We start from the raw sequence: 140,388 nt of genomic DNA, 5'->3' as shown, positions 1-140,388 counted from the left end.
AAACGACCGATCGTCTCCTGATTATGATTATCAGTACAGTTTGGATACCGCCTGTGATGCTGTACGTTCTTTATCATCTTTACAAGCTGTACAGAAAGGGTAATGTAACAATACTAACTGCTTTAGCGACGATTCATTTCATGCCTGAATTATACTTCTATTCGTGTATTGCACGCGTAAACGTTTATAGAGGGATCGAAACGGAGACGAAAACCTACCTGTTTGTTGATCTATTCACCGACCCGTCTAACGCATATCAACGCGATGAACGAGCTAGCCAAATATTTGAGAAATTCGAATGTAACGGTAATAGACATGCTCGGGATTACGGACGCCACGGGAAAAGTCAGTAGCAAAGACAACCGCCTATAACAATTTCTGTTAGGTACGATAGCAACTTTTTCGTGTAAATTTTCAAGTGTCCCCATTTTGCGTTAACGCAGGATCTAAGGGATTGTTGGAACGCTGCTTTTCCGAGCGCGGATGTTGTCCTTGTCGCCGCTTCCCCGCCACCAAAGAAGCCTACCGTGTCGTTCATTTACCGCGATAACGACAACGATCTATTAAAGTTAGTGAGAGAAAATCAATGTCAAAGAGACAAACGATATTATATTGTACAACTGCCATATTGTAAGCCGGAAGACATGCCCGAAGAAACGAGGCACATGACGAGATTCTGTTTACCAAAAGAGCTGCCCAAGCTCGTAAAAGTTATTCACAAAATGGAACGCGTCGGTAGCATTTCCGTGTCCGATAAGGAGTTTTTAGATAGCGTGAAGTTAGCGAAACTGGAGATACTCGAGGAAGACGCGAATTCGACGAGAGAAGCACGGGAGACTGGTTAGTTTTTTTTTTCTTTTGCGGATTTCCAATTAATTTTCAATCATTCCACGTTACGTTAAATTTAATGTTACGCGCTAATGTTCCAGAAAATCTTTTAACGTCCGAATCCGAGCGAATGCCCGAGAAACATAGACCTATATCGATAGCAACGAAAGGTAACGTAGTATCTCAAACATTTGCGACAAATATCAACGAGTTGAATTTGCTCGGGGAAAACGAACCGGATGGAGATGCGACGTTTACCGCTAAATCATTGTTGAAAAACACCGGCTCGTTTTGCATCGACGAATTGAACTTGTGATTCCGTACTTTTAAGTACCGTCTATTCATCGCCGTTCAGCGAGAAATTTATCTTGCGTGAGACTGAATTTCGAGGCTTTTACCAGTCCTACGTCGTATAGTTGTTTATGCAAGACAGATTTCGTATGGACATAGGATGTCTTATATACCTGTATATCGATTTAATAAACGGGACAATTATTCGTCACCGTAAGTGTTTGCATCCATTCGTTAACGATTTACAATTGTGAATTTATATATACGAATATATTTGGTACAAGAAAGTAACGGTGGCACGGTAACAGTTACATTCAGGTGGTGCGCATTTGCTAAAACTAGTCAACCTTCGCAAAGTAACTAATGTAATGGAATGCTCTCTGCTTTATACATAAATACAAAAGTGACTTATTCATTCGACGTGTTATGGATACGCAGTCTTGTTCAAATATAATTACATTGACGCATTTGCCAGTAATCTTCGCGTTGCGCGCGTCGACGGTTATCGAAATCTTCGCTTTGTAGTCCGCGTTATCCAATATTGCGCAAACTATATCCACGTAACGTGTACTCGAAAGCCGGAAGCACGTGCTCGAAGAAAAATGCATTTCGTTCTATTCGAAGCTTAAACGCTTTACAATATAAGATTAATCTGATTGTTTCTTCTTCTTTTTTTTATTGTAAAAGGTTAAACGGTACGATGACTTCGTACGAACGAAATTTTTTCTAAACAACGGAGCACAGAAAGATCGGAGCATCGAAAGATACGACATACGTTTCTGCCGTTATGTGTTCCGATCGTAAGAGTATAAGAGTAGAAAGGTGCGTACTGTTTACATAGAAAATCAAACGAATCTACAGGACTAGGCGAATCAGACAGTTGTCCGTTATACTCGATAGACGATCCGATATTTGATACATAAAAATAAGTTTTTTCATTACACAATTCATGTTACTATAGTTTACAATCGAAAATTCTTTAGCGTCATCGTTCGATTCATTTCTATCGCAACATAGAATTCGTTAATGTTCACCTTCGAATCGTTCACTTATCTTCGCCTCGGTTGTTATCGTTTATACTGGTAAATACAAGGAGATCTTCGGTTTCCAAACATTTTTTGCCTTCCATGTCGATGTAGGATTGCGGACGTTCGTTGGTCGGCGTAGCCAAATCGTTCTCGCTGTCGCTCGTGACACTCGGATTTCGGAATTTGATCGGGCTTTCGTAGTGATTGACACGGGAGTTCGATCGTTGATCGTTAACGTACTTCGGCTTGCTCCGTTGTTCGGTAACGGGGAAAAATGTGACAGGCTCCTGCCAAAGTGTATGCAGCTTGTCGACTTTGTCGCATTTGGTGACCGTGTCGGAAGACGGTTTCTCGAGGTAGTTGACGACACTGTTCGCGAAAGTCGTTGTTTTTTCTTCGGTGTCGTCGGGTTCGTCGTTGCCGGAACCTGTTGTCGCATCGACGAATATTATCAAGCATTATACGTCGCGTATAGGTTGGTTTCTTTGGCGGATGAATACGTCATAAGGAGAACAAATGTACTCACTGCTTGGACTGTCTAACGCGTGAAGGGAAGCGAAGTAAGACCGGTTGTCGACAGTTCTCGGATTCAAATCCAAGTATTCGACGCTGTCCTCCAACATCTTCTCCCAGTGACTGGTGAGCTCTCTGAAAGAAGGCCTCGATCCTGGTTCCTGATGCCAACACGACACCATCAATTTATACCTACGGTCAGATCAATCACGGTCGTCGACGGTACATCAAGCGCGCTCGAATTTTACCGTGTTCGCGACGATTCGCAAACTGGTCAGTGTTTAAAGTATCGCTTACAATTGCGGCGAACAATTCGCCGGCCTTTCCATACGGTATCCGGCTTTAAGCAGATTGTACAGATTGTGCACGTCGACGCCCGGATAAGGGGAAGCACCTAATGTCACCAATTCCCAGAGAAGTACACCGAAACTCCAAACATCCGACTTGCTGGTGTACACATGATCGGCCAGGGATTCGGGTGCCATCCATTTCACGGGAACTAAGGGGCAAATCGTAAAGTCTCGGATTAAACGAAGGGATTTAGACTCGCTGGCGTTCTTCTTCCGCAAATCCTTGGAGATTTACGAGTGGGAACAGAGAGGCCGGAACATACTGGCTTAACAACCTCGAGCCGTTTCGAATCGATTCGAAATGACCGTACGAATGTTTTCCGCGAATATTCCGACGGGAAAAGGACGACACGTTTGGTACATTATATTTATACGGACAATTCCACGTACCTCGTCCTTTACTGCGCTTTAAATACGCGTCGTCCTCGTACACGTCTCGCGTAAGACCGAAATCGGAGATCTTGCAAACCTTTCCTGTTGCGAGTAGCACGTTTCTGGCGGCGAGATCCCTGTGAACTAGCTACACGTCGGAATTAAATTCGTTAATCTCGTTTTCGTGCGAATGATTGTCGACTTGTCCGATTATGTACCTTGATGTCGGCAAGATAGGCCATCCCTTTGCTTATTTGCCATGCGAATGAGAGGATGTCGCGTGGCGTAACCGTGTACGTCGATGATACGTCCGCGACTCGCGACTGTTCGTCGGCGTTGGACAACGACAAGCAACCTCCACCGTTTCTTCCGTCTGATTCCAAATGTCTGCTACGTCTCAAGTAGTTCCTGCAAATCGCGTATATAGATCATCGTTCTCGCAATATCGGATTACAGTAGACTCACGTTAACCATACAGGGTGCAACAAAAATGTTGGAGGACCCGGAAATGGGAGACTCGTGGGGTGATTTGAAAGCAGTTTTTCCTTAGCAAGAATGTTATCCGAGGCTTCGTTAACAAGATATTAACGAAAAATCCCGCAAGAAGCTTGGCCGGCAGACTCGCGCTCTGACTGGTCGGAGTTTTTCATTAATATCTCGTTAACAAAGCCTCGGATAACATTTTTGCTAAAGAAAAACTTGTTTCAAATCACCTCACGAGTCTCCCATTTTCGGGTCCTCCAACATTTTTGTTACACCCTGTATAGGGTACAGAACTGGACGTCGTATCGGCACGGTCGGTGCCCTATCTGTGCCATCGTTTAACGTTATGTTGCACCCGGCAAGGTATTTCGTGCGCGTTGCTTTCACGCGTTCCGTGAAAACACTAAACACAGGAAGAATTTAATTACCGCGACGGTTATCGTCCGGACGCCGACGGAATTTCACAATACGAAATTCCACGGCCGGTCTGCCGTCGCCGTCTCGATATGTCACTGAACGGCCAGAACGACGGCAAGCAAACCTTCTCGAAGAACAATCTTAGACTGGAATAAGAAAAAAAAGCCTTAGATACTCACCGCAAAGAACCAAATTCCGCGAACTCGATAATGAGGTAGACTGGCGCTCCGGGAGTGGTGCATGCACCCAACAATCTAATCACGTTCGGGTGCTGCGCTTCCTTCAAAAGTTGATATTCCGAGAGCAAGTCTGCAAGCTCCGAAGCGCAAGCGTTCTCCTTCAACGTCTTCACCGCGACGGTCATCGGACCTGTTCCTCCGCCGATGTCGATCGCTTTGGCCCGCAAAACGCGTCCAAACTCCCCTTCGCCCAGCACTTGTTCGATCGTTAGTCGCGACCGTGGAAATTCCCATTTTGGATCCGGCTATCGAGACATTATTTATTTATTTAGTAATTTAACGGGTATAAACCAAATATACATATATAACAATGAATGAAAATAAGATTAGAAACAGTTACATCAATATATTATACAGTATGGATTTAGTCGCAATAGGAAATTTATAATAAAATATTAATGTGTAAACATTAATTTCTCGGTGAAGTTCAGGGGTGGATATTGATGATTAGAATTTAAATATATGATACTACTTACCGGGCAGCTTTTCGGAAGTAAGAGGTGCCGGTTCGCCGCGGTGAAGGTGTCCAATCCGATCAGCAGTCCGTCTCCTCGATCTATGTAATCGGAAGGCAGTATACCAATTCCGTTCGCGTCGCCATTCGCTGTTCTTCGCTTGCCGTCTCGACGAGCTCCCTTCGCGGCCATTCTAAAGATTCCCGCGATGTCGGAAGAATGAAAAGTACTTTGATCAGAATAAGCGTGGCTAAAAGATGCATCGTTGTTGGTCGTATTTCGTATTTGACGTTCCTTTTTTTGGCAAATAATAGAAAGCGAGAAGAACCGAGGACGCTACGGGCAGGGGACGTATACATGTATATGTAAAAGCCAGATTGATTTCGCGTCGGCGTGGCGGACAAACGCTTCGGAATACTTTCTTCGTTTCTCCTTTTCTACTTCTATACACAGCATCTGTTCGTGTATCGTTTTATCATTTCTACTCGAAAGCGCGTGAAAAGCCGTACGTTCGATAAGCGTAAGTGCCGTTCGACTATTCTTTGCAGACGATAAGTAAGGCTTTTAAACGCGAGAGTGTTAAACCAATTGACACGCAATAAAATCGTAATTGTTCTCCAAGAAGGTGATTTTGTCGTTTCAATTAAGCGTTAATATTTCAACGCGTTGAATCGGTCCTACGACCGTATCTCATAAACGTTTTTAGTGCACCTTACTTGTAACCCGGGTCGTATGATACCACAACACTCTTCCACGAAAAGTAACGTAGCTTACGTGTTTACGGCGGAAAAGTTTTTTAATTTGGTGCGCGCTGTTGGGACGCTTCTTGCCGTTCGGTACGTCGACGATGATAAGAAGGTAGAAGTGTCGTCCTCGAGTCGTTTTTCACCTTTTCGAATGGTTTCTGTTCGATCGGTTTTACGGCACGTACGTCGGATGACATCACTCGGTGAATAGAAGAAAGTATACCGGTTGCCCGATAGAATGGTCGCGTTCAAGAGAAATCGATAGTGCACCTAGATAAGCGTATCTACCGCGCGTCCCCGAAATATTCGAGAGCGACAGCCCCGTGTTTTCCTATCGGAAGTTTGTTCGTTCGTCGATCGATCGATCGACGGCTGCCCGCAACAAAGGGCTAGTTTTGAGAATTATCTCCGATACAGCCCAGCTGTGACTTTCCAGCTGTCGTTGCGAACATCCGCGTGCTTTTTGTCCCGGCAAAACATCGCACCGATCGTGACACGCTCGATCGTTGGGAGTTTTTCGAAGGGCGAAGTGTTTACCTGTATCTCGACGTGACGAAGGAGCCAACGATCGCGATCAGCACGAAGAAACTACCACCGATCGCTCCTATCATGCAAAAGGGGCCGCAGGGTCCGCCGGATGCTGGGAAAGAATTCGGTGTGTCGGACTTTTAAGATCGAAAGAAGAATCGGAAGTGTAAAATATCGCGAATATATTCCACATACCTTTTCGAGCGTCAGATACAAGAACCTCGTTCTCTCGATCTCTTGATTTACCGTCGTCACGTCCGTCTTTATTGCCTCGACCCGAGTTATCGTTCCGCGACGGCAAACGGTCGACGTTGCAGGTACACTGCAGCATATCGTCGCACGCGCAAGTTCCCAATGATGCAATCTTGCGGGCATATACGGGGATCCAGCTCTTCGAGTTCGTCGCATCGGTTGTCGGGACAGTGAGTCAAGTCAGGAGAACAGGTTGGGTAATGATCCGACATGACCGCAGCTTCGTTGGAACGTTTGTTCCATCGCCACACGCATTGCCCCGAGAAGCTGCCTTTGCTGAAGACAAAATTCCCGAAGGGTCAGGAAGGTACACGGCAGAGTTGGGCACAATTATATTCGAGTAATATATGGGATCGTCATCCTAACCGTTAAACAGTTAACTCTTTAGGGTTAGGTGGGTTAAAAAATGTCCGACCTTTTGCTTAGAGTTTTATGCGTGATGGGATATATTTTAACCCACCTCGAATAGTTGAAGTTAATTTTTTTTTATATTAAAAAAAATTCTGTGCAACCAGGGTTTTTATTTTCTTTAAAATCGTGTGCCTCAACGAGTTAATAATATGAAACAATTGTTTGTCGAATGTGTACTCTCTTATAGAAATTAGAATTTCCACATTTAATAGCTCGAAATTACTTTCTTTATTCGTTATTCGAAATTTTTTACTTATACAACGAATTTGCCCATCTCTGGTACACAACCATGGATATAGAAGCATAGATGACAGAAAACTGCGATCGTTGTTCCTGTTAAAAATAAGAGCGAAACTTCACCTGAAGAGCCCGCTGGCCACGCCGCAGCTCGATTCGCAAACCTCCGGCGTTTCAGCGTTCGCACAGGAGTGCAAACGTTCGTTCTCCTGCTCGGACTGGGTGCGATTGCACGTGTCGAGTTTCGAAGCAGACACGGCCGCCAAGTTGATTCGTATGGCTTTCGAGGAGACGACGGCGCGATCCTTTCCGCTCCATTTGATCCTGAGCCTGAAATTAGGACAGGGATGGTGGTCATTTTTCGAGGACGAACTGGGGACGATTTTTGGAATCCGCGATTGAGACTTACACCAAATTGTTCGGCTCTGTGTCGAGGAGTTGTTCATCCGCCACGTAGATAATACCTCCTTTCTGTGTGACGGCGAACGCAGCCGAGCCCTGTATGCTAAACCTCAGAGAGGGATGCGGTTCGTTCGAGGGTTTCGCCACTCGCGAGTAACGAGTAGCAACTCGAGCAACTTTCACGCTCGAAGGATAGGAAATCTGTTGTCTGCTCGGCACCGAAGGCACGGTCGTCGTGGTCGTTCGATGCTCCGGTCCGTAGAAGGTTAGCGTGATGTTCATCTATCATCCGTTCAGGATGAACCGTCGAATCGTTTGTTTAGCCGTTTATTTAATCGTTTCTTCTCGGTTTAAGTCTACTGTCACTGTTGGTGGACAGTAGACCTTACCGAACCGCGATGAATCGATAGTTAAAGAGAAGAGAAAGAGGGTGTACCGTGATACCAGTCGTTCTACGTGGACGATTCGGTGAATATTTGAAAATTCTTTCGGTCCACCCAACGTGTGCGATTTCCGGGAAACGTTTAAATCGGAAGTTTGGAGCCAAGGATAATAAGAGGCTTCCGCCCACGCGAGGAACGTTGCGCATATTCAACGCAAAACGATCCCCATTAATTCCCGCTTAACACGCTCCGCGAAATCCGGGGTTGAAACCGCGCCCACCGACCGTCCTTGCTGCGCTCGGTATCTAATTTGTTGAACAGGACGCGATCATACCAGCGAATACAATCGAACGGGTACAAGGTGCCGTTTAATCGTCTCTTCGTTATCGAGACGGTTTCCTCGAGATTCAAAAGAACTACGGGCCGACCTTGCTCGACTGTGCTCGTCCACTCGAGCGGGATTTCTGTCTGGTGAAACACCGGTTATTCGCGAAGACTGTTTCAAGAGATTCTCTTTGAGAGCACGCGGAAAAGGGACTACAGTAATTAAATTCGTCGTGGTTTCATCAGTCCGTGTTCGACGCGAAATCTCTGTTGAAAACCGTCGGAAGTCCTTCATCGCGTTATCTACCCTCGCTGGTAGCGGTTTCTTTGTCTGCGACGATACGGGGATAATAAATTTAATTCGCGAGGACACGGTGTTCCGGCACCGATTTCGATTCCACGAAAACTTGAACGCGTTCGACTTATTCGGTACTCACCGTGTTTTCTCCGTATTCCGGAAGTAGATACACGTCCTGTACTTGAATCGTCACGCGATACGGAGATTTTGGTAGAAGGGTGGTTTTCGCGAAAATCTCTGTAACAAAATAATTCGAACCGTGTATCTTGCGATTTGATTCTTCGTTTCTTGCGAAGACTTACTGGGAAGTATCGCGGTATAGGGGACGCCTTTTGAAGCTTCGATCTGTAGAGTGTTGTAGGTGATGTTCAGGGCGTTGTGCGTGTCTCCCAAAATGTGAACGACATACCGATTGCTGCCTTCCGCGTCCGCGTCCGTCAGTATTAAACTGTTATCGTCCACTAGTTTGTCGCCCTGTCGAACGAGACAACGATAACAGCGAGCAACATTTAAGGTTGATCACGCAAAGTTTTAGTAATTATAAATTTAGTTGAAAATTTAACAGAACATTCTTGAAAGCTTCACCTGACATCGAGCGCGTTGGTTGGTTGTCGCGTACAATGGGGAAAAGGAAATCGCGCGAAGGCAACACGAAGTGCGTGGAGACGAATGAAAAACGCGTTCGCGCCTAGCCCGAGGCACAATTCCACAGAGACCGGACAGTCGAAGGAAGAAAAGAGATCGGAGCTTAATCAAAATCAGGCCGCCCGGGGGCATTTTTCTTCCACCTCTCGCTTATCCTTCCATCCTTTCTTCGGGATTCTTTCGTCGTTTCCGTGTCTCTTCGCGCCCGTTCAGCGAAACAATGCCGAAAACGATCCCGAGAACGATGCGACGTTGATTAAGCACGTCGTCGCCTTTTCGGTTCATTGTAAGCAGAACGGGCGCGACCATTTATCAGAAAGTTGACACGATCGTGAAATCGAATCGTGCCGGGCCAGGTCGTCTCGACGACGAATCGATACTTGTCGGTATTCGAGGCTGCGAAACTCACCACGGTGAAATCTCCAAGTGTTATCACGACGGAATCGTTCCCCTGAGCGATGGGAACGTTGTCGTCCTGATCCAGAATATCCACGTCCAGATGTTTGATCGGTGCGTACTGTATACCAGTGGTTTCCTCCCAGACGACGCACTGAACTTGAATTTTAATACGGGGTCCAGGACCACTCGGAGGCGGGCCCAACGTGTCCCTGTCCAGGGACTTGTTCGCGTACAACGCGTTCTTCGCCACGTAAAAGTATTCCGTACCTAAAAACGATCGAGCGTGTGTTCGTCGGAAATCTTCTTTCCTTCGGAAATTTCGCCGACCGTGGATTCCGGGGAATCCGGTGGCATAAATTTTCGAGCAAACTGGATATGTGCGCGCGCTCGAACGAGTCGGCTTATCAATTAATCACAGCGGCCACCGAGTTCTCGTGGTTCGAGAAACTGCCGGATTCGTTCCGCCACCGAACGGGCTTATTAATTCTTCCGCGAGCTAGAAGTCATCCGTGTCGGGATGTTTGGATTCTAGCTCGAGCCGTTTAATTGGCCGAGTGTCGGGCGAACCAAAATTCATATACAGTGTATGTATGTAGTTATACAGGGTGAACCACTAAAGAAGAAAAAAAAACAAACGGATGTTTCGCACTTGCCGTTTAGCAGCTTGTAGCCGGTGACGCGAAAGCTGGGACAAACGTCGCTGTAAACGTCGGGTCCGAAGGTACCGATCATCGTGCTCGGTTGATTCTCGTAAATTTTGTACCTCGACGCGTTCCAGAAGCACATGTCCTGCAACAGGAACGAAGTTACGTAAAAATGAATCGTGGTCGATCTCATCGGTCTGCGATTTTCCAACAGGGACTTCTACCAACACGTAAAATACCGGTATTATCGGTTGTACATTCGCCCTATATAAGCCCTACCCTTATAGAAACCGGAAAAGTACCGGTATTTATTTCAGTTTTCTTCAGTTAATTGCATAATACCGGTTTAAGTCCCTGTTTCCAAGTGTCTGTTTTGACGTCAGACGTAAAACAGAAGGCGTCGATGGTTACCTGAACGTAGTCGGTGCAATTGATTCGCTCGTCGACGAGGATAGGATGAACTTTGACCTCCAACACGGCTTCGTTGCCGGCCGGGTTCTCCTTCGCCAGGACCACGATCGTGTAATATCCAGATTCGACTGCGCAACCACAGAAACGGTACAGAATAATTCTCTCCTTACTAGGGTTTAAAGGCAAGCCGCCTGCTTCGTCGTTTATGTATATGTCTCGATGAGTGCGACGTACTCTGGTCCACTTCAGAGCATTCGTGACAACGAAATGTTTTCAGTCCCTCATAAATTTGTTTTTTTATCCGAAGCCGAGCTTCTGCTTAGCTTATGTTTACTCTGCTTTGATTGATTGGACTCCCCCAGTGGTGGGAATAGCGCAATTGCTCGTGTCGCATTCATCGAGGAATCACTGTACATACGTGTGACAGAGACAGAACGAGTATCGGTTCTCGCTCTGTCTCTGTCACACTTATTGTACGGCCGGCGAGCTAAGAATAGATTTTACAATTTCAAAATACGCGCTATAACGCTCGTAGTGGCGAAAATATTTACTATTTGGGCCTTTACAAAAAAAAGTTTGCCGATCCCTGCTTTAGGGCCGCGGCAAACGACGAAACAGGCTTGCCTTTCTACCTTAGAAAGCAGACCCCCGACCAGGGCATCACCGTGCATCACAGTTCGTGCGAAGTCGTTGCTCGAAGAATGCTGCCTTACCTCTCTTCGGCGGTCGACGCAGCAGCAGAAGACTGTTCGTTTCGGAATCTATCGAAACGGTATCGTCGCGAGGCACAGTGACGCTGTATTCGACGTTCTTCGGTTCCGTTCTGTTATTTCGAAGTGTTCGAAGTTCGAGCAGCTTCAGGTTCCACGACGAGGTTCCATGATTCCGCTGATTGTACGGAATCCTGACAGTCAGATCGGACTGCGAGAAGTATAATTCTGAAACAAACACATGCGCTGCGTGGTTTCGGGGGTAATTTTCCGCGACGTGTCTTCCTATGTCGGCGTGTCGCTGAAATGGCAACGACCAAACGAGTGGAACAGCAAAAGTGAAACACGAAACATTCGCGCCGTCGCAAATTTTATCGCGACAATTCATCGCGTACTAAATATTCGAGGAGAAACTTTTAGAACCTTCTTCTTTTTTTCTTTCCAACAACTCGAACCGAGGGCACCGATCAAGACCAAAGACAGGGCGGAAAGTTTTCGCGAGGCCACGCCAGTAACCGTTTCGCCGCCTCCGCGAACCATTTTTCCATTAGATAAGAAGAAAAGCTCTTCCTCTCGCGAGTCACGTATTTCACGTCCGATGAATCGCAGTTTACGAGGTTACTCGTTTAATTCGCAGAACTGGTCCAAAGCTTCTTCATGGCCAGGAACGAATTCGTTCGGATTACGAAAATGAACGTTTTCCCCCAATCTCTGACGTGTTGCGTCGAGGTAAAGTTCAACGGTGAAGCTTCAGGTACGGTCAGTTTCGTGGAATACAACCTGTGTCAAGGTGCTCGTTTAATCGATATACAAAAGCCAGTGTTATGTTTTGTCCGACGATCTCGCGCACGTGTCCCAGTTTTAAGTCGCGCTTTCGCTCTGGTTCACGAACGTTGCTTCGCCGAATCGCGAAGTGTGCTCGGAATCACCGGTTGTTTACGATCGAGTACAGCGGTGTTGTTCGCGAGACGAAAACGTGGAAAGTAGAGAACAAAGTGTAAACGATTCGACCGTTTGTGAGTTTACCAACGAAAGAGCGTATTTCGTAAAAGGGGCCAGAAACCGAGGATATTTCGGTGGTGGATCTCTCTCGAGCGACGAACGCGTGGGCGAGAACGATGGCGAGGGTGAACGAGGGGGCGTGCAACCACGGGACATCGGTCACGCGAACCTACAGTTAAATACAGAAAACACGTACGTGTCGACAGTCGATATTATTTTAACATTCGATATTGTCAATGAATTTCACTGAGCGCAGTGGAAAAGATTGCATTTGTTATAAAAAAAAGATCGAGGAACGCGGAGAAAGAGGAAAGGAACAGAATGTTTCCTGAAAAACAGATGCTAGAATAACGTAAAACAAAACAGACGTAAACAAAGAAAGAATATTGTGAGAAAATGTGTCAAATAATCCAACCTTTCCGAAATACGCATCTATACAGGGTGTCCCAAAATAGTTGTAAGTTCTTCAAAGGGACGATTCCTGGGGTCATTTTAAGTAATATTTTCCTCATCTAAAAACTTCCCCGAGGCTTTGTTAACGAGATATCAACGAAAAACCCCGACCAATCAGAGCGCCAGGCCGAGCTCCTGCGGTAACATTGGCTACGCACTACCGCGGGAGTTCAGCCGGCAAACTCGCGCTCTGATTGGTCGGTGCTTTTTCCTTAATATCTCGTTAACAAAGCCTCGTAGAACTTTTCCGCTAAGGAAAAAATTGTTTCGAATCACCCCAGGATCTACAACCCTCTCTAGAACTTCCACCTATTTTGGGACACCCTTGTATATCTCCAATTCGGGTCACGACTCGGTTCCAATGACCTGTATCGTTACTGAATCGTTCACGACTGATCGAACCGGCGCCGAAACGCGTAGAAAAACGCTCGACAGATAGAACTAGCGTCAAGTCCGCAGGCACGAGATCGTTGTACCTGGAAACCCTATTCGTACGTCGAGTTACAATTCCCGAAAACAGAGACCGTGAATACGATACGCGCAGCCATACAACTCTGCACAACCCTCTCGGTCGCCGATCGGCAAGGACCTTCCGCGTTGGGGTCACGTGGAACAGGGTCGGCCCAGGGCAGACACAAGCAGACGCAAACAAACCGGGGGGGGGGAGGGGTGCACCCTAACTCCCACGATCGTTCTACCAACGGTGTAAATTGATTCGTCCCTCGACCGTTCCTTCCATCGCTGTTTCCTCTTTTTTTTTTTTTTTTTCTCGATTCGATGCTGGAAAATTGTTGGCCGCGATCAGACTCGACGGTTGTGTCAACAACCGGAGACTAAAGACGGACCCCGACCACGACGGGCCTCACTGTACTTACGGAGGACTGGGGAGCCACACGGAAAGAACACCTGCGCGCGTGTGCCATCGACAAATAACGGCGCGGCGCGAGTTTCCCCTTTTCACGCCGGTTCGTTTCGTTATGCTTCGTTCCTTAAATTGTCTCCCGGTTTTCTCGTTTTCCTCCCTTTTCCGCTACGACCCGAGGGCGGCACGCTTCCCGACTCAACGAATTCGGAAATAGCTTAACTATATTTAGATTACTTCGACACCCCGTGGAAAGATCCGACCAACTGTTGAACGCTCCAAGAAACAACTTACGACCTTCTTAAAACCATGGTTGATTTTTATTGACTTCTAGGATGGGTACGCTTAAAACCGTCCGTCGTCGGTGTTACTCGAACACCCGTTACTCGTTCTATCCAAGGAAAAGAAAATTTATTATTCCCCTCTGGATTCGTCTGGCTAATCGCCTTACGTGGTCGAACGATGCTCGGAGCGTCTTCTGTAACTCTTTCGTGAAACGAAATATACGTGTCTATTGGGACACGATCGAACTTTAATTCGCCCCTTTACGCTCCATTCTTGGCGCTCGGACGAGTTTACCTCCGGGGGAGTTGGGGGAGGAGGGGGCAAACACATCGGGCCAGTTTTACCGGCAATAAGGTGCCGAGCGTTTAATCAGAGTTACGGTAAACATGGCCCACTTTTTAAGGACCGACTACCCTCTAACCGCTCGTTCGATTCGCGTCGGTAAATTCACACGTTCCGACCAAATGATCGAACTTATTCGGTATCGTTCCAGCAACGAAAAATTCATCGACGAATCGATCGGTAGAGTGATTCGTTCCGCTTAATCCTCGCAATATTTGAATAAGTATTTGAAAGTCGCAAAACGGGTTGTTTCTACTCGTGGCAACGATCGTTAAAAAGTAAATGACATCGGGAGACACGTTTACGCAGTTGCGTTCACACCGGTGGGACTCGTACGCGATGGTCGATTCTGGTTATACGCTCTAAGCGATGTTGACAAGGGCCGAGACCGTGTGTCGGACGATGAACTGTTTACTCGGTGTACGTTACGTTTCGCGTTATAACGTTGCGGATGCAACGCGCAAACGATACACCGGATGACAAACTACGTACGACGGTTGCTCTATCTCCTTTTTCGTTGCGTCGTTTCTTCCCATAGCGCATAGAAACATAGACTGCGCGTCAGGCTGGGCCGTCGTCATGGAAATTGGGTTTTTTAAAGTAATCTTAACTTACAATTAAACTTAACTGCATCAAAGTTTCGCGTTCGGATCGTTTATTATTTCTTTCCTCTCGAGTGTCATCTACCCGAAATTCGATTTAACCAATCGGTCACGATCCAAAGTTTCGTTTTATTTCCGAGTAGCCAATGGGGTTGCCGAACGATTCGTGTGGCGTATCGCGCGAATTCCACGGCCAACGGTCGACCACGATACGTACACACATTGTATAAGTATTGCTTTTTGTCACGAACGGTAAACCTATCTCGTACCGCTGTTCTTGAAAAGTTGGAATGTTTGAGATGCAGCACGCGAGGGACACAGGCGTGCTTCGCGCAGTCTGTTCGATTCGTATAATACTCGATTAAAGTCGACTTTAAGAGGCTCTCGATATTAGCATACGCGTAATTCTTCTCCTTCAGAATGAAAAGACCACAAACGATTCCTCGACGGTCTAACCATCCTCTGGCCGCGAGACTCCCCGTTTAGACTTTCAAATTAGGCGTCTGAGAACGGAAAATGCGTGAGGACGCGCGGGAAGGACGAACGGAAGACTAGGCGTTTCGATTTTATCTCGCAGAGTCGAGTGGACAGAGCGAAACGAGAAGGAAAGTTTCCTGAGGATACGAACAGATCGAGCTGACCCACCGATCGATCGTTCGTTCGTGTGTGTTATACCGGGGTCGTTCGCGAGTTCCTTTCGAAGAATAAAAAGAACGCACGACAACGGGAAGGTTGCTGATAGTTTTAGTATTTGGGTTACGAGGTGTGGCAAAACCGTGAAAGCCCCTTGGGATCGACTTCGTTGGTGCGTTGGTTTACCTACGCGTTTGCTCGTTCGAGGCTGTTCCCGGTAAACTTTCGATTAAATTACATCGTTACGACGAATTAGGGGACCGCTGAGACGGGACACCCCTAAAGTTACACTACTCTTTCAGTTGTTTCGCGATTTGATTCAATTCTGTTGCGACGTCTTTCGAAGGGATCGTCGGATAAAAAGGGAAACGATGAAAGGCCGTGTCATTCCGATATATCGAGAACCATCAAATTCCCGATAAGCAAGACAAGAATGGTTGGTATTGTACAGCGAGTAAATAAAGGGACGCGAGGAGGATCGACTAGACGGCAATAGTCGCGCGGGACAGAATCGCTAGCCTTAAAAACTCCAATCGCAAAAGCACCAGGATACTTATGTATTTACGCTCAATACCCATGTATCGCGATGTTCAGGCTCACGGTTCACCGACGATCTCTCTGTTCTTTGGCCCGACGATAAACTACTCGAAACCTATCGAGAAACATCGGACTCGATTCGTGGAACTGGTTTTTCGTTTCGAAAGGTGTTTCGAACGAATCGAAAACACGTGTTCGACGAAAGAACAATTCGGAAAGCATTGAGAAAACGACCGGTCAGTTTCCTCGTGATTCCGTGCCCCGAACTGTCCTCGCTCCCGCTCTCGAGGAATGGTCTAACGTGCGTTAATCGGTAAGGTAAGTAAGAATCGATATCGTGGCTGTGGTCAGCTCGTTGGAACGGTGTGCGTTCGTAGGTTCGTGCACGATCCTTTTCCCCTGTTCTCCACCCTCTGACGTTTCTCTCTTCGACTAGGAATCGCCGATACGGTTGCAACGAGACCGAGGGTTCGCTTTTAAGGGCGGTCTCGATTAACGATTTCGGGGTTGCACGCAACATTCGACTTTGCGACTCGTCTCTCCCGACGGTCTTGCCCGTGCCTCGTCCTTTCGACGATAACGGTAACGATCTTACGCGGAAACGCTTGGGCGCAGTTCTGCTTCCTATATCTCGACTCCAAAACCAGAGTGTATCAAGTCACACATTGGAGGAGAGCAAATCAAAGGTGCGAAAACCTTGGAACCGTTCGGTAAGAGTTGAGCAAGAAACGATCGCTACCTTCGAATTATTGAATAGATTTAAGACAAGTTTCTATACGTAGAATTCGTGAACTTTGCATTAATTCCCCTACGTGATGACCTTTTCACTGTTTTAAAAATGTGAACTCAATATTATTTTTAGACTATTACGTGCCTATATTACAAAACTAAACGACTTAGAACCAAATAATTTTTACCACCGGAAAGAGTGAAATATTTGATACAGGAATCATGTAAAATGTCATTATAACATCGAGTCAAACACGTGATTGACGATTTCAAAGTGGATTTAATAAACATGTACACTATTCATTTTCTTTGAGTCGAAGTGACATTCTGTTTCATTGATATTAATATTTAAGATTTAGAGTAAATGTTACACTTGCCCTAAAGACAATATTCCTTTTGTATCTAGGAAATTATTAATGTTAAAGTAATGCTTGAAAGTGTACAGTCTTTAAAAAATCGTAGAGTAAGGTGTTAAAGTGGACTTAACACGCTCTGGAGTCCAGATATGTGTTCGATCGGTAATTCTCGTTCGAAGATGTAACGGTGTTCGAGACTGGATACGAGACTCGACGCCTAATTATTCGAGACGACGACGACGGTGTCGTATGCGGGCCCGAACCGAGCGAGCGTCGATCTGGCCACGCGCGACGGTATCGTTCGTTCGTTTTATCGACCGGTAGCACGGTGAACTCGTGTTTCGAGCGTGTCGTGTTCGCCGCTATCCACGTCCGTTGCTATCGTGTAACGCGTCGGTCGAGCCGACTGTTTCCTTCTGCTGAAGAATTTGCACGTGAATGGAAAACAGTTCCTCCGAGAGTAAAAAGTACAGAAAACCAGCAGATTTGCTGCGAAAAATCGGCACCATCGAGGAAACGTCCAAAGTGAGAAACTGTTCGAAATGGTCGTTCTTGGCCGGTTCACCTGTGCATGCTTGTTTCTTTCTGCTGAAGAATTTGCGCGTGAATGGAAACAGTTCTTCTGAGAGTAACAAATACAGAAAACCGGCAGATTTGCTGCGAACAATCGGTACCATCGAGGAAACGTGCCAAGTGAAGAACGGTTCGAAATCGTCGTTCTTGGCCTGTCCACCTGGACGCTTTTTCTTCCTCCAGATTTACAGTAACCTTCCCATCGAATGGGAACTTACGTGCGTATTCGTCTTCCCTGTTCGAATCGTTTCCTCAAAAACCAACCGAGTGATTCGCGGCGTTCAATTTTCGAAAGGTCGCGTGTTTTTCTTCATTAACTTACGCTTTGCGTGTTCCGCGAGAAACGCGCGCGCGCGCGCGCGCGTTGAAAGTCGCGTAATTAATCGACCCCGAGCGAAAAGAAACGTAAGGGCGCGTTAACAAATTCACCGTTCAGTTAACTTTTCGAATATCGCGAAACATGCGAATCCTTCGATCTTACGCGAGTGTTTCGATAAGAGTCGATCGACAGGTCGCGATACACGAGTTTCCACTTCGTTTTTTTTTCGTGCGTAAAGAAAAAGGGAAAGGGCACGGAGAAGGTACAAGTGAACGGGCGAACTCGACCAAAGGGCAGTATCGATTTTCCCCTGCATCGGAATCACGCGAGACTTTTGTTGCACGCGACATCGCGACGTCGTGATATCGCGATCCCGTGATTACGGTCAAGTGCGAATGTCATCGGTTCAACCTTCACGTGGTGGCGCGCGGGCCTGCCGAATTTGACCCCGAGAAAACGTACGGGATGAAACATTGGGCAAAGAAAATATCCTGTTTCGAACGGATCATCCGACAGAACAGTGACGATCGTCGAACCGAACAAGAAATTGTCGCGCGCAATTTCGAACGCGACGCACGATGAACTATTAACGCGACGACGATCACTCTGGCCGATATCGAAATGCGTTGGTCGGACACGCAAATTTTACCATACAATGCCACACGCCGCATTAATTCGCTCCACGGAATCGAGTGTCGTGGACTTTGCGCAACCAAGCAGATCGGTAACGTTGCCCGTGCTTTCGGAACACGTCGAATCCACGATTGAATGCCAGCTGTGACCGCGAATTACATGTACACATCCATCTGGTCGATGATAAAAATAACACGACGACAAAACGCGAATATCGACTCACCGGAGGCAGGTGTCCGCAGAGGAAGCAGCAGCAACAGCAAAATAGGCACCATGGTTCTGGATTGATTTAACCCAATGTTGCGCGCACGAAACGATCGCTAATGATCACTCCGTTCGGTTCGTCCGCATCATCCGCGTCCCTCCAGGATCACCAATTTCAGATTCTCCTACGAGTCCCGCGTGGGTCGATCGCTTTCGATTGAAACAGCGCGCGACGATCGTTGCGTCGCCGTGTTTAGAAATTAAACCGAAACGACAATCGTACGGGAACCGAGTTTCGTCCGCGTGACCAGCCTGCGCATTTCGAATCGGTTTTCGAATTGTACCGCGCTAAACGACCACGTTCCAGAGCCTGTTCCTCGAACGTTTGCGTCGCAATTATTCGTGTGTCGCGTGGATCGACTTATACTCTGTTAACGAACGAGTGTTCGGTGCCGGTGAACGCGGCGAGGACGGCGATCCTGAGGATCTCGTCATCGCTGGTGTCGCGTCAGCTGCGAATAGGCATTTCATCCTGTCGAAACCAATCGGTTCGTTGTTTAAAAAGTTCACCGCTGACTGGACGCTCGAAGGAGGATAGCAGGAATAACAACAACAGCAGACCGTCGTTCCAGAGATCGACGTTACGACCTACGCGTCGCGACGTTACGGCGTTTCAGCCAGGACTGAGGACGTCGAGACGCCCGCCGTTATCAGAGAATTTTCAGCGCGTGCGCACCCCCGTGCCGTACGCGCGCTTCGAAACAAGGGAGAATCCCTACGTATAGGTATACGGTTGCTGGTCGACAGGGGAATAGGGGAATAAGGGAATAGGCGCGACCCCATCGGAGCACACGAGGCGCACGAGTCCTTTCGCCACGCGCCGCTTCCAATTATTTCCTTTCCACGACTTCTCGACGCGTTAATGTTTCCGTTGAAACGATCGATCGACGACGTTGCTCGTATCGATCCGTTTCACCGTACCGAAAATCTCCACGGTTCAACCACGCGATACTTATTTACCAATCGAGCATCCACGTCGTGTGCGTACGGTACGGCTGAACAACGACGCGATCTCGTTCCTCGAAAATCGAGTACGCGGATTACTTGCTTGCTTTTCGCGAAAATGAATTTTCCCGTCGGCCAGAACGAAATTATTTTATTTGAACGTTTCATTCGATAATTGATAGCTGTACGAAGTAATAATTACCCTATAACTGATCGACGAGGTTTTATATCGACGCTTCGAAGATCGTCCGAACGTAAGGTAAATGGAAACGTCGAACCACGTGGCGAGGGCGAGGCCTGCGGCGGTGGAATACAGATTTTCACCCTCGAAACGCTAAGAACTGGACACGCAAAACGAGGGGTGCATTTCAATTGATCCACGTCCTTATCCACGGAAGAGTTCGTCGACCAACGTTACCGTTCAAGAGAACTAATGGTTTCGCTATTGAACCGGATTGCTCTGTTTGAATTTCGCTTGGAAATGTCGATTTTGTACGGTAAAGAAAATTTATATCACGGGACTGACCATTTCCGGCAAGAGCGTGTGAATGAAACGCGCAAAAACGAGACACAAAGCTCGAATAAGTCCCCACCTTCTTTATGATACGTCGCCAAAGTTGTTCTCACCCGGCGGTTACAGAAGGGAAGCTGACTCAGAGGAAGATTCATCCTTTCTGTCTGGGTTAGGGGCAAGGCTCGTTCTTTAAGTTCGGCGATACTCTTTGCTGCGTCATCCCAGGACTTGAATCGATGGAATCGTTGAGCGAGTAGCTGCTTCAAATCGTTGTGTTTCGTTAACGACCTGATCTTGTGTCGGCCACGCTAAAATGGTGACTTTGTATTACGTAGTATTATGTATAAGTAGTATTTAAAGCAACTGTTATTAAATTTATACAAATACCATTGTAAATTGTATATTTTCTTACGATTTTTCAATAAAAAACAGTCAAACCATACGTATGCGTTTACAAGTATGCTTTAACTTCATTCACGACCGTGATTGCGATTTTTTTATCTTCAGTGAATTTGCTCACTGCAATCGTAAGTCATTAATCTTTAAACGTGTTTGTAAAAATCAGTAGAAAAAACAAGAAATTCTAAAAGAATGATTTGCTAGGTAACATGTAGATTATAATTTATAATCATTAATTCATTCATTATTCTTCATTGTTTCTAATTATTCTTTCACTTTATACGATATAACTCGAATTTTTGTTTTGATGTCGTTAATATAAAATATAAAATATACAGATTATTTGTCGCGTGTAAAGAACTGTTAGGTTTCTCCACCAATCAGAAACGATCACGAGAAATCACGAATCACTGTGAAAAATTACCGTGATTGAGAACGAACGTGATCGAATCACGAGTGATTCACAAGTAGCAGTTCACATCATCTCTAGTGAGAACGTGAGGTCACGGAGCCCCCGGTGGAGGCGCCATAGACCCTGCACGGTGAGAGCGTGGGGTCACGGAGCCCCGGTGGAGGCGCCATTGATCACGTGGGGTGAGTGCGTGGGGTCACGGAGCCCCGGTGGAGGCGCCTTTGATCACGTGGGCCGAGAATGTGGGGTCACGGAGCCCCCGAAACATGTGAAGAGACCCCGTGTGTGTGAGATGTATAATGTACAATTAGAATTTCAACGATTTATAAATAAAAGTACACACGGCTGAACTCAACGATAAATTTATTAATAACATTATTTACGAAACTTAGAATCGATAAATTAAACATCAAAACTGAACATCTGAAATAATCAATAAATTATTAACAAACTTCAATATTCAAAATTAACGCGCAAATCAATTAACGAACAGGAAATTATCGAGCGTCTATATACTCTAAACTAATAGTCTCTCATTCTGAAAAATTACAACACTTCAGACCACGTAGGTTGTATTATTCTTTATTCATAATAGCAATAATAATGAGATGGTGGTAATGTTAATAATATGCAGTATACATTTCTCATTATCCATATTTTTCCCGTAAACATACATCGAACATCTGAACCGCCAAGTGCATTAAAGTTATATCTTAATATGTTACATCAAGCCCGAAACGCATCACTCATAAACCATCATATACATACATAACATATAGCTCAATTAATACTTCTGTCCAACTTTAACGTGTAATCATAAAATCCTCTCCCACCGTTTGCTAGTTCACTGTAAGTATAATATCACTTCGGAAACTTTCGAGCAGATCAATTCACTTGAATCGTATACCGAAATAAAAAAGCCATTTAATCGGTGTCGATTAGATGATCGCTACCTACTTACACATACATATACAAAGTTCTTTTTTTAAGGAAATGTTGCTCGCGTAGAGCGACGAAATGAATTTTAGGCACTGCCCAAAATGCCAGCCTCGTTCTACAAGTTTCATTGTTTATAGTGGAAAGAGAAATACGCCTGAGGCATTCCATTTGAAACGAATCATCAGTAAATTCGAATGGGGAAAAACAACTCTGGCGATAGCAACATAACCGAGACGTCTTATTCATAATGAAATGCCATTTTTCACAAAAAGAATTATTCTGATTTTGATGCTGTACTTCAGAAAAGTATGTCGTCGGTGTTTCTCTTTAACCGCATGCTGATTGGAAAGGATAATCAACATGCGAATTTGTTAAATTTCCGGAAGAGACTTACGTTTATATATATGTACAAATCATAAATTTCAATTATATATCTATCTATACGTATATACAGTTAACGTACACGAAGAAACGCGTTCACATTATAATATGCTACAATTTATGTGTAATATAGGTATATGCCTTGAAAGAATATTTATCTGTCACATGTATAAAACTGAATAGTCTAGTACGTATTTTACAAGAATTGACAAAACCAGCTTCACTCCAATTGTGATCAATGGCGGAGAAAAGAAATGTAATTTTATCTAAATATAAATGGAATTGTTAAATATCTCCCTTCCTCCCGAGCGTTCATATAACTTCCCGCTTCATGGAAATCACCAACATAAACGGAATAAAAAAAAGTCTTCGTTTTTTGTTAATCGACGGATACGTGAATATACTCTTCGGTACGCTCGCTCGAGCTGATTTTTAAAACCGCGTTCTTTCGCTCTCGATCATTATTCTATCACAAAACTCTGGACGTCACAGAAGAAACCGATCTAAGGCTTACCCTACGTGTTTGTACATCGCATCATAAATGTTTTCCTTCCTTCGTCCAGTTTCCAAGTTTGCCATGCGAATTGGCTTGTAATGTAACAAAACGAAGTATTTGTTTTTTCCTTTGCTAAAAGTTAGCTAAAATATATAGTATGAAATATATATAACCGAAAGCAATGATCGGAAAGAGCACGAACTTTCGGAACGATTATAATACACCCATACGAAGGCAGATTAAGCGCAATTATGGCATACTTGATGGATTGCTAATTCAAAATTCGCATGCTACGACAGCACCAATATCCTCGAATCCGAGATCAAGCGAACTGTACACCTTTCGACTGATATAAATAAAGTTAAAAAAGAAAATTCGTTAGTACAGAACTCTGTTTCGCCGTGGTTCTCTAGTTCGAACGCTAGGAAAAGACTCTACATTCAGAGGCAAAGATTCGAAACTGTGCTCATATCGTAATTCAAACAGAAAGATATAGGACAATTAAGCATTTCACCAATTTTCCGAATTCAAATGGATAGATGGCAGTTACGCTTCTTATTGGTACAACCTTGGTATAATGATACAATAGCCTGATAGTTAATAACAGTACCTGCATTACACGTCACCTAACAATGGGATCCATAAAATTTTTATATACCTAACATTCCTTACATTACCGATATTCGTTTCATTTTATATGCAATAATTGTTCTTCACCAGCGTATAAAATCAGACTTGATATCGTATCGTGTACTTGGGATGTGCAACACAATCTCGTGATTTAAACGATAGGATCGACATTATATCTGTTATAATTAACGCTTTTCTCAATCGCGATCATTCGGTGTAACGCATGTTCTTTCCCATGTCTCTTGGCTATTGCAATTCTGGGCGCTTTACGGGATGCGACAGAACGGTATGAAATTCAAAAACTCTACCAAAACGGTTTAGTAATCTGAATCAATCCACTCACTACAACATTCCACGAATAGGTTAAATCGTACGGGCTGCAGTGTAATAACAATATCCAGGATTTTTTCAAAACATTTCTAGTCGAGTCCGCGAACACAGTCCGTGAAAAAACTGAACATATAAAACGGTACCCTGTGTATTGTTAATGAAGTTCAATTAAACGAGAAATGTAAAGTACATCTAAATAATACAAGCGGATAATTGTTTTGGTGTAGTGAAAGGATGTCCTTTATGATACTGCAGTATTTCCGAGACCCATTGTATTATTTTGTAAGCAATAGTTCACTTAAAATTGTAAACTATTGCATTCGCTCTAGGCTAAACAAAAGTAAATCCAAATAAAATCGTAACTGAAAATTTTGTGTACACTCAACTAAAGAAACGAATAGCGTGTCTACCATTGCTTTCATACTTATTCCGAAGTATCTTTGCCCGCGTGAGCTTTACAAACCGCTGATTCGTGCAAGTCACATGATTCCAGGGTAACAAAAAATCGTCTCCTCTGATCAACAAGCTAGTCGTGAAACCCCTTCCGTATTCTATCGTGGAGGATACCGACTCGGTTGCATGTTCTTCGCTGAATGATCCTTCATATCACTCGGGTTGTACATCATTGGTGCCTAAAAATGATCATTTACGTTAGAAATAAATCAGCGATACCACCGCAGATTCTAATTGATTACGAAAATATTTCGACTTGTTATACCCATTTTATACAATCTGACGTAAAATGAAATTAAGTTATATCAAGGTTAAGAATAGTAATAGTTTCAAGAAAAATTAATATAAACATCCGGCAACTTTAACGACTAAACCGCAACAAAGAGCGTAAAATGTATCCATTATAAGTAACATATATAAATATACACTGCAGGCCAAAACCAAAAATATATCCTTCACCAAGCTTTCCCATAGTTTTGCCATTTAAATTTGATAAGATTAATGTGCTTGACATAATGAGTATAAGCTTGATTTAGCGGCGAAGCTACATGTAACTATGAATTAAACGTTTTATTTTATGAATTCATGAGAGTATTCTTCAAGTGGCAGAGTTTGATTCAAGGAGAGGATCAAGAAATCATCCATGTATTATTCTTTGTATTTTGGAAGCTACTATTCATACATGAATATGCCAATTAAATCATACTCCTTAATTCAAGTATGATATATGTAGTAGTATAATAAATAAACTAGAGTTTTCTACCATGTATCATTCAGTAGAACCAATAACTGATCACCTCTGGAATGAGCAAAGTCTAGTGCCACTGGATTACCTTGTTCCTTGGGAGGAGACGCGGATCCCTCATAGTGTAGCTCTGCACCTCTCGCGATAACGAGCTGGTTGAGCTCCATCGAGAGAGCTATGTGCCATATACAACACAACAATCTTGTCTCACTAACCGATACACGCCCTATTACTATGATTATGCATTAAAGTATGCAAGAGTTATGCAGTACTGGTGTTCATAGAAGTAAACCCGTACGAACTATTTCGAACAACAATTATTCTGCTTATTTTAATTTATCTCGTTTTACTATTAATTACAATCACCGGAATTGCAAGTCCCTTACATTACCATACAAAAAAAAAATGCGATATATTCTGTAATAAATATAATGTGATCATAATAATTAATCATGCTGGAAAATATAATGTGAACATACTAGTGCATTAGTTTAGTGTCCTGTACCGTATGTTAGACTGTAAACCTAGGACAGCGTTCATCGTACACTATTACAAAGAAGACTGTGTAGTACAGAAACAAAGTTCCCAAGCAGTGTGAAGCTGTGACGTGATGTTAAAAGGAATGCAAAAATGAATGTAATACAAAAAAAAGTAAATATATGTTAGTAAGTAGCTTTCTAAATAGTGGACTCTACTTTCTGCTCTTTTGTCATTTCTATGGACATTGCAGCACTAACATCGACCTGCTCACGTGTCCAAATGAATGCAGACTCATGCTACTAGATATATATGTATAGCAAACCATGCACACATGATAATGAGAACAATGTGTAAAATTAATAAAATTGTCCTTACTATCAGCAACAATTATTATTTTGCTACATCATTCTGCCTCCCCGACTGCTTGCAAAGGAAACATAAAAAGAAAGGTCGATTAAACACAGGTTGCCAAGAGAAAGAATGTCTATTATGATCTTGGAAAATCTAATTAGTGTGGTTAAATGCGTAAGTTACACAGGAAGCACACGGTTTTCAAATAAATAGAAACAAAACCATTAGTACCTGCATTTCCTTTTCTAATATCAGACTGAACTTGGAAACAAGGTCTACACGTGAACCTGTAACTTCTTTCTTACACAATTCAGACAATCGAAAGAACGTATAAATTTGATACAAATAAACTGTACAAACATAAATCCAAGTTAATATGAGAGAGCGTTTATGATGTGCTGTTGAGTGAGTAGACAATGCACAAAACTAGGGGAAATTTACGGCATATACGTGTTAACATTACAATAGTGATAAAACTAAAGAAATCTCGTGGGAATGTAACATCTTAACATTACAGTTCCAGAGACAAGTTGAAAGTACAGCTAAGCTGCACACCAGCATACTGCAGCCATAACACAAAGATCATAAAGGGATTGTGTATACTGAGTTTGAAACTGTAGGCGCATACGTGGTGAAACTGTATTGTTAATGCTGTATATACGTTTTGTAGTAACAAGACAATGCGCATGAAATATCGAAACGTAACATTTCATATTAAAAGACTCACCCCTTGAGATGGATTTTCGGAAACGTTTGCGGAAGGTGCAACTGATGCCGACGTGGGTGTTAAGAAGGCCACAGGAGCATTTGGGCCATCGACTACAAAGATTCATTCAAGGGTTAGTTATAATAAATTATTACTATCATATTATTAATATCAGAAATTATAAAAGAAAAAAGAAAACACTTACCTGGTGCAGGAATGAATAATTGTGGTGAAGAAGTTGCCATAGGTACCATTGGAGACGTTACTGGAGTCGGTATGCTTGAAGAGCCTGTACTGTTTTTTGAGCCGCCTGGATTCATCACATCTATGTAATTCGCACGCATACTCCTGACTTTCGGTAATTTAAATTTATTCACACCGGATTCATCGGTCTGAGAGGGTGGTTGAGGTGGTTGAGAGGACTGTTCCATTACAGGTGCTCTGAATCCCATGTCAGAAGCTTTCGGAGGAGGAGCTAACGTTGCAGAACTAGTGTCCCCATCTTCATCCTTGTTCATCCACTTTTTCGCAACAGGATCCCAAACAATCTGTATCAAACACGACGCAACGTGTACAGACAATATTCTTCACTCGTGGCAATTTAAAAACACAAAGTATCGGATCAAAGTTCAAAAACACTGCCTGTATCAAACGACTAGACTACAGGGCTCGAACACTTGCACTGCCAAGTGTTAGAAACGAAATGTAGAATGTTAAGCCAGAATATATCAATAATTCGTTAGCTGTTAATTCACTGTCCGAACATTGAAGTATACTGGCCTTTTCATCTCCCATCATTAGATCAGAGACGTTCAATTACCATAAGTAGCCGCGTGAGCCCTTCGCGACATAAAACATAAATGTGATCACCTATCATAATTATTCAATACTTTGCAAAAAAAATGGGTATTATACATATATCAACAGTCTTACCGTAGGATTATTGTCATCCGGTAGGATCATCTGGTTCTTAGGCTTTGGAGCAAGTTTACTGAAAAGGCCGCCAAACCAGGAACCTCCACTATTCGAGGATTTCTTCTCGGTCGGTTTTTCTGAAGTCTTCTTATTCGATGCTGCGGATCTCGAAGACTGTTTTGGTGTCTCCAATGCGTCCAATTCTTCCAACGGATCGTACTGTTTCCGTGTCGACGGTGTCATTGAAATCGCCGGCTGCTGTGGCTGAAATAAAGTATACAATTCATTATCGCAAAATTGTTCCAGCAAAGTTAATCACTGCTTACTGCAATATCGCATATCCGCACAGTTATATGGTTACACGGTACGTTCTCTATACGCAACATAACTCTCTAGAACCGCATAACTATTACAGCAAGTAGTGAAAAACTTTGCTCGCATGTGTAATATTATATCTGTGATATCGTTGCAATGTAATGTCAAAGAGGCGCAAATCTTTAAAAATTCAAGGAAATTCAATAATATAAGAAACTTTATTGTGTATATATAACAATAACAGACTTATACACATAAATGACGTCTACAACAAAGAGCCTACTTCACTAATCCCCGCTTTATTACTCTCTGTATCAAAGATCTCTGCGATAACCACACATGTACTCTATCTAAAAATGCATAGCGTCCATAACCATATCTTTTAAGCTGAATTAATTATAAGTTCACAATAATGTAATGTTCTCAGTATGAAAACAAAAAAAGCAACGGTGAACAATTGTTACTTGCACCTACGAACGTAATTATCTACTCGCAATTCGTGGGAACATCAATATCATACGTTTTAAGGATGGACGTTTCGATAGGAACATTGTTCAGTTCGGTCTGATTAAGATCACTTCTAACGGATCTAACTGGTAAATCTATCGGGTACGTTCCACCGAAGACAAGTGGTTTATACCGACACAATTCAGAGGAATTCTGCGATGAATTCGAGTAAGACCATGCGTCTACCGTGTCGCAGATAACATCTTTCCTTCGAATATGCGGAGCTACTCTCATGACCTTTTTATCCTCGAAGTTACAATATTGCTTCAAAGTCTGACCTTTCGTTTTGGAACTTCCAAGCGTTTCGCTTTCTAAACGCGAACGAAACTTAGAAAGGGATTCCAAGTTCGCTTCGTTAAACTGAACATCTAAATCGGTAGTTGTCGACGAAGTTAAACTATTCTCTTCTATCTCGTCCGAAGTGGTCTCTTTATCATCGTCCGACTTCTTTTTAATTTTACATTTTAAGAATACAGGAGGCTGCGAAGAAGGCGGCTTCACGTATCTACCATCTATCTTCTTAATCCTTTTCACGTCTTTCGGACGAATTTTGTTATCCGTCAATATTTTCGGATAGGTCGCTAGAACCTTTGGATATGTTATCAGTTTATGAGGATTGATAGACATCTCGTCTAAATTGATCGATCGATACGGATTAGAAGTTGACGACGTGTCCGTCGAAGTACTGACGTTAGATTCAGAAAAATTAGAACCGATGCGTGATTTAGTTAACGAATCGGTTAATACTCTGCGCCGGCGTAACAAGTTAACATTGGTGTCATCCAATGACCATTCAGGATCACGATTACTATCCGGAGTAAGTGCGTAATTACTTACTTCAGGGGTGGGTGGTTTTTCTTCTTTTTCCGTCTGTCCATATGCAAGCATCGAAAAAAAGAGGTGAAAACAGTGTTATTCTCGCGTGTACTGTACGATTTAAATATTCGATTCTACAGGAACTTAAATATTCCACTTTAGGAACAAGACAAGAAAGCCAAGTGTACTTAGAATATGTTATGTGTACAATTAGAATTAGAAATGAAGATGTACAACGTTAAAATCCTCAATGAAAGTATGTACCTAATGATTTGGAGAATATAAATACAAAATTCACGACCGTATATCGAATCGTTGTAATTGCAATGACTGATTTACCTCACTGTTCCATTTTTCCTGTTGCTGAGAATTGTCGATGTCACCTTGTTCCGAAGAATATGGGACATGAGTTGTTTGTTGCTGCCAATTCGTAAGAGTGCTATCATTCCTTCCATAGTTATTATGATAATAAGAGTCTTGGTTCCAATACTCTTGTTGCTGCAACTGCTGGTAAGATTCCTCGTTGTTTCTCGTATATTGGACAGTTTGATCGTACGTATCCGGTATATTAGATGGTAAAGATAATGGTTGCCATTCTGATTGCACATCGGTAGAGGGTACCTCCATCATCGACGTTGGCCCTTCCCTGTAGTCCGGTTGAGTCGGATTCCAATGTTGTGATTGCTGCTGCTGTTGCTTCATTTCATACATTTCTTGATTTTGCACACTATTGTACGACTCTTTCATTTGTGATCCGTGAGAATCACTCTCAACTATTTCTCCTGACTGTAATAAAGTAATAACTTGTACGCTTGCCTCCTAGTGCTATTACAATAAAACAACTTACTTCAGATTTAATAATCGATTAAACTTACATAGCATTTACCAACAATTTCTGCTAAATTATTGAACCAAGTTAAAGTTATAGTTTCTTCGGTAGAATCCTTGTAGACTGGATCATGATATTTAATCCTGTCTCCCAGGTTATACACTGCACTGATAAACGACTTTTTATACTTCGACGGTTCATTGACAATATTTACCGCTATTTGTTCTATGTACAACAAGGCTTTCTCTATTAATCCGTGATCCGCCATTTTCGTCGCCAGATCAAACTTAAAGGTTTGCAGATCCACCAACGTAAATCCTGGCTCGCTGAGGTTTCTAGCGTACTCGTATATTTCCGTAAGCATAATCGCTTCCGTTGTGAGGAATGTGTTGTACGGTTTATGATGATTTGCGCCGATCAATACGAGTTTCACGTTATTCGCTCCATAGGCACCGAAATCGATTTGTGCGAGGATATAACAAAAGTGAGCGGCATGAATATCTCCCCGCGTGGATAGCGTGTCCCCGAGAGTTGTGATCGAACGACGATTAATTTCAGGATTAGCAGACGTGTTCGATATAATCATAGCTAAATGAGGTCTCCAGTCGTCCCATCGAGGATCCGAGATGCTAGTGACAACAGCAGGCACGCGACCAGAATGCAACTGATATAAAGTTTGCAATGGATCGTGGTACGGTAAACTATTTGCGAAACGTGTCATCACAGACGCATGAGTACGTTTGTCCAATTTGCTAGCCAAAAAAAGTGCGTGACCCCAAAGTCCCTCGTTCATCGCATATTCTGTGGCAGTCAAAAGTACAGAAGGTAAAGTATTCCCGAAATTCTTGCGAATAAAACAAAAAATCGCACAAAACACATACCCAGCGCTTCTTGAACTAAACCGTACAACAAGGTGTTTCGAAATTCGTCTGTTATTTCCTCGATACTTTTCCGTGGTTTACTTTCAACGTTTTCAGAAACTACCGCACCATCTTGAGTACTCTGTAATCCATCTCCACCCAATCCAGATCTCTGTGATATTACTGATTCTCGTCTGCCTAGATCCTGCGATTTTTGCTTGTTCGTGTCATATGGGTATGCCTCTGTGTTTCTAAGGAGTAACGCCGCTATGTCGACACCGACCACATTCTGGAATTACACGTAGAGTTAGAAACAAATAAGAGATTGTCGTTGCGGACCTAGAAAGGAATATATCTTACGCCATTCTGTTGAATCAGCATAATCATTAGCTCGTACAAAAGTATGTACGAAGCATGATCAGTCATCTCGTCGTTTGACGCAGCTTTTTTAATTTTATTCTCACAATACTCGATAATGGTCTTTTTATGAGTGACACCCCTACAAAATGAGCACACGTTGCAGTAGAAGTAAGTACAAACTTAAATGAAAATAAATATGATAGTATTACATATCTAAGCAAGCATACTAGAAGGATACTAAAAAAAAATAAATGTCTAATATGCAAATTTAAAATAATTCAACTAGTCGAGCAATTGAAAATACGCATGCTTAGATGTAGAAATATATTGATTACACTTGCTTAATCAAAGGCCCAGGGTATGCTCGTAAATCGCGCGTTACTGGGTCATGTAAAAGTAGGTTGTCTAGTCTAAGTATGTCCACCTTAGCTCTTTCACCATCAGTCGGATAAGACGGAAGCACGTGTACCAAGGATCCAATTGAAAAACATCCTGAGAATGTTATGTTTCTGTAAATTACTGTATAGTGCACTTTAAACGGATGTTAAATAATGTAATACTATACCGTATGCATGGGAAATGGAATATTTAGTCGGCGTCATTCTTGCCGAAGCGTTCGTCGAATCTTCGAGCAAAGACATGTCGCCTAATGTTCGTTTATCACCAGTTGTTCTGAAAAATATCGTTGATATATAAACAGATGTTAATGGCAATGAAAAAGTAACAACAGAAAAAGCCTTCATAAATTTACTAAAGTGTCAAATATAGTACTAAAGTTACTACATGACAATATATATCGTTATCTACAAAAGAAGAAAACATAATAAGACTACTCGTACTGAAATCTATAGAAGTGATAATAAATACTGTGAACGTATTGTCCATATATTACTACCTAAAAGCGACTAGCTTAGGAGAAGATACTTTCAACGTGACGGACATATCTTAGCTAACAATAAGTTACTTTCAAGACACTGCAGACTCGACAATTTCAATACATTTGTCGCAGTGTCAAACCGAGAGGATTCTCTCGGTCTCACCTATTTAAATTTTGATAACTCTGTCTTCGTTGGGGACTCCTGGCCCATCCAGAATACCCGAAATACGGAACATACAATGCTTTGTTTGGCGAGTAGAAGCATGCACTTGGATTTGTAAAAAATCTAACACATAATCGATATTATAAAATCTATAGGAAAGTAAAATCGGAATAATCAGATTGAATCGATTCTTTACATTTCCTAACGCTCACCTATCATCGCACGAGCTACGCCCTGAATGAACGCTCGCCCTATCTTCTGGATAATTGGTAACACCGCGAGAAATATGTTGCTGTTGTTGATTAGCATAGTACTTGTGATACCATTCTGAGTAAGCAGCAGGATTGGTACGTCGTAAATTCTCTATGTATGCGTAGTAATTATTGGCATAATGACTACCATAATCATACCCAGGATAACCTGCAAATCAAACTTAGTCAGAACATTTGAATTTACCATAAAAATGTTCAATTAAGGAAGAAAGTATATGTACCGTTATAACCGTAATAAGGATCTCTGGATCGCGAGTAGTATGCTCGATCCCTATCATTGTAAGAAGACCTACTGGACGGTCTAGATCTGGAACAACATATACATACAAAATATTGGGCTATTGTATCATCATAAAACATTTTACCGTGCAATAAACGAATATATATACCCTCTACTATAAGGATCATCGTAGTACGGATCTCTGACATCGTAATCGTCGTATCGTCTTGGTCGTCTGTCTTCTCTCCTTCTATCACGATCAAGATAATCCCGATCTCTAGGATAACGTGGATCGTAATCCCGAACTTCTCTCTCCCTACGACGTACGTCATCAGGCCTGTCCTTTCTACGATCATCAACCCTTCTTCGACCGTCCCTTTCATCCAAATCGTCTTTAGTTCTGCTCCTTCTTTCCACCTCCTCTCTGATATGTCTGTCTAAATCATCCCGACTGTGGTGTTTACGATCGTCTTCTCTGTAGGGCATCTCTCGACGATCGAATTCGTCGCGGGCGTTGTATGATCGGTCGTTCTCGCCGCCACGACGACGATCGTAATAATAATCGTCGTCGTATTCACGTTCACGATCGTAATAGGCATTTTTCCGTTCGTATTCGTATCGCCGCCGTTCTGAACTACTGTCGCGCCGTCTCTCTCTGCTACCGTCTCTGCTATTACCAGACCCTTCGTCGTCCTCGTCTTCATACGAATCCCGACGATTCAGTGAACCAGAAACTCCTTGACCCTCGCGTATCGATGCACCAACAGCTTCCTCGCGTTTACTTCTCGAATCGCTGGCTTGATCTGGTAACGCAGCTATATGAAATCGCATAATGAAATCACATTAATAACATATATGGCATTAAAATTAACAAATGTATAAAACTCTATCTCACAGCCTGCAGATGGAAGTTCTTGTGAACCTGTAACTACTCTTCCATTGGGTCTATCGTCCGAAGATTGAGCGGCTTCATTAGGAGATGCACCGCCCGGTATTTGCCTAAGGTTTTCGTCAGTCTGCTGACTAGGATCTTCTGGTTCATTGCCTCTACCAGGAACTTCCCGTATTTCGCTAGATTCTAACATGATTTGAGCCTGGGATTGATGTCTTTCTTCTCCAGAAGGATCGTTTCGTGACTGCTGTGGAGGCAAAGATCGTTCTCTACCAGAAGGATCGTTTCGACGTTCCAATGTATCTGAATCTGATCGTGAAAGTACGGAAACGGTTCTCTCCTGACCAGGAGGGACGTCACGACGTTCAGATCTCTCAGGCATATTCCGTAGTTGAAGGCCCTGCTCTTGACCGGAAGGATCGTTTCTTCTTGGATCTGGTAGTCTTTGAGCAGTTTGAACATACTGTTCCTGTCCCGTTGGATCATTCCTGCGTGGATCTATGGAACTTGATTGGCCCGGTACTTCGCGTAAAAAGGGAATATCGTTAGGCACTTCGTCGTTTTCCTCGTCCTGGCTCGGTGGTGTTGGTTCATGCTCTTGATGAGAATCGGTCAATTCTCCAGTTTCTAAGAACGTATTCCTATCGTTTGATGCAAACTCGTAATTATCCGGTACCTGCGAAACCATCTGCATTTAGTGTTAACAATATGAAAAGAGAAAGTTCATTCACCTTTCCCATAATACACAATATATACCTGTTCGGGCTGAAGTGTTGGATGAGATCGTGTTGCCTGCTGAGCAGAAGGTACTTCGATATTATTCACTTCTTGCCGAAAATCACGCGCATTAACTACTTCTTTAACAGGATTAATAACCGGTTTTGGATCGTTATCTAGAGTTTCCTTATTTATGGAATCCCTCGAGCCGTATAAATCGCGTTCCTGCAATGACGGCGTAACTACTTCCAAATTCACGAATTCCGTAGGCTGTTGAATATTCTCATAATTTTCTACGTTTTGTTCAACACTCCATTCCTTAGCGGGCCTAGAATGGTCTTTCGAGTACCACGTGTTCTCTGAGGCACGTGGTAATGTATTCTGATTATACCATTGATCATATCCAGTTTGTGCTACATTATCTATAGGCTTAACACTTGTCACCTGATACGTACTGTGTGCAGATTGTTCTTGATTGACAATAGCTTGATTATCAGTGGAATGGGAGTTCTCTGTACTAGGCACAGTATAATCTGAAGATAGCCCTGATATATTATCAGAAGTAGCAACATGAGCAACTGTACTTTGATTCCATACATCTCCAGATATAACAGGATTTAGTGTCTCCGATGGCTCGGTTTGATTTTCTAGATGTTGGCTTAGCTTAGAACCAAGGCTCATCTGTTCTAACTTTGCAGGTAATTCCTCCGATGAATTATTCTTTCCCCATTCTAACAAATCAGCTGTTACATTTAACTCGTTATTCTCTTGTAAAGAAACACTTTCTGAACTTGCAACAGTGGGTATAGTTTCAGGAGTAGCAGACACATTAAGATGAGAGTCAAGTAGTTGTAGTTTAGAGACATTTGTTTTTGCATGAATGTTGGAATCTTTAGAGACCATGGAATTTGGAATTAATGAAGGGATAGATTTCTTTCTTTCTTCTTGTTCTGTACTAGATTCTGGAGTTGGAGGCATGTTAGGTAAAGAATGATGAGAGGAGAGTGTACGGTTTTGTTGCCAATCATTTAAAGGGGTAACACCAGCATTATCTTGTTCAATACTTTCATCTGGTAAATTATTATTTTCTTGTTGCTCTTGTATCCACTGATTAGAATGCAATTCATCTGCCTGCTTCCATTGTTGCGACACGTCTGTATTTGTCATTTGAGGCCATGAACTGAAATCATTGTTAACACTGAAATTTTGTGTTTGTTGACTTTGACTGGGTAACACAGATTCACAATTTGGACTATTCCATTGACTAGCTGGAACATTCATTTGATTAGGCCAATTGTTTACATTGTTTATGGAATGTTCTTTGTTGGTATTTTCATTAGAAGGTGGGAGATGGTGATTTGATCTAGTTTGTTGCAAAGGCGGTGTACACTGATTACCCATACCATCAAAACTTTGTGCTTCTTTGTCCATTTTTGGATCCTGCCAATGACCTGGCACATTGCTCTGCCAATTACTTGGTGGTAGCACATTTGTCTGATCAGGCTTATGCCAATTGTAGTTACTACTAGCTAAGGGAAGGTGTGTTGCTTGGTCCTGCTGACTTAACATAGTAGGTCTTTGTTGCGTATACGGAGTATTTTGAGACTGTTGCTCGTTTGTCCACTGAGTGTGTTCATAATTTAAAGACCCAGGTTTCACGGAATTCGTTCTAGGTGGAGGTGGATATTGGTGGTATTGCACATAATTCAAATAAGGGGGAACAGAATCCGAATGATTTGAAATTGGTTGCCTATTACTAGCTGTTCCAGATGTATTCTCATCTGACACAGAATTCTGATTAATCAAATCAGATTTAGTGCCATTAACATTTTGATAATAATGATCCTGAATGGAATTAGATATCGGCTGTCTTTGATTTTTATACGGTGGTACATAATGCTGCTGATCCTGTTGAGATGATTGCTGTTGTTGATTATCTGCTTGCTTATCAAAATCCCAATTCCATGAATTATTCCAAGGATCAGGTGTTTGTTTCGATTGATTTGCACCTGATGATTGATGTTGCACGGAATCATTCGATGATACATCTGATTGCACTCTTGTCACTGGGTTCCATATAGTTTGATTCTGACCTCCATATCCTAAGTTGTTATCTACCCTAGACCTTGTTGGTCTGGCTCTATAAGGATTCTAAAAGTATATTTGAAAAATTGATATGTGATTGAAATATATATTTTTATGTAAAACATTTTTAAAAGGTTTCTTCTACTTACACTCATACTGTCTTTGAGACAGTACCACTTGATTCCCTATTATGTGAAACCTACAAGTCAAAATCTAATTTACATACTGTATTATGTTAGAAAGTAATTAGTACATTGTACTTTATGACTGATATACTTATCATTAAACAAAATAAATTATAAGTCAAAATTTATGCAACTATTAAATGCACCTTATCAGCATTCTCATGAACACTTAACCTTTAATAAGCATTCAATAGCAAGTAAATTATTCAAGCAGGGGGAAAACTGCTTTCACATGCAATAGCAAACACACACATATACGTATACATATATAGGTCACTGGGTACCTATTTTTTATTATTTTAATAATTCTCCCCGCGAAAACGTCATGTGATATACGACTACACGATGATACAAAACGTCAAACAGAGATTAGTCGTGAAGTCAACAAAAGAAATAATCAAATCAGAAAGTCCGTTGTAGCTAGCAAGAAGTTGATTCGGGAACGAAATTTCTTAAGACTTTCACGCGACGAAACCAAAAAATAATCTACTTATATAACAAAAACCATGAGAAGGCAATTTTTCCGTGCATAAAGAGCCGCTGAATAGGATAAAATCATAAAATAAGAAATTGAATCGTTAAGAGTCAGAATAGGACCAGCTGTGATAGCCAAGTTAGCGTTCAGGGACCTTTCGTACGTTCACTCACCTAGCTATCGTATCTGGCACTGGTGTCCATACGCGAGCACAAGCATTATTTTCTTCCACACAACATTCGAACTGTTGCCTGGGCGAAAATTCGATCTTTTAATCGGTTGGATCTATCGTTTGTGGGGTTGAAAAAGAAAATCAGAGAAACGCAGACATTTTACAGGAATCACGAGAGGAAGGTGTGGGTAAAGCACGTCACGAAATTTTTCTCCTTCACTTTCCACGCGAGCAGAACCATAGACGCGCACAGCGCGGACGTGTTGATCACAAACGTCAAAGGGATATCCTACAAAGTATCGTCAGATGGCGTTACGTTATTGTTCAAAATTTTTTTTAAATTTCTAAGATTCATATTAACATCTTAATTTCGTGTAATTAAAATGCTAGTAAAATTAATATAACAATTTTTAAATCATTTTAGTGAGCTTCAATTAGTACATACAGGATATTTCCACCTGTGATAATATGTAAAGACAACTGCGATGTTTCAGAGTTTTTCTTTCTACATATCTTGTCGCAATATTATATTTATTATATTTACGGCATTTACAACGTGTAGTAATGACATTTATATATGAACCTGAATTGACTGCGAAATGTAAAAATATGAGAGAATTGCTACATGTTCACTAGGAGGTTCGAAGGCACCACTCACTGCTCCACACCGACTGACGTGGTACACCAAGAGTGGACGTTTGACGAATCGGCCGCACCGTGGCCAGTTCCGCGTAAATGAATTTCAGGTAGTGAAGTTTCGACCGTTTCACGGAGTTTTCTAATAGATTTCCCAATATTCTTACGACAAGATAACTAAATTTTCGGAAAAATGGTGTTGTTAACAATGATTGCGAGGATAGTAGATGGTTTGCCGTTGGCGGCGACTATGCAAGAAGACGAACAGGTTAGAAATCTGTTATGATGAAACGTCAGTTTTTTTTATCAAGTTTGACTTCCTTCGAAAATAATTAATTTTCAATTAACTTATGAACGATCGAATGTAATGACATTTCTGTTGGTTCCGAAATGTTGTTATGTATTATGGAACTTTATTGAACGATCACGAAAATTTTGTAAATTTCTTCCAGAGTGGCAGAAGCATCTTAGAGTACCAAAATCAGGCAAAGCTGTTATTTAGAAAGTTGGGTCCACAGTCTCCAGCTAGATGTACTATAGAAACGGGCCAGTATTTATTCCAGTAAGTTTTATTTTTATAATCATTATTGTAATTATATTTAATTGCTTCACGTCATGTTACTAATTATTTAAACTTTGCAGCTACCTGATTGAGAATGAAGTATGCTACTTGGTATTATGTGAAAGGAATTACAGTAAACGTGTGGCTTACAGTTATCTTGAAGATATTGCACAAGAATTTAATTCTTTATATGGTAGACGTGTCAACACAGTAACAAGGCCTTATAGTTTTATTGAATTTAGTATGTACTTTAAAATTGCTTTAAACATAATATTGTTCATACAGTGTGTTGCATCGTTCACATTTATTATTTTTCCAGATACTTACATTCAGAAAGCAAAGAAAGTTTTTTTGGATGGTAGGTCTAGAAGAAATATGAATGCTCTGAATACACAACTACAGGATGTACAAAGAATCATGGTCCAAAACATAGATGATGTCTTACAAAGGGGTACAGTTCTTTCAGGTAATGATAGAATCCATATGTTGAATTAAATATATTTGTTTCACACATGAAAGTGCTGTACTTAATTGAGATTCATTTTCTAGAGCTCGATACAAAGACACAAAATTTGTCCATGTTGTCGCAGAAGTACAAGAAGGATGCAACTATTTTAAATAGCAAATCAATGTACGTGAAAGCTGTGGCTGGGTTGATTGCATTTCTGGTCTTCCTTTTGTATTTCTTTGTTCTTTAGTTTAAATTATTTGATAAATTCGTTATCACTGTGTAAAGATCATGGAAGTTTTTAACCATTCTGTTTTCTTTTCAACAATAGTACTCGCATTTTTTTCCGAAAAGTGTATGGTATGTTTAAGTTGTAATTCTTAAACAAGATTGAAAACAATATAAATAAGTTGTATTCAGAGAAAAACTAGTCGCAATGAATACAGTGACATTGAACCAATTTCAAGATATTCTGTCATAGATATATTGCCATGCAATAAATATAGTACATAATTGTTTACACAAGTAATGTACAACCATCTCTGTTTCAATTAAATTTAAAGAAAACAATACTAACAGTTTTATAAAAATGAAAGACAATATATACAGCCGTATTTATATTATATAGAAGTTCAAACAACTTTTATTACCTTATTTTCTAACAGTGAAAATCGATATCACTGTCCTATTCCTATTTGAGGCTGTATTAGTTTTATTATTATATATATTTTTGTATGGGGTTACATAATTTATGAAATCTTTAATGATCTACAGATGGGAGGAATATATTAAACTATTTTATTCTTGTGATTTTAGTATTCTCTGAACTATAAAAAATTATATATTTACATTCATGGGAAGGGAATCAATGAAATTGTGTTACAGTTGATTTTGTATTATTATTAATGTCATGCAATTGTATCAGTCTGTTAAGGTATTGTATTTACAATAAAAACATTGAATTTGTATACCTATACATTTTTCAATAGGGTGAAAAACATGTTACTGTTCCATTTTTACTAATTCATTATAATTTGGTATGGTAAAAGTTGATATATTTGGTACTTTACTTTTTCTATTGGTTTTTTCATCTTCAGACTCTGAAGACTCAGAGTTAAAAAAATAATTTACCGTTGAACTTTTCTTCTCTGTTTTATTGAATTCTTTACGCATTTGTTTGTTCTTCCTAGGCACGTTTACGAAATTACTTTTACTTTCTAAATCATCTGTATCTTCAACATCTAAAATGTTATGTAAGATGTCATTTAATAAACAGATAATGATATCCGTTTTAATAATCTAAATTAATAACATACCAGTATCAATAATTTCATACACATCTGAGTGATCCTTTAAGACAGCATATATTGTTGGAAATTCTATTATAGCCCTGTTTTGTAAATTTTCTTTTAACGTAAGTGTAACATCTAATTCATAAAACCTGATGGATATCAATGTGTTAACGTGTAATTTATAATAATTACTTGTTTCAATAGCTTAAAACAGAAATGTCCTTACTTTGAATCTGACTTCACTACTTTTTCTGCCTTTAAAAGAAATTTTATGCCAGATAAACCAGCTGCTTGATAAAACTGTAATCTATCTTTCAGACACATTTTTAAATTCAATTCTTCTATGTCATTATTATTTTCTAATGACTTAATTGGATCCAAAATATCCTCTATGACAGCTGACAATCGCATAGTTTCTAAAGCCCTACAATAATGATTAATTAGATACATGTTATTTGTTATATAAACAGATATACCTGTCAGTAATCCATATTGTATTTTCTGCTTGTGGAAAAATCCATTCGATTCTCCAATATAATTCATTAGTTTTCCAATTTAAATATATTGTGTTATTTTTATGTCTACTAAAATGTTGTGGCATAAATTGTAAATTGACTCTTCTTTCAAATGCAGCTGTTCTGAGTTTATATAAATGCTACAATGATAATGTTTATATAATTTATGTTGACATAGATAAATGAAAATTATAACTAACCATTGGTAAATTGTTTTGTCTTGTGCATTTTTTAAATGGATCCTTCTTTAGTTTATCAACTGATCTACCAACTTCCTCAAGAAGCCTATAATCTAGAAATTGACAGATTTCACTTTTTATAATCTTTGGAAATGCATATGCTTTTATAATGAATGTTTATGGGTTAATTTAAAATAAAAAAGAAATCCTTTCTCTGGGCACGACATATAACATACCACTCAGAATATCTAAGTCCGTGAATGATTTTATTGGCACAAACTTTGTTTTATCCCTGACACCATCGCATTCTAATTCTTTTTTGTGAATGTTTACGCATTCGATACGACAAGTTCTAACCTCGCATTTTGGACACGTGTATTTCGCTTTATTTGTACCGCACACTTCGCAATCCTTGATCCTGTAATTAATTTCAGTTTGCACTTACGACAATAATTGAAATCACATTTATTTCAATAGAACAGAGAAATGAAGCAATGATTATTATGATCATACTTGTCACTGGAGGTTGCCATGTTAATTTTGTAATATGCCTTTATAACTTAAGTATAATTAGTGTGCCATCACCGTCAAGCGTTCATCGGAGTTGTCTCTGATGTTATGATATTTAACAGTATCTAAATCATTTAGATTTAGATAAATACAAAAAAATAGCACAAGTAACTATTACCTATAAACTGTTTAGTAATGTACGTAAAGTGACTGAAAACAACGCGTGTCGTGTAACCATCGTGCAGCGTTGCAGGAGAATTCTTACACGAGAGAATACAGACGTCACATTATCTCCACTGCCACTCTAACGTCACTTGCCTCCCCTAGCGAGTGAAGCAGCACCACACTACTCCACACTATTAAACTTTCCACTACCATCAGACTTTCCCCCTTAATTCCCTCGCTCTAGTAACACTGTCTCCAACACAAATATACCCCCTCTACTTACAATTAGTTGCTACAATAAATTTTTTAATACAATTTATGCTGCTCTTTAGAAATTGTGTATGTGTCATTTATGATTACATCATAGGAGGCAGCTTTTGTGTAGCAATTTTAAGATTTATTTTTCATATTTCTTTATGTACATATCTATAGGTACTTGACATATAGTTAAATTGCTGTTAGAAACAAAATTGTAAATGTACTGACATCAAAATATAGACAATTTAGCTGTATTCTTTCGTCGGCTCTGTTCACCGGCAATGTTTTTTTCCGATGCTCTTAAATCAACGAGTTCTTTTTGCTTTTCATTATACCTCATTACAATGTTATTATATTGAATGCTACCCTTTGCATGTCTTGTTAGTGATTCCTTTAACTTCGACGATTCTCTCTCAAGTCGTAAAATATTTTGTCCGACCTGTAAGCTAGCTACATTTAGCTGCCGATTCGACTCTGTCTTAAGATCGCTTTTACTTTTTGAGGTACCCGTTTCGGATTGAGTTTTAGCTGCAAATTAATTTAAGCATCTATTGAAACACGAACAAAATGGATACCGTGCAACATAGAAAACAGATTTTAAACATACGTTTATCACCTAACGCTGCATTTATAAAATTAAATACACTTTTTTCTTCTTTTTGCTTTTCTCTTTGATATTGTCTTTCTCTTTGTTGTTCTAGTTTGTGTTGTTGCTTTTGCATTCTACGTTCAACGGTAAACAGATTTTTATCTCCGCCCGCATTTTCGCGTAACTCCATGCAGTGGTCTAAAAATGGACTCGTTTATAATGAAGTATATCTGAATATACCGCCAACTGTAAAATAACATTTACATGCGTACCTAAAGATTTACCAGCTGGCAATACCGTTGCCTCGACTGGTTCTATTCGACCATCAGAATGCTTTCCAAGGCCAGTACCCACTACATATCCCATTTGGGCCATTAACTTACTACCTATACCACGTGTATGTTTCTCCCAGTTTCCTATCGGCGAGTTATTATCAAGTGTCAGGAGAGATTTATGAATTATTTCTTCCTTAGAATAATCCGGGCAATCACTCTCACTGTCTGTGCCTTCAGATGTATCTGACATTTCTAATTCTGCATCGTCTATTACAATTAATATCATGTAATTAATATCTAAATACTAATAAATATATGTAAAACATTAAATTCAGGTACATAGTACTAACCAAGAGGCAAAATATTTTGCAAAAAAACTTCAGCAATGTTCCCACTTGCTTCAAATTTAATACGAGCTACATCTCCATCTTTATCTGGCATTTTGAGTATAACACATCTATGCCATAATTCATTTCTTTGTTTTGCTAGTACCCTGCTACCCATTTTTATAGTTTGAAAATCAGGTTCCCTATCAATAAAACCACATGTACACATATGTATATACATTGGTACGTAAATATACGTATGTACTAGTTGCTGCATAGCTATGGTTCAGATACTAAATTTTAAGAGATCGAATTACCTATATTCTCTTATGCTAGATAATGGTACTAATTCACCATGAGAAAATCTGCAATCCTCATCAGAGAACTTACATTTGCCATTCAAATAGTAAGGACATGGGAGCATTTCTTTGTGTGTTGGATTTAAGAAGAGTACTCTGACCTGAACAACAGTTACATTGTACTTGAGCATGCAAATTTACATGAAAACATGTTGGCAACAAAAATCATTAAAGTTTCTCAGGGCTTTTCCAAAGGATACATTTACATTAATACCCTAAAATATAAAATTGTAGCTTTCTAGACATCGGTCCCCTTACCTTTATGTCTTGCATATTTTTTATTTCTGTATTGTCACTTCGAGAAACCGAGCATATCATGGCATTATGATAACCAACACCTCCCCAACTGCTACCATAGGGGGCTCTACATTTCATGCCTTCCAGCTGCTTCAATTCTTCCTACAAGATGAACTTGCACCGTATAATTGTGTCATTGCTATGCCGTATAGAATACTTGCATACTGACTTCTATATTGTTTGAGGCTCCAGCAGCATGTTCGTTCAGCCTGCAATTCTCAGAGTCATCTGAGACTTTCTCCAGTTCTGCCTAACGAAGTTGTAACACAAACGGTAAGGGCCTAAGCTTTAAAATAAGGACCAGAATTTGCACGTTTCGATAAAAAAAAAGATCAACCTTGAACAAGGCATACTCCTTTGCAAGTGGATCATCATCATCATCGTCGTCACTTAGAATTTCTGTCGATGACTCGTTTCCTGTGTCGCCCGATTCGATGCTTTGTAAACTTTCTTTTGTCAAATTAATAAGTTCCTCTATGTCCGACTGTAAACTTAACAAATTGTCTCTATCTGTTCCCTCGGGCGACGAAGAGAGGGTTGCCTGAACTTGTGCAAGCTGAGAAACGGTTGAAACGTGAGAATCGGGGGTAAACGAAGTTGTAATCGTTCTTAAGGTTATTTTTTGTAAAATCCACCGTTCATACCTGTTGTTCGTATTGCACGATAGCTTCCTTCAAACTGTCTACGTCTGTCATGTTATTTGTATTAGGACAACAAGAGTCGAGTCATGTGTCCCTAAAAAATATTAATCCGCGCGTCGCATGCGTTTGACAGTTTACATTTATGCTATATCCGTGGTTTTACACTTAACGATTGGGAGTTACAGTACCAACGCTAAACGGATGAAGTCTATAAAGATTCGGCTGTTGTCTGCAATGTGGCGACATCTTCAGCAAGATTTTGTGAATCCCCATTTACCAAGAAGATATAGATTTTGTATTATCGACATGTGATGATCGGAATGTCGTAAAGATTACAGTATAATTTTTATAATAATATATATATTTTTGTAAATGAAATATTAAAAATATTTCGATTTCAAAATGCACAAAGTGAGAATGTCGTAATATCGCCTCGGTAGCGCAGTAGGCAGCGCGTAAGTCTCATAATCTTAAGGTCGTGAGTTCGATCCTCACCCGGGGCAATTTCTTTTTTCTTTTTTATATCGAAAAAATATATTTCTCTCTTATTGTGTTGTCAATAAGCGTAATAATGCCACTTAAATGATACACGGTAATAATATCCTCTTTTAATACGTATGGTATGTTCGAAAATTAACGGTGTATTAAATAAAAAAACTATCTATATTGCAGGTATTTTTAGAGAAGACGGTGGTAAGTTGCGAAAGTGAGACGAACCTCACACCGAAGGAGAAAGCAGAAGTTGAGTTTTCGCGAACGCGAAAGAGAACGGGGGAAGACAATTATGTAAATATGACGCTCGCCCGAGGGACTTGAAGCATCTTGGAATTGAAACGTGGAAGTTAAAACGAGTTGTGAATTGTTTGCTGCCCTTTAGCGATACCGCAATTTGCAAGCAAACAGCCCATTAAGCTGAAGCTGTCGTAGCCTCTACCTTTCCACGACTGGCAGAGGTGTTGCGTAGACCCTTTCCAGAGGAATAAATCCACGGAAAACGACGTGCACGGCCATGATATTTAAACCGCTTGTGCTCAACGAGGGAAAAAAACGTGACACCAACAGACGAAACACGTCTGTTTTCTCATCTCTGTGCCCACAATTCATTTCGATGTCTAAAAATGATCTCTCGAGCAATGGTGCTGAAGACAAAGGGCTTATCATTATAGGGGATCATTACGGAATATCAAAGTCACGAGAAAAAGAATGAACATTACCACCGAATAAAGTACATATGTATATACAGGGTAAAACAAAACAAGAGTTTAACCACTACTGGGGTAGATAGTACATGCCAAATAACGAAGAACAGTCCTAATAAACACGGGTCGAAAAATGAATATTTTCACAGTTACAAATACTTTCTTAGTTGCTCTTGTTACATATGAATTTCGAGTTATTTGGGATAGTAGTTCTTTCTTATTGACTCACCCCGAATATGTGTTAGATAATTTAGTCCGAGGCCTCTGCTTTCTACAAGAACTAGGTTCACTCCTTAGAGGCTCTGGGGTAACTACCGTGCGGTCATTCACACTGTGAATTTCACAGTCCTTTTACCAAAAGCCACCGCTGCCTTCCCCGCAATCCCCACTACGTGGCATTCACTGGTAACAATATCCCTTTGTTCTCAAGGCAACGCAACGTTGGATTGCGTGCAATCTCGACTTTCGAATTGATGAGTTCAATATCTAGGAAATTAAATAGATATTTCTAGATTTTTTTATTATACAGCCGTCACACTAGCATAGCCCCTTAACATCCCTACATTATTCAATCGCAATAAGTATCGTAACAGTATCTTCTACAATTCAAAAATTATACAAAAATTTCACTGAATTTCTCGATACCGGCCGACTGTGCGCCGCGGCGGTTTCTCCAGTCTACTCGCACTTATCGTATTTTCAGGGTGATTATACGTCCGCGGATTATACGTCGGCGAGTCGTGAACAGAAAAACGAGAGAAAACGGAGAGGTGAGGAACGGGGCGAATCGGTCGTGGGACGAAGAAAAGTGAGGGGTGAGGGGCGGGCTCGCGTTTTTCGCGGGTTTATTTTATGGCGGTCGTCTATGCATCCGTTACGTTATAAATGCAGAGATAGAGAGAGGAGACGCGGGCCCGGTTTGCAGGTGCACAGCAGGCTCGTTGCAAGCGCGGTTGATTCCGCGTTGATTCAGGCTGTATTCAGTGCATCGAGCCCCGCGATGAAAAGGCGTTCCGCTTTCTGAATATATTCCAATTAAAAAGTCGGAGCTTCGTTACACTCGGCCCTGCCCTCGTGCTGCGCCCTGTGCGCGCCTTCTACCCTCCACCCTCGCCTCTCCTGCCCACCCTCTCTCTCTCTATCTCCCTTCCTGTCTCTCCCACCCTTCTTTCTCGCAATATCGTCTTTTCCCTCTACCGTTTCTCTTCCTTTTACTTCTGCTTGTTGCCTCCACCAACGGAGCCGCGCGAGATCCTTTTTCGCTACCGTCGTGCAGTCAGCCATCGTTCGCTTCCTCCCTCCCATCGCTCTTCCCCGTTTCTCCAGCAATTACTCCGCCGTTTTTTCTCTCTCTCTCTCTCTCTCTCCCCGAAGAATTAGAAAAATTTGACCAGGTTCATCCCCGTCTTGGCCTCAGTCCTTATGTTTCTCGGTTTTTTTTTTCTCGATTTTATCAATCAATATAACCGAGCTCGGTTCTTACGATGGAGAATGAAACCTCCCTGTAAGATGTCGATTTCTATCGACGCGTTTACACAACAGTGCAATAATTTAAGGGTTAGTACCTTACCATCCAATCCATCATTATCGATTATCAGTCACGATCTTGTAAGTCCTAGACAATGAACAAAAGGGAAAAAACAGTGTAGTAGTAATAGTCGTAGTGCCATAAACACTAAAGTATTTCGCGAATACGCGACCTATTCGTCAAAAGTATGCCTCAACGAAAGGGTTAAGGAGAGTTTCGTCGATCTCGAAGGATCCGTGGAGAACGTGATAATACGTATATACGTATATTTTCAGTTGGTCACTCCTCCCTTCCCGTCAAGTATTTAACGATGCCGCTCGCGGAGAGCAAAAGAGGGACAAGAAGCGCGTGTCCAAGTGCCAACACGACTCACGCACGTATGCACGCGCGTACACACTGTGTTGTTTCCCTCGACGACGACAATACGCACGTGCGCTGGCTATGGCCTAGCACACGCGACGCCACTTGTCCGCTCCTTGATATCTCTCGTTCAAGCCCCTGACTCTTTAACGAGACTCCACACACCGGGGATCATCATCGACTGCCGCACGTATCCACGGGGAAAGCATGATCGGGAATCGGAGCAGCGAGTCATTGACGAGTAAAACGCGGACGTTTATACGATCAAAGCGTGTATGCGAATATACTGTGGTACATATTATGTTACAAGCATATAGACACGAGAACGTAATTAGAATTGACGTTAACGATATTTTATCGATAACTTGATATATCGTTAATATATTGAACACTAACCATACCGACCACCGATCAAATGACCGATTTCAAATACAAAGTTCAAATATCTGTGAAAATGAAAACATAAGATTATCATCTATTGTATTGTATTAATACGCATGTATAATATACTTATAACATAACGTTTTGTATCTTCCAGAATGAAACTTTAAACGTTAAATTCAAATTATCGATTTCTTAACGATATTATCGATATTTACCGATACCGTTATCATTAGCAGCACTTCTAATCGTGACAGCTGTCCAGAGAGCTCAGGGGTTGAAGGGTTGAAGATCGTGTTGAGTTAAAACGCGTTAAAATACGAAATTAGAAGCAAGTAAGAACGAATGACGAGGGACAATGCCGAGAAATTATTACGAATAATATGCGATTCATTATGCCGAAGTAATTACGCGTGCAGGAACGTTCGTTTCCTCCGTCTCCGCGACGAGCTTGAGCGGAGAACGCGAAATAATGGGGCGGGGGAACCCGAGAGGGTCGCAAGAATTTTTCCTACGCTCGCGAGATTTCACGCTCGGGAACACGTGTCTGTCTTTTTTTTTTTTTTTATATTATTCGAGGACCGCAAAACACGGAGTGTCTGCTTGTTTCTTTCATCCCGAATAAACCCGAAAGGAGTTCGTCTTCCTCGTTCTGTCAATCCTCTTTTTCTCGTCGTTCGCGGAACAACTCTTGACAGACCGACAAGCTATACGTCCTTTTCTCGAACAAAATATCGTTCCATCACGGAACTTTTCCTCGTGACAATAGACAATCGTAACCCCGAACTTTTGGGTTACTTCAACTTATCGGCTCTACCCTCGATTAGACACTGATTACTTATTAAACAAGAATTTTACGGAACCCTATATGGCCAGTGTAATTGCATAAATAGGTTAATAACCCAGTCGGTGACACGAACGTTAACCAGTATAACGATTACATAGACTTGTTTCGTTCTTTCACACCTGCAAGCGTAATGTAATCCAAATCCTCTCTAGATAACTACTCCTGCTATCTTTTTTTTTGTTGGTATTACAATTGTATAACTTTCTAATCGCATTTATACCAAAGAGCTTATTGCTCATTAAATAAATAAATAATAATAATCTCCTATATATGTACCCTTATTATTAGTGACTTCGTGATATCGACGTGAAAGAGAACTCACCGGGTCGTTGGGAAGCCGCGACTCTCGACACTCGTCTTTTCGAATCAAATTTTTTGTTCGAGAAACTCAATTTCCCGTGTCTGATATCTGTCTCCTCGAGGGACCGTTCACGTCCACTCGTATCGAGTCTTGCACGAGATCCAAAGGAAAAGAGTGATTAACGGTGTTTCGTCGGTGTTGATCGTAATCGGTGTCTCGTCGTAATGCCAGTCTAATCATCCGTGTAACGAGTTCGTACACTTCTCTCCGTCTTCTACGTCCTTCCTGCATGGTCTCTATATCTCCCTCTCTCTCTCTCTCTCTCTCTCTCCACGGTCCAATTAACTGCGAGGTTCGTCCGCGTCGCGAGAAAATCATCCCCGACAATCGCCGCCGCGTTTTCTCTGCGATCCACAACGGGCCTCATCTCTCCGTCTCTCTTTCTCTCTCACCCTTCCGTTTTTCACTACTGTTTCAGCGTTCCCGTCGATTCCGTTCAATTAAATCCACCAACCAATTCCAGCCACGAGTGGCGCCGGCACTCGACTTGTATCGGTTTCAGCCAATTACTTTCCGGTTGGGGCTCGCGAATCGCGTGTTCTTGGCCACGTGCCCTATTGTCACGCGCGGTATTTAGAATCTCTATTTCGTACACGGATTAGTTATTATTGCCGTCCAGTCGAAAACACCAATCGTATCTCGGTTTTCTGGCTCGATCCCTTGTCCGCGGAGCTTCAGTTCGGATGTCGAAAGGTTCTACACTGACTAAGAAACTCGGCTTCCACTAGGGAAAAAAGTAACCTAGGGAAAGGACCTCCTACCACTTATTGAAGAATGTTGAAATTTATGTCAAATTAATTAATTAATTTTGAAATAAATTTACCAAGTGATAGGAGGCCATCCGCTAGAGGAAAAGAGGCGTAATGATAAGGGCCTCCTACAGCTTGGTAAATTTACTTCAAATACTGAAACAAATGTTAAACCGAATGTTAATTTGGCATAAATTTCATTAACCCCGAGACCAAGTGGTAGAAGGTTTTTTCCTTACATAACTTTTTTCTCTAGAGGAAACCGAGTTTGCTCGTGGGTGTACATTCGGAGGGAAGCAAGTAGAACGTTCAAGATCGGAGGAGTACAGTAAAACATCGATGAGTGCCCGAAGGGACCTCCACACTGACAATGATGGGGATAACGTCTGAACACTCAGTGGAACGTTCATCGATGATTTACTGTATTCAAGGGAATATGTATATACCATGTCGTGTTGGTTCTAGATTGAACGAAGAACCGTAGGAACCGGTAATCAAAATGACTGCGTCAGCTCTGTTCGATAGTAATTTATTTTATCTACAAGAATCTTTCGGGTAACGAAACAGTCGTCGACTAGCCTGGACAAAGGTGATGCGGATTATCAGCGGTGATCGTTAACCAACTAAATCACTAAACGGAAAATCGGCCGTGAAACCGGTAGCCGTGTACTCGTAACATTATACGTCGTCGTCCACCCCGTTCTCTGTTCCCGATTACGGTTCTCTAAAACTCTATGACACATCTACGAACTCTTGTCTCGCTACCGACTCATCGTCAGCTTTCGTTCCCACGATCGAGAAGAACGTTTCCGCCAAAGGAGCCGCGCGTGTTCGTTAACCCATTAATGTCCAGTGTTGTTCTGGTGCAACAGTCATTTTAAAAGTGCATAAAATTCTGTCGCCGGTTGATATCTAACTTTTCTCAGCAACGATCTGTAGTTATACTGGTGTGAAGTAGATTCTCCACGTTTTTAATTGAAAAATGCAATTATTCCCTCGAAAAAAAAATAGAAGAAAATAGGTCTATTCAATATCGATATTTTCGACTATAAAATACCAAGACACGACACATGTATCAGTCTCATAATTTTAAAATAACGATTTAGGAGTCTGGGCCTGGAAGGGTTAACTCCGAGGAAACGTAATCTCGACGGCGTGTCACGAAACGTTGTCAACTTCATGAAGACTCCATAGGTATTCTCCCAAATATTTCCTCGTCGAAGCGAGAACAAATTGACTACAGGCTAACCTAGCAACTTCCCATAATTACATATTTACACTGTCTCGCATGCAGAAATAAACACGAGAAACAACCCCAGTGACGCGTCACGGGATCGTCTGATTGTGAGTCCAAGAACGGAAAGATTGTCTTTGCTTTCACGTCGTTCCTCGTTTTCGCGCACTTCACCGCGCCACGACGTTGCCTGACGGTCGTCTACGGACCGTTTCAAAGCCTCGGAGGATTTTTCAAACGTTCGAGACGAACGACGAATCAAACAGCCGAGAATCCCGCTCGAAGTTCCCAGTAGTAACCACGACGAACTGTTCGGACTCACGACGTCGAGAATCCACGAGCATCGAGGTTTACGAAACGGATCCGTTTCCGTCGCGATGTTCCTTCTCAGAAAGAAGGGAATCCCGACGTTGACCCAGACGGCTGAGAAACGGAAACGATCCTGGAACCGCGACGATCGGCCGGGTTAAAGGGGGCATCCGTGGACGTAGGTCACGTTCCGGAAAAGTGCAGCCGCCGTCGACAGAAAGGCGGCCGTCGAGGCGCTGGACGGCGCCGGAGGAGGCGGAGGAGGTGGTGGATGTGTTTGGGTCTGCGTTTGAGCGTTGTAAGGTGGACAGTACGCGTCTATGCCACCGTGATGAAGACCGACACCGCGCACCAGCAGCTCCTTCTCCACCGTCGCTTGGTGACGGAGTTGTTCCAATCGTAGTTGGTTCTGTCGCTTCCATTTGGTTCTGGAACACGCCAATGTATTTCGCGCGCGTGTTTATCAACAGTCGTGTTATTTTTTCGAGTGAACGGAAGGGGGGAGAGGAAGTAGGTCCCAAGGGATAAACACCTGTTCTGATAAGAGATTTGAGGCTTTCACGCATCATACAGTTATTACTATTGAGGCTTTCGAGTGTAAGCCGTTTCCCGGTGAAATTATTAGATTGGAAAAACTAAAAATAAAATTGAAAAATAAAAAATTAAGGATATCTTTTATATTAGTCAGCTATATATATATATATCGGTAGATATATTAGTGGAGCACCACAAAGCACACACCAGTACACTGCGTCTTGGGAAACTCTGGGAAAATAATTCCACCGGGACACGGCTTACACTCGGAAGCCTCAACACAGTAATAACTGTACCTTCTGTTCTGGTACCAGGTCTTCACTTGGGTTTCCGAGAGCGACAGCGCGTCCGCGACGTCGCTGCGATCTGCCACGCTGAGATATTTCTGACAACGGAATTTTCGTTCGAGATAAGCCAGCTGGGCATGGGTGAACGCCGTTCGTCTTCTCCTCGGCTTCCTGCCGCTGGGAGGGCCGTTGTTCGCCCCGCAACTCTTGCCGGAAGTGGCCGCCGCCGGAGACGTTGACGGCGACAGAGCTGGTGGAGGACTTTCCAGTCGTGTGCAAGGACTGCTGCCGGGGTCTATCGTGTCCTCGGAGTCCGAGTGCACCGCCGAATCGTCCTCAGAGTCTTCTAGAATGGAGCACGCTCGTTATTCCATACGAATAATTAGAATTTTTCCGCGGGTGGCCTTCACAGTGTACACACCTGTCGTTATTCGAGCAAATCTATGTTTTATCATAATCTATGTCGTGTCAAACACAATAATAAAATTGTCATTTAATTTCTACGGTAAGAATTGCAATGGGAGAAATTTCTGATCACCTAAAATCATATATATTTCTATATCACTCCGAGCTATCGAATACTACGTATAAATTTTCAAAACAGTTAATAATTCTTTTGTAACTTTGTGGAATAAATGTATGTCATAATAAACATATTGTGTCTATGGTAATCTACCTATTAAACTCATCAAGAATCGGGTTCTGATCAGAAACTGGGTCCGTAACGGTGTAGGTACGGCGCGATCAAATACACTATATGTACAACAATCCAATTTCGCGGGGTTTCGGTACAAAGGTCCCGATACGTCCAGAAATCGATTCTGCTCCCAAAGTCGATTAACTCGAACAATACAGATATACATACACGTGCGTGTATACGGCACCACGTATGCACGGGATCACAATCGCTTTTGGTTTATGGTAAACGATCTCAATTATGGGAACGGTTGTAGCGGAGGCGATTGGCCAATAAAGGCGCAGCAAGACACGCTCGTGATCGTCGACGAAAATTCCCGTTAACGAGACCTAACGCGTATCCTTCCGCGGGCACGGGCCATCTGTAGGATTGTCGTTAATGGGGCACCACCACCCCGTCGGGAGCGACCAGGCGCCCTTGGGGCCTACGTATCGTGGCTATAAAATAATAGAACTTCGCCGCGGGGCATCCCCGTAACGAGAATCCTAGGCGGCTGCCGGTCACGCGACAGCTTCTCCCACAGAGGACTTCGTTTCTCAGTCTATTCGGCACTTGAATCGAGTAATTCTACGATTCGTTAATGGACCCTTTTGATAGATCGACTTCTACAATTCGATAAACCGGTACACATCTTACACCTATTTCTTCGTCGTAAAAAAATTGTATAAATATTGTTAAAAGTACAATTAAGTCATTGGAAAAAGAAACTTTGTGTACTGCACTTTGATTGCTCACGAAAAATTCTACAATACAGTCATGAAACTCACGCACCGGAATAACCAATTAATGTACTGAACTCACCGTGCACCCGCTCGGACTCTCTTCCGAAGAACGATCAAACTTATCGACGGAAAAACTTTGTCGGATAAAGAAAAAAAATCGTAAGAGTAATCAAGCGCGAACCAAACGAACGTAACCGATGATTTGTCGCCGCGTGAACACCTTAGCAACGGACGCGAGTTTCATGCTAACGCGTGGACGCGTGGCGTCGTTCTGCGTCCCCCGAGAGAAACCGCGGAGGATGACCGGATGTGCCTGTTCAACCCTGCCGTATCGTCGACGGTACTTCGTTCTCCACCTCCACCATCGTGACGAAAGCACACACGTTTGCCCCCGTGCCGTCGATGTGGAGGTGGGAAGAATCGTTGCCACGCGAGTTAAGGCCGGAGGGGTTGCTCGCGGAAGGGACGAACCCCCGCTCGCCATCCCGCTCCAATTAATCCGCCCGTTTATTCTGAACGGGCTGCCTAATGCCCGCGAGATCTCGCAGCCATTTTGGGGGTGGAAACGACGGTGCAGGGTCCCCCCTACCGCCAACGGTTCTCCAGGTCCCTCCATTGGTCGCGTTAACTCGCCAACGAGGGGGGCGGAAAGCGCTACCGCTCGACCGTCATTGGTCGAACGGAAAACGGCCTGCCTGCGCGCGAACGGAGGGTTGGCCTGGCGACTGGGGAGAAACCGAAGGAATGACACGGGTGAGCTGCTGCAACGAGGGAGAAGACACCCCCGAGTGCCTTCCAGGTGTATTTTCGGTGCACGCTCCGAAATGCATACATACAGGGTGTACGAAAAGAACCATTCGATATTTATATGGCAGGTAACGTCGTTGCTTGGAAGAAGACCTCCGAAGGGTATACGAATCCGATTGGTTATTGGGCACACGCATTGTTTCTATTGGTCAGCGCGACGACATCGAGTAATCAGACCACACAGCACCGCCTGTGAGCAGTCTACCCCTCTTGCTCCTGTGCCGCCTCGGAGGACTTCTTCCGAGCAACGCACTTTACATAAAACACACTGTAGTGGAACAACCTTGGTAAACATAGGTCGAGAGGTCAACACTTCTGAGATATGAACTTTTTTGTTTGTAGCATCATGATTGACTTACTATACTGGCTTTTCGATATTTACAGGTGTTTCACGTGTTCTCCTTCCATTTCCATACGCATCTTCTTATATATTCCTATGTACAGACTCCTTTCGATCATTGTCTGGCTTGTTCTACACGATTATTGTCCGTTATCCCCACTACTTGGGGGAGGCCGTGGAACATGTCAAGCGTATATTTAGCTGCCCCTCTGCTTTTGTTGCCGAGGCTCGGGCTTCGGGAAAAAAAAACGAATTTACCAGGGTCTCTATACCATTACTCCCTATAAGATTATTGTCCCGGCGCAGACTCAGGATCGGGACAATAATCAAGAGGAGTCTGCACCATATAAATATCGAATGGTTTTTTTTAACACCCTGTATATACACTGGCCTGGCGAGAGCGACGAGCTCCGTGGAAACGGCTGAGGAGGGGACCGAGAGGAGATGGAGGGGAAAGTCATTGGCGAGCGATTACCGCGAAACGAGAGGAACAAATTGGATGTGAAACGTTTCTCTGGGATAGAGAGATAGAGAATATGCCGGATGTATATACACTCGGTCGCCGTGATATCGCGATTGTTATCCCTCCTCTCACTGCCCATGGGGTGGCTCAACAGTCTGACTGCGTTTTTCCAATGTTTTTCCCTCCGGTCTACCTAGTTTCTCCACGCCGCGCGCAGCTTACCGGGAAACGGACGAAACGACCGATCCCTCACGGGAATTCTTCTTCTCTTTTGTTTTTTATCGTATAAGTATGTATGTATTAGGTATACAAATTAATTTGATCAATTAGCGACTGAAACTCGCCATAATATTCTCGAGAGAGGATTCCCTAATTGTCCGAGAAACGGCAGTTTAGAAGAAAAAAAATAAACAAAAATATCCTAAAATAAGAATCTATAAAAAAATAAAAATGTATTTAAATATATATATATTAAAATTTATAATTAATATATCTTAAATGCGTGGAAAGTGATGAGGAATAAGTATTCTCAAGACAAGACTGTTTTCTTTTTGTAAATAAACAAATCCAAAAATGATGGCCACGAATTAATTTGCACACCTAATATATACACGCATATACTGTTACGCGCGGTTTGAAAGAGCCGGGCTAGACTCTAACGAAGTCAATTTGGCGCTAGTTGAAACCGTCCGCGTCGGGAAAGTGGTGCAGAAAGGGGGGGGGCGGAAGGCGAATGCAGGCGGGGGGTGTATTTGCATAAATACGGTTCTCGCAATTTGCGAAACACTCGTCCAGGCCGGCTCCGTAGATCTTGCCCCGGCTAGTAGGTGAGCGTAAATATGCATGATGCATGGAAACCACCAATCCTCGACACCCGTGCCCCCCACCCCCGCCCTTTCAACCCCCTTTACCCCACAATTCCCCCCAGGGGCTTTTCGAGTCGCCCCGTTAGTCTATTCACCTCGTCGCTACTTATCTTTCGGGAGCGTTTCGCGCGACTCTATGGACCCCGGTGTGCATCGTGCATAGTACATAGGCATTCGCTGCTGGCTTCCATACCTAAATATTTCCCCGTTCCGTAAAATCATCCGCGGTATGAAATTCGACTCGATTCGGAACGGGGGAAAAACAGGGGAAGAGATCGACGACGCAGTTCGTTGACCTCGCCCGCTGGCTCGCTCTTCTTTTTCGCGCCGCCTTAATCGCGTTTTTTTTTTTGCCAGGGTTATTGCAAAATTAAAGGTACAACGTATGTTTATTCGAATAACAAAACAATTCTTTTGGATTTAGTTAATTTGTCTGCTTGTCCGTTAAAAAACCGACGACACGTTACTTTTAAGTGATCAGGAACTGGGTTCGCTAAGGGTACGTCGATTTAACGAAGAAACAGGGGGGTTCAAGAGGTAACCGTGTGATGGTCGCCCGTGGATCCCCGTTGTTTTCGGACGACCACGGGACAATAAAAACAAAAGCTGAAAACGATCGATGAAAGAAGAGAGCGTGTAAAGGGGGTTGTTAGTTCCCTCGTGTGTTTTTTCGGCAAACGCGAGGACGTCGCGTGGCGTCGCATAAAATCCCGCGAATCTCTCCGGGCTTCGTAGCGCGAACAGAAGGGAACAAGAAGCATCGCGTCCGTGTGCATCGGTGGGGTTGCTATGTGGATCGGTATTTTAATGGCTCGGTTCCGTCGAGGCCTCGAGTTTGCGTGGTTCTGGCACCTGTATAAAGCGGAGAACCCCTCGTCGGCGTACACCCCTCCCCCCCCCCCTCGAATCGGACACGACGGCGCGCGCGTTTGTGAATTCATTAGGATTAACGTATGCAGGGGATTAATTCAAGGGGGCAGCAAAGCGGCCCGAGCGCGTCTTCTTGTTCGTGCGCGCTGGAAAAGGGCCTCGGAGCCGCGCAAATGGCGGAATAAATGCATGAAGGACAAGAAGGGATATAAATTGAGCGGCGTCGAGGCTGCGAAAACAAAGACGCTTCGGAGAACCGATAACAGTCGGTTCAGACGGGACGGGTTTGTTTTTTTACCGATTCTGGTAATTTTATGGAATTGTTAATAAAGCAGTTCGTCTTATTCGGTATCTTCAACGAAAATCCAACTGTCGCGCGTCGGTATGCTTATTAAAAACCGTATCGTCTGAACTGGATGAATTTTGGATCAGGGTATATCATGACTTGGACGACGAACGAGAAAAGAATTTTTCCAAGCGGCACACGACCGTTGACGTTTCAATTCTCTTTTCGTTTTCACGCTGAACCCAATTTAGGATAAGAATTTTCAATCCTCTTGTAAGAGGAATAATCTCTCGAAAAGAATTCAACGAACAGCTGATCGCATCTGTCGACGATTCGCTCAGAGCCCCGTCTAATCAATGGAAATTAGGCTGGTCGAATCGCCCATGAATTGCCTGCGAAATCATCCTCCCCCACCCCTCGGCTATCCGATTGTTATCGGTAATTTGTGATATTTGGCCCCCTCGTGGGACACCGAAAGTTCATCCCGATACAGTCACCCACCGATGTGACGGACGCAAATAGGATTCGGTTTGGGGTGGACCTTTTCACTCCTTCCAGGATAAGTAGGAGGGTGAATGATCGTGGATTAGCTACCGAAACACAGTCAATTACTCTCTCCCTTCGCCTATCAAGATCGACTAAACAAATAACGCGTAATTGCTCTGTATAGATGAATTACTGTTTCTTTTTTTCATTACTCTTGACACGGTATGCAATAACGTATGCGTCCTCAATCAACATCATGTGATATTTGAGGACGCATGAAATATACAGTACATCGCATAACTTGTTACGAGTAATGAAAGAAAAAAAACAGTAATTTAAATCTACAGTTGGATAAATTAAATATACGATATTTAATAAAATGGATAAAGGGAATTTTACACATAACAAGGCAAAAAATGTGGAACGCTTCACGATTTTGCGTGTCATCCTTGCGCAGGGGCCATGCTAATCTTCTCTGTATCGTTCCAATTTTAGTATATGTACTGCCGAAGCAAGTACATTAGAATCTCTAACGACGACGCTTATATAGTAATAGTATGACGTGTGAGCTCTTGCGAGAAAAATTCATTTTGAGTTTGTGACACGCGCCATCTACCAACGGCCGAGGACACTAATCCCCTGCAATCTGCCCCTTGTTATGGCTACATATGTATTTACGAAACGGACCAGTGATACGAGTCAGTAATTTCAACTACGAAACTATTAATTGAACAGTTTTAATATTTATTTAACCTTCTCCCTGTGCACAGGGGTGTAAATATACCCCAGGTTTATTTTAAATGTATCTCTTTTCTAATACCATCATGCTACAGGTCGATGAATTTGTCCTTTTATGAACAAAAACGTGGTATTAAAATAAAGATGCATTGACCTTGAAAAAAATTCAAGGTCACCTTGATATTTGAAAGGAAATAAAATATAAAAAATGAAATTCTATCTATCCGATGCGTCCCTTAAAATGTTACATATTTCATTAAAATGTTCTTTGATGCAGCCATAGGCAAGGAATTATTTTAGATAGTAGTTCTTATTGACTCACCCTGAATATATGAATATAAAAGCCTCCAAAGTTTCTTACGTTTCCGTTCAGAGCCATTCTTATTACAGCAGTCGCGCCTCCATTGTTTCCCGTGCCAGGTTTCCGCGGGAACTAACGAAATACCGTGATTATTTGGAGAAAATTATTGGTGTTTTTTCCCCGGTTAGAGGAAGAAAAAGAACCAGCGGGATCGAGCACACGGGGGCTCCCCCGAACCGTTCTCGAGTCTGAATGATTATCGATAATAGAGTCGCGGTCGTCGATCGAGTCGAGACGAATTGGTAAATACGGATGAAAAAAAAACAGTGAAGAGGATATCACGGTGGAGCGATTTAGAACACTGAGTGACAGACGGGGGTGGTTGGTGGAGCGGGAGGGGGTGGTGGTGAGTGGTGGACGGATCACAAACCGCGGATGCCACCGAGGGCTTCGAAATCCGTTAACAATCGCGGCAAAAGCAAAATCCATTGAGGTGCGACCACGCGTGTGAATATAACTGTCGAACTGAATGTATTCCGTGCGCGGAGCAGCATCGTCCTGTGCCCGTGTATTCGTGAAAACGTGGGGGTTGAGGGGTGGGGCGTGGGGAAATTCTATTCGTTTTTCATCGGTGGGGGTGAAAGAGGTGCGATCGAAAAGAACGATTCTGTTTACCGCGACTAACAATTCACCCGGCCGATATTTCGAGATATCGAATGATTCTTCTTCCATGAAGTGTTCTCGGCGATGGAATTCTCCATCCACCTGCCCCAGTCGAAATTACTCTGTTTGTTCGTCGTTGCTTGCAAAGCGTTGTGGATTTTCACATTTTTTTCTGATTTCCTCGAAGCAAAGCGTGTAAAGTCCAATGTTTTCTTCTCGAGGGGAAAAAGTGTACGGGAGAATAAAAATGAAGAGATGAAAGACACACGAGGGGTGGTGTATCTGTTCAGTCCATTGCTAAGAGTCGACGAGTTAAACAGAGCAAAAGACCTTGGATATACACGATCTCGTTTCTCGTTGAATATACCGAGCATTCATTTATATTTTCACTGTCAGTTGCCTCCTGCATTCGGTTTGTATATTTTGCTCGGCTTCTGTTCCGTTCGTTGGTGTTCCACGGTTAACGACGTTCCGTGATACATAACTTCGAGATGCTCGGTGGACTCCTGGAGAACAGGACTTGTAGCAAAATAATTGCAATTCCGTCGATTTCCTCGCATTTTTCCGCCCGAGATTACGCGGCGACTCTGGATTCATCGTCGGGCGTGATTCGCGCTTTCTTTCGAATTTAGATCGACTTTCAGAGCGTAACCGACGACGATGGTAAATATTTATCTATTTAGAATTGACGGACAAGGCCGAATACAATGAATGATTAAAATACTTGTGACGTGATAATCTATGAATTAATTGATATAGTTTACATTTAAATAATGATATACCATCTGAGAAGAAATCTATGTTATCAACGTATAGACTAGTGCATTTTAATATTCGATTGAGTCAAGAGATCCGTATCGAAATTTGTGTCGTCGCGATAAAAAATATTGCCTCTTTCTAACGCATAGGATTGGTGTGTATAAGTCTATCAGTTCTAGTACTGCTGGACAATTAATTTCGGCATTAATGATTATAAAAAAGAAGACATCAGTTACAATTATATATGCAACCAGAGTTTTCATCTTCAGTTTCATAATGCATTCAAATGATCGAAGACACTTGATTACGGGGGTATTGTTTTAGATTCCCGGAGAATCGCGAAGAAACAATCACGGGGGTTGAATTCGTGGCTTCGAGGAAATTCGATGGCGACCACCGCGCCCCCGCCGTACTGAATATATGTATACAGCCTATTGTGCTTCTTCTTGCGCGGAGTGGAGGAGGAGACACTCTCGAAGAATGATGGTTATGGGAAAAAGAGTGCTTGAACACGGACGTTGGTCAGGCTCCCGCGGTTCCAATTACGATTGAAAGGCGGCCCTGTTTGTTCGCCGTCCTATAACTGCGGACTCTTCAGTGCCTCGTACAAGGTACTCTTACCCCATGGCCACTTTCGAGTTCCGACGCGCGTGTTTCCATGGCGAACGCCGCCGCCGTCGTAGCGATTCCACCGAGCACAAAAGTCTTCCTCTTCTCAGGCCAGAGGGAACGTTTATTTGTTCGAACGTATATCTTCCAGATCGTATGAAAATCGTAGAGTCGAATCCTGTGAACGTGTTTTCCATTTGATTCCTCCAGTAAATCCTCGATGAGAAATCCGTAGGTGTAACTGCTAACTTTTTAATGACGTTTATCACAGTGATAGAGCTTGGAATTCAGACGACAATTATATATTAGTTTATGAAATATTTAATGTTCAGTACCGGGGAGCCTTCCGACACTCATCGAGGATTTACTGTATTTGTGGAAATAAATGGTGGTGGTAATCTAGCGAGTTGATCGATGGATGAAAACGTTCGAACAGGAGTGAATCATCTTGTTACATTCGTAGACAAGAAATTTCATTACGTTTCGGTTAGGTTCACACGCGTGAGTTGTTATCCGAGATAGACTTGCTCCTACGCGATTTAACCGATCATACCTTCCCCGCGCCCTCGTGTTTTGTCAAAGACGAAAATGATCGTCCCGATAGTACCACGCACCGCGACCCTGTTTTCGTGCTAAGTGCCGTGTAATCAAGGGATGATTGCCGCCACAAAGCCGGCTGATTGGCTCGTTTACGTTACGGTAATGCTCCGGGACACGGGCGACAGAGACGACGCACACGGCCACAGGTCCGTCTCCCCTATCGTTCTAACGAGATTCCGTATTGAACGCACACATCACACGGTCCACCTTCCCTCCTCTCGTTACGGAATTAAACGAGGATTTTTCTCGCGGCCGAGATGTAACCACCGCGATGTCCCGTCGAACAACGAAGAATCATCGAATTAAACGAAGAAAAATCTTCCGTCTCTCTGACGGAACGGCGAGGATCCGTACGTATTATGAATTAATAATCCGTGAATCGCGGGCGAAGACCCTTAAAATCGTTCGTTAATTTCGCGTGTCAGAAGATAGAGAAGTAGCCGCGAATAATCAGTTGAATAGTCCAAGGATTTATTCGACGGTGCCGCAGGCTGAAGCGCTTCCACCCTTGGAATTTAATCCGACAAGGTAACTTTCATTATCGATTCGTAATCGTCACCTTGAACAAAGAATACGGGACGAGAAAACGGAACGGAAAAAAAGGAAGAGAATGTGTATTATCCGAGCATAGTCGAATATATGAAAGGTTTTTGTCAAATTAAATCGAGAAGAGATATCTTAACAGTTTCTAGGGCCCAACAAGTTCAGCGAAATAAACGGCCCTTGTGTAGTGTCTCGGGTTCCTAGAGCGCAAGACAACCGCTGGATTGGGCCCCAAAGTCACCCCTGTAGGGTGGGTGTCGAGAAGATTTAAGGAGCACAAGTCAGCGTTGGATTGGGCCCAAAAATCACCCCTGTAGGGTGGGTGTCGCCAAGATGTAAAGAGCGCAAGATACCGGTAGACTGGGCCCAAAAGTCACCCCTGTGAGGAGGGTGTCACGAAGATACCCACGAAGACGGTGCAGGTTCGCGCGGCGCAAGCATCGACGCCGTGAGAGGGTTGCTTGTTTACAAGCGACAGTTGATTTGACAAAGCCGCGGGTCCATTTATACGAGTGAATATTACAGGGCAAAGTCGAGGGGGTGGCTTGTTATCCGCTCATTGAAGTTAACCACGGGGCTAAGTGCGCCGGGGGAGTGCCGTTCCCCGGGAGGAGGCAAGGAGAAGCGATGACTAAAGGTTAGGTGTGTATGTATACCGTGTAGGCGCGGACAGGGAGAAAGAGGAGTAGGGCTTGCAGTTTCCCCGGAGTGAACACGACGGAAACGTGTGATGGTGAGTAGCTGAAAGAGGGTGGGGGGGGGGTGGTGGTGGTTTCTGACAGAGACGGACAGGTTACAACGGTGAGGGTAGAGTGAAATCGGGTGGGAAGGTAGGCAAGATACACGGTTGGCTAAAAACAGACAGAAGCGAGGTGGTTCGAGTGAAATAGAATGACTCACGAGGGCTGGAAGATGGATAGCGATGGGAACAATACACTCGTAAGTCACGAGGACACAGTTCGTGTCCGTTTCCCCCAGATATTTCCGATTACACATAATAATTCGATTTCCGATCGATATTTTTTAGTTGACAGGAATGCAACGCGGTAGTAACGTGTCTTCCGCAAGCCCTCTATTCGAAATTTAACGTAATCTTTTCGCGCCGAACAGATGGTGTCGACGGTTTAATTAGTATTCGATTGAATCCAGTTGAATATCACACGATTTCGAGTAATGGTAAATCCAAAAATGATAAACGAAGTTGTTGGCTCCCATCCGTAGAGGGTGATGGAATGATAGAAGGGTGGCAGCAGGGAGGCTGTCGGAAGGTGGTAGAGGGAGAGACAAGGAGAAACGTAGAGATGGGGTGGATGACGGAGAAGGAGAGAGAGAAAAGAGTCGGTAGGAGAAGAGCGACGCAGCCAATGAGAGGCCAGATCGTTGCCGAGGTAACCGCGGGGGCTTTCCGACGGATTATTCGACCGAGATTGAAAAGTTAGCGCCGCGCGGGGGTGGGAGGGAGAGGCTCGTCGGCGGCGGCCCATCCCACCCTTGCTGCTGCTCCCGGAACGAGCGATCTCCTCGCGGCAGGGCTAACACAACGGATTAAGGCTTATTTTCGTGTTCAGAAGAGCTCGACCCCCTTTGACTTGACGCTATTACATACCTTGCGACACGAATCTCGAAACCTCCTCGAATAATCGCGTCGATTTTGTCCGTCCAATCGTGGAATTCGTAATCGACATAATCTTCAAATTCTGTAGACCTTCGCGATACCGGTCACGATTTTTTATTATCCACTTGGAATGCATTGCTTACGGTACGTACATATATAAAAAAAACATTGGAAACTAACGGTTATCGATGATATAAAGCGCAAAGGGCACGAGATTTTGCTTCTGGTTTGTTCTACACGATTATTGTCCAGCGGGTGGGTGGCTGAAACCTGTCAAGCACATACTTTCTTGCTCTTCCACTTTTGTTGCCGAGGCTCGTGCTTCGGGCGAACAATGAATTTACGAGGATCTAAAGTTCGGGACGATAATCGAGAGTCTGTATCACCAAATCTGAAGAAGCAATATTTCCTTTATATGAGTCTATCAAGGGAATAAGAATACGTATATAAAAATATATTCGTATTACATATTTTTAGAAAGATCTGTTGAAATTGGTCCACGGTGAATCCACCAATGGAGAATTTCTGTGGTGCCTCCCCTTCCCTCGAAGCCTTAAGCACGTGCTTATTTTGCTTAATGGTTAATTCCCAGCCCTGCACTTCTATTGGTGGCTGGGGGGCCTCGGGATCGGGTAGGAGATAGTACACACACACGTTCGTCGGCGACGGGTCAAGCGTGAGGATGTCCCGGAAAAAAAAGTGTTTATTTCTGCATGTACACGGCGCGCGGCGGTTCCGGCAGGCTGCTTACTTGGTGTACACCACTTCGGGGTTACGTGACACGTGCATAATTAATGCCCGCGATGACGAGAGAGCGCGAGAGTGCGCGCAAACCCTCTCCGCGGATTTATCTGTGCCGGCGAAAAATAAAACGCGGCAGACACGGTGGAAATATCTCCCGTTTGAAAGTCGTCCGTGGGTCCTCGGGGACGCGAAGAAAAATACTACTTGTACATACATGCTGTACATACTTACACGTGGGCGGAATGAAAGGAGAAGGAAGAAGCTCATGGCGCGGCGGTCGGCGAAACAAGAAAATTCCGCGCGGGTAACCGACGCGGAAACGCGAGGTAATGACTACTTTTTCATATTTTAATTACGCAGTAATTAATTGAAATGTTTCTCCCCCTCCCCCTTCCCCGTTCGCGAGGGCACTCGAGCAAAATGAGGAGGCGAGTGTAAACCCGCGGAGTCGACTTCGACTTGTTTCTTCTCTTAGTTATTTCTTCGGTTTTTTTTCTTTCAACTCCTTTTCTTCCACGCAAAGTCCAAACCCCCCATCCGCGACTCCACGAACATTCCTCCCCGTTTCCTTTCCTTTCGTTCTTTCACCCTTTCCCGCGAAATTAGGTAGAAGCCCTTTCACGAGGCTCGGCTCTCTTTTTATAAAAAAAAAAAAAAAAAGAAGAAAAAATAATCCAGCGTGCAGCTAATTGTACCGTTAATGGGTTTAACGTGAAAGGATTCTCTTCTGATAGCTCGCCCAACCGCATCCCTCTCTCCTTTTATATCAGCGAACCGGGGCTCTTACGCGCCCGCGCGCTGCTTAAAGTGCTAATTAAATTAGTTTCGTAAAGCGAGAACACCTCGTCGGTCGCAGACACATCCGAGGCCTATCGATTCGCCCGTGATCATTAAAATAATTAACGGACGGTTCGCCGGTAATTGTACGGATATCCCGTTGACACGATCTTTATAAGCATCCTCCCCTCTCCCTCTTTGCTAAATCGTCACGTGTCGTCTACGGCTAGATCTTCTCGCGGGTAGAAATCTACGCTCCTCGGCACGGAACATTAAATATATTCATAATCTAATGGCCATATGCGTCTGAAACAAATATTATTAGTTTCAGAATCTCAATCTCTGTCGCTTTACTAAACCTCCTTAAAAAATCAACATTACACCCGGGGATCTTTCACTGTCAATGTTGGGGAGCCTTCGAACACTTATCGAGGATTTACTCTAGTTCGGTGAAACATGACAAGAAATCTATAGGATACTATAATCGTTCGTTTCTACGCCCGTAAGAATTCGCAAAAGTTTTTCCGGTGAGTTAAGCTGTTGGTAGTTCCGTTGCTTCGTCGTGTATCTTCCCGCAAGGTTACTTCTAGTCTGCGTGGTATCGGGGGTGGTGTTTCAGGCTGTCTCGATATCTCGAGTGGAAGGAAGGATGCTTCGTTACTCGTTATCCGAGGCTGAAGCTCGTATTCTCAGTGCCGAGGGAACAATAGGCAGAAACGAGGAGTAAGAAGACGAAGAACAGGGATGTGAAAACACGGAGCCAAAACGAGAGAGGACCGCTGGCCGCGCGCGCTTTTGTTACCCCGGATGATGCTGCTTGCCCTCCACCTTCCCTCCACGTGCGCAATTGTCATCTACTTGTTCCAGCCATTGTTTCCGGTAACTCTTTCGCGGTAACGAGGAGAAACCTCAATTAGAACGGTTTGAGGACTTAAACGCCCAGAGGCTGCCGTGTTTTTAAGAGGCAAGGATGTATACCAACATTGTTCCCGACTAACGATACCGCTCTCCGGTTGGTACGTACTCTTTCTAGCTGTATCGGTGCACGTGGAGCACACAAGCTTTCAGCGCGTTGCAATAATTGTTAGAAATCCTACCATTATGGACCCAGTTTCTGATCACTTAAGGCCCTTTTTTCCCCTTTAGCGACCCAAAATAAAAAATGAGTCATTTAGAAAATTTTTTGTAAAGAAAGTAAAGGAGAAATGGTAAAAAAAAGTTTCCCGGTCTTTATTTATTATATATTCAGATAAATAAAAAAAGCTTTTGTTTCTGATTTTTTGGGAAAAAGACTTTTATCATAATATTATTGTATGTGGTATTTATATACTAAACTGATCAGGGATTGAGTTCTGATCAGAAACTGGGTCCGAAACGGTATCAAGGATACAGATATCTGTTCCAGTGAGAATGCTTGGATCAAATGTTCAATCCAATGTCTCCGTAAAAAGCCATTCCGTGTGGAAATACCTAAGGAGCTAACTAAGAGAACCTACAGCCGAGCCAATCGCAAGACCACCCGTTCCGATCAATTGTGGGCGGATGAATAATAGAAACCGGCTGCCCTCTACCTCTCGGCTGGTATCCTGATGAAGAAACGTGGCCACGCTTTGAAGCTCAAATTGGAATATAAATCCTGTTATCATTTCAATATTATGTCTTACGTCTGTTTGCTATCCCGTGAAATGATCGATCGAAGAAAACCTCCTATCGGAGTTTCTTCGCGACTCGTAAAACGTCCACCGTCAGTGGGGGCTGTTTCACGGAACAGGCTTTGAAACGATGTATCTATTAAATGGCACAGAAAAATAGACAATTCTGCGTCACGTGTCGCGTCCGTTGAACAATATCGAATCGATACAACGTTTCATCTAGAGGTATACAGGGGGTTGTAAGCGGTCATAGGGGTGTGCGATGTATACACGTACGCGCACACATGTCCGTCCGTGTACACGTACAGCAACGGTCCCGTTATCGGAAATCCATCCGAATATCTGGAATTTTTTTATTCGGCGGTACACGCAACCAGCTTTATGATCGCCTGTGACACGCAGTCAAAATTAAGATGCACGGAAGATGTGACGCGTTCGATGAAAAATAATAAGCTTCGACAAGCATAAGACACGATACCTTCGCGGTCCATTTCGTCGTCTTTTCTGCACAATTCTCGGACATTCCGCGACATCGATCGTATTGCAGAAAATTTGCATTTCTAGCGTTCCGAAATTCCAATTCTCCTTAATATCCTCCCACTGAAGATTTCCTTTCGTGGAGTCTTGATGTCTTTAATTTACGCGCGGCTCTCCGCGAAAGAAACAATGCTTTCGACCGTATAGGTACTACGATCCTGTTATCACAGGGAACGACGGAACGTGGGGCCACGTTTGAATGTATGTACTCGATGTCCTGGACCCATGAGGATTTCGTTTCTGAATTATGGGGTCCTGGTTCCGCGGATGCTTCTGGCGCCACGCGGTTGACGAGTGACAGGACGTTGACGAGCCCCCGGATGGACAACGGATTCCTTGAAACGGAAAAGATGCAGAAATGTCGTGTACGTGAACGTAGGGACAAGAATTCCAGGTGGCATGCAGTCCTGATAGACGGAATACTTAACGCTCGCAAGCTCGCGGCTACTCGGGATTCTCGACAGGGATCAGTTTCGTCCTGAAAGCACAGAGCTCCGCATGGTATCCTAGTGGCGTTCGATATCCGTAAGATACTAGCGCGTGTCGTCGGCATTCACGGACCCCACGAATATTTATACAGCTCGATGTGGTTTCCAGGATAGCATATAGGGGTTGAAGGCTTCAACTTGAAGCGATCCTGTGGAGTTCAACTGATTTAATGATAGTCAGACTATAGTAGGAGCTCGTTTATTGCAGGCTATTTTAGTTCAAAACTCGTATATAACGCTTTTTAATACTCGATAACTGTTGTGATAAACTTTTTTGATATCGTTAAAAATAACAGGGATGGTAATGGTGGTAATTGATCGAACAGTGCGTACATCCAGCCCACCCTATTATTTAGCTACGTCGAACAAGTGAACGGGCGGTTGGCGGGGAAGACGTGATTGGAGCTTGCTTAATACGAACGCTGCAATAAACGAGCTTCTATACATGCCAGAAATCGCCGTCGTCGCTAATAATAGTCTAACAGTTGACTACGAAAATTCTAGCACTTTGAAATGACGATAGAAATTTTGTAACAAGCTCTCCGTTTATAACGTTTCCTGCTCGATCTCCCAGCTTGGTAGAGAGGAAACGTTCTGCACGAGAGGTGCCCCACCTGTGGACAACGTTGGATTATATGTACATATGTATATGTATACCTGGTTCGATCGATATAATTGTCACGGTGTTATGAGAGCCTAATGCATTTCTGGTTCCGCTAGAAAAAAAATTCCCCGTGTTGGGTATGTGTGTATGGTATTCATAGGGTGCACGCCCCCCTTTTCAACACATACTCGTGACGCTCGTGAGATATAGGGGTGCAGGCGTTTCAGTAGGATATAATTGAGGATCCGGAATGTCCTGGCTATCTAGCTCCTGTTTCCTTCTATCCTAATAACCGAGCTTATTTCGTCTTTTGAAGTTTTGTCCATCGTATTCTCTGTATAGAAATAATTTCAGAGCTTGCAAATGATACACATCCGAAAGTGATTTCCGTTTACGGTAATATTAAGTACGCGAAAGTGGAAATCAAGAGTAGTCAGTTTATGATTAAAATTTTGAGATACAAATGAAATTTGGTGTTAATCGATCAAAAGTACTATATAACTAATCACGAATGTTATTGTGATATGTTTGTTAGGTACTACTACTGGCCTTGACACTTTGGAGAAAAGTTCTTTGTTCTTCGACAGATCGTCAGTGATCGACCTCTGTTCGGTTCTACTTTCCTACGCTACGACTTCCTGTCTCCTTCCGGTATTTACACCATTTCGTCCTGGTGCGGTGTACTCGCGATAAACTCGCGATTTGCCACTGCTCGTTAGTAAATTAATATGCACTACCTTCAAGATCGTTGGAAAGATGTGTGATGATGTGTGATGATGCAGTGCGATTTGAATAATTTAACACTATAATCCGTTCCACGAGAGGAGGTACTTGTTTGCCGATCCGTTTACGTAGTTTCTGCGAACTGGACTGAATGGATGCCTGCTGTCATGAATTCATTGGCTCTGTCCCCATTGTACACATTTACACAACCCCTACCACGTACCCCCAGCAGAACCTGTGAAAAATCCGTCACTTTAAGGAAGGTCATGGGGACAAGCTGCGCAGAACAATACTTTGTACCATCGCCTACCTGCGTTAGTTCGCGAGACTAAAGGTGGATCGGGTGGAAAGCCGGGATAAATAGATACCGCCATTAATAGGTAACCCCACCCCTAGCCCCCTTGGTCTGTGTAGGCTACGTAGTTCAACAGCCAGGCTCGTAGCAGTGGAGGAGATACCGAAATCCCCTCTCCCGGGAGAAACGTGCCACTAATCACTAATCACTAAGTCGCAAGACACCAATTAATAGTTCTTTGTTATGATACGTAACTCGAGACCTCGATCAATTGGCTATTAGCCTCTTCAGGGACGAATTTATGAAGACTGGAAAAAAATGTTCCTTTATTCTTCAGCTGTATTTAAGTAAAATATATTCAGAAATATTCATGACAATCAATTGGTAAAATAACCTTTTTTGTTGGAGAATTTTCTAACAAATATTTAGTTACAACTTTTTGGAATGATGAATGAAACTAAAGGTACACATACGTGTCTGCATCCCTCAAGAGGTTAACGAAATAATGGCGGTATCCGCAAACTGTACGCGTCAATTAGTCGATAATGTTTATTCGATTCTCACCGAATGTGTTCTCCTGATATAGAGAGCATTGAATGTAAATTCGGGAAACGGTTCTTCAGAAAGGTAAAGACCCGTCAATTGGAGGGCGAGGCGGTTAGGATTTCATCCCTTGGAGGAAGTCCTGCGCGTATCCTGTGGTCGCGTGCAACCTACCAAACACTATACATTCTTGATCCGGAAATATGCTTCGCGTTTGAGGCAATTATCTTCATTAACACAGGCGTAAAGATACCTTTAATCCAACCCGATTCAACTTCCGCCCAAGTAGAGTATTTTTCTTGGCAGTTTGTCAAAAGTACCCATTTATGGAAAGAAAAAAAATGGTCCATATCAAGGCCCGTATAGGACTCCAAGGATTCCGAGGTCTCCACAGAAATACCACGGAATCCTTTCAAAACCTTTCCAGAACACCTACAAGGTTCCCGGAGACATCTTGAATCACGAAGCTTTCGAAGATCCTGATCCATGGTCCTGATTCAGCCACATCTCTATTTAGTTTGCCGAAAAAGAAAGATTACTATTTTCTTTTAAATCATTTACAAATTTGAATAATTGAATCAGCCTCGGTAATCGATTCTGTACTTTGCAAACAATTACCAAAGTTTACTGCTTGTGAAAAAATGGTAATTATAATGCTTGCTAACGTTATGTGTAGATCCCATGAAAAAACTGTCATTAAAAAAGATGAAATTTTATTTATAACCGATTACCCGAACTTCGACGTAATCCATAAATATTATATGCATATAAGAGAAATAATCCGTGCACACGGCGTGAAAACGTATGATGTTGTGGAGACGAATGCCTAAAGTACCAGGACAACAGGATTCTTTGAAAGTAATGGAACATTCCACCCTCGCTAAGGGTGAGAATTTTCTAGATGTATCCTGTTTCACGATATTTTATCCCATGTTTATTCCATAGCATCATAGCGCCAAGAAATTCACCGTTGAAATTTTAGTTTCCAATTCTATAAACCATGGAAATTCCAATTACTGTGCATTTAAATATTCGCACACGTTCATTCTTAAAGGAACGTATAGACAGGCTCAAGTGCTCGTATATTATCGAACACGCTGGAATCGGGCTCGTCATCGGGATCGAATTCAACGTTCATTGGGTCGATCTCAGCCGAAGATCTTGGCACTCTCGACTGTTGGTTCGGGGCCGGACGCATTAAACAGGCCTCGACTTTTTCCCGGACGACCTTTTCATCCTCGTTTCCATCGATTTTTACCGCGGATTCGCCAGCGTACTGCAGCATCTCGGTCACATTCTCTTCGTGCTCTTGCAACTGTCATTTATACATTATTTATTACAAATCATCAACAACGATCCGAAATGGTTGTGCTCTCGACAAATAAAATATTACATCTCGCTCGACAATCAGCCTGTAATCTCTCGGATGAATTCCTAGTTGACAGTGGTCTGTATCGGTGTAATCCTTCATAGACAAATCATGCTTGCTTCCTGTGACAAGATTGTACCGGCGATTGAGCAACCTTCTTCTGCAGACATCGCCACTTGTCTCCACGAATATCACTCTGCAAATATTCGGAGAACATTGAACCAATATTTCTGTGACTGCTTCGAAGACAGAAATACAATTGAGCACCTGTTTGGAGGAGTTGGACTGAGATCCAGCAATTTGAAATCTTCCACTTGCTTTGGGTATCCAGTTAAAACCCATCCCCTTTTCAAACACTCGTAACCGGATATGTATTTCTAAAAATTCAAAAGTTGGGCTGTATGTCTCGAGTTTAAACATCACCGTTAATTGTATCGTACTTGAATAATTTGTATCCGAATTTCAGGCTTGGGTCTTTCCCCCCAACCATGTTCGTATATTCCGAGCAATTCCCCGAGAGAATTCCTCTGCAAACGCGATTGTTCCGTGATGTAATCGTAATCGACTAAAATAAAAAGATCGCTATTTAAACATCACCATCGACATAGATCACCGTTAATAAGAGACTAAACGGAGTACTATGGACAATATTGAATCGCTCAGCCAAATATTTTGCCAATGTGGTGCATCCAGATCCTCTGGATCCGATGAGCACGATACGAAAAATGGATGGACCTCCGCAATGTTTCTTTATTTTCACCAACTTCGCGCAATCCTTTCCAAGCTCTTCGATAGTTCTGATCCCGACGTCGACTTCCTTAAAGCAAAAAAATAGTGTTACCATCGTTTCGTTTCCTTTTTAATTAGAAATTCTTAACGGAGACCGACTAACGATTAAGAAATTCGCATACGCTTCCTTCAGTCCGCGTAATTGTTTTTCGTAACGACGTTCATCCATCTTTCTCTTGATGTTTATCGGTGTGCATACGTGATAGCACGTGTCATTCATATAAATATTCTCGTAGTTGTCTACAAAAAAGATTTGGGCTAACCATCGAAATAGTAATAATCCTTTATGTCATCTGTACATACATTCTTACCGGCATCGTTTGAAACAATCAGCTGAATCACGTGCGTCGGTATTATTCCAGTACGCTGAAATACTCGGGCTTCCGTTTTTGTTCTCGGTAAGTCTGCACCGTTAAATAGACGTGAATCATTTGTAAATGATTTTTATTTCATCGATCGTTTCCTAAGTGCTTATTACACGTTATCTTTACCAACAAGAACCCATCCGCATGCGTGCAAAGCTCCGGTTTCTAGAATCTTTCTCATAGCGAACGCAAGGTCCATCGATTCCGCGCAATGACAAGTTTCCTAAGCGGGAAAAGTTTATTTTCAAGAAAATTGACGAAAATTCGGCTGTTTTCCTATTACGTTATCTTTTTCACACGCTTTACGAAGCTCCTTTATGGTGAACGGATAGATGTTCAATTCTTCCTGAAGAACCTTGGCCAGGGCCATTCTATCTGCGCATATGCAATGTTTCGTTTTATTCTGAACTCATTCCAAAGACCTACGTATATTCATTTCTTATTTGTGTTTCTTTTACCAAACGTTGGGGGTGCAATTAAAATAATCCTAGGAACGTCGAGTCTCTTCGCGGCGATCTCAAGATACTGTTTTATGAATACGAGATGGTCGTCTGGTTTCTGAATCATTAACTGAGTTGCAATGTCCTACGTAAATCGTTTATATAAACTGTATAAATACACAGAGCGAAATCATTGAAAGTATATTGACGATAAATTGGTTATTTACATGGAACAGTTCGTATATGCGATGTTTTTCCAAGTATGCTACAAATCGTGCATTTGCAGAATGTATTCTCTTCTCTACGTCTTGTAACTCCGACATCTTTTAGTTTCTTTACGTTGATTTAAGAAGTATTTTCAACCTATTTATTTGTCAGACTTGTTGTACTTCAGCTATTTAATTCTCAATATGACACGAACGCTATGTGATTATCATAACCATATATATATGATAGATAGATACATATGCATTTTATATAGATAGATGACCGCAATATGATAAAATGTACTGAAACATACTTATGGTTGGGTGGCGCCACGTGTTTGCCACTTTTCCTCGCTGCCAGGCACTGGCATTGGCCACGAGAGAGTATGGAAAAGTGAGGTTGAGTGAGGTCGGATGAACCAGGTGCACGTTCCAGCATGTCAACTGAAAAGATAGTTTCAGATGTCACGAAAAAGATATCTGCAGGAATATGAAAAAACGATGGAAATGTTGACCAAGACCGGTGGTCAGGGCCACAGTGAACTCGAGGCCAATTTCACCGTTTCTCAGTCTCAGACTCAGCAACGAAATAATCAGCAGTTAGAGAATGCTATCGACATCAAGGTGGAAAATTTCAGCATCGCTGCTAAAGGGAAGGAACTGTTTACCAATGCCAGTCTGATGATTGCTCAAGGCAGACGTTACGGTTTGGTAGGGCCAAATGGGTATGCATTTATAGATTACTAACGAAACCATCGTATCGTAGGATTTTGTAACTGTCATTTGTCTTTCAGTCATGGTAAAACTACTTTGTTACGTCACATTGCAAAGAGAGCATTTGCCATTCCTCCAACCATTGATGTTTTGTATTGCGAGCAAGAAGTTATTGCAGATGATACCCCTGCTGTTGAAGTGGTGCTAAATGCAGATGTAAAATGTAAAGAATTATTAGCAGAATGTAAAAAATTGGAAGAACAAGTAGAACAAGGAGACACTTCTGTTCAAAGTAGATTGCAAGAGGTAATACTTTTGGTTTGTTACAGGGAATGTCTATATTCCATTCATGTGTATTACATTAAAATAAAATACGTTTTACAGGTTTATGAGGAACTAAAAATTATTGGTGCAGATTCTGCAGAACCACGTGCTAGAAGAATTCTTGCTGGTTTAGGGTTTAATCGTGCTATGCAAGATCGTGCAACCAAGAATTTTTCTGGTGGTTGGCGTATGCGTGTTTCTCTAGCAAGGGCACTGTTCATAGAACCTACTCTGTTATTGCTTGATGAACCAACAAATCATTTAGATTTAAATGCTGTTATTTGGTTAGACAATTACCTACAAGCTTGGAAGAAAACATTACTCATTGTTTCTCATGACCAGAGCTTCTTGGATAATGTATGCACAGATGTAATTCACCTGGACCAACAGAAATTGTTTTATTACAAAGGAAATTATAGTATGTTTAAGAAAATGTATGAACAAAAAAGGAAGGAAATGATAAAAGCATATGAGAAACAAGAGAAGAGGCTTAAGGACCTTAAAGCTTCAGGTCAGAGTAAAAAGCAGGCTGAAAAGAAACAGAAAGAAGCTTTAACTAGGAAGCAAGAAAAGAATAGAACTAAAATGCAAAAGCAAGAAAAAGACGATTCACCTGCAGAATTATTACAGAAGCCCAGAGAGTATATAGTCAAATTCAGTTTTCCAGATCCACCACCGTTGCAGCCACCCATTTTAGGAATTCACAGTATGTTATTAATATATCATGACATCGCATTATATGGAAATCACTTTTAAAACAAAATCTTTTTTCAGATGTGACCTTTTCATATGAAGGGCAAAAACCATTATTTATTGATGCTGATTTTGGAATAGACTTAAACTCCCGAATAGCTATAGTAGGACCTAATGGTGTTGGTAAATCTACATTCTTGAAGTTATTGACTAGGGACATACAACCTAACATTTTCAGAGGATAGGAAAATTTGACCAACACTCTGGCGAACATCTGACCGCCGAAGAAACACCGTCAGAATATTTGATGCGCTTGTTTGATCTTCCATACGAGAAAGCTAGGAAACAATTAGGAACATTCGGGCTTAGCTCACACGCACACACGATTAAAATGAAAGATTTATCGGGAGGCCAAAAGGCGCGAGTCGCTTTGGCGGAATTGTGTTTGAATGCACCCGACGTTGTAATTCTAGACGAACCGACGAATAATTTAGACATAGAATCTATTGATGCTCTGGCTGATGCTATCAATGGATATAAAGGCGGAGTTATTATCGTTTCCCACGACGAACGTCTAATCAGAGACACAGAATGTTGTTTGTACGTAATTGAAAATCAACAAATTAATGCAATCGATGGAGATTTCGACGACTATAGGAAGGAATTGTTGGAGAGTCTTGGTGAAATTATTAATAATCCAAGTATAGCTGCAAATGCAGCTGTTTTGCAATAATAGTTTTGCTTTTATAGGACAGTTATTCTTCAGTGGTTTACAGAGTTGATTCATTCGGACATGAATATATAATACTCTTTAGTATATTAATTTTACATATCGGTTTCTTCTCTATAAGTCTATTACAAATTTTAGAATTCAATCTAAATGCTTTGAATGTAAAAAGTTATTTTACCTATGTTTTAACATATTCAAAATTTAAATAAATATCACATCTGATGAGACTAAAATACTTTCAAATTGTAATAAGTCAACCGTCTACTGTATATAAATTTTGAATGCCATTTCATTGAAAAGTTAAAAGTATGTGGTCGCTCCTAATATGATGTCTCATAAGTAAAGTTGCGATTCTTTCTGGGACGACCTAACCCAGACCTTTTCAATTCTTCATGTTTTTGATATTTTTAATTCAATTAATGAAAACCATTGTTCGGGTCTGCGAAGAAATATTTGTACATTTCAATATATATTATGTTTTGCATAGAACTGTACTTTGTATTATAAATACTTACTTCATGTTTCAATGAAAAAGAAATAAAGACGAGTAACAGAATAGACTCTGATTAAATAATTCTTTTTTCGAAAATCATTCTCATTTGGATAATAAATATATTGGTTCGTGATTACAGTAACCTTTCTCGAAAGGCACACGAAAAGTTCTCTTATCAGAAATCATTCTAGTGATTTCTGAGAAATTAAAAGAGTGTTGGTTCTACTGAACTGCGTACAACCGGCGGCGCAATGTTCGCTGCCAAAAGGGGCAGACGAGTGATGTGAAAATTGTCAAATATTTTGTGCGAGGTGGTGTTCCGCGGTGAACTTGATAGTGATCCAAAAGATCGTCGCGATGTCCAGTACCCTGGAGAATAAGATTCTAAATTTGCAAGAACGTCTCAGAGCGGAAAATGAATCGAGGGACAGAGACAGACAGAGTGGCGAGGTTGGACTAGGAACGGGCATTCAATCGTCATCCACGGGAACTGTCTCAAGCCCTGCCTCTCGACGTGAGTTTCGTTTAAATATCGTTCATACACATAATTTAATTTTTTCTTGTCCTTTTTCCAATAGTTTTCTAACATATTTACGAGTTGGCCACTTGTTGTACAGGTTATGTTGACCATCACAATTTATTCTGTTGATTCTATATACCATACAGTTTTGGTCCCCTTGTTTAACGCGTAGTTTATTTCATTCCAAGTACTTAAGAATGAGCGTTTAGGCACAATGGTTTTTCTTTTTTTATTATAACCAATACATCGAATTTTGAAATCTTCGGGAATCAGTTTAAATGAGACTTATAAACAAAAACAATGTTCTGATCTCTTAGTGAAGAAAAGATTCCTTGAAGATAACAAGTAACAGTTAGTCTAGAATTATTTTTTATTTACAATTTAATATTTGATCTTTTTGATACAGCTCCAATTCCAACATTAAAAGTCTCACAAATACCTCCAAAGAAGCAAGACAGTGAGTTTGAATCAAAGCTACAAGAAATAATGAAAATGAATGGTATTTTGAACATCAATGGACAAAGGTATCAAACTGAAATGAAAGATTTAGAACACCTGGGTGAATTAGGAAATGGGACCTGTGGACATGTTGTTAAAATGAGGCATAAACCTAGTGGTGTACTCATTGCGGTAAAACAAATGCGACGTTCTGGTAATGCAGAAGAGAATAAGAGGATAATTATGGATCTTGATGTTGTATTAAAATCACATGATTGTCCATATATTGTGCAATGTTTGGGATGTTTCATCACAGAGTCTGATGTATGGATTTGTATGGAATTAATGGCAACTTGTTTGGACAAATTATTGAAGAGAACTAGACAAGCAATGCCAGAAGAATTTTTAGGAAAAGTTACAGTAGCAGTAAGTGATGCTACGAGTTTCAAATTTACATTCAATTCTATTGGAAAGAACAACTAAACGAACATTTCACTTTTCTAGACAGTAAAAGCATTATCATACCTAAAAGAAAAACATGGTGTAATTCATAGAGATGTGAAGCCTAGCAATATTCTTCTTGACGAAAGGGGAGGAGTAAAATTATGTGATTTTGGTATATCTGGCAGACTAGTTGATAGTAAAGCAAAAACTAGAAGTGCAGGATGTGCTGCATACATGGCTGTGAGCATAACAATAATTTGTAATATACCGAAAATTTAAAATGTTTACAGTGCGTTTTCTATATATCTTTTTAGCCTGAAAGAATAGATCCTCCAGATCCAACAAAACCAGATTACGATATTAGGGCAGATGTATGGAGTTTGGGTATTACTTTAGTAGAATTAGCTACAGGAGTATTCCCTTATCGAGACTGTAAGACTGACTTCGAGGTAAACATTGTATATACATACAATAATGCTTCATACGCTTAAATTGGCTAGTATATTATTATTTTGATACATAGGTACTAAGCAGAGTAGTACAAGATGATCCTCCATCCCTTCCACCAGATGCACCTTTTTCAAAAGAATTTAGGAGCTTTGTGAGTTGCTGCCTTACAAAAAATTATAAACATCGTCCGAAATATCACAAGCTCATGGAGCATTCTTTCATTCGAAAATATGATGTGTCTCAAGACGAAGAAACAAACTCCTCAGTCTTAAATTCTGGTTGCCAATGGTTTGGCAGAGTTATGCGACAATTGGAACCAAGGTAAACTGTTAATAACCATTCTCATTGTAAGCACTAAACCATAGTTTTCAGATATAGGATACTATTAAATAGGAAAGAGTATATATATGTAACATCACAAAATATGGTAGACACATGCTGTTAGAAAAAACCATTCCATAGAAGTGAATAGAGTTTAAAACATGGCATGAAATTCCCAACTAATATTATAATGATTTGGTTTGGTTTGAGAATAACTGGGTATTGTCTCTTATATTAGTTTTACAATGATTTTAACACACTTCGATATTCCTGGTTAATGGGTAGGTATTAAAGCGGCTCGAAAAATTGTGCTGAGTTTTTGAAGTTTGGTTTTCGTTGGACACTAGTTTTTACGTATTTATCTTTTATTCATTACCAAATGACATTTACAAACCTGTCCATACATTTCGATTAAAGGTTTGCGTGCGTGTTGAATTGTGTTGCAGCGTTGAGCTTGAGGGAGGCAGCGCAGCATAGCATCCCCTCTCCCTCGCCCCTGCCCCACTCTCCATTTTCCCTAAAAACTTGCCCAAAAATTCCAAAAAACTTAAAAAAAATAAACCTCACAAATATCCAAAAATCTGCCCGATTTTCATTTCGAGTTGTTTGGTTTGTGCACGCGCCTGTTACACACCCCACCTTTCAACCCCCACTCATGGTAAGCATTGTTTTTATTTATTTGAATACTCGTTTATTTGTTTTTTTTTTATTATGTAGCGACTTGCCGGTTATGTGGCACACATAATTTTTCCCTGTGCACACTCCATTCATCAAGATGATAATAGTTCATTTATATTTTGAGTTCTTATCCTTGTTTTAAGCATTGAAACACGTTGATGGTTCATTATAGTAGTGTTTTTAGCATGTATTATTTTTTGACTTTTCTAGTTTCAAACACAGATAGTTTCTATGTTTTTATACCTTTGAAGAAAATTCCTCTGTCCTCGTCTGTGTTGCATGATACTATGATTAACGCTCTAACTTCTATTAACTCTCTACAGACTCAAGTTTTTTTCTTACAGAAACATCATGTACAATTGTCATTGGTGACAGTGGCATTTAAAAATAAATCAGGCCACTTTCCGGGAGTCGATAACATATACAATTGATAGTACAGTTGATAATCAAACTGTAGTTTAATAGTGGGCAATTCAGTTTCAGATTGCCAGGCTGGCAGCAGCGAGTTACGGGTCATGTATCTCTAAAGCAAACAGCTCATCTCAGGGCTCAATCTGAAGTACCAGCTTTCTTACGAAGCAATGTCACCAAAGACTCACAGAACTCCGGTTTTCTGCCATTTCATCAACGATCAAATAGTGAGAATGGTGCGAACTATGTATCTTATAGTCCATACGCGCTTAGACGAAAGGAAATTTCCAGGCCGTTTTCTCCTCCTTCGTCCAGTGATGTCGACACATCGGAAACGAATTGTCAACGATCGTATTCACCGTATAGACATGTCGAACAAAACAGAGACTATAGCACGAATCACTATCCTACCAATGGACAAGGTAGACAAGAAGCAAGACCGTTCTCTCCTTATAGACAGGATGTTAATTCGATAGATGCAAGCAACAGACTCTATTCACCGTACCATGGACGCTTCACGGAAGATCGGGACACTAGCAAAGAACGATTGCAAGGTGCTCCCAGATCATTGAGTCCATTTACTCGTGACTATTCACCCTGGAGGCGAGAAAACGTCGATCCTCCGAACGTAGTACAACCGACAGAAAGTGGTCGATACTCGCCATTTCTACAACAACGACTAGGACAAATTCCACCTGTGCCTCAGACTCATCCGCAGTCGCAAGATATTTATGGTAGCCCCATGATTAGTCGTAAAAGGTGACTAATAACGCAAATGTATATGTACATGTATAAAATCTTATTGAACCGTGGTAATTTTAATTTCTTTTGATACAGGTTTCCTTCTGAGCCACCTCCGCAAGGATCTCATGGTTCTACCAGTCCCGAATTATTAATTTCCCGTTTCGCACACCAGATGAAGCAAGATTCTCCTTCCATTATGCCACCAACTCAGGGAGGATCAAAGGAATCCGCTAAGAAACGTTTTGCATCTTACGTTCGTCTAAGGCTCGGCAGTGAACGTGCACCTTCGCCGGAACCACCGCCAAGATTTAGTCGCGGTGAATCTCCGCTTGCTCTTAGAAGAAATTTAGTTGATCAGGCGTCTCCTTCTTTTGCACGAAGGTACTACTACTACTACTCCCTCGATTTATTTGAAGTGCTCTCGCAGGGTAACATTGATCTCTAATTTTTCATTCATTTCCATCAAGATATATTTCATCTTCACCGCCTCAACCTCCTCCAAGGAGATTATCGGAGAGTAATTCCGTGCCTGGTAGTCCTCAGCATGTACGAGCTCGTCTGCGTTACACCCCCGAACCTCAGAGAAGACCTCCGCCACCATAACCCACCGTTACGATTAAATCATATTCCTTGTTGGTGCCATATGCGTTAAAATTAACTGAATTCATCATATGTACCACGTAGAATGGTGTCGTAATCAACGATGATCGTGCACCCACACACGGTGGTCTGTGCACAATGTACTTGAAAACGATTCTAAACCAAAAAATAGTTGTTTGTAATACTCGGTGACACCGTGAACTGTACAATGTGTACGTATTTTAAAGAAATAGACTCGGATACGTACCGCGTACGATATTATTAACGAAGTGTTCGCGAGAAAGAAAACGAGAAGGTTAGACTCCTAGATCGGAGAGAGGACGGTCATTGAAATTATTCTTCGCACGACTTTCCTTCGTGGCTGTAAACGTAACGCGTTGAACTACTTTGTCAATAATTCTCTTGTCGACGTGTATTTATATAGGATGCAATCACCGATGCAATACGATGCTCAACTTTTTATATTGCTTGTAAAGATATAAATAAATGTAGTATGTTCGACGTTTTTCTAAAAAAAAAAAAAGGAAAAAAGAAAACGGAAAGAAAAGAACAAAAAAAGGTAAAGAAGAAAATCGTTAATAGGAGATGCGGCATCGTACTGAACGCGTAAACCGTTCCTATCACTCTTCGTTTACGCTTCTTTTTTTATCGAGGGACACACATAAGCGAGAAAGTATTTCGAACAAATCTCGCGAACGAAATCCCTTTCTCGGGCGGCCTTGCAGTATCTCTGCAACTCGACTTAGCAACGGCGACATTTTTCACATTTAATTATCGTTTGTAATAATACCAAACGCATACAGTGATCGCAGTCAGGAGTTGATCGAACGGAAACCAAATCGTAAAAACTATTAACGACGTCTTCATAAGAAAAGCACAATATTCACGTCTCCTAGATTCTATGAATTTCAACAAATGTATATTATTTAATTAAGAGGCGTGTTTGGGCTAGAATGTTGTAATTATTATTTTTAATTAACATTTATTCATTAACTTTGTTCAGTCTACACTCGTAATCACCTTTGTCGCTTATTTGACAAAAGGACCTGTTGCAATGTAAATAAACTTATATTTATATGACCCGCTTCCTGTTCTACTTTTCTTTTTCCCCTCTTATCCTGTCCCGGCTGATCTTGAAGTAGATCGAAGATAATCTAACGGTATCTCTATGACTATCTATCTGATGCGAACGCTGCTACCACTTATTAGTTACAATGTATTTTTATCATACATTGCCACGTAATCCTAAGCAATTTTTTCTTTTTCCCGAACGCTCATGCGCGCTGCCATTGTTACATTGAAACATGGTCCCGTTTCAGTAGCAACAATTCCATTTATTAAATGCCTCCCAGCAAAGTAATAACTATGTAAATAGATGATATTACCAATGCCGAGTCTGTTCCGAAGATTAGCTACATATGTATATATGTACATTATTTTACATGGACACGACACTAAATTCGTATTTAACAATAAAATAATGCTGCATCTCATTTGCTTGTACATACTTGGTATGCGAGACAGCGTAAATGAGAACGCGAGAAATGATTTTATACTTCGTAAATTACATAATTGTAATTTTATTAATATCGCCTAAATAGATTAATGATATATAATTTTTTGGTTACCAATTGCAATGAATGATGATTAGTTTCGATCGAAATGAAAATTAGTATATTTTTAAAGTAAAAAGACAATATGTAAGACGAAACGATCGAACCGGAAAGAAGTAATGAATTACAGAAGAATTCATTATCTCTTTTTCTTTCGATGTATGTATAGGTGAACAAGCTCACAAACGTGTATTATGCAGAGATATGCATATTATTTGTTCTTTGCATAAGTTAGATACAGAGCTGTTTTTCATAAATAATACGATACAACGAAGATATCATGTAACATTTCAAAGCTCAAAGAGGGTATATAATTTTATACTAAAAGGGCTCTGTCGATCATCATTTTAAAAATAAATTCATCGCTCGAATCGGCCGTCCCTGAGCAATCAATATGGCCTCCAGGTCTACGCGGGGCACGCCAGCGTAGCGTAGTTATTTCCCTGAAAATCTTCGAAATAAATAGTTTCTGTGATAACATAATTAGTCAAGCTGTTGGAAAGTGCACGGAGGATTATTTTCACGGTCTTCGTTCGAGTATCGGTAACAGTATTCAGTCAGAAAGAAATTCTGAAGGAGTGTTTCATTACCGTTTCAACTACTGGCAATACGCGGAAGACATCGTCGACGTTGGATTACGGTTCGGTAGTTGTTCGGTGTTTGGCTGTCAACTTAACGGCTGCCTTCACTTTACGATGACCTCTCTTTTTAAGCGTAAAGGTTCTTAGTTTCTAATTAAAAGTACGGTATTACTATGTCGGAGACTGAGTCTAAAGAAGCTGCCACGATGGAGGGTTGTCAAGAAGGGGGCGAAGAGGAAGGTATGATGGCTGTCGAGAGGGTCGAAGATAAGGTCAGTATCCAAAAGATCCTCGAGGGAATGACGAATGAATTTAACAAAAGCGTGAGTCCCGCCAAAAACGTAGAAATTAATCGAACGGAAAAATCGGATAACGAGGAGGTTGAGAAACCGGTATCGAAACCCGATGAAATTCCACCGATCGAAAAAAAACCCACTGGGGACGAGGTCGAGGAAATTGTCCCGATAAAACAGAGTATTGCTACGGTTTCAACAGTGACGAATGAAAATCATAAAGAGGACGAGGTTATTGGAAAACAGGAAATTCTGAAGAAGGATAGCAATGGGATTCCGCGTATTGTCCTTACATTTAGGACGATCGATGAGAACACCGATCATGGTAAAAAAACGAAGATATCAAGCTGTTCCTCCAACCTTACTTTGGTTCCCGATGAATTGGTAAATTGTGATCAAATTGGCGGTGTTTCTGTGAAGATTGAGAACTCTGATGAGAATTCTGATGTCGTTGAGAAATCAGATTCAGAAGAAGGCAGAATGGAAGAAGCTAACAAGGAATCTGAAAGCAATGAAGTAGAGGGAAAGAAGGAGGACATAAAAACAACAAAGGATGATCCACAGACAACAGAAGAAAAAGACACAGTCTCCGATGAAAAGATAAAGACTGACAAAGCGGACACTTCGGTAGAACCTACAGAACAGAGTGATCAAACAGACAATGCTGTCCCCATTACTAGGAAAAGAAGAACAGGACGACCTAGATTAAGAGCACTTAGGTTTTTTATTTTCTTTCATCTCAAATATGTAAAGTATTGTATGTGATCTTTGTAAACATTCCATGAAATTTTTAGCAACCACACAGAAGAATCTCCAGGTCCTAAACGTTCAGCAAGAAGACTATGCAAAGAATCATTGAAAAGCACTGTGTTAGAAAGTGCAATGGCAAGAAAAGAAAAGTCAAACTACACAGAAGAAAATTTACAGTTTAAAAAACAAAGGAAATATAATAAACCAGGGAGGCCTAAGAAAGTAGTTCAAGGAAAAGATCAAAATAAACAGTTCCAAGCCAAACCTCCCGACATACGTCAGGAAGTAGAGACCACCATTATTGATGGTAACCTTATTATCACAGAGGTAAACTCATCATTAGAATGTTCTAGAAACTCGGCCATGTCAGAAAGTAGTATAAATGAGATGCTCCTGGATGAATCTCAGAGTTTTTCATCCGATTTTGATGGTATGCCAAAATTATCTCCTATGATAAAAAGCTCAGAATCTCAAACAAAATTGAGTAATTCAATTGGCAGCCCCATAAGCGATGAAATACCTCTAGCAGACATTGAGAAACCATTTTTAAAGCCTGCTACTGGTAGCAGACCTAAGCGAGAAAGGGGACGACCTAGAGGAAGTCAAGGTGCAAGAAAAATAGCAAAGGCAGACTCATTTGAAGGTACAATTGTCAATATAAATTTAAGATTTGCACTTTTATGAAATACACTGGGGTATACAGAAATATTGTTTTAGATGGCTCTGCATCCGTAGCTGAAACAGGCAAAAACAATGACTATCCTGAAGGTAAATTTCATATTTTATGTGATATGAATGCTTATTAAATCTAACAATTATTCCAATGTATATACACTTTATAGAAGGCACTGTACCTGCTAAAAGGACACGCAGAAGTATGGCTCCAAGTCCTAGGCCTGCTGAAGGACAAGCTTCAAAACCAGAGTCAACAGCAATTATGAGTGAAGTTAGTATATTTGTACATATGTTTGTTATAGACACAAAATTTCGATTGTGCTCATTCTATACTGTATATTTCAGCCATATGGTCAATCAATGTTATGTTTATGTCAAGTAAGATCCCAACTATATGTAACAATAACTGGCTCTGGAGCACCATTGTATTGCACCGCAATCGATTCTATTGACAACAGATTGGTAGGATGCTGTAATGAGGTTGATAGCAATGACGTTGCAATGAGAAGACCCAGCACTCGTGTTCCTTTCATAATCCTCTGTCGAATGCACAAAGAAAGACTTCTACGGCATAATTGCTGTCCTTCTTGTGGACTGTTCTGTTCACAAGGACGGTTTGTGCAATGTATCAATGGTCACCAATATCACCGGGAATGTGAAGTTTATCCGAATAAAAAAGGGGTATGTCCACATTGTGGAAACGAAAGTACTGCGTACGACGTAATGGTCACTATGGGTGGTTTTCGAAAACCTGTGTTCATTCCGACCCGTAAAAAATTCTCAAAACTACCTTCTGCAAAAATAACTATGCCGGGAAAGGGTGACAATACAAAGTTGGCAGAGCGTCCTCCTAGTCCTCTGATTCCACCCGACGTTATTAAAATTCCTGAGCCATCTCTCAATTCTGAGAGACCAGAACGTTACACTATCATGAGCCTGTACACATCCGTGAAAAATGGGGATTTAGAGAAGTTGGTGAATGTTTTAGGTATAGTACCATTCCTGTTTCAGTTTGCTTGTCAGTTTATCATATAGCCGTAATAATAAGTAACTTTATTTTTGTTTGCAGCATGCGGTTACAATGCGAACCACACATTCCGAGATTATGCTCATCGAACTGGACTCCACATAGCCGCGGATAAGGGTCACCTGTCTTGCGTACACGTGTTAGTACAAGCTGGTGCTCAATTAGACGTGATGGATAGAAATCAGTTGACACCTTTAATGTTAGCTGCCAGCAAGGGTAAAGCTGACGTAGTGAAATACTTAATAAGGATAGGCGCTGATGTTACATTGAAAGGAGAAGATGGTATGACCGCTTTACACATGGCCGCCAAATCCGGACACTTAGAAGTGTGTCGAATAATTTTGACAGAGTGTAAGGCGCCACGAACACTAGTAGGTAATGAACAGTTTATCATGTTACTGGCGCAGCCCGTGAAATTAGGTTGAATGTTGTCTGTAAAAATAATTGTCGATAATCTGCTAGACTCGGTGGATGATGGTGGGTGGACGAGTTTAATTTGGGCGTGTGAGTTTTGTCACGCCGATGTTGCGAGATTCTTGTTAGATAAGAAATGCGATCCGTTGATACGCGATGCAGAGCAGAACATAGCGTTGCACTGGAGTGCATTTAGCGGAAGTTCAGAAATCACGGAAATGCTGCTTAACGAAGGGTGTGACGTAAACGCTGTGAATGTTCATGGTGATACGCCTTTGTAAGTTTCGATATAACACTACGATTTATGGTGATATATGTAAAATTATTAACTTCATTATGCTTTATACGATAGACACATAGCTGCAAGACAAGATCAGTACGCGGTAAGTGTTCTCCTATTAGCACGCGGTGCTAAGATAGGTGAGGTCAATGCCGCAGGGGAAACAGCAGTAAACTGTTGTACAAACGATGGGGATACTATGTCCGCTTTGAGATTGAACGCTAAAGTGAATGAACTGTCCGAGCATATGTGGGAAAAAACAGTAAAAATTTTAACTAAGTGATTATCATGATTAATGGTGTATTCACTTCTGATCGTGCATTCATAAGTTTCACTTTTGATCGTCTATATTTACAGTGACATATCGCGCGGCAAAGAGACAAATCCGATTCAGTGCGTGAACGGATACGATTCGGAAGATAAGCCGACAGACTTTTTGTACGTGACCGAGAACTGTTTTACTAGTAACATAAATGTTGACCGCACCATAACATCTTTGCAGTCTTGTCGTTGCGAAGACAATTGCAGTTCCGAAAAGTGCTTGTGCGGAAATATAAGCTTAAGGTGCTGGTACGACGAAGAAGGAAAGCTGATACCTGAATTTAATTACGCTGGTACGTTAAATATATACCTTGAGACTATTCATTCAGGATACGGTCAAATATATATTAATATATTTGATGTAGATCCTCCGATGTTATTCGAGTGCAATCCGGCTTGCGACTGTAATCGTATAACGTGCAATAATCGCGTTGTTCAACACGGTTTGACACAAAGATTCCAATTATTTAGAACGAAGGGTAAAGGTTGGGGTCTTAGAACGTTGCGACACATTCCTAAAGGTTCCTATGTGTGTGAATATGTTGGCGAAATTATATCCGATTCTGAGGCTGATCACAGAGAAGATGACTCATATCTATTTGATTTAGATAATCGGGTAAGCATTCAGCAGAATCGTGTACAATAGGAAATGAAAATCGTTTCATGTTTCCCATTTTGCATGCACACAGGATGGCGAAACCTATTGCATCGATGCGAGACGTTACGGGAATATTGCTCGTTTTATAAATCATTCTTGCGCGCCTAATCTCTTGCCAGTGCGAGTATTCGTGGAGCATCAGGATTTACACTTTCCCAGGATAGCATTTTTTGCGAACCGTGACATCGAAGCGGACGAAGAGCTCGGGTACGTTAAAGAAAGAAACCAATTGACACATGGAAACCGCTACTAATGTATACGTCCGTAATCAGTGACGCAAGTTGATTATTCTGGTTATTAAAATGAACTAATACTGAATTTCGATGAGTTGATCGTTTTGGCTGTTAGTTAAAATTTCTTAAGCTCCTGTTTTTGATTTTTCTACATCGGTACGTTTGGGCTTTATTGTCCACGGAGAAGAGTACATTAGCACACTTTGTTTCGAGAGTTCCGATCATCATTACTTTAATGCAATTTATCGTCAAAGACCAATATGACATTGTTTACCCTTAGCTTCGATTACGGAGAAAAATTCTGGATAATAAAATGCAAGTCGTTCACGTGTACCTGTGGAGCCGAAAACTGCCGATACTCTGAGAAGACTATACAAACTACGTTGGACAACTATCGCAGGAAAATACAGCAAGAAGAAGTGCTGGCAGCTCAATTTTTTTTTTTTTTTTTTTATTACACGGGGTAGTTTTAATTGAGAATCTCTAAGTTTCGAATGGAACGATCTTCATAAGTCGATCGTCTAATTGAAAAATACAAGTACAAACGGTGGTGGTGATGGGATCGAAACGCATTGCATGGACTGTTCAAGGGAAACTGAAGTGTTTGCGTTGCTATTCGAGCTAAGAAAGTACTATGCTCTTCTTATTCCAGTTCGTCAAAGACGAATGTCCGTATTGAGTTGCTCGAATTTCATCGTAATTTCTTCTATTGCCGATTCTCTCGTAAAGACGAAGTAGTTTTACGAGACGTGCCACATTGCAATACTTCTTTTCTTAGGTAAAAAAAAAAAGAACGATACGCATAATATATAATTGTTGCATACATTCGTACATAATGTACGGATAATTGTATAGGAATGTGTGTTGTTTATAATTGCTATTGTTTTTGCGAACGAAGTGCGTGGATTAGCAAAAGCAAAATCGTAGGTGTATGACATGAGCGCAGTATGTTCGAAACTCGTAACTAATCTCATACTACAATGAGTTTCGTGTTCCCGTTGTTCGCTTACTCAGTATAGAGGGAGCTCGTTTACGAGCATTCAATTTATTGCGAACTATTTACAACATGATAATACACCCTTTTGTACAAACTATTGTTTTTTTTTGTATAATAAAGACAGATGTAGTTCTTTTTAATATAATGCTGTCGTTATTCTGAATGCGATTCATCTCAGAAACCCTGTTTTATCTTTATCATCACTTTAGCGAATTAACATTTCAGGCAGTGAAATCGATACAATCACTTCTTGTTAGTGTTTATAGGGTACGAATTAAAATTGACGCCTAGAAATATGCAATTGTTCGATCGCTGGATCGTGCAGGATCGTGCATATATGGCATAGATAATTGCGTTTATCCCTCCCTCACTATGAAACTTGAGAGTCCCCAGTCATAATGAGAGAGCTCTCACTTGAATCGTTATATTCAAGGGTATAGAATGTGCAAATACAGAAAAACCGTGCAAATTATGATTGCACATGTTTCTTCAATGAGGTCAGAGTAGTTTCTGAGTCCCATTGAACTGATATTGTGCATAAACAGTTGTCTATATTGTACGTTTAGTTAATATGTATTTAGCATACGTAATCATCGATTAGGTCAAAACTACTTGTGGCGTCATCAACGTCGAAACACCCAAGCTATAAACCAATTAATAAAAGTTTTCGATCGGTAGATGTCACGACTACTGTTTTCAGTGTGGCGAATTACCACGAGAATAGACAAAGACGAATTCTGACATCTCGCGCAGAATAGTTATACTAATTGGCTAGTAGCTTGGACGTTTTTTCATAGATGGCATTATCGATCATTTTTTGAACTCTGCTATGGGTTCCCTACGAAAGAAATTGATATTAATTTCGTCGACAATTTGTTAACTATGAATAATAATATTATGTGAATCGTGAACGTGGGTATATGAATTTCAGACAATTATTCGATAAATATTCGATCGCGGTACGGGCGGTTTCTTTCGTATTCTTCGATATATCACAAACCGACCCTCCACGATATTTAACAAGTACCGGTCAAAAGTATTGAAACGCCTGAATTGGTTTAGTAAAACACGGAGAACTTTCTCTCCATTACACTATCAGTCGTTTCTTTCTTCTTGATGATGAACACACACACACAGACACACACAAAAATTAAATAAAATAAAATTTTCATTACACTCAGATAAAAAAGTTGTAAGAAACGACCTTTACTGTTTTCTTCGCGATTCCGACCAATTGCAACTGTTTCAAAATTTGTTTCCACGTCATTTAGCAAGCTAATCTTTCTAACTTCAGAAAAAAAAAACTCAAGACACTTGGTCCAGTTTTAAAAAAGTTGTTCTTTTCCAAAGGGTGTTGCGAATACTTACTTTTTTTACCCACTGCATAGGTCCCAAACGGCATCTTTCGTTCGTATCTTTATTGTTCGTTGCGAAACAATAACGGAACGGTATAAACACGATAAAGCGTGTGTATAAGACTAAACAAAGACTCGCGATAAGTGTTACTTGGCAATTGAACCGAATTCATTTGTCAATGCTCAGACGTTCCGGGCTTAGCGTTCGGATCGAAATGTTTCCGTAGACCTTGCCAGCAATCGTTATAATTGTCGTCGAGTTTATTGCAGACCGTTAGGGCCCATTCGGTGACCGTCATACTGTAACATGTCTCGAACATGAATGCCTGGGTCCCATCGGCGACACGCTCGGGTCTCAGCTCGTTGTTGGCGGCGGTTTCGAAACAACGCGTATCCGGTCCATGAGGCGTCATAATGGAATGCAACGACGCTCCGCCCGGATGAAAACTTTCCTCTTTTGCTTCGTAACGTCCGTTCACGAGGCCCATAAACTCGCTCATACAGTTCCCTGAAGGTGGACGTAATTTACCATTAACCGCACGGGGTTAGAATTTTTACGAGAAACAACAAGAAAAGAAAGAGAAGAGGTTAGCAGGGTGGGCGACGAGGACGACGATGACGACGGGGAGGAAATGAAAGGTGGAATTGTAGGTTAGCTAAAGAAAACGGGAAAATTATTGCCGCGAAAGAAAAAGGAAGTCGTCCCGAGGATATAATCGGTGAAAATTTCAAGTTTTCACCGATATCTCGCGACCGTACGATTTTGCGAACCGGTCTAGCATAGCGAAACCGAGGCAGAGGGGGGGAGAGACCCCGATCGGATGCATCAAATACGACGCGACAACGGAATCACCGTGAAGAGCAAAGAATGGTGAACGGGGAGGGACAGTTGGTTCACGACTGGTTGTTTATTTACGTCTGCAGCTGGAAAGCGAAAAGGAAGAAGGTGAAACGCGTTGCTCTATCTTAATTTCGATGATAGATATCATCGTTTCGCGTGTGATTCCACTCTCGAAGATTTCTCTCCGTCGAGCCGTTCGTTTGTTCGTCGATTCGCGTTCCTTCTGTTCGGTTTTGCGCTAGAGCAGAAGCTTGTTTATACTTATACGTTACAGGTTATAATTATGCACGTTGCTTTCTACTTACGGTGATAATATGGCGGACGGAAAGTATGCTCCTGCACGGACCATCGGGGCGGGAATATCACGAAATCGGCGGCCGCTGTCCCGGGCTTTCTCGAGGGACACGTTAGAACCGTGAAAATCGACGGATCCTGCAAGGAAGATCGACGTAGTCGTGTTTTTTTGTTCGAACCTGTCCTAATTAATACCTGGGCAATTAATCCGTGCAAGTACGTACGCAGTGATCGAACGAGACCGAATTAACGACCATGAATCGGTCCAGATGGTATTTAAAGGGGACGTAATTCCCGTGCCAGGCGACCACGTCGAAGGAGCTGTGCGATTGCTCGGCGATGAACAGCTTCCCGTGGAATTTACTCACGATTTTGTAATTGGTTTCACGGTCCTCGTATCGAGCGACAGGCGTTTGAAAGTCCCGCGGATTCGCCAGGCCGTTCGCACCTGTGAATTACAGATTCACAATTTCTGTTTAACTCTGACTAAATAGTTAACCAATTATATTCAAACTATCCATTTGAAACAATTATTTATGGAACCATTTTCAAGCCCTGGCTTCAAACGATCGCGTGTTTACCTATGGGTCCCAGTTCCGGAAGCTGAAAGTGATCGTCGAACACCTCCAGAATGTATCCGCGGGACGGCCCGTAAACCGTCACGTTGAATCGCATACCTTGTTGAATCACGCATATCTCGTTTGGTTCGCAACGGATCTTGCCGAACTCCGTGGTGATCAGTAACGCGCCCAGCTGCGGCACTGCGAGTCACAAAGAAACAATAGTACTGTATATGCACGTACACTACCACTCATAATTATATAAACACTTGGTCTGTACCGTCTGTACGATAAAAATGTAATGTTTCGTAAAACCAATATCCCCTCAACAACATTCATTTCATACTTTCAGCAATTTCGTAATGTCTGATAACTAGACTGTGGATGTTCATGAATTTATAGCGCCCCTTAACTTGGGAAATACAATAGATTAAAGCTTTTAATAAAGTTTCGTCGTATTTATGTATTATTATTATCAACATAATAAAGTCTCCAGCGTAGAATTCTAAATTCTCTCCGATTTTAATCTTTAGATATTATTATCGTTTTGTTACTTTTTGGGAGTTGATATTTAATATTATATCATTGTAATGGTTTAATATTATTTTTTATTATACTAGCAATATTTATTTGCTGCATATTCGATAAGTGTTCTCATACTTAATAACGGGAGTGTAAAGACGAAGGATATTCCTACTCAAAATTTTGCCAGTGACATCGCGAGTACGTACCTATCAGAAAATCACCGTCAGCGTTGTAGAACGCCTTGTCGCCCATGGAAGCGTTGCACAGGTATACGTGGATCGCGAGCCCTTGTCGCGTACGGCAGTCACCCGCCCCGCAAATCGTGTGCAGACCGTCGAGAAAATCCACCTCCGTGGCACGTCTGCTCGGCACGTCGAACGATTTCCATCTCAGCTAAAAGTATCGCGAATCACGTATGTTTCGGACAAAAAATTCAACGATGGGAAATTCCATACCTGATTCGGTGTCGTCAAACCAGCGTCCCAGGAGTAGACAAGACGAGGAGCAGCATCGTTGTACGGTACGAATCGTTTGTGCACCACGGACGGTCTGATTCGATAGAACCATGAACGTTTGTTTCGACTTCGCGGAGCTGCGAAACGTCGAGGGCTTTTTACTAAAACTTCGAATTAACACTAGAACTACCAAACCAGTCAAAATGACTGGTCAACACACTTTAACAACGACGATTAAAATGTTACGACAATACATTTACATACAGAGAACCGAAAGAATAAACGGTGTTAGAGTATCCTACCAATTGAACGCTATATTACTCACCAGTGAACGCTGTGCCGGACAGTTGCTCGGCGTACAAACCGTAAGGACACTTTTGGGGACTGTTCTGACCGACAGGCAATGCGCCTGGGCAACGTTCGTCCTCGCTCGAGAATTCGCAACCGAACCCCGTCAGATACTACGATCAACAGGTGGAGGAGAATTGAAATGTTAACGATAAGCAATTTCGTGTGCCTCCTACCTTAAGCTCGTCCTTCATCGCGCTGCCGATGTTCAACGATCGCGAAAAACACACGTTTCTTTTCCACAGATTCTCGCTCTTTTATACGCGATCGGCGCCGTTCGAACTTAGACGATACGTAGTATCGGTAACGAGATTGTCATTATGCAAAAGAAAAACATGTTTACGCGGCTCGCCGTTGGTATCGACCAATCCCGTGGCCGTGCATTCGAAGGCAGGGCTCGTTAAAAGGTTCCGCCGCGCGACACACCCGTCTGTGTGTAATATATATATATATATGTGTATCATTCACAGGCAGATTATCATACCGTGATCTACGTAAAACTTATGGATATTCGCGATTAATTCTCGAGGCGAGCCCCTCGATGTTTTCCTTGATGCAGGATTTTTTTTGCATTCGTTCGCGAAATCGTCATCGTTGTCGCGACCGAAGTTCGATGTTTTTAAACCAAAGTTTATTGGCGGTTTATGGAAAGAGTTGAATTGCTTCTGAGAAAAAAATAATGATTGTAACCCTCTCTACTGAATCGTCCCTATTGGTTTGTTTGCATCCGTTGCTTTCCCGTTTGTTCCTTTCACGCGCAACAGTGACACGTGGACCACGTATACGCAACGGGTAATCCGGTTCCCGACGAAGAAAAGCAACAGGTGCGTAGAAGAGAAAGAGAAATCGCGTGGTACCACGCTGTGTATACATACTGGAACAACGGGAGTTCCGAACCACCCCAGGGTCTTACAGATGTATTGCTTCGATCAATTACTGAACTGCGTATACCGTCCATAAGTGTCTGGACAATAGAATTGTCGACATTAGAATGCTAGTATTCTTCGACAAATAAGACTATCATCTTCGCTGCTATTCACCGAATTGAATAGCTTTGATTGGATAATTTTACGATAGTACGCTCTTTTATCTTTCGACCTCGAGTTCGCAGTCTTTTGTACTGTTAAACTAATTCTAACCTAACGCTTGCATCGTCTTACTTCTTTCTTTTGCACGACTGATATTGGTCTGAACGCATAAAAGTAAACCCCTAGGCAAAGAAAGGTGGCTGACGCACTCCAACGCTCTCACGCGCAGAGAATGCGAGGAACTTGTGAAGTTTTCCAGGCAGCTAACAAAAGCAACTGGACGCATCGTTCTGTATGTATATTGTATTTGATATACCGCGTGTCGGATTGTCTAACCTGTTTACGAAGGGGAATCTGTTTCTCTCGAGCGCGGTTTGTCGACCACACGAAGATCGACCGATCCATTTGTCGTGTGTAACCTTGGAACGAACCGATCGGAAAATTTCGCGAAACGTTTCCGGAACGACGAATAATATATATATATGCACGCGATAAGAAGGGAAAGTTTTCGCTCGCTAGCTGGGAGTGGTCCCAGGATCGGGAGGCAAGTTGATTGGAATAAATTAAAGAGAGAAAAAGAGAGGGAAGGCGGCTTGTTTTAATCGCGAGTCCGCTCTCGTCTTCGTAAATACGACGCTTTGGTTTTTCCCCTCGTCCCCTAAACGGGAAGACATCGTTGCGAATGGACCGTTTTGATCGTGGTTGGGACACATCATGAACGAACGATCACAATGAAGATTCGATGATCGCGGCAGCTCAACGAAAATTAGGATCATTGAATCTCCGCTCGTGATCATCGGTTCACGGTGTCCCAACCGCGATTCGAACGGTTAGTTCACCGAAGCCTCGAGTAACTCGAATCTTCAGCGAAAGAGGCGCACGGATCGTGGTTGCATCGCTAACAGCTAATTGCACGTAATTGACGTTACGAAAATCGTCAGCGTCTCTTGACGTGGTCGTGAACCGCGCCGAATAAAGCACGGAGGAAGATGGGAAGAAAGAAAAATAGAAAAATGGTGGGGGTACTTTACAGTTACCGAGGTGTTCCGCCGGGAGAAACGATCTTTCTCCGACGACGGAGTGAACCTTCCTCCTGCACCCTACCTCGCGACAGAACTAACGGATATCCGCGGATGTACATACACTACTGCGCGTGTTAGCGCACAACCGCCAATCGAGTACAGATAATTTCGTCTTCGCTCGCGCCTCCACTCGGTAAATCATTCTTCGCGTTACCACGATTGCCTTGTCAACGCTGCGATATTCTCTCTGACGTGCTCCCTCGGAAAAACTCGCAAAGCTTGTCATCCTTCGAGACGTATCCACGCGTGACGAGCGATCACGAAAGTTTTCCATTCGTTGCCTATACGACTGGCTGTGCGTGTTCGCAGTGATATTCCGGTTTTCAGGCTCGACACGAATGCTCAGCGGAATCGAGTCTAGAGCGCGCGTTCCGGCGAGACGATCGCTCGGACGCGTTAGAGGAGAAATGCGAAAAGTCGCGAAGTATAAGAGAGAAAGGAGAAGGTGTACACGATGTAGGGTGAACGGTGTAGCGCGAACGCGGAGCAAAGAGGCGGCATTATGGAACACGGTGTATGGAAACGGTGCGCACGGATTCAAAAGATCGGTGGTAACTAGGTAGCTGACGAAGCACGGTTACCCCCCTACCTGTTTCCACGGGGCATACCCGCGACCAGTTGGCCGGCTGGCTCTCTCGCGTTAGACCAGCCGAGGCCCGAATCAACGAGAGTCTCGGTCCGCCGCTTACCGAGCACGGATCGAGTTCAGTGTACGGGACCGGTATCTTTTTCTATTTCAATTTTTCGGCCTACGAAAAACCATTTTTTTTAAACGATATATATCGAGATATAGTGGTCCAGGTCTTGGGGGCGCAGTATGAAAGCTCGACGAGTATAAATCGATGGTCCGTTGACTCGACTTACTCGCTGATAGACGCTTCCCTCCGCGGGTGTCGCGCGTATACACGATCTTGTGGTCGCGGGTTCGAGAGTGTGTGCTTTGTCCTTGATCGACGGTGATCTCTCGGAGGGTGGGGGACATCGAACCCACGGTTCTCCAAGCGTGGAATTCGGGGAAACTGTTCGAACTATCAATTCGACGCTTCGGTAAAGATAACGAATTGATTGTTTCTTTTTTTTTTGTTCGTTTCTGTTCGGTGTTCTATCCCCTTGTTTTCGAATGATTGGAATCGCAACGGGACGACGGCTCTTGTTCGCGGTACGATCGTGCACCAGCGTCCCGGTTTTGCATGGATGTACACGTAAGTGAACCAGAACAGAGACGCTCGTCCGCGATCCCCTGGACCGGTCCGGCGATCGTCGTCATCCGTGGAACAGGTAACGGTACACATCGTTGGGATATTGCGGCGCGCGCCGTTTTCCCGTCACCGTACACACGTCCAGGAATGAGAACACACGCCGCGTGTTTGAACCAGAGATGGGCAAATCCATTATCTGGATAAAGAGCTTTGAATAACGAATAAAAGAGAAGAATACTACTTCAATATTTTTCATCGATTAAACCGTGGAAATTTCAATTTTTATAGTGAAATAGTACATTCTTCTTGAATGTGTAGACACTTGGCAAATAATTATTTTGATGTCTTAAATGTTTAAAGGTCAGGATAACGCTGTTAGATACTGGTGCTTTTCACCGTGCGTTATTCGAATAAAATCGTGCCCAACTCTGGTTTAAACTTGGTGAAGTTAAGAGCATTAGGATAAGTTCCTAATAATTAGGACCCAGATCGCTGAATTAGAGGGCGCTTTACATTATGTTAGATTCCGATTCGATTCCGACTTTTCTGTGCACATCAATATACAGTGACTCACACATTCGTTCACAGACTTCTGAACTAACAATTAGGTGTCAAAACTTGTATGCAATTTCTGTTTATACATTCTCCTTATCATTACTTTTATCATATCCTTTGCGATGAATTATTCTGAATATTGAAATAATATTCGCATTTTGGTAAATAATTTGGTCAAATAGAAGTGAAAGCCTTTTATAAACAAACTTGTGAGTGATTGTATGTGCACACGCGATCGTCGACGTAAGACAATTCGTCTAAACGGCCCTAAATCGTTCGACAGCGCATGTTCATCTCGGTGATTTCGGTGAAAGGCCTAACGATTATTCGGAACAACCGGTGAACACACACAACGAATGATTAGATACATTCCCCTCGTTTGGTAATCGTTCCACTCGGAACCAGAGAGTTCGACGGAACGTTTTCCGTTCCAATTCCACTCGATCGCGTTATGAGTCGTGAGAAGCCGCTCGATATCACGGCTCGGAGGCACGAGGCTGGCTACGTCCTTAGGACTTCACCATATGGATCGAATCCATGAAACCATTCTCGAAACATCGATCGGTTCGTTTTCTTCGATCGGTTCTCCACGGTGTCTTTGACGCGGGAATAAACGCGGAAACCGCGTGGTTGAAACGGCGCCCCGTTCGTTTTTCCTGCCGGAGTCCGTTACGGAAATATTCATCGTCCTTCACCCGTTTGTTCGGCCAGCAGATCGGTATTCGTGCGCCAACGCCGTGCAACGAGCGCGTTCCACCAATGTGGGGAAAAGAACATCGAGGTTTCGTGCCTCTGATCCGAAAAAAGGAATCGTTTTGCGTCCTGATCGATGAACGGGTCAGTCCAATGATTATTCTTGTAAATTTTTTCCAACGTGAAATTATTTTACCACGGCACGTCCAGATATTGCCGATCGTTCGCGATAGTTTTCGTTAAGTTTGCATGGATCCTTCGATCGGGACGCGTTGATCCTCGACGATGTGGTCGTGTTGATTGTTTCCTTGTTCCGGGTAGAAAGTGACCACAGCAACCCACGGAGGAGAATCCACACGCTCTATACTCTCCCTCGATATTCCGTCGAAATTTCAAAGTTCGAAATACCGTTCCTGTAAACGAGACACGATAAAGTTAGAGCAAGGGAATTTAAGGAAGACTGAACACGACACACCACGACATGTTCCCCGTAGGTGACGAGCGAACCGTGTCGTAGCAATGTCATCGTCAGAATGGCCAGGGATCGTTCTGGTTCGGACTATTCGGAGAACATGAGCGACGCCACCACCTGCAGTTGCACCACGAATTCCATCGACAAGGCTAGTAATAACAAATACACAGAGTACAATGAGGCATGCGCTACAACGAACTACATAATTGGTTCGTAAAACCTCGTTCGTTATAACATTTAACGTTATAAATACAATCAATTGAAACTATGAACCTTCAAGATACACTATGAATACAAGACAAAGTTATCGAACTCGCGTTAGCAAAGTAATAAAAAAACATAATTTCGGTGATCGGGAATCGCTCCAAGGACCTCCCCGATTTACCAGCCAAATAATCTTATACTTCGACAAGTTTCGATACACACTAAAAACCGTTCGTTGTAGCATGCCCCACTATATTATGATAGGTCCCATCTCTCGAGCACTTCCTCCGATAGAAGAGAAGATCCTTCATAATTATCCCGTACTTTTAAATTCGATCGATCGCTCGAAAATCGTATTCTTCTATTCGAGGCACGATCGATTGGAAAAGCGTGCGAGAGGTATGCGAAAACAGCGGCAGTAGACGGCCAAAGAGCCCGTTCGCGAGCTGCCCAAGCGATAATGGTCGTCGACGGGCGACTCGGTTCCGTTCTTTTTTTCACAGTGTTCGTTACGAGGCTGCGGCATGTTCCAAGAGCCGTTCTTCCTGCACCCTCCTGGGTCCAGGCCACGGGACGGTATCTACATAAATCCTATGAGCGCGTACATCGGCGAGCCAGCCGCGAAACAAAAGGACACCACAGCTACCGGTGCAGAGTCCTTCTATCTTCACAGTCCCCACGATCTCGTCTACACCAGAATCACACGGCTGTTCACCGACACGGAGAACAAGCATCGGCACCTGGAGAGGAAAGAGGAAACTTTGACCGGTAAGTAGCGCGTCCCGCATACTTTGCATTTCTACGATCTCTCTCTCTCTCTTTCGAGCGCGCTGGTTTTCTATATACAACGCGAACGAATCGGTAGGAAACCGATTACAAAATATGGATTAATGCAGGCGGTTTGGAGAATACGGATTTTCGACCGATTCGGTAATAAAGCAGCGTTTATACTAGTCGATGGCGATAACGTTTGAATTGTATCGATATGGATTATTTGGCGTCGATCAACGACGGATTAAGGGAGGGGCTATAGGCACGGGAATCAATTTTCAGGGAAGCCCGATCTAAGCTTTCCGTTTATGGCAAGATGTAATTGAATGAAATTTTGTAGAAACAAATCTGATTAAAATTGTTAGAGTATAACATAGCATTGTTCGTTGTAAACGATCGTTATGATTAAATGTTATTTAATTTTATTGAGGATTGTCAATTTTGGAAGATTTATGTATTTTACACCCCTCCCACGCTTTTCGTTTGATAGTCCTGTGCCACAAAAAATCTTAATAGTTCGAAAAATCGTAACCGTTTGAACTAGCTGTACTCGAGATAAAGAACACATTGTTGATGGAAAACATTGTGATTGGAGAACACATTTGTTCACCTGAAGATTCGTAACTGTCTTCCTACCCTATTCCATCGATCCGAATCCATCGGTACAACGAGAATATTCGAGAGACGGTGTCAGTCGGTTTACCGATCGGTTCCAGTGAAAGTGGACGTGCACGTCAACAACGGTGTTACCGAGCGACCGTCCAGCGGGAACTGTTACGCGGCCAAGCCCGAACAAACCGTTCGCGAGCAGACGGAACACGCGTACGAGCAGATCTGCCCGCGACAGGAACCGGAACCCGGTGGCACGACCGTTCAAAAACGATTGTCCGACAACCCATCCGATGGCAGGTACATACTAAAACAAAAACCGTAAACACTTGCCTCTCGCCGCGTCGTCGATCGAGCTTCGACAGTAGAACTAGCAAAACAGTCACAAGACTGATTAATACGCTACGTGACGCAACTATACAACCACCCTAAAAGATTCAATTGCAACATTTATCGTATACCTATTCGATAAGTGTTCCGATACTTACAAACGGGAATTACAACGTCGAGGCAAGGTAAAAGGTGTTTGTCAGGTGATGTTATTCCGTTCGAGAGACACGAGAATCTCGAGTATAATGGGGATTTTCAGTCGTTCCCGTAAGACCGATCGAAGATTCAGTCGATCGAGCAGCGCGAGCGAGTCGTCGAACCTCAGCAGCAACGAGGTGCCTTGCTTCTCGTCCAGCGCTTCGACACCGTCGCTCTCGCGGCACAGCAGCAACGAACGAATCGGCAAGACGGCGAAGATCGGCACCGAATCGTCGCACGGTACGTAAATTTCCGTTCGTACGGGGTCCGCGATAAACGTATAGAAACGTTGACGAAAGGCAACACCGGGCGATATCTATTTCCAGAGAAAAAAGACTGCACCGGCTCGCAAGTAGAAAGCGAAAAGGAAGTTAAACCGGCTGGCACCGGAGCTAGGTAAGTGGAACGAGTGATAACCGACCACGACGAAAAATTCGTTAAATACGGCCCCGTGTATAATCAAAATACACGTCGATCGATCGTGCGACGATCCAATTTATATCCCATCCGGTTTCTTCACGAGACGAGTCGTTACTTGTGTACCAACGCATGTTCCTCTCGACAAGCGCTTGAGATTTTTCGCGTTCAGATCGTTTTCACGTCGAGCGGAAAAACCGGTAAGAACGCGATAAACTGGACCGATCTGAGCTTACGTACAAGTCGTCGTAGTCGGTCGAGTGTTCGATGGCTCGCTGCACACGGTCCTCCCTCATATATATATACAGGGTGTCTCATTTAAGTATGACCCCCCCCCCTTGAAATATCTTTTTTAGTTGTGAGAACGCAAGAAATATTTTAGAAAACTTTTACATTTTTTTGTATTTTCACAATTAAAAATATATTTGGGATGAGACTTGAACGAGACACCCTGTATACCTTCGTTCGTAACGGACCGCCGCGTACGGATATTAGGAAAAATCGAGCTTACGGTACTTTCTTCTTCTTCCCCGGTTGCGGTTCTTTGGCAGTTTCGCGAAACCGCCCCCGCCACCACCGCCGCCACCGCCACCGGACAGGGAGGACGTGGTTGTGCTCGTGGTGAACTCGAAGCAGACAACGGACGCAACTACGCGCGACGGGAAAAAGGACGACGAGGCGAACAGGGATGGAAAGATCGAAAACGGGCCGATTGCCACTTTAGGTGAGGCGACGAGTGCGAAATTTTTGTCAACTCTTTTTTTCTCATAATTTTTCAAGGTCCCCTTCAATTTTCTTTCAAACATTCAATTAAAAAAAAGAAAAGTAACACATGTTATGTTATAATACTTACCGAATTGAAGGTGACTTTGAAAAAATCATGAGAAAAAAAAAAGAGTTGACAAAAACTGTCCTATAATCACGTTAAAGCTCTCTAATAACAAAGTAATCTCAACTGATCACGATTCGTGGTTCACCCTGTATACTACAATATAACAGAATATGGTATAAGATAAAATGTATAATTCAGTAGTTGTAAAGTATAAATTTTTAAATCCGTCAGTTTTACGGGTTTGGTCGGTCTAGTGTTGGAAATTGACTTTTTTTCCATCCAACGGCTCCATATATATACAATCGTAACGCCAGATGGCGTTGCGCCGACGACCAATCCGTTGCAATTAAACCATCGCCGCGTCGTTGGCGGATCGCGAAGACGGGCACACACAGCTTACTAGACCATGGCGCTCATCGGGCATATAATACACTTACCTAGATTTCACTTGCCCCGACAACGATTCCTCCTCTTAAACCCCCCCCCCCTCTTCACCCGCCCACCACCATCCGTTTGCTTCTGTTTCGGAACAGCGACCAACAAGTCCGACGTATCCTGCGGCGAGCATCAACAGCCGGAAGTGGCCGGGTCTGCCAGTCCAACGGCGGACACCGAGGAAATTAAGGCGATCCAAACGGCCCATCTGGTGAACAGGCACATGGTGCTGCCGTTTATACCGCCGCAGTTCGCGAACGCGGACTCGAACACGTTACTGAAGCCGTCCGAGTATCTCAAGAGCATCTGTAAAACCACATCGAAGAGCAGTAGTCTGTCGAAGGCAAGGTCTGTGAGAGAAATCTCGGTCAAGTGGGCCGTGTATTATATCGCGCGTTCTAGGAATCGTTCGTGCGCGCGATTAATCAAACGGGCCACGTTTAAAAAAAAAAGGTGCAACCCCGTTTCGTAGGTCGGTGGACAATTTGGATATACAGAGCAGAGGGGATCGACGGGAGACGATCGCAACGGCGGATGAGGAACAAACGGAGGAGGAAGTGGCGGTAGCAGAGGGCGATCGAGGCGGAGATAAGGATAAAGAGACGACTTCGGGACCGCCACCGCCGCCACTGTCGCCACTGCAACGATCGCGACGAAACGGCGAGGAGCCCGGTACCGGAAACGGGTCCGGTACCGGTAACGGGACCACCGAGCTCGATCAATCGAACGCTAGAAACTCGCAACCACTCGCGACCATCAGTATCCAAGACCTGACGAGCATACAGCTACGCAGAACCACGGCGAAAATGAACGCTACCAAAACGTTCAACGCTCCACCGCCACGCAGTGTGTCCATGACTAACGGTAAGCGATAAAAGAGATGCGCATTGGGGCAATTTTTAAACCACCGATGAATTCTTTCTTGGTATAATGTTAAGGTGACTATTTCCATTTTTGTGGGTTCAGTTTCAGAGCCGTTCTTCGTTCAAAAGACGGATTTAATCGCGGAATTGAAAAAGACTAAAGATATTCCGGGGATCAAGAAGATGAAGGTTGAAATGGCCCAGGTCGAGAAGACGCAGGAGCAGAATCTCATGTCGGAGATCAGTAAGGCGTTCAGCGTTTCGAATTTCGTAGATCAGGTAAGACTCGAATGTCTTTTTCCTTTTTGTCACATTGTTACGTGTTCAGAACCGACGAGGTATAGTCCTCGTACGGTGGTTTTACCGCTGTTTTCGTCACGCTGTTTCACCTGAGTCTCCGTGTTTTCGCCCCGAGAAGATTCCCGAGAAGGACAGTTCCGGGAACCTGATACCGATATGGAAGCGTCAAATGCTCGCCCGGAAAGCGGCCGAACGCGCGAAGAAGGAACTGGAGGAGCAAATAGCCAGGGAGAACGAGGAGAGACGGCAGAAAGCGATTCCTGCGTGGAAGAGGCAACTCCTCGCCAAAAAGGATCACGAGGAGAAAAGGTGTGCGTGCAATACGTTCGTTTATACCCTTGAACACCCATACCTCTAAATCGTTACTTCAAAACTATAAAACTAATGGTATCTATGACTGTAATGACAAAACGCAACATGTCAGAATTTCAAAAAACATCAGTTTACTCATTCATCGAGCTGTAGAAAATAGGACTTTTTTTTGCAAAAGTTACATATTAATCGACAACAGAATTCGACATATTTTTAAAATGATGCTTGCAACAATGTGAGTTAAAGGGTTAACGAGATCTCGAGACTAATTTTCGTTACTTTCAGACTGAACCACGCGCAAACGTTGCCGCCCGCAAAGGTGGACGTGGTGCCGATGTCCCAGAAACGGGACGCCTCGCCGTCCGCGACAAATCGCCAGGAGGAACCGTCCGAACCCGAGGAGAAGAAAAACGACGCAACCACAAGCCCCCCTGGGAATCGCGTTGCCCAAGCGAATGATCCAGAGGACGAAGAAGACAACGCACAGATCATACCGTGGCGAGCACAGCTCCGAAAAACGAACAGCAAACTGAACATCCTGGACTGATCATCGAAAGCGATACACGTTCATTTTCGCGATCTGTGTTTTCGCGCGAATACACTAACGGCCGAAAGTTCTGGGACCAAGTTTGATAATTAATCTCTTAGCTACGGCTAGACTAAACGAGGAACGGTATCTCAAAAAATTTAATTTCGGTTTATTTTCTTTTTCATTAAAAAAATTTAAATAATATATTATGAATAAATATATAAATTGTATAATGATATATAAGTGAACCACTATGAGTTGCAAAAAATGACATCGAGGAAAGCCACTATGGTGTACCGTAGCTAAGAAGTGAATGTGCTAAACCTGTTTGGAAATGAATCGTAGATTGTACCGATTCCGTAAGCTTTTATTACATCGTAAACGAATAACAAGTTACCGTTCCATCGATCATAAACCCTGGTCCGATACTTTTGGCCGATAGTGTACATCGGTCGCGTGTCCCTCGTCACGGACGTTTTGTACCGTAGAAATATGAAACTATACGACGCGACATGTACATATAATACTCGAGTAAAACTTTCAATCCTACGATTCGACAAAGAACCGTCCACGTTCGGTCATTGGGAAATGGTTTTTCCCGCCAGGCCATACCTAACCCCCTACTTTTTCACAAGCTTCAAAGACCTGCCAACCCACGATACATATACCAGGGGGTCGATCCTCGGTGGAGCTTTCCACGAGAAACGCGCCAACTGGCGTCGTCTTCCAGGTATTTCCATCCTGGCGTGTGTATTATATAATACATATGTACTTTCCCTTTGCTCGTGAATGGAATAACGGTTCCGTAGGGACACCTCCGTTGGTTGGTTCTTCGGCTTCAGGTCGAAACTCCGGAGGGTTGGACAATAGGTGAACGTGGCGACGCGACTGGCTTCCCTTGCGATCGTCGAATTGGCAACGAGAGAGAGACGACAGGCTAGAACCGAGGGAGCAAGTCACGCGGCTCGAAGCGGTCGTTCGTCCCGTATATACGTGCGTGCACGTCGAAGAGTTTTCGTTGCAGACGGAAAGCGTACCGAGGAGGAACACCTAACCATTCGGTGGTTGTGTCTCTAGTGACGTTCACGGTTATACATACATATAACACATCGTGTGTTTCGTGTAACAACGGTGACGACACATCGCGACTGTGCAGAGGGGGTCTGCTGATCGTTGAAGAAGACCATTACACAGAAGTGTCTATAACAACGGTAGTAGGAATGTACCGCGAAGAGGCAAACAGGCGTGTGAACAGAATAGAGCTCCTCTGTGCGTGATCATCCGAGAGCTGTCGTAATCTGGCAACAAGCCGCTGTCGCTGCCAGTGTCCGGTCTGCGCACAGTTCGACCGGCAGCTGCTGCCAACGTCGTCGCAACCGATATATACATATATTCCGAGCGCGTGGAACGATTTAGTTAGTAAAGATAATACAATTTTGGCAACGATCTCGCTGCAAACGAACAACACACAAACATACGCCAGCCGATCTTCGCGATCTGCACGCGGAAGAAACGACACGTCGAGGTGGCGCGGCGCGACGAGGCTTATCTCCTCTCGTCTCGGCGCGCGCGCGATCTCTGAGCTACTTTCGAAAACGTACGAAAGCTTTTCTGTCCTGGTTCATTGGATTTTTCGACTTTTTCGAATCCTGACGGAGGAGTAATTGTACGTACAGGTTCCAGCGCACGGTTGCAGAGGATATCAGGACCATCTCTTCTTACGATTTTGCCGGTATCCCAGAATGGCTTCCAACCGAAATCCACTAGGTAAGAGATCCTTCGATTTGTTACTCGGTACACGTTCTCTGATCTCCACTGACCGTGACTAGCCTGAAATTCGTTTTTGTCGTTAGCGTCGACCTTTAATCACCGTCTGGGGCTTAATGACGTTAGCATTCAGGGGGCAAGGAGTTATTAAAAGTGCGGATTATCGGTCTACACGAGAGTTTCATAGTCCACGCCGCGGCCCGATCTAACGAGAAACGTCCTCGCCGACGCGTATTAATAGCGGCCCGGAAATGGTCACGCTGAAGTTCTGGGTGAAGGTCGCGGTGACGAAGTTTCGTCGCGTGTCGAAGATCTCTTGCGTATCCGTTTCGTGTCTTGTCGCGGTGGAGAGAAGCATCTCGTTTTTCCAATTTATCCAATTTCGCGTATAGGGGGAATTTTTCAATTAAAAAGACCATCAAATTCTCGAGATCGACGCCGTGAATTCCCTGCTCGTAAAATACAAACGCGAGCACCCCACTCCCCGTGGAGATTCGTCGCTCGTTGGATCTCGAGGGACGAGTCCGTTGCATCGAGGTCACGGGCGACCCTCTGATTTGTCAATTCGTTGAAACGATCGTTGCACGAATTGATCTATAAACGCGGTCTCGCGATCGAGGGTACCCACGCGTGAAGAATCAACGATGGGAACACGCACTTACCCTCTAATTTTTCTTTCGACGATGGACATCACTCTGAGGGGCAATTTGAATAGTTTCACGGGCAATTGGCAAACTATTGACATTTGTCACCTAATCGGCAACAGTTTTACCTGTGTGCTTTTTTTCTTTGCAGCAGCTATTAATGTTAAACTCTTTCAGACCTTGGTTTACCTATTTATGTTAGGGGGGCATCGGGATCTTTGAGTCGTTGAGGTGGGGCATGACCCGGAAAAGGTTGGGAAACACTGCTCCAAGTACATGTGTACATCGAAATCGGTCGAGTATCATCGAATAGAACACGCGTGTGCTCGCGCGATCCATGGTTCTGGGAAGTGACGCGTGGATCGAGACTATCCTCGAATTTGTTTGTTTGACCAATAGAAGTTCAAGAGTCCTAAAGAGGGCCAGAGTCCTAGAAAGCGACCAGAGTACCACGAGGGCCGGCTGTTCAACAATTCTCTGATAACCGAACAAATACGTTTTCACGAGAGAAAGTGGTTGTGCCTCGGACAGATCTCAACGGGTGGACGACGAGAATGAACGAGATGGACGGAAACTTACGTAAAAATTTGCTCATCGTTCGCGCACGCGACAGTAGAATCGCAACAGGACTCGACGAACCGTGAAATGTCCTCGTTGCTCGTTATACTCCAATGTTACATGTCCATTTCAGATCGGCTGACGTGCAGACAGGTGCTGAACATCATGGTGATCTTGGGTTTCATGTTCAATTACATGTTACGCGTGAATCTAACGATAGCGATCGTGTCGATGGTCGTGCCCGATAACGACCCGTCTCATCAAAATGGATTCAACTACTCGTCCTCCGGTGCATGCGGCGTCCACCGGGGAACCGTGATTGGCCCCGGTTCGCTGAAGCACACGACGATAGGGGAGACGGCAACGGTTCCGATCCCGGTGAATTCATCGAACCGCACAAGCCACCGTTCCTCCTCTCCATCCATGGATGCAGAGAAAAAACCTGTAAGCTATTTTTCTCCGTTCAGTATGTGTCGTTTACCGATATTCTCAGTCTAAAACAAAAGAAAAGAGATAGAGAGTAAGGGGTTTGTTTTCGACCTATAGGAAGAAACGAAACAGACGCGATACCCGTGGAACGAATACGATGTTAATATTGTCTTGGGAAGCTTCTTCTGGGGTTACATCTGTACAGAGCTACCGGGCGGAAGACTCGCGGAGACTATAGGCGCCAAAAGAGTGTTTGGGTATAGTATGCTGGTCTCCAGCGCTATAACGCTGCTGACCCCATTAGCAACGACTTACGGCTATGTCGCGGTTGCTGCTTTACGAACAGTCCTTGGATTTATGTTGGTACGTATTCGTATTTTTTGTTGGTTTCCACAACAATTTTCCATTTCCCTCGTTGACATCGTTTCTGTAACGCAGGGCGCTACTTGGCCTGCCATACAACCGATGACAGCCCGATGGATCCCACCGACGGAACGCAGCAAGTTTGTCTCCAACATGATGGGTATGGTATTTGTCGCAGAAGGCTTCTAAAAGAAAACTAGATTATAATCCATCCGATTCGTTTCAGCCTCGTCGCTCGGAGCGGCGGTAACTATGCCGATCTGTGGATTTCTGATCGCTTCCCTGGGATGGGAATCGGTTTTCTATGTAACCGGCGCGATCGGGCTTCTATGGAGCGTGTCCTGGTTCCTCCTGATATTCGATTCTCCCGCCGAACATCCGAGAATCTCCGACGAGGAGCGTCGTTACATCGAGGATGCGATCGGTTCGAGCACCGTGACTAAGGTAAATAAAAAAAACGGACGATAAACTCGACCGCGATCAAAAGTCATTTACAATCGGTCCGTGTGGACTCGCGTTTCCAGGGTCTACCCGTTCCATGGAAATCCATCTTCCGGTCAGCTCCAGTCTGGGCCATTGTAGTCACGCACGGATGCAGCGTGTTCGGGTATTTCACCGTTGTCAACCAATTACCGACTTACATGAAGTACATTCTGGACTTTAACATTAAACAGGTAAGGTCCTGTCATCTGGACGTCGACGTTTCTCTTTTGAATCACTCGGGTTCTTATCACATCCACCATCCTCTTGCGTAGAATGGAATGCTTTCCTCGCTACCGTACCTGGGTAAATACATTTTCGCTGTAGCGACGGCTTCACTGGCTGATCATTTGCTGAAGAAGAAGATGCTGTCGGTGACTGCTATTCGGAAGATATTTACTACATTTGGTGAGTAAACAAATAACGTACGTTGTGTATGGATTCGACAATTCTATCGCTGATGTTTCCATCGGTGCTTTTACAGCTGTGATGAGTCCAGGCCTGTTGATGATCGCGCTGGCGTATCAGGGATGCGATCGTGTCGCCTCAGTGGCGATTTTCACAATCGCGTTGACCATCAACGGCGCTGTCACGGCCGGTTATCTAGGGAACGGTTTGGACATCGCGCCAAACTTCTCCGGAACGATTTTCGGCTTGGCGAACACTCTCAGTTCGTTGGGCGGATTTCTGAGCAGCCACATGGTCGGCTCGATAACGTATAAGAATCAAACGTACGCGCAATGGACCATCATCTTTTGGATCTTGGCAGCGACCTACTGTACCGGCGCTCTGACCTTCGCGATCTTCGGCACTGGTGAGCTGCAGAAATGGAACAATCCCGTCGTGGCGGATGCACGGAATAAAGAAAACGACGAAAACGTCCTCGATGTCGAAGAATCGCTGCCTCTGAAGGGCAAAACGATTTCCTAACGAAAAATTCGTTAACGTTAAGCGATTCAAAGTTAAACAAGTACAAGTATTACTATGTAATAAGGCACGCTTCAATTTCGTGTACTCGAAATGAGTTTTGTAATTTATAAATGATCCGTCGTTAACGAACTGAACAATTTTAACAGTTGTACGTATTTCGCTATTTCCACCATTATCTCTCCTATATTCCTCTATAGTCCGCTCATATTGTTAATATGCATCGCAATGACAATTGTTCTGCTTCATTCCCTCTTTATCACTTCTTGCCGTGACCTGCTGTATAGAATTGATCGTTCACGATAGGATCGTGACGTTATCATGGGCACACTATCCCAAAATTTCATTCGTACTTTTCGTGGCCAACACCAGAGAGCAGTATATACACGTACTTTCTCACATGTCCACGAAAACAGTCAGCAATTGTAGGTTTTAAAATGTTTACTAATTACCTGCAAATATTGTTCCTATTAGTACATTTTTTAAGTTGTACCTTCGCACCGTTTTGATACTGTTTGCAATAGTTGCGTACGTATTCTCATCTAATACGATTACAATAATAACGCTTGCCAGAAAAAGAAGAAGGAGACAGATAGATTGAATGCGACAAAGTTGGTGTATGTAGACGAAACGAAACACCACTTTAAGAGTCGAGAAAGAACAGGACGCGACCAAACGGATAGATCGAAAAACACGTTTCGCGATGGCCGGCGCAAAGACGCCGTGCGTTGCGATGATGTTCGCCGTGACGCGTGGCGCTGCGGCGCTTCCCTGGTGTGCCAGGAGAGCAGCCATGAGAAGAATCGTTACGCATTTACAATTCCCACACTATGTAATGAGGCCTCTTTTCTAAACACGACTTTATTATCGCACGCCTTTACGTAAGTAGAAGCGTACAACGTAAGCGCATACACGTCATTTTCTGTTTCTATGCTTCGTAGTTTGAGAAGCATTCGTTTCATATTCTCTGACGGGTAAAATTCCGTTTAAATACTCTGCTGCCTGTATTTTACAACTATCTCAAGCAAGTAGAAAAACTTGATTTAAAAACGAAAATAGTCCAGACGTACGATTAGAAACGGTCAATAACGTTCAGTTTTCCGTTTAGGTGAGAATAAACAACGGTAACGACAAAATAGCACAGGACGTACATCGTATAGTATACATACGTCGAAGGCTATCGAGGTTAACTGAATCGCGGTATGTTCTCGTCGGTGGATGTTGCGTGCGCGCGGGATATTCAGGTAACATGAGGCGTGAAGAAGCTCTCTCCGATCGGGATGGACCGGTGGCAGCGTGAGAATCTAGTTGGGCGATAGTCAGGTGGAAAGGGTATGGAATGCGGGAAATTCATGGACTGTAGCACCGAATTCAATCGCTATGTCGACGAGACTCGGAGCCCAGAAGAACGCAGAAGGTTGTGCGGCGCGGAGTTTGCCGCGCGGGACCGCCCGCTCGATAACGAAGTCATCAAGAACGCATGTACGTGAGTTGGGTAACACGCTCGTGGACCTATCCTCCTGTCACCGGATACTGTCCTGCTTTCCCGTGATTAACTAAGGTTTAATCAGCTTTACAAGCTAAACTTCTTTTGTCAACATGCACATGCATGATAATCCGCGGCTATCGTATCGCGCTACGGCTGTGGCCCAATACTAAAAAAATAAAACAGTCAAACGCAACGAAATCTTGCTCGAACAGAGGGGATATGTGTACAATAGAGGAATCGATCGAAGGCTCGCGCGTCGCGTTTCAGTTTCCTACCTTTACCATCCGATCGTTGTCCCCTCTCGGGGCCATTCGAGACATCGCCGCGCGGGGGCTTCGCACGCACATGCTATATCTGTCCCCGTATGCTACCCTGATCGCTTCGTTCGCTGATATGTTGGTTAAAATCCGCGTAGAAACTAGCGATCGCGACAGCAACATGCGTATGTACCTACAGCTTGAAAACACCAGATTTTTGTTAACAAGGCAGGGTAGATAGTATCGATCAGTGTAGAAGCCATTTGGTAGACTTCTATGGTTAGAAACGCAGAGAAATGTAATGCCACAGTGTGAAATTGGAGGAATCCGATCGAAAGATTCTGGGGGCTAGAAGAGTAAGGTCGAAATCCTAGGGAATAATCGAGGTGACGAAGAGGAACGTTGGCGGAGGGTCTGGGGGCTAGAAGAGTAAGGTCGAAATCCTAGGGAATAATCGAGGTGACGAAGAGGAACGTTGCAAGAATCTTTCAAATCAACCGGTCCTACGGTTTCGCACGGAACGGCAGAAACGTGGCGGAGGGAGATGGGTCGGAACGTTTATTGAGGATTCTCGTAATAACGCGTTTTCAAGAACGACCCGGCACGACGGCCGGTTGAATGCAAGCATCGATATATAACCGAGGACTCCGAATGCCCTCGAGTAGCCGACGAAACAACTCGGAACGTAACGAACTGGTCTCTCTTCCAACCGCCCCCGACTCATGGGAACATCCCGGAGGCGATACGAGGAGCCACAGCGTGTTCAACCTTTCTCTTCTTCGCTTCCATATAACAACAGCTTGCTCCTTCTTCCTTCCGTTCTCTCTTGGCCCGCTCGGTTTTACCTCGTCTGTTCCACTTCTCCGAGTGTCTCTTCTGAAGCCTTTCAACGTCCATCATTTACATTCCAAAACGCAGAGCCGTGCACAGCAGACCGGAGTATTTCGAACGAACACTGACCATCAATTTCGAAAGTTTCAGGGCCAGAAATTCCACTACAAACTTCTTATCGCGAACGAAGTTACGAGAAATGAGTGCTCGAACAGATCCGAAAAACCAGATTCCAATTGTCGGGACAGCAGCAGACATCGTAACGGGACAGTACAAGATTCCATCTACGGTGAGAGGTGAAGTAGTCGATTAACGAGGAAGTATGTAAATTTGTAAAACAGTCTAAAGTTGTAACCCTAGGTGAATGAAGTCTATATACATCTTTAATAACAAACGGATATCCTGAGAAAATCGAGGATCCACGATCCAAGGAAAAGAAGATCGTACGATGGGAGGAAGAAGATGAAGAGGAAGAGGATCGAAGATGAGCGGCACGTATGCGAGGTATGCGGGTGAGAAACACCCGGGGCGTCTGGCCGAGCGATCCGCCCACGTTTAAGGTGCATGCTTTTCCATCCAGGCTCCATGGTTCCCGGTGGTGGTGGATCGACGGCGGCGAAGCGACTACCGGCTCGTTCCTTCGATACACCTTGGGAGTCGTAGGCGAGTTCTTCTCGGACCGTGGGCCACGAACAACTGCACGTTACTCCCGGCGGGCGCCCTCGTCCCCGACCCGTCTTTGCACTTTGCACGCGATTCGGGGAACTCGAAAGAGGATAGGACGGACGCCCCCGCGGGCACTCGTCATCGTCACGCGAGGCACAACTCCTCCGCCAGCGTGAAGGTAAGGCCCAGCCCCCGACTCTAACCGTCTCCTTTCCCAAAGAACACGAGTACCCCCATCTTACGATAATCGCTCCCCTTGAAATCTTCTAGAGCAGCGTGTCTCACTGCTATAATCATAGTGTATCTATGTATATACATTAGCATAGAATTATTTAGGGACAGCCTCTAAAATAGTTTTAATTAATAAAAAAATAATCTGTGCGAAGTTTCATTTCAAAAGTTGTAGACCTAGACTAGATGGTCAAGGTTTGTCACGTGTATGAATGTTTTAAAAACTTTACAAAATTTAAATGCTACAGACTCAAAAAGACAAATTGTTACGTTTGTCCTTGGTCTTCTCTGCTAAGTATTAAAGGCTTGATGAAGTATTCGTTTATCCAGATCTTGTTCCTTACAGGGATCGTCTACAACTCGGAACCAACCCACATCCGGCGAACGCTCACGATTTGATTTCTAACGCAATTTAACCGGCATGATCGATGCAATCGCGAGCAAGCAGCCGGTGGAACGATGGCGGTCTACATAACAAAACAAAAAATATCAGAGTGAGGGGTGCGCGTGCCGTAAAATACCCCCGATGCCTGCATGCTCGAGCAACTTCCGGTTTTCGGCTGGTTCCTCGCGATCCTGTGGTACGTGTACCTGTGTGTAGTTGCTCGGTCCACCTGTCCCAACGCTTGTCTCTCTGAAATTTCCCCGTTCGAAACACGCCGGTTGCTCGGCCACACTGTCGAAAAATTTGCACCTGACGCGAGGAACACGGCGTACGGCCCCTTCTTCTTCTTCGCAAAGATCGCGTCCGATGATAGCCACGCTAATGGTGGCGGAATCAGGACCGGTTCCTTTGTACGACCATCGACAAACGATGCAATTCACGGAAACACTCAATGATATATGTACCTTATAACTTTCAACTCGATTCCTCAGATTGTCATAAAAACGAATATTTTCTTATTAGTGGTTCCTATTTTCGGTTGCCTTCGCTCTTTTCGTCGCGTTGCACGGTGTACCGAAATAAGGAAATGTCGATCAAAATTAATAACCCGTTTCTTTTTAGATTACGTTTTCAATTTCGCGAACCGGACGAAATGAACAGACAGCTCATTTATTTGGTGGGCAAGGTGAGCAGAGGCGAACGGAGCCACGCGTGGTGCTTTCAACGTTACTTGCTTACACCTGACACAACTCGTGCGCATAGCTGACTCATGTGGATCGACGGGATCCCGATCGTCACCTGCCACCTCGTCCCAGGTTGTACAAATACATAAAGCGCTTTCCGTTCGCGATTCCACGTGCTCGCGGGTAAAACACGCGAAATTTTTATCGCTGGAACGTATTACCGATCAGAGATCCCAAGACTAATTAAGACTTTCGGGATGATTCGGTGTTACGGACGCGCCGTCCGTGCAGCAGCTGCGTTATACTCCCTTCCCTCTGGCGTATGAACAATGAATAATCGTTTGACCCTTCCCATTTTCATTTCGACACTGAGCAATAGAAGGAACATATGTGTGGGTCATTCCACGCGAAATCGGACAATTTTTGGAGTAACATTTCAAATTTCATTGCAACTTAAATATGTTATAGTCTACAGGATATATATAATTATTGTACAGGAGATGGTCGTAGCAATTCGTTACGGACATAATTAAATTAGCATTGTGACAGTTTTTTTTAAAACACGTTTTAACCTTGAAGGGGTGGTTCCACCCGAAAGAACCAAATATCGGAGAAGAAAACGAAAAATTGTCTGATTCTTCTCTCGGGGATCCCCTTACAAACCCGTGGAATTTAAAAAGAAATCGGAATTTTTTCGGGGTACACTGAATTCCCATTGTCAGCGCCTCGCCTCGTTTCAAGAAGCTCCGAACCTCTCTCTCGCAGTCACACTGGCGCCGGTCGACCCCGACGGTGTAACTCTATATCGATTCCGAAGTCACGACTGTCGCTCGTGCAGCGAGTAACAGTCCCCCTCTTGCACACAGGGATCCCACAAACCAAAACGCCCGGTTAGTCGAGAAGGAGAGGAGCAGCACCGCGAGCGAATAGAGCCACGGATGTATTTATACGACGCGCAATAGGAGGGTGTACATCTGTTCCCATCCGGGCACGTGTCCGTCACGAAATTAGAACGTTCCAGGGAAGCCGGAGAAAAGGAGACGAAACCGGCCAAATCGAGCGTAGAGAGAATCATGGAACGCGTTAAACGCCTATATGTATCTTCGCCCCATCCTCCTCTAATCACCGATACGTGGCACGTCACTCAACGTAGGTCGACAAGGATTTTGTAGAAACATCATTTCATAGAACATCTTGTTTCCGACTGTACGTACATGAACGAAACAGTAAAATCCGCGGAGTATACATACGTTGCCTCGACTCGAGTGTAACCAGCCCCTTTACCAATCGGCCAGATGTTTTCTCGGTGAAATAGAAATAGCGACTAGCGGGGCGTAATCTCGCCGGATAAGCAAAGGCCACGAATTGGAGAAAACTTCTTGAAAACGGCGTATCCGTCCACTCTATTTCTCTCGAACGAAATCGAATCTGAAGAAAGCTTTCGATATCCCCCAGAGGATCGCGAGCGATTCTTATCCATCGCCCGATTTCGCGGCACGTACGTACGTACGTAAGTACGTACATGTGCGACAGCTTTTACATGTGCATGTGGCGCCAGATGTCGCGTCTCGTAATCTTTAGACCAAACTTTGCCTTCCTCGTGCTGCCGCGTGCACACACACGCGAGTTTCCCGTCCTCCTTCCTTCAACCCCCTCGTTCAAACCACTCCCGCGAGATCTTTCTTCCCGTCTGTCGTGTGCACTCTGTCTCTTTCTCGTGTTGGGACATTGGCAAGCATTTCAGAGCACGACGCAAACGTATGTATTCACCATACAACGATGTCATGCCAGCCGTTCGGCATCGTGTTTCATAAGTAACAATAATATGGCGGCCAGGACTGGTTCGCAAGACTGTGCTTTCGCGAATTCGCAGCTCGGAAGTTCAACAAAACTAGAGGGAACCGAAAGTGCTGTAACAAGAGAGAAAACCATCATCCTTTTCGTACCTACTCCACCAATAATGTTCGGAAAAGAGAAATTTTCGGTTGTTCGAACAACTCGAGAGTAAGAAAGACAGCAAAATAGCCAAAGGGAACGAAATCGAAACGCAAAGGATCCTCTCTCTCTCTCTCTGTTTCCTCCGGTTGTACGTACAAAGACGGTGCAATTATGCGGACAGGGGTACAGGTAGAAGATCAGCCTGTTCTATATATATATATATATATACTACCCGACACCTGGGTGTTTTGTCCCGAGCCAGGCTAGGGGCGCGTTAGGGGCGCGGCACCGAGTGGAACACGGCACTGAACAAGCCACGACGACGTTTTTCGAAAAATTCTCGAATTGTTCCTCACCACGATAAAAGAATGCTTCTCGTAGAAAGGGTGGTAAGCGCATTTCTTTTAAATGTTCGTTATAATCCCAATGATAGATAATTATTTCTATTAAAACCCTCTTATTTTGTAATATATTCTTTCGTAATTTCTCGTTTCAGGAGTTTTCAAACATTCTCAATAGAATTAAAGCCAGGAGAATTTTCTTGGCCAATTCAGTAATGGAATAATTTGGTCCTAGTAAAATTTTTTAAGTGCTCCATCAAGGAATAACAATTATGCTTCAGAAAACTGGTGTTGCTAGATTATGTTCCATCTAGACAAATGGTCATATTCGTATGCCGAGGAACTGTATCGTACAAATAGATCGAACGACGGCAAGATTTTGCAGCGTGTCGACGTAGGGCGTCATCGTGGGAGAACGGGTCACGGGGGCGAGGAAGAAACACGGAACAAAAAGGTATCTTCGTTCCCGGCAGGTGATGGGGCGCACTGTTGCCTTCTATTCGTTACGACCTCGCATAAATCAGAACCTGCGCGCCAAAGGACTTCTCTCCGCGTTCGTGCGCGCGCGAGCAATACTCGGCACCACCACCCGCGCGGCGCACCCTTGGTGTTCGTAAATTTTCCCGTTCGAACAATACGGTCCTGATGCGACCGAAGGTCTATAAAGGGTCGACTCTCGCCGAGCTTTGTAACCGATACCCTAAACCTATTCGTAGTTTTCCCGTACACCTGTCCGTGAGTCTCTTCGCTCGGTCCTCGGCTGTATTCCAGCCCGAAACGAATTATTCCCTCTCCGTCATAGGGCCGAAGAGTTGCGTCGTTTCCATGAAGGAAAACGCTTTCGATGGATAAAACCTTACGCGTCGGAAATATACTCGAAAGAGATTGTTTTTCGCACAAGCCTTCGGTCCAGTTATCTTCACTTTATCAAAAATAATTTCATCGACAATCATTTCACCGACAAGACCTTTCGATGACACCGAATTATCGCCGACAATATTTACTAGAACCCCCTTTACTAAAGTATTCACACGATTCTCGTTCGACTAATAAAATTTTACGGCCGCAAATCGCACGCATTGCCGAATTTCGAGTCCCAATTAAGCCGTACGGTGTCTCGACGACAAGTAAAACGGAACACGATTGGGAGAACACGCGTGGTGTACGCTGGTTATTCGTGACATGCTCGAGAGAGAAAGAGGAGAAAAATCGAGAAGGAGATTCGGAGAACGAACGGAGACAGGTTGGTTCACGGATCCACTGATGAGGCTCGGGGAATGCAAAGCGATAGACAGCCCGTGTGTGAAGTGGAGGACGGGTCGGTGGGATCGAGGGTTGCGCGGCGGAAGGGTGGAGAAATAAAGGCAATGAATGATGCCGCGGCGGCAGGTGCATCGTGACGCGTTTAACGAGTGGCCCGGCTCTCAGGCTCCGTGCACCTGTAACTTGGACCCAAGCGCATCTCGAGTCGGCTGGAAAGAGAGGTATCGGTTTCTCTCTGCCTCTGTCTCTCTACCTCTCGCCCCGTCGAACCGCTTCCGGCGCTTCTACACGTGTATCAAGTGAATCGAATTGGAAACGCACCAAAGCATCGCGAAAACCGTGTGTAAAGGGTATTCCCCTAGTCCTGAACGGCATCTAGTTTCGTCAGCTCTAGTTCTTAATTGATGTATCTTCACTAGTTTCTAAACCGGGCAAACTGAGTTTAGAATTTGCGAAGTTTGTTATAGAAGCAAGAAACTAGCAATATAATACGACTGAGTAGCTACTTATCGTAAGTTTAATGTTAATTTAATTAGAATATCATGGTAGCGTTGGTTATTCTTGTTCCGTCACTTTGATTTCTACTGTTGTTAACTTGTAATCAATACAGAATAAACAGAAAATACAGTATTATCTAAGCAGAACCTTAAAACTAGAACTACCAACTTCTAACATTTAGTAACGTACTAAATCAGAAATCCACAATAAATTCCACAAAAAGCATTATTAAAACTTCAGTAATTGTAAAATAAGAAACCTGCAGCCCGTCATATTGACGGGTTTGGTAGTCCCAGTGTTAAGTGTCCACTTACCAGAGAAACATCCTCTCTACGTACTCCTTGGGATCATCGACACGATTTTCAGTAAAGCTTTTCCATCGAGACACGGTCGGAATCGTAAACCCAGAGTAGTGAGATCGAGGAAAACTGGTTCGCTATAGCGGTGTGATGATCGCGCGCGCCTACACAACACGTTCGCTTCTTCCTACCGTCGGGAGAGGCGGTAATTGGCGGACTATATTTCAAAGACCGTAAGTCAGGAAGCCCGTAGCCCTCGAGGTTCGAGAGAGAACGGGAGAAATAAACGATCCGGTGTATACAGTATAAGCGAAACATGAAATACGAGCAGCGGGCACGGCGCTCTTTCTCGCGTGTCCCGTTCTCGATCGACCCACCTGTTGAGCCGACGCGAATGACCGTCGGAGTCTCTTTCCCCGTCATCATCCATCGACAACGGTCCTTTCAATTGTCGCTGGTCTCTTTCTCGATTCGTCGAAACGATTTCCCCCGCGTTCTTTTCTCCCTTTCCTCACTTGCCATACACACGGTTTCACCTCGAAACGAAAATATATGACGCGTGTGGGTACGAGTCAGGGAATTGTCAACGGTTAGTCAACACGGTAGATCTGGGCAGTCTGTGTGGTTCGTCGATGGATCAAGTAGAAGGAGCGATAAGCATGAGAGATGAGACGTCCAGTTGCGTTTCCCACGGTTCGTCAATGGAAACATCATCGTAGAAGTATCTATGTACATGCGAGTAACCAGGTTATCAGTCTGACACTATGGGAGGGGGGTGGGGGGGCGGGCAAAATTCCATTTTTGTCTTCTAGGAGGATGGGGGAGTCCAATTTTTTCTTCTAACAAAAATCGCTTTTTTTCGCCCGAGGGAAGGGGAGGTGGCCTATGTAGTGTATACGTTACAGTAAAAGCTTTTAAAAGTAATTGTAGTAAGCATAGTTTTTTCTTTCAAATATTTATTAATTTTTTTTAAAAATAGGTGTAAGATGTCTGTACGAAGGTAGAAAGATTGAGTACAAGAGTTCGAACCTCTTTCGTCTTCGAGTCTGCCTGAAAGTACTGCTTTCCTTTTTCGTAAGTACTTATGAAACGGTCGAAACTGACCAGTTAGATTCGAACCTATCTCTAATATACTTTATCCCATCTTTAGTCGCGACTGCTACCGATTATGTCCGACCGCTACCGAGCGAGTTCGCGATACTCGCCACGTTACAGACGATCTGTTCCATTATCGCATAGCAATGTCTGGCCGAGCAGCGTGGGAGCGTACCGTGAATCTTCTCCCCCGGGGGCCTAAAACGGCTACAAATTACTACTATAAACATTTAATGTTAGCTTCTTACATACCGGACTGTAGCCCTTCGAAGCACGCGTGATAAACCTTCTCCGAATTCCAAGGATCATCGGAGAAACGCTTCCCCCACCAACCCAACTGACGTTCCTCCACACCCGGATACCGCCCCGAGCGCGTCTTCGCAAACGAAATTCGCGTTTCGTCTAAATTCGCTCGGTACGATCACGAGAACATTTGTGCACGCCACTCTGTATGTAACTAGAGATGTTTAATGTAAAATTCTCGATGTTGTAACTTGTGTTCATTTTCCTTCGATACAAATACGATATTAATACGACATAGTAAGTAGATATTGATACTTTTCTTCGACACGAATTACGAGTAAAATTATCGATACCATTCAAGGTAATTCGTTTGTCCCTAGACGCAGCCCCGTGGATCCGAGAGAGCCGTCGACCAGTCGCCCCAAGAAGAGACTCGTCGTTTTTGACAACGGCAGGTGCGAAGGGGATCGCGATCGCGCGAAGTAATTCGGCCGTGTTCCGATGACACGCACGCATCTCGCGTCTCCACACAGAGACGCATATCCTCTGTGTTCACGATACTCTCTCCCTCTCTATCTCTCCTCTTTTATTTCACGGACATACACTTCTGTTCGTTTTCGTCCGGCAGCACCAACGAGGCCGCGCGCACCTGCCCGTTTCGATACCATCGACCGTAATCGCGAAAATATGCCCAGACCTTGACTGCGAGGAGAAATTCGCGCGATTAAGGGGACACGGACGCAGAAGCCTATCGAGGAAAGAAGAAACTCGGTCGACCGATCGGCGTTTCTTCCTACGGTGTCGAGGGAGAGGACCTTTCACCGCGAAAAACCGTTTAACCACGTTAACCCTTTTCTTCCCATTGTTCCCATATGGCTATGTTACTCTGAATTACGTGATAAAACGTTAGTATCGCGTAGTTTTTTTATATCTAGTATGCCCCGTGTACAATTTTTCATCTGAAACATCTTTTCGTATTTTTGCTATTCACAGAAATAATTGCGTGAGTATACTTGAAACAGACATACTGTAGATTTTTACAAACAGCTTACTCTCCGTCGCCCCACCATGCGTGTCTAATCGATCCCAGCTTGACTGGCAGTGTATGACCAGCCCATCCATTCGTAAAGATTGAAAGAGACCACGTTCTTCTGTTCGACGAACAGAGGCGAAACCAAGTCGACCGGTAGAACATTGGGTACCACCACGCCTTTTCTGTCCCGGGGACAGGTGCACCAAGGTTTAGGCCCGCAAAACTTGCTACCAGCGTGAAGCTCGTCCGATTATTATATTCGTCGAGCGCGCACTGCTGCGTCAGAAAAAAAAAAAAAAACGAATTTCTGCGAATATTATCGGAAAAATAATAATCAACCTGATCGACGTACCCAATCGTCTAGAGAAGGTTCGTGCAAAATACCGTCGAGGGAATTACGCTATTCAGAGCAGGGAAACAAGGGGGATGGTGAGGTGAATGGAAATTGAGTGATACGTAGGGCAAAGGGGAGGACATATGGCTGGCACAGATGCGCGTGTGTAATACGACGGTCCGTCGTCTATCAAATATTTAGAGATTATAAAGTGTGCAGATTGTACGTGTACATGTATACTCGCACACATTCTCCTGCTAATTTGTTTCGCGCGGTTTCGCACACGCGAACAAAACCACGAAAGAATGCGACAAGAGATGGCCGCGAGCTCGACATCGTGAGAATCGAAATTCTTTTGCTCGATAGAGCGATTAAAACGAAACGCAGCGTCGGGGCTTGAAACGCGTTCGAAAAGAGCCAAGGGAAGAAGATTTATTGGCGCGAGATCCTTGCCAAGAGTGCCGAGGCGACGGCAGGTGCGTGTGCCGCTAGTTACGACAGTGTGGGGAGGAGGAGGACTGACAAATCGCGACGCCTTTGGAAAAGAGAAGACTCTTGCCCCAAACTTACCCGACAGGTTACCACCGCGGCCATACATACGTGCGTGTGTATGTGTGCGCAGAGTTGGGCACAATTTTAATTAGAAACGTATCACAGTCAAAAGGAAGCCGTATCTAAAAGCGATATCCTGATCTTCGAACAATTAACGAGATTAAGACAATTTGAAAAAAGATGACACTTGGGAAATTTTTGTTAACACTCATCTGTCCCTCTATAAATTATGATGTTCCGTCATGTCTAGATGAATTTACTTAGAACTTCATGATTTTTATTTTAAAGAATTTGCAAGTTTAACTATTTATGCCGTCATTATATTAATTTTTATCACTGTGTTAAAGAAATCAAAGAATCCAGGGAAATAAAAGAAAATTTTGTTTCAGTGTTCGTGGGAAATTGTAGGTGACGCTAAACGTGTTGATCGAAAATTGCACGGTATAAACGATATCTCGATGTAGAATAGTCCGAAATAAAAAATTCGTTTCCAAATTTCATGTACATTTGAACGTTATTGTATTCTCGATTGTATTCGCATAAGTAGGTATATAATCGATAAACGTGACTAAGGGGAACACGGAAATACCGATCGAACCGTAGTAGTATTCGACTCCCGAGCGAATGTGGCGGTCGGTTGGTTGGCCGGACGGTGGTTGGTGCCCTTGGGAATTTCCTTGGGTTTTTTCGTCGCATCTGGTCGCCACGCATCCCCGACAAATTCGACTGCCTGGTCCCTGCTCGCCTTTTCTCTTTAATACCGTTAACGCACCCCTATCCACGCGCATATGCTTCGCAGATATAGGGTACCTAGACGGGCGGGTCCGGGGCTTTCCGATTCCCTGGCCAAAACGTGTGGAAAAGGACCAAAGGGCGTCGATTGTTCCACGTGTAACAAATTTCGGTGCTTGCCAGCCGAAATTGTCTCGATGGACTTTCTGAATATTCCCAGAATTGATCATGTTCGCAGTCGTGATATATAAGTGTCTATACTATTGGTCAAAAATGTGGGACCAGAGTTCAGGATTTATAGAACAGTAAGTCATTATTTTGTTACGATGTAAAAATGTTACAGAATCGGTACATGCAGTAGAGAGTCAGAAATGAGTATGCATAATTTTCAATCAATTTTAGCACATTCCATTTATAAAATCCCTCTCTCTTTAATTATCACATCTGGTTCCATAATTTTTCTAGTAGTGTACGTATGTATTTTTTCCATACTTGCGTTGTTCTCAACGATCATCCCTTACGAATCGAATAGACGTGACACGCTGCAGAAATCGATAGACATTGATTTGATAGCAATGATATATCGATAGTGTTCACACACACACACACACACCCGCAGAGTTTCTCGAAGGTGCGATTAACCGATCGGATTAGAGTCGACCGCATTTCCGTCGATGCGTTCACCGAGGAGGGGGAGGTTTAAAGAGGGATTAAGATAGCTTGGTTCCAGCCAGATGTCGAACATACGTCGGTAGCACGCCACGTGACGCTTACGTCTACAATCGAGGAAACGGAGCTGGCCGAGGGAGAAAAAGAGAGAAAGACTTTTCGAGTAGTTGTAAATAGTCCTTCGACCTTAGGGGTAGGAAATCCGAGGACCCTTTTGTCATTTTCAGGGAGACAACTACACGTGGTGTCTAGGGCCGTGAAAACCATATTTCGACCGGTCAAGGAGCGGTAATGACGGTGGATGGACAATGAGGATTGTATATACATGTACCTATATACCAATGGGGAAATCGTATGGGAATTTTCCAACGTTTATATACTAATACCTAAATGACTTCGTTCATCAAAGAGAGTAGCATGGGGTGGAAGACTAACAAGCAAATTCGATCTATTGTCTTGTGTTACTTGTGCTTACAAGATACTAAATGGCATTGTAGATAGCTCTGAAATTTTGGGTTGCTTCAACTTATGGGCAACAAACAACCCTCGATTAGATACCGATTACTGATTAAACAGAAATTTCACAGAACTCTATATGGCCAGCATAATTGCATAAATAGGTTAATCACCAACGTTAACCTGTATACCGATCATCTTGAATTTTTCGATTCATTCCACATCCTCAGGCGTAACATTATCTCAGTAGATCCAAGGTTCATGATCGATACATTTTTAACGTAAACCTGTGCGTTCTTCACACATACACAGATATACATACATCGCGTAGTAATAAGGCTCGACAGCTCGGCGACACCAGGCAGCGGCGTTATATCAATCCACATCGCGGGTGGCTACCGTCTGTGCTGACTTTAAATGAAATCGAGCACACTGAAAGGGATGACGCGGGAGAGAAACGGTGACGAAGAGGAAAGCGAAGGTGTACACATACACACAGAGAAGGAGCCAGGAAGCACGAGAGAATACGCACACCGTCGCAGAGGATAAGACGGGATGGGAACACGGGATGGGTCCATATCCCCCTCGACCGTGGACGGGATGGGACGGCGCAAAGATGAACAAAGAGAACACCGTAGCGCTAGACGGAGATGAGAAGAAAAAGATGGACGGCACTCTGGGTAGAAGCAGAGTCAAACTCTCGGGCGGCTGGCGCCGTTCTGTCGGCCCCCGCTGCCTCTTGCCGCCAACAATGCACGCTCGACGCGCACACACCTCTCTACCCGGTTCTCTCTCGTAACGTGCGCCAGCAGCTATCGTCACACACCACCAACACAATCTCTCGGCATCCACACAGACACAGCATCCAACAGAACAGCCTGGTTCCATTGAATCATGAACCAGACGAGGAGGACATAGAGTTAGAAGATCATCCGTGACACGATCGAGTTTCCTCGGTGGACAAACCGCCCCACGATTAACCCTTTGGGTATTGATTTATTTGAAAAAAATTCTGCACGACGAACAGATTTAATTTTTTGGTGCTTCGAGTAGTAGCGTAGATTTTATGTAAAAATTCAGGTATTTCTAAAAAAAAATGACACTTCCGTGCCTTCCCTTGTCAGTGGTCAAATGTACCCGAGGCGTTAACCCTCTACAGTAAATCTTCGATGATTGTTCGAAGGCTGAACGTTAAGTATTTCATAAACTAATGGCCGTATGCGGCTGAAACAACTATCATCGGCTTCGGAATTCCAAGCTGCACAACCTCATTAAAAAGGTCAGCGTTACACCTGGAGATCTTTCCTTGTCAATGTGCCGAGGAGCCTTCGAACACTCATTGAGAATTTACTGTACCTTCCTGACGCTCTATTACACACGTGGTTACGATGTAATATCGATACAATTCAGGTTAACGCTGTTCCATTCTCGCGTTCTTCACCATTGTGGTCCCCTAAGAGGTTGGTAAAAAGAGATACAACCAAACACACACAGTAGATGCATGTATGTCGGTGGTAGTGGTCGGTGGTGAGACAAAACGTGCGAGAAAACTGCGAACGCAACACAACAACGTATAGACACGCCTGGTGTTGGTAGTGGTAGTGGTAGTGGTAGTGACGGAGGCGGTGGTGGTGGTGGTCGTGGTAGTGGTAACGTTAGTGGCAGCAAAGTCGCAGGCCGGTCGGGACTCCCTCGCACACGCGTATCCGATGAAAGAGAGGCTCGAAACGCACGAGGCGAGTCAGTCAGTGCATCGTCGAAAGCGAACGAGCTAGGACGCGCGGTTCAGTGTTTCTTGTGACGGTCGACCGATGTCCAAACCGACGATATTTTTCGCAAATATATCGTATATTCGACGTTCAGCTTTTTATCGCGTCGACGGAACAGTGTCTTTCAATTTTCGTTCGTTCATCGTGCTGCCAATTGCGCGTTGATCGAGGATAGAGTTATTTATTCTAGTGGTTCCAAGAGCTTTCTAGTGGATTATCCGTGGCCAGAACCAGACGAGCCATCGGAGCAACGAGAGAAACACACAAAGACTGGTTATACCGATCACATCCTGGTACACGTCTGCATGGAATCGGCAAAAACGCGGAATCAGTGAATATCGCCGAAATAGTGCGCGCGTCGGTGGTTACTAGTGATCGAGAGGATCGAGAGGCTCTGTGTATCGAAGAGACGCGTCATCGGGCGCGTGTTCGCGCCTTCTTGGTCGAAAAAGGAAAAATGGCCCGTCACGTGGTGGAATCGACATCCGAGCTGTCCGCTTTCATGAAAGGTGAATACATATTTTAACGACAATTAGAGCTAGTAAATATAATTTCACGCGAGGTGGACAGTGATAGAAATTTGTTCACGAAAGACAGTCACGTTTGTTCGAAAACTCGTTTAACCAACGAGAATAGTTTTAATAAAAAAATTTAGGAATATTTTATCAAAAGGGATGATAATGTCCTGTGTTCCTTTAACCCTTAACAATCGAGTATAGGTATAATATCGATAAATCAATTCGAAAAAGTTCCGTCGGACACTACTGGGTTGTGTAAACGAAATATTAGAAACATAGATTGATCAGTAAAGGATGATAAACGTAAAGGCCTTGAAAGTGTATAAATGAGTTTTTGCAGATGAATCTTTATGATCAATTATCGTTTGGAAAGTATTCTGAACGAATGCGTGAGTCACTGTATATACCGGGATAACAGGTAGCATTTCTTCAGCGACGATTACGCGATCGTACCCTAACATCTTTAATCGATCTATCAGAAATTCGTTTCGATGCTTTTAATGACAACCGATTACTGGAATGGGTTTCTCCTAGAATTAACAACGAATTCCCGCGAAAATACATAAGCATACGTCAGAAACGCTCCGTTCGGCTAGATTACTAAACTATCCTTTGATTTCTGAGAGTCGCGAATTCGAGGTCGTAATTTTTACGATAATTCAGTAATCAAGGGTTAAACACGTCCCATATACGATACGATTTGTCGTACGGACAATTTTTGCCCAGATATTTGGACGGACTGTTAGGACACTAGATTTTTGGCTATCTGTACTGTCTGCAAGTCGTACGATCGCGCCAGAAACGTTGCAACCGACTGTTCAGAAGCAACCCAGGGTCTGTACGATCATTTCTCCAACAAATCGTATCGCCTATGCGAGCCTTTAGACTCGAGATGAGTTGTTGTTCCGGTCGATCGATAGTTTTGTTCGGCGGGAGTTGGCGGCGACCGTGCACGATATATAATCATTGTTATGAACGACGGACGGCGCCAGTCCGACCTCCCTCCTCTTCCCCTTGGATCGACTGGTTCGGTAAAGGAATCGAGTCGCGCGAGAAACGTTCTTCGAGACGGCGAAGAAGAGGACAGTCTACTGTGGACGAACGAAAATGATAGAGAAAGAGAGAAAATTGAATATAAGATCGTATCGTTTGTACGTGTATGTGTCGACGGTACACGCGAGAGAAGCTGAGAAAGACGGCGGTCTCTTTCGGGGAAGGAATGGTAAGTCGTTGGAGGCGCGAGAGGCCGACTACGACGACGACAACGTTCGATAGAAAAGGAAGATGCGAGAAAGAGACGGGCGCAGCGGCGCCAGCGTGGGTTGCCACACAGCGGACCCAGCCAGCGCAGGCGAGCCGCCTGACTCTCGCGGCGAACAAACGACCCCTTGACCAAACTCGAATACTCGTCGTCTCGTTTAATCAGCCGTTGTTCCCTTCTGGTTTTCGTTTCGATCCTCGAAGGTTTTTCTCTCGCCTCTCCTGTGGGCCCCTTCGTTCCATATCGGATTACAGTAAATCCTCGATGAGTGCTCGACGGCTTCTCGGCACTGAACATTAAATATTTCGTGAAGGATTTGAACCTGATTAAAAACGTCAGCATTACACATGGGGAACTTGAACTTGTCAGGACCCTTCGAACATTCATCGAGGATTTACTGAATATCGATGGAATATCTTACGCTTGATATTTTAACGAAACTCGTACCTCGTCTCGATAGGAAAGTAAGGAAAGTTAGCCTTCGAATAATCCCCAACAAAAAAATGACTGAGCGACGTTTCATTCGATTTCGAAATTCGATCGGTAGTACACGACCCACTGGGGACTTCTCTAACAGAGTTGTGCATTTCTACAGGATGCCTAGGTCGTTGAAAGAAACGGAGATGTTTAGAATAGATCCATCGTCTAGAGCAGAAGCCCTTGAAATAGGTCGACGAAACACTCCCCCCCCCCCCCCGTGGGTATCGAGAGGATAGGTCCGGCGAAACGCGATTACCAGTTAAACCAGATTTCCACCGGGGCCCACTGTGTCTCGAGTGTAATCGATACACCCTATTATGCGTGGCGGAGGAACAGTTCGGAGATACGCACAGGTATATAACACGACGGACGCTGGACAGGTAGAAAGACGGAATCTTGTGGAAGTGGAGGGTGTATATATTGCACGTAGCAGCAAAGCTAGGGGAACGAAAGGGGGAGGAGGGCTGGCCTGCGGTAAGGCCGAACCGTCCTCCACCCACCTGTACGCATAGGTCTCTCGCACCTGCTACCTGAACACCAGACCTCTTCTCTCAGTTTTCGATCCCCGTAACCTTTCCTCGCGGGCAATCTTTCTTTCCCATCGACGTTCCCTCTTTTCTCTCTCTCTCTCTCTCTTTTTGTCTCTCTCAACTTTGTCCGCTCAGGTGTCCGTCAGGTGACTCACAAATTTCAAAGCCTATCACATTTCTTTCACCAAGTTTACTCATTAAACTGCGAATTTAGACTGTAGTTCCGAATGTCCTCGGTAGCTCTTTAGTATTAGTAATATTTTTTTTAAGTAGGCGTGACAAGGGCTTCCTACCGGTTGGTCGATTTATTTTTTAACAATTTCGCATAAATTTAAGTAACTCCCGAGACCAAGCGGTAGGAGACCGTTCCCATACGACGCTTTATAGGTAAATTCATTATCTGAATAAAGAGTTTCGAATAATCAATACAAGATGAAAAAGTACTTGATCATTTTGAATTGTTTAAACATGGAAATTCCAATCTTTGCAATACAGTAATACTTCTTGAATGAATCTATAATTGGTAAACAATCGTTTAGTTGCCTTAACTCTTCGAGGCTCAGAATGAACGTTGATTTCTTCGTATCGATGATGTAAAAGTTTCCGAAACCGCGCGTAACTCGGCAAAGGTCGAGAGAGACAAGGCTGCGAGAGGAATCTAGAGACAGAGCCAGTTAGTCACTCGTCCTCTTATCATTCGGAGTGAGTCGCATCTCTCGGTACATTGCGTACGTACACCGACGAGCAAACTCGGCTTCCGCCGGGAGAAAAAGTGACGTAAAAGAAGGGTCTTCTACTACTTGATAAATTAATTTTCAGGTACTGAAACAAATGATAAACCGAATATTTATTCGGCATACATTTCAGTAATAGGGGAAAAAGTGCAGTTGGCGAAGGGCCTTCTACCATTTAGTTTTGGGAGTTACTGAAATTTATGCCAAATTAATATTCGGTTTAACATTTATTTCCGAACTTGTCATAAATTTAGTAAGTGGTAGGAGATCCTTCTTCTACACCACTTTTTCCCCTAGCGGAAGCCGAGTTTGCTCTCGTGGATGTACAATCGAATATTGAAGTTCGGTACAGTCGCACTCTTGACACATTCGGCGTCGGTTTGCGTATCGCCAAGCGACCAGAACCGATATCATGCCTTCTCGCGGTCACAGCCACGCTATCGATATTCCTGGAAAGATCGGTGTCGTGCGTTCGCGAAGTAAATATTTGTCGCGTATCGTGCACGGATAGATGTTGTCACACTCTGTCGAATAGGGGATAGGCTGCGCGCGGGACCCGAACATTACGACTCTGTTGATTCTGAAAAGATCGGTTGTACTCGCTGTGTATTGAACGCCCCATAGACGATACCATTTGTTATACAACATACAATGACTCGCGCATTCGTTCACGGACTTCTGAAATAACAATGAAGAGGCGAAACTTTTATGCAATTTCTGTTTGTATACAATGTAATCCCGCTTAACAGGCCCCTAAATGATTGTCACACTTATGTCATTTCTAGGTAGTTGATAAAATATAGTTGATTATTTATTGGTACATACCAACCATGTGTAGCAAACCATGATTGAGTAACTAAAAAAAGTGTAATAACATTCGTTTCTAGGTAGTTACAGAAAGACACTACCAGATAAGAATATCTGTAATGTTTAGTATATATTTACACATATATATAGGTTTAAATATTTTAATGAACACTAAACCGATCAAATCCTTCAAAATGACACAAATTAGAATGGTAAAACCGGTCATTTGACCGATCCTGGTAGATTTAGTGTTAAATATTATTTTTTTTTTACAAAAGAATCGGTAATAATTTGGTAAATAATTTGGTCAAATTGTAGTAGGTCGCTTCGACCGTATGTACGACAGATTGTATCGTCTATGGGGAGCCTTAAAGATAAAGGCCTTACTTGTGGGTGGATAGGAACCATTCTAAGTATAATAATAGACTGGAATGTCCCAAAGTGTAACGAACCCTCCCCTCCCAACTTTCGATTCCTTCGATTCACCAGATCACGTGTTCGCAACTTTGACTTTTCATAACTTCCCTTCGTCCTGAACTTTCCCTTTGCATCGATTACTTTCAAGAATCTTGTTCTAATCAACCTGTAATCGCGATTGTAAGAACACTCTCGTTTTCTCGACGTCTTGTAAGACTTTTGCTTTTAAAGATCCACGATACGTTTTCCCGTGTTTTCTCCGATTCGTCCTGGATACAAAATCGACTGTAAAGGTGGCGAACGGTGTCGAGGGGAGGTACCGGATCGGTGACACTGAACGACGACGCGTGGGTAGTTGCGCGCCTTCGCGCCAGTTTACACAGATGTCCCCCGGTTATTTCGGTTTGTTTGAACAATTGCCGAATAGGACGACAAAGTTGGCTCCAAGATGTTCCCGCGCGGTTAGAATACAGAGACACGTGTGTGCTCGTTACGCGCGAAGAGAGAAACACTTCTTCGATTCGCGTGGACGGAAGTATAATTAGGTGTATTCATAAATGATCCATTATTTTTTTTTCTCAATAAACCAATAGCGCAGTCTCAATTTAAAACATTGTTCTACACTTTTCTTCTTCCGAAATTACGACGAACATCGAAGAATCAAGACCCGTTTTTTGTACACATTTCTGAGAGAAAACTTTCTCGCTGAATATTATAATGAATTTACATAATATTTCTTTGTTAAATATTATGCTCGAATTTAAAGGTATAAATTGTAAATTTATAGATGAAATTTGATTTTCTAATATTATTTTTGTAATTTAAAGTAAAATATCAAATACTTCAAATATAAATTAATACATGTATAATTGTTACACTGTGCTTCGTCATTCCTCCTTTCACTCCTCCCTCCCATCATCGTCGTCTCTCCTCGTAACATCTATACACGTTTTCGGGCGACAGAAGAATCGAGTTCGCGAGAGAATAGACCAGATGCTCGATATCGGGGCCACAGAGATCGAGACTTATCATCGAGGCAACCGATAAGCGACGGTAGACCGCCGCGACCCACCCACTCTGTCGCCAGGTGTGCGCAGCGAGTCGCCGTTATCGTTACTCCCATCGACCTCGACGCGCAAACAGTGCCGATTTCGAAGGAATCGACGATCGCGAAATCATCTTCCCCCCCCGTACGAAAGATGCGCGAAGACAATCGTTTTTTTTTTCAAATGCTGGTCAATACACTTACAACGACGATTAAAATGTTACGAAAATACATTTTCTCAAATCTTTTGCACCTTTTATTACAATATAAGAGTGAAGAAATTAATCAATTTCTAAATTTTCAAAATTTTTCCACGTTTATCCAGCGATCGAAGCAAATACGCGTTTATCGTCGGTAGTTCTAAGTGTTAAAAGTTTAACTGTTTCAAAACACTACCTGATAATTTCAAATCTATATTCGATGAATTTATGAAAGTACAGTACAAAAGTAGATTGCATAAATAATTTCAAATCAAATTTTGAAAGTCGTCTGTATTGTACATACATATACACCGTGAACATCGATCCCCACCGAAAAAGGATTCCTTCGCGGGTGTAGAGATCCGACTGTACACTACACATAGTCGGTAATTGTCGAGAAGGTATCTCGCGGTGCCGAGGTCGAGGTTTAGAGGGGGAGAATAGAGAAAGATAGAGAGAAGGGTTGGCACGGGTACAGCGGACAAGGAGAAGAACGATCGAGAAACGTGTACGCGACCGACTGACTCCACAAAAGGCAACAAAACGAGAACAACGAGGTGGAACAGCGGCTGGCGCCAGCGCCATGTGGTCTTCGTTTCCCCCCCCCCCCTTTGCCCCATTCTCGGGGCTAGCGCTCTTTTTCCATCGTTTAAATGGACGGGGACGAGAGACACAGTCGGGGACCCTGCTCGTGTATATGTATGTACGTATCGAAGGCGATGCGACACGATTCGTCGCGAGACTCGACTCGACCCCGACAACCGCCAGTTAACATATAGAAGCGTATAAACCCTTCCTCTCCATTTCCCGCTCATCGATCCCCGATCGAGCATCCGGGACCGTGGCTAGGGACCGTGATGGGCGATACATTCGAATTGAACAGTAAATCCTCGATGAATGTTCGAGGATATTGACAAGGAAAGGTCCACAATTGTAACGCTGATATTTTTTTGAGGTTTAGCCAGGGACTTAATACCGGTATAATTTTGATACCGATATTATGCCCAGGGACTAAAACCGATATGATTTTGATACCGGTATTATGCCAGTAAAGGTATACCGAAACCGATATATTACCGAAAACCGAAATTAATACCGGTATACGAAAAAAAACCGGTATTTTCGTATTTCGGTTTCTATAAGGGTTACGAAGGTACAATCGAAAAATATCGGTATTGTACGTTTCGGTGGAAGTCCCTGGGTTTAGCACAGATCTGTATCGTCATTCGCTAGCACGCTGCATCGCCATCTCTTTTTCTTTGCGAATTTAACGTCGATTAAAGATGAATTTACGACGCGAATCGATAAACGCGACACAGTCGGGGGAGCGAACGAACGGACAAGGATCGAGAAAGATAGATCGGAAGGGGGACGTGGAGAGAGAAAGAACGTGCGACAGAGACGGAGCACGGAAAAGGGAAGGTGGCGGGTATTACAATCTCGAGCCAGACCTGTGCGCCAGATGGTACCAGTTGGATGACGCACCGAACCTAAAAGCATCCCGTTTCCTCGACCGTGTTCCAGACGAGGCGAGGCGACACGCGTGGCCAGACGAGAGACACGAAATCGAAGACGAGGACGCATTCGCCGGGCATTTGGCCGCGTCCAAACTCTTGTTTTCCGAATGAAACGAGAATTTTTTCGATCGTAGATTCTTTGCCACGTGAAACACAATCGGGGCAAATGGGAAGGAAAAGCTATGGATCGAAAAATTAAAATGCAACGCGTTTTTCTTTCCTTCGATCGAATATACCGGACCTTCCTCCCACATGGTTGTATGTAATCAATGGCTAATTTAGACTTTTGTACATTAATGGGGTACTTATCCCCGTTTATCCGTATCATCTGTCTCCATAAAAATATTAAATAATAATATTTATGTATATATATAATCATAATTATGTAATTATATATAATAATAATATTATTAAAAATGATATATATTAATTAAATAATTATTGTATTAGTGTGCCATAACGTTTTAAATCAAATATTGTAAAAATGGGCTTTCACCCGTATGAATTAACACGTTGACTGCCACAGTGAAAAAGGTCGTTCGTAGCCAGACACGCTTTACTTCGTCTTTTAAGTCATAAATAGTCGGGAGTTAATGTGTTAAATTAAATATTATTCTCGAGCGATTTAAACACGATGGATAACCCTAGTTTCGTTATTTCTTTGATTTCAGCCGGAGTGATGGCCGGTTCGGAGAGGGACGCCGGTTTTTCCAGCGGAGCGGACGAAGACGATATGTCCGGTTTACACTCGCCGAGCGCGTCCGAGGACAGCCTCGAGGTGCAAGTGACACCGATATCGTTGCGGAACAAGAGGAAGCTGGCCGAACCCCGAAAGATTCAAGAACCAAGTACAGCCCCGTTGAAGAAACGACGTTTCGAACGTGTCGAAGAAACGACGGTGATCCCAGAGGACGAAGAGTCCAGAACTGCTAGTTCACCGGGTCCTTTCCGACCGTGGAGCAGCTCGACCAAAAGCGTCGATTCGACAATAACAGGTAGTTCGATGCCAACCGCGGAAAAACGTGCAACGATCCCCCGTCTGGTCGGGTTCGCAACGTTGGAACACGAGGAAAAGGACTTTCAAACGCGACGGGTGGAATCACATCGACCAGAGGATCTGCCGATCACCGCAAGACAGCGGCATTCCGCGCAGACCCGTTCGACTCGCGTCGATAAATCGGACGCAACGATTGAAGTTCGGAAACATCAATTCGAAAAATCGACAACGATCCCACCGTGCAACGGCGCGAACGAACGGGTCGACACGGTCCCAACGATACAAGCGACGACCCCGCACCCAAGACTGCAAGAGGAACCGTTGTCGCTGGTCCTGAGAGGTGAGATAACCAGCAGGGTACCACCGCATCCGGCTGTGAACGGAAGCTACGAAAGACCGTGTCAGTTCCCGGTAGAACACGCGAACGTATCGTCCTCGTTGTCATCGTCCTCGTCATCCTCGTCTTCCTCCTCATCCTCGACCTCCTCTTCATCGTCGACGTCCTTGTCGACGTCCTCGTTGCTCGATCATCGACAGAATCATCAACAGAGCAGCAGCAACGGCGACACGTCCACGACAATGTCGACGAATCTGCCACCGGTCGTGGGAAAGAACGAGGGTACACACGATCAGCGCCGCGTTCGACACGCTTAGACGAGCTATACCCGCTTACTCGCACAATCAAAAGCTGTCAAAGCTGTCCGTGCTGAGGATCGCCTGCAGCTACATCATGACCCTCGGCAAGATCGTCGACACACCGGACGGCGAGTCCGCGAATTGCCCGTCGTTGGGGGCCTGCGTGGATCTCGTGTCGAGGACAATCCAAACGGAGGGTAAGCTTAGGAAGAGGAAAGAAGACTGAAGAGAGAGAACCTACCATCATCCCCCTTGTACATCCACACACAACGTACAAATTAACGCCGAATATACTGGGGCGCGACACGCTGTCGCAGCAGGAGCATCATCCTTGAGGGCGTCGATCGTCGATAAAAACCAGTGTCCCTGTTCCTCGAGGCGCGTCTCCAACCCCCTATCCCGTTTGGATTTACCGTCCCCGTCGCACACGTTTCGAACTGGACGCCGTACCGATTTGGTTTTCGATCTGGGGTAAATATCCCAATTACTGTCCATCTTATGATTGTAACGTAATTTCATTTAATCATTGTACGTGTTGGTTAGCCTAAAAATCGTCTGGGTTGAAAATATGATGTTACTTGACATTAGTTTCGTTGAAAAAAATTGTTATATACATTAGGTATGAAGAATTAATTGATAATTAATTGAAATCTGTTAGCAGTCTCAATGTCCCTATAAGTGTAAAATGTATAAAGTTTGTTAGGGACACTGACGGTAATTGGGACATTTACTCTACGCATATATTAAAAACAATGTATACTCGCGCGTGTTTATAGAACATACAATGATTACGGGAAAATGTGTTGACGCTTTACCCTGTCGATCGCGACCAACGAACGCCGCTTTAGTGATCAACGATTCGCAGTCAAATGAAAAAAGGAAACGAGACGATAGACTTCTCGTAGTTACGAACTTGAAACGGCTCGTCGAGCGACGACGGGCCAAGTAACGAGGTTTCACCTAAAGTGAGAAGACAAAATCGGTTTTCCCCGTCGTGCGTGTGTCAGTGATCTTAATGCGTGCGGAGGTTATAACCGACTGTGCTCGTTCGAATCCGCTCCGTGTAAATGTGTATATCGACCCCCCCCCCCCTCGTTCTACGTTGTGTTTGTATGTCTCTTGACTAGAAGCGTGTTGCGTGCTCGCTTTCATTGAAATTCAGAGATAAATAAAACAAGCAAATGAACTTCGAAGAGGTGTTTAAAGTGTTTTCTTCATTTTTTCTTATTGGTAACACCAAAACCACCCCTCTTTCGTATCCATGCCGTTCGGCACTGTCACGAATGGCCATCAAATTACACACGAAAATCGTCGACGAGAGTTCACGTTTCTGGCAAATACCGGATGCGCGTAAGTAATAGTATACAGTCGCAGAAAAATAGTGTTTATACATCGACGACTTTTACCATCAATTGACTATACTGTTTTCAACCCTCTAATGGTAAGGTCCGGGTCGTTCTGACCCAAGTAATAGTTCCTCTTGTATCTATCCCCACTTTCTTTTTTTATTCTCGTTTTAAAATAATTTTTGTTATTTAGTAAACGTTCGATACTATTATATGTCATACAAATCTATTATTCCTTATTAAATAAATAAACATAAATAAAAGTTCAAGATAATAACTTTTTTTTACCCGTCTTAAATAGCAAAAAAGAACTCTAGATCCACCTTACCAAGTACGACCTTTAAAACCCACCTATCCCCCGTTCGAGAGTTAATGTATTAACAAGTTAGGCTATACTTCAATACAGTCCCCTTGTGGAACCAATCAGAACAGAGTGAACAGAACGTAAGCAGAGGCTCGGCTTCGGGCAAAAAACAAATTTATGAGGAGCTGAAATTTGCCACGATTGCATCGTACTGGACCCCAGTAAGTTGCACTCATCGAGACATTACTGTATAAAGCTACCTTCTTCTGTAGTATATTTAGAAGTAATCATTCTTATCATAAATATTATAATGCAAAACAGTATAGTCAATTAGTATTAAGCGTCACTAGTGTATGAATACTTTTTTCCTCGTCTGTATACTCACGCGAGCGCGGTAAACCTGGTTCGATCTCAGCCGTCAGTGGTCGCAACCGGTTGCAGCCAGATTCTTCGGGGACATAACATCTAACCGCGTGGAGTAGCGCGATCGTTATCAGCCAGACCGAAAGAGCTTAAACGCACCGATAAGGACGCATCTACGCAGAAACCGCGAGATTTTATCGCGACAGCAGCACGTGTGCTCCCGTTCGACGAAGAAAGAACGATTATTCCGGTCTTCCTTCCTTTTTCGCCTTCCTCCTTCCGGCCTCGTGGCATGCCCCCATCATTTTATATTACGCCTCTTTCGTCTCGTTTCCCTCTCCGGAATTCATATTCCCCCGTAGCAGGTGGCGATAATGTTCGCACGCGAACAATTACCTGTTCGAAAACCTGCCACGTCTGATATACATACCATATACACTATTGTAAACGAAATTTCAGTAACTCCCAAAACTAAATGGCCTTCCGCTAGGGGAAAAAGCGGCGTAGAAGAAAAGTCTTCTAGCACTTGGTAAATATTCCCTACGTTACTTTTTTCCCTAACGGAAGCAGAGTTTTACTCGCGAGGGTACACTATTCATCTCCGTTCGTCGTATCGCTTCGGGGGTCAACTTAGTCGCGCGTTTCTCGCGTCTCTTGTTGCGAGTGTATATGTGCCGTGATGCCTCGGTCGACAAAACATTATCCCTAACATGGCCACCGTGTGCGACACCGGTGTCGACGATACGGAATGTACGGAGTGCAGAGACCGTAAGTGGGAGCGCAGGATGACGAGGAGATTATGTCGAGAGAACGCGAAAGAAACATCTGCCCCCCTCCCCCTTTATTCCCAGACTCTTTTTTACTTCCTCCTTCCTGTCTCTGTTCAATTTAATTGTATACTCATTTTGTCTGATTGCAATTGGAAAATACAAACGGAAATTCATTGTTCAACGGGTCCGTCATTCTGTACTAGTTGGACGTCAGATAAAAATCGAAATGTCACTTTTATCGGAAAGACGACGGAATCGAAGTAAAAATAAAAGAACATCGCGAAGCATACAGCGTACTGTAATATGCGTATATATATGTACGAATTGTGGCTGCCTTTTCGTTCATCGGATCAAATGTATGATACATACAACGAGAAATTGTATGGACGAGCGGTACACCTGCTACGGAGGCGCGCGCAGGTGCATTTGCCCGGTTTCATAAGCATCGCTAAATTTTCGGCTGTTACACGTCGCGAATAATAATCAGTCGCGGTTGCAACCAGACTCGGATCCCCCACCGTTCCCTAAGTCGTGTGATGTTCGTTTACGTGTAACACAACAGACGATATACAGACTCGATTATCGTCTGGCTTGTTCCACACGATTATTGTCCAGGCATTATCCCCACCACTGAGGGGGAGGGCTGTCAAGTGCATACCTTGTTGCCCATCCCCTTTTGTAATCGATGCTCGTGCTTCGGGTAAAAAACAAATTTGCGAGGATCTAAAGCATTTCTCCCTATACGATTATTGTCCCGTCGCGGACCCGAGTTCGGGACGATAATCGAGAGGAGTTTGCACATGTATAGATCCCTGTAACTACGTGAAATTGAATGAAACGTGGCTGATTCGTTGTGAAAAAAAGCATTCGAATAATCGGAAATTTATGTAGAGCGTGAGTAACCCGTGAGGCAAGATTTAACGAGGCGAAGTGTGTACTATGGGGCTGGTGGGAGGTTGCCAGAACGTTGGCGCCAGTTGACCGTCGCCGGTCGCCGGTCGGGCAGCCGCCAGCCGCCAACCTCTTCGTCGAACGACCTACGCGAATGCGCGCGTACACTCGTTTTATACGTGCCATATATACATACATATACGTACGTGTATATGTATATATACACACGGCTGTGTACTCCCGGACCTGGTTCGTAATCTTCGTTGCGACTCGTTCGTTTTCATCTTCCCCTTCCGTTTCCTTTCGTTCTCTCTGACCCCTTACCACTCCCCTGCAACGCTAGAAACCCATCTCACTCGTGACTGCGAGAGAGAACGTGTACAATCGCGACCGCCATCGTGTCGCGCGGTCGAACACACACACGTAATTTTTCTTATTGTCAGATGTAGGTGTATCTGTTTAATAAATTTTTTTCTTTTTGGAAAAATAATCCTCGTTGTCCATGTATGCATGGGCGTAGCCAGAGGGGGCATTTACCCCCTGGACGGAAAAAATTGAATTTGACCCACCCCCCCCTTCCCGGAGGGAAAAAATTAAATTCTCCTCCACTCCCACTGACTGGTTACGCCCATGTATGTTTGTGCATACTTACAGAAAAGAAACTTTTTATTCTTAAAATCATTGTTACGCCAAATACGTAAAGGGTGGGAGAGGAAGAGAAGATGAAAAGAGGCGATAGACGGAAAATGATCGAGAAAAAACGATAACGTCTCACCGTGTGAATCGCCGACGCAACTGACTTGCTATCTAACTTCCCTGTCTTTCCCCCAGGTATAGGCATGCAACGGGTATACGGTGGGTACGGCGTTTCTCTGTGTCCCAAGTATGCGCGCGTTCGCGTAGTCGGTGCGCGAGAGTGATTCTGTATATAGGATGCGACAGTGTGGCGCCAAGCACTCGCATGCGAGCCAGTTTCCTCCGCTGGGTTTCGCGACGCGTCGCCTCGTCGGTACGCGGCAGACTAGCGTGTGTACAGGGTGGTCGTGAAACTCCGAACGCGAGTAACCGTTCGACACAGTTCTCAGCGAAAGGAAATAAATAAATAAATATTATACTATCGTGTTCGTATACGAAGATGCGAGTCACTCTGCGACTAACAATACTTATTAGACGTTCATAATGTACAGATTGTTTCCAAATCGAAAAAAAATCTCACAGTCAAGATGCTCGTGTATTTTTTAGTCCACTTTATTACAATAATTCGAGGGTCGCTAATCGAAATTGGAGGGAACACTCCTCTTACGTTATGGTATTCAATTTTATTGTACCTACGTATAATGTATTCTGACCGTCCGTGTACATATAAGAGAAAATACAAAAGAAACTCGATGCACAGATAATGTATCTCAAACTCTAATTAGTTATTAATTTCCACTATCAGTTCAGCACTGAATACAGACCAATACCCAGGATACATATTGTGCATAACGTTATACAGTATCTGGACTTCCCAGCCTGATATAAATAAACACTTGCTTCATTAATTAATTATTATTGGGGCATTGCGTACCGCCTCTCAGCTTTAGATCATACGTTTGGTAAGGAAACAAGTCAACGGGATGTCGTAGAAAAATCAATTCGAACAAGACACTTTGATCGGGACCCCTAGGTACCACCAAAACTGATCGTGATTTTAACTACGTCCTCGTCATGATTCTTGTTAAATTTGAAACTAATGGAAGCTAATTAAAAGTTATCGAAATTTGTATCTCAGAACTTAAAAAGAGGAAGCCATCAACTTAACTCTTCAAATGCAGTCTAATATACCAGTGACCTAGATTCGAATCATAAAGACACACAGCTCTGGCTATAAAGTTGTTGGCAAACAATCGCATGAATCTTATCAATTTCAAAAACAATTGGATCATACTGGTGGCGCCACCACTAGCAGTAAGTTCAAACTGCTAGGCAAATCATATCTATGGGTAAGTGGAGGGACCATTATGTACCACTTAAGTGTCCCACCCAACTTACCGACAACAACTTACTGAAGTTACCGACAGACCACGAATTTTTATTAATCAGTAGACGCTCGATAATTTCCGGTTCGGTAATTTTTCTCTAAGAACGTCAACGCACAGAACAAGAGATTCTTGTCGCTTACAGCCAGCAAATAAAGAAACTAGCGACAAGAATCAATTGATTAAAATGAACAAGCTCGCAGCCAATTTGCTCATATTATTTGCTATATAATTCGTCAACTTGTAGATGATTATGACTGTTAATTATATGCCAAATAATAACGATTGCCCAGGTCTCACCACGTGGAGGTTGCTGCGAATGGAGACCCACCCCCCATCGCGCCTACACCGCCCCACCCTTTGTGCTTTTTGCAACATTTTCCCTAACGAATCTAGTTGTTGAGTCAATCATGCGCCTACACCGCCCCACCCTTTGTGCTTTTTGCAACATTTTCCCCAACGAATCTAGTTGTTGAGTCAATCGAAGCAGCCCCCAAGATCTTTATATCACGAGAACTACTCTTCACGTGAACTTCATATTAAATAAGAGAAATCTTCGTATGAAGTTCATGTGTAGCGTGTACTCATCATATGTGATCATCGGAATGAAGAGATGTCTTCATATGATGCTTTCTGAAACAGACCCTGAAAGATTAGAACGAGGCATTATTATTGGTTTTCATACATGATCTTCATATGATGCTTTCTGAAACAGACCCTGAAAGATTAGAACGACACATTATTATTGGTCTTCATACATGATCTTCATATGATGCTTTCTGAAACAGACCCTGAAAGATTAGAACGAGAATATTATTATTGGTCTTCATACATGATCTTCATATGATGCTTTCTGAAACAGACTCTGAAAGATT

The 140,388-nt window shown here is 43.3% G+C and overlaps 15 protein-coding genes and 1 non-coding gene across 21 annotated transcripts in view; 9 read left to right on the top strand and 7 right to left on the bottom strand.

The window, feature by feature from the left end:
• Window positions 1-1,767, top strand: part of LOC107189611 — a 3,103-nt gene extending 1,336 nt beyond the window's left edge. The window contains exons 6-9 of the mRNA XM_015578176.1: window positions 1-99; window positions 191-345; window positions 444-840; window positions 930-1,767. The exon at window positions 1-99 is cut by the window's left edge and continues 3 nt beyond it. Of these exons, the coding sequence (XP_015433662.1) occupies window positions 1-99; window positions 191-345; window positions 444-840; window positions 930-1,144 (866 nt within the window). The 3' untranslated portion in view covers window positions 1,145-1,767. The remainder of the gene's footprint in view (window positions 100-190; window positions 346-443; window positions 841-929) is intronic.
• Window positions 1,768-2,095: 328 nt separating this feature from the next.
• LOC107189613 (proto-oncogene tyrosine-protein kinase receptor Ret) lies at window positions 2,096-18,967 on the bottom strand. Its single transcript, XM_015578177.1, is given in 19 exon segments — window positions 2,096-2,574; window positions 2,674-2,852; window positions 2,958-3,159; window positions 3,401-3,530; window positions 3,601-3,790; window positions 4,462-4,766; window positions 4,998-5,169; window positions 6,260-6,362; window positions 6,446-6,605; window positions 6,607-6,778; window positions 7,274-7,480; window positions 7,560-7,834; window positions 8,697-8,794; window positions 8,860-9,031; window positions 9,612-9,868; window positions 10,255-10,390; window positions 10,657-10,784; window positions 11,370-11,594; window positions 18,916-18,967. Coding segments are annotated over 19 exon segments (3,573 nt in total). The 3' UTR covers window positions 2,096-2,164.
• A 4,478-nt stretch (window positions 18,968-23,445) lies between these two features.
• On the bottom strand, window positions 23,446-37,498 carry LOC107189640 (protein transport protein Sec16A). Of its 4 annotated transcripts, XM_015578224.1 has the most exons (19): window positions 37,399-37,498; window positions 36,715-36,764; window positions 34,936-36,631; window positions 34,520-34,839; window positions 33,767-34,451; window positions 33,041-33,686; window positions 32,873-32,958; window positions 32,592-32,799; window positions 31,905-32,011; window positions 31,675-31,831; window positions 31,340-31,478; window positions 31,001-31,268; window positions 30,166-30,920; window positions 29,630-30,076; window positions 27,671-27,916; window positions 26,943-27,285; window positions 26,759-26,850; window positions 25,289-25,375; window positions 23,446-24,634 (listed from the first exon to the last, which is right to left on the bottom strand). In XM_015578224.1, exons 2-19 carry the CDS (start codon window positions 36,718-36,720, stop codon window positions 24,554-24,556), a joined length of 6,369 nt encoding a protein of 2,122 aa, XP_015433710.1. In that variant the 5' UTR covers window positions 36,721-36,764; window positions 37,399-37,498; the 3' UTR covers window positions 23,446-24,553. The 4 variants fall into 4 exon arrangements, with proteins under 4 accessions (XP_015433710.1, XP_015433707.1, XP_015433708.1 ...); XM_015578221.1 differs by having other exon boundaries at window positions 34,520-36,631; XM_015578222.1 differs by having other exon boundaries at window positions 33,767-34,439; window positions 34,520-36,631.
• Window positions 37,499-38,111: 613 nt separating this feature from the next.
• On the top strand, window positions 38,112-39,293 carry LOC107189620 (vesicle-trafficking protein SEC22b). Of its 2 annotated transcripts, none has more exons than XM_015578187.1 (5): window positions 38,112-38,301; window positions 38,486-38,595; window positions 38,676-38,836; window positions 38,915-39,061; window positions 39,145-39,293. In XM_015578187.1, exons 1-5 carry the CDS (start codon window positions 38,227-38,229, stop codon window positions 39,291-39,293), a joined length of 642 nt encoding a protein of 213 aa, XP_015433673.1. In that variant the 5' UTR covers window positions 38,112-38,226. The 2 variants fall into 2 exon arrangements, with proteins under 2 accessions (XP_015433673.1, XP_015433674.1); XM_015578188.1 differs by having other exon boundaries at window positions 38,112-38,312; window positions 38,488-38,595.
• Window positions 39,294-40,010: 717 nt separating this feature from the next.
• On the bottom strand, window positions 40,011-41,565 carry LOC107189622 (box C/D snoRNA protein 1). The gene is made up of 7 exons (XM_015578189.1): window positions 41,543-41,565; window positions 41,266-41,447; window positions 41,051-41,142; window positions 40,812-40,990; window positions 40,562-40,759; window positions 40,360-40,484; window positions 40,011-40,284 (listed from the first exon to the last, which is right to left on the bottom strand). The coding sequence occupies exons 1-7, from the start codon at window positions 41,560-41,562 to the stop codon at window positions 40,046-40,048; spliced, it is 1,035 nt and encodes a 344-aa protein (XP_015433675.1). The 5' UTR covers window positions 41,563-41,565; the 3' UTR covers window positions 40,011-40,045.
• A 593-nt stretch (window positions 41,566-42,158) lies between these two features.
• On the bottom strand, window positions 42,159-44,628 carry LOC107189619 (zinc finger CCCH-type with G patch domain-containing protein). Its single transcript, XM_015578186.1, has 9 exons — window positions 44,453-44,628; window positions 44,146-44,364; window positions 43,978-44,058; window positions 43,770-43,910; window positions 43,470-43,612; window positions 43,177-43,355; window positions 42,824-43,093; window positions 42,570-42,749; window positions 42,159-42,490 (listed from the first exon to the last, which is right to left on the bottom strand). The coding sequence occupies exons 1-9, from the start codon at window positions 44,501-44,503 to the stop codon at window positions 42,192-42,194; spliced, it is 1,563 nt and encodes a 520-aa protein (XP_015433672.1). The 5' UTR covers window positions 44,504-44,628; the 3' UTR covers window positions 42,159-42,191.
• Window positions 44,629-44,879: 251 nt separating this feature from the next.
• Window positions 44,880-44,952, top strand: Trnam-cau. Its single transcript has one exon. It is a non-coding gene; the product is annotated as a tRNA-Met (tRNA).
• Window positions 44,953-51,574: 6,622 nt separating this feature from the next.
• On the bottom strand, window positions 51,575-54,884 carry LOC107189590 (homeobox protein MSX-2). Its single transcript, XM_015578151.1, has 4 exons — window positions 54,847-54,884; window positions 53,737-53,756; window positions 52,248-52,584; window positions 51,575-51,845 (listed from the first exon to the last, which is right to left on the bottom strand). Exons 1-4 carry the CDS (start codon window positions 54,882-54,884, stop codon window positions 51,575-51,577), a joined length of 666 nt encoding a protein of 221 aa, XP_015433637.1.
• A 16,130-nt stretch (window positions 54,885-71,014) lies between these two features.
• Window positions 71,015-73,252, bottom strand: LOC107189589 (adenylate kinase 8). Its single transcript, XM_015578150.1, has 11 exons — window positions 73,157-73,252; window positions 72,948-73,074; window positions 72,773-72,864; window positions 72,616-72,712; window positions 72,436-72,528; window positions 72,228-72,364; window positions 71,975-72,152; window positions 71,776-71,900; window positions 71,603-71,712; window positions 71,360-71,531; window positions 71,015-71,281 (listed from the first exon to the last, which is right to left on the bottom strand). Exons 1-11 carry the CDS (start codon window positions 73,250-73,252, stop codon window positions 71,015-71,017), a joined length of 1,494 nt encoding a protein of 497 aa, XP_015433636.1.
• Window positions 73,253-73,597: 345 nt separating this feature from the next.
• On the top strand, window positions 73,598-75,624 carry LOC107189588 (ATP-binding cassette sub-family F member 1-like). Its single transcript, XM_015578149.1, is given in 5 exon segments — window positions 73,598-73,860; window positions 73,930-74,155; window positions 74,234-74,879; window positions 74,948-75,091; window positions 75,094-75,624. Coding segments are annotated over 5 exon segments (1,785 nt in total). The 3' UTR covers window positions 75,600-75,624.
• Window positions 75,625-76,341: 717 nt separating this feature from the next.
• LOC107189601 (dual specificity mitogen-activated protein kinase kinase 7-like) lies at window positions 76,342-80,810 on the top strand. The gene is made up of 8 exons (XM_015578165.1): window positions 76,342-76,603; window positions 77,016-77,473; window positions 77,552-77,731; window positions 77,806-77,940; window positions 78,015-78,262; window positions 79,424-80,110; window positions 80,189-80,476; window positions 80,563-80,810. Exons 1-8 carry the CDS (start codon window positions 76,447-76,449, stop codon window positions 80,696-80,698), a joined length of 2,289 nt encoding a protein of 762 aa, XP_015433651.1. The 5' UTR covers window positions 76,342-76,446; the 3' UTR covers window positions 80,699-80,810.
• Window positions 80,811-82,891: 2,081 nt separating this feature from the next.
• Window positions 82,892-88,219, top strand: LOC107189587 (histone-lysine N-methyltransferase EHMT2). The gene is made up of 13 exons (XM_015578148.1): window positions 82,892-83,901; window positions 83,977-84,575; window positions 84,650-84,700; window positions 84,775-84,878; window positions 84,953-85,595; window positions 85,677-86,009; window positions 86,097-86,325; window positions 86,401-86,607; window positions 86,686-86,942; window positions 87,015-87,265; window positions 87,339-87,514; window positions 87,821-87,968; window positions 88,193-88,219. Exons 1-13 carry the CDS (start codon window positions 83,063-83,065, stop codon window positions 88,217-88,219), a joined length of 3,864 nt encoding a protein of 1,287 aa, XP_015433634.1. The 5' UTR covers window positions 82,892-83,062.
• Window positions 88,220-90,068: 1,849 nt separating this feature from the next.
• Window positions 90,069-93,109, bottom strand: LOC107189586 (homogentisate 1,2-dioxygenase). Its single transcript, XM_015578147.1, has 8 exons — window positions 93,092-93,109; window positions 92,893-93,028; window positions 92,568-92,704; window positions 92,319-92,505; window positions 91,609-91,788; window positions 91,252-91,475; window positions 91,039-91,165; window positions 90,069-90,400 (listed from the first exon to the last, which is right to left on the bottom strand). Exons 1-8 carry the CDS (start codon window positions 93,107-93,109, stop codon window positions 90,069-90,071), a joined length of 1,341 nt encoding a protein of 446 aa, XP_015433633.1.
• Window positions 93,110-97,993: 4,884 nt separating this feature from the next.
• On the top strand, window positions 97,994-103,762 carry LOC107189624 (espin). Its single transcript, XM_015578191.1, has 11 exons — window positions 97,994-98,092; window positions 98,652-98,916; window positions 99,636-99,828; window positions 100,118-100,296; window positions 100,383-100,452; window positions 101,025-101,197; window positions 101,839-102,088; window positions 102,213-102,604; window positions 102,707-102,882; window positions 103,022-103,212; window positions 103,501-103,762. Exons 1-11 carry the CDS (start codon window positions 98,006-98,008, stop codon window positions 103,760-103,762), a joined length of 2,238 nt encoding a protein of 745 aa, XP_015433677.1. The 5' UTR covers window positions 97,994-98,005.
• A 1,247-nt stretch (window positions 103,763-105,009) lies between these two features.
• Window positions 105,010-109,045, top strand: LOC107189605 (putative inorganic phosphate cotransporter). Of its 2 annotated transcripts, XM_015578170.1 has the most exons (9): window positions 105,010-105,341; window positions 105,421-105,511; window positions 106,847-107,157; window positions 107,260-107,505; window positions 107,581-107,665; window positions 107,732-107,949; window positions 108,030-108,179; window positions 108,261-108,393; window positions 108,470-109,045. In XM_015578170.1, the coding sequence occupies exons 2-9, from the start codon at window positions 105,487-105,489 to the stop codon at window positions 108,913-108,915; spliced, it is 1,614 nt and encodes a 537-aa protein (XP_015433656.1). In that variant the 5' UTR covers window positions 105,010-105,341; window positions 105,421-105,486; the 3' UTR covers window positions 108,916-109,045. The 2 variants fall into 2 exon arrangements, with proteins under 2 accessions (XP_015433656.1, XP_015433654.1); XM_015578168.1 differs by having other exon boundaries at window positions 105,010-105,511.
• A 16,085-nt stretch (window positions 109,046-125,130) lies between these two features.
• Window positions 125,131-134,233, top strand: LOC107189585 (general transcriptional corepressor trfA). Its single transcript, XM_015578146.1, has 3 exons — window positions 125,131-125,185; window positions 132,857-133,751; window positions 133,795-134,233. Exons 1-3 carry the CDS (start codon window positions 125,134-125,136, stop codon window positions 134,042-134,044), a joined length of 1,197 nt encoding a protein of 398 aa, XP_015433632.1. The 5' UTR covers window positions 125,131-125,133; the 3' UTR covers window positions 134,045-134,233.
• Window positions 134,234-140,388: the final 6,155 nt, after the last annotated feature.

The sequence above is a fragment of the Dufourea novaeangliae genome, unplaced genomic scaffold (assembly GCF_001272555.1).
Source record: "Dufourea novaeangliae isolate 0120121106 unplaced genomic scaffold, ASM127255v1 scaffold165, whole genome shotgun sequence".
In the NCBI taxonomy this organism is placed as follows: Eukaryota; Metazoa; Arthropoda; class Insecta; order Hymenoptera; family Halictidae; genus Dufourea; species Dufourea novaeangliae.
The sequence above is the reverse complement of the archived record's forward strand: the minus strand, read 5'-3'. Positions and strand labels throughout refer to the sequence as shown.

Excerpts from the sequence above, each read along its gene's own strand:
- LOC107189622 (XM_015578189.1), bottom strand. The coding sequence starts at position 41,562 with ATGGCAACCTCCAGTGACAA. Across the intron at positions 40,760-40,811 it reads ACAATATGGATTACTGACAG|GGCTTTAGAAACTATGCGAT; the intron begins GTATATCTGTTT and ends TCATTATTGTAG. Across the intron at positions 40,485-40,561 it reads GTAGTGAAGTCAGATTCAAA|GTTTTATGAATTAGATGTTA; the intron begins GTAAGGACATTT and ends GATATCCATCAG.
- LOC107189601 (XM_015578165.1), top strand. The coding sequence starts at position 76,447 with ATGTCCAGTACCCTGGAGAATAAGATTCTAAATTTGCAAGAACGTCTC. Across the intron at positions 76,604-77,015 it reads CTCAAGCCCTGCCTCTCGAC|CTCCAATTCCAACATTAAAA; the intron begins GTGAGTTTCGTT and ends TTTTTGATACAG. Across the intron at positions 78,263-79,423 it reads ATGCGACAATTGGAACCAAG|ATTGCCAGGCTGGCAGCAGC; the intron begins GTAAACTGTTAA and ends ATTCAGTTTCAG.
- LOC107189640 (XM_015578221.1), bottom strand. Across the intron at positions 34,452-34,519 it reads CAACACTTCAGCCCGAACAG|ATGGTTTCGCAGGTACCGGA; the intron begins GTATATATTGTG and ends CACTAAATGCAG. Across the intron at positions 31,269-31,339 it reads TGCTGATTCAACAGAATGGC|AATGTGGTCGGTGTCGACAT; the intron begins GTAAGATATATT and ends GTGTAATTCCAG.
- LOC107189589 (XM_015578150.1), bottom strand. The coding sequence starts at position 73,252 with ATGTCGGAGTTACAAGACGTAGAGAAGAGAATACATTCTGCAAATGCA. Across the intron at positions 73,075-73,156 it reads GCATATACGAACTGTTCCAT|GACATTGCAACTCAGTTAAT; the intron begins GTAAATAACCAA and ends CGATTTACGTAG. Across the intron at positions 71,901-71,974 it reads GCGATTCAATATTGTCCATA|TCGATTACGATTACATCACG; the intron begins GTACTCCGTTTA and ends TTTTTATTTTAG.
- LOC107189587 (XM_015578148.1), top strand. The coding sequence starts at position 83,063 with ATGTCGGAGACTGAGTCTAAAGAAGCTGCCACGATGGAGGGTTGTCAA. Across the intron at positions 84,879-84,952 it reads CAACAGCAATTATGAGTGAA|CCATATGGTCAATCAATGTT; the intron begins GTTAGTATATTT and ends TGTATATTTCAG. Across the intron at positions 85,596-85,676 it reads GAAGTTGGTGAATGTTTTAG|CATGCGGTTACAATGCGAAC; the intron begins GTATAGTACCAT and ends TTTTGTTTGCAG.
- LOC107189620 (XM_015578188.1), top strand. The coding sequence starts at position 38,227 with ATGGTGTTGTTAACAATGATTGCGAGGATAGTAGATGGTTTGCCGTTG. Across the intron at positions 38,837-38,914 it reads TTATAGTTTTATTGAATTTA|ATACTTACATTCAGAAAGCA; the intron begins GTATGTACTTTA and ends TTATTTTTCCAG. Across the intron at positions 39,062-39,144 it reads AAGGGGTACAGTTCTTTCAG|AGCTCGATACAAAGACACAA; the intron begins GTAATGATAGAA and ends TTCATTTTCTAG.
- LOC107189619 (XM_015578186.1), bottom strand. The coding sequence starts at position 44,503 with ATGACAGACGTAGACAGTTTGAAGGAAGCTATCGTGCAATACGAACAA. Across the intron at positions 44,059-44,145 it reads AGGAGTATGCCTTGTTCAAG|GCAGAACTGGAGAAAGTCTC; the intron begins GTTGATCTTTTT and ends CAACTTCGTTAG. Across the intron at positions 42,491-42,569 it reads TGCAGCGTTAGGTGATAAAC|CTAAAACTCAATCCGAAACG; the intron begins GTATGTTTAAAA and ends ATTAATTTGCAG.
- LOC107189624 (XM_015578191.1), top strand. The coding sequence starts at position 98,006 with ATGGCCAGGGATCGTTCTGGTTCGGACTATTCGGAGAACATGAGCGAC. Across the intron at positions 102,605-102,706 it reads CAGTGTGTCCATGACTAACG|TTTCAGAGCCGTTCTTCGTT; the intron begins GTAAGCGATAAA and ends TTGTGGGTTCAG. Across the intron at positions 102,883-103,021 it reads TTTCGAATTTCGTAGATCAG|ATTCCCGAGAAGGACAGTTC; the intron begins GTAAGACTCGAA and ends CGCCCCGAGAAG.
- LOC107189605 (XM_015578170.1), top strand. The coding sequence starts at position 105,487 with ATGGCTTCCAACCGAAATCCACTAG. Across the intron at positions 107,158-107,259 it reads TGGATGCAGAGAAAAAACCT|GAAGAAACGAAACAGACGCG; the intron begins GTAAGCTATTTT and ends TTCGACCTATAG. Across the intron at positions 107,950-108,029 it reads GTTCGAGCACCGTGACTAAG|GGTCTACCCGTTCCATGGAA; the intron begins GTAAATAAAAAA and ends TCGCGTTTCCAG.
- LOC107189590 (XM_015578151.1), bottom strand. The coding sequence starts at position 54,884 with ATGCGTATGGAAATGGAAGGAGAACACGTGAAACACCT. Across the intron at positions 53,757-54,846 it reads GGAGAACACGTGAAACACCT|AGAGTCCGAGCGGGTGCACG; the intron begins GTAAATATCGAA and ends GTTCTTCGGAAG. Across the intron at positions 51,846-52,247 it reads ACCTGGTACCAGAACAGAAG|AACCAAATGGAAGCGACAGA; the intron begins GTACAGTTATTA and ends GGCGTGTTCCAG.
- LOC107189586 (XM_015578147.1), bottom strand. Across the intron at positions 91,789-92,318 it reads TGACGGTGATTTTCTGATAG|TGCCGCAGCTGGGCGCGTTA; the intron begins GTACGTACTCGC and ends TGTGACTCGCAG. Across the intron at positions 91,476-91,608 it reads TCCGGAACTGGGACCCATAG|GTGCGAACGGCCTGGCGAAT; the intron begins GTAAACACGCGA and ends TGTAATTCACAG.
- LOC107189585 (XM_015578146.1), top strand. The coding sequence starts at position 125,134 with ATGGCCCGTCACGTGGTGGAATCGACATCCGAGCTGTCCGCTTTCATG. Across the intron at positions 125,186-132,856 it reads GCTGTCCGCTTTCATGAAAG|CCGGAGTGATGGCCGGTTCG; the intron begins GTGAATACATAT and ends CTTTGATTTCAG. Across the intron at positions 133,752-133,794 it reads AGCAGCAGCAACGGCGACAC|AACGAGGGTACACACGATCA; the intron begins GTCCACGACAAT and ends GTCGTGGGAAAG.